This window comes from Castor canadensis, chromosome X (assembly GCF_047511655.1).
Source record: "Castor canadensis chromosome X, mCasCan1.hap1v2, whole genome shotgun sequence".
In the NCBI taxonomy this organism is placed as follows: domain Eukaryota; kingdom Metazoa; phylum Chordata; class Mammalia; order Rodentia; family Castoridae; genus Castor; species Castor canadensis.
This window is the reverse complement of record NC_133405.1, coordinates 1,581,256-1,698,551: the sequence shown is the minus strand read 5'-3', so window position 1 is coordinate 1,698,551 and position 117,296 is coordinate 1,581,256. Positions and strand designations below refer to the sequence as shown.

The 117,296-nt window shown below is 54.2% G+C and overlaps 6 protein-coding genes and 1 pseudogene across 19 annotated transcripts; 3 read left to right on the top strand and 4 right to left on the bottom strand.

Annotated features, from left to right (window-relative positions):
• The first annotated feature begins 303 nt into the window (after positions 1–303).
• On the top strand, positions 304–16,621 carry Plxnb3 (plexin B3). 3 transcript variants are annotated; one of them, XM_074062763.1, is made up of 37 exons: positions 395–448; positions 646–732; positions 1,803–1,913; positions 3,462–4,490; positions 4,871–5,050; positions 5,719–5,847; positions 5,935–6,035; positions 6,594–6,726; positions 6,898–7,054; positions 7,146–7,254; positions 7,337–7,451; positions 7,571–7,696; positions 7,782–7,898; positions 8,179–8,272; positions 8,358–8,527; positions 8,770–8,921; positions 9,128–9,233; positions 9,988–10,118; positions 10,394–10,570; positions 10,684–10,879; positions 11,038–11,277; positions 11,363–11,524; positions 11,600–11,751; positions 11,886–11,986; positions 12,071–12,294; positions 12,451–12,629; positions 12,803–12,869; positions 13,278–13,605; positions 13,747–13,850; positions 13,953–14,046; positions 14,359–14,537; positions 14,656–14,816; positions 15,172–15,319; positions 15,498–15,562; positions 15,634–15,709; positions 15,838–15,912; positions 16,209–16,621. In XM_074062763.1, the coding sequence occupies exons 4-37, from the start codon at positions 3,471–3,473 to the stop codon at positions 16,311–16,313; spliced, it is 5,673 nt and encodes a 1,890-aa protein (XP_073918864.1). In that variant the 5' UTR covers positions 395–448; positions 646–732; positions 1,803–1,913; positions 3,462–3,470; the 3' UTR covers positions 16,314–16,621. The 3 variants fall into 3 exon arrangements, with proteins under 3 accessions (XP_073918863.1, XP_073918864.1, XP_073918865.1); XM_074062762.1 differs by lacking the exon at positions 646–732 and having other exon boundaries at positions 304–448; XM_074062764.1 differs by lacking the exons at positions 395–448; positions 646–732 and adding an exon at positions 1,171–1,584.
• A 1,596-nt stretch (positions 16,622–18,217) lies between these two features.
• Positions 18,218–23,010, top strand: Srpk3 (SRSF protein kinase 3). 3 transcript variants are annotated; one of them, XM_020182737.2, is made up of 15 exons: positions 18,218–18,448; positions 18,524–18,654; positions 18,824–18,932; positions 19,035–19,122; positions 19,438–19,525; positions 20,066–20,172; positions 20,257–20,422; positions 20,523–20,548; positions 21,009–21,138; positions 21,227–21,466; positions 21,554–21,654; positions 22,017–22,124; positions 22,207–22,276; positions 22,352–22,444; positions 22,607–23,010. In XM_020182737.2, the coding sequence occupies exons 1-15, from the start codon at positions 18,318–18,320 to the stop codon at positions 22,789–22,791; spliced, it is 1,773 nt and encodes a 590-aa protein (XP_020038326.2). In that variant the 5' UTR covers positions 18,218–18,317; the 3' UTR covers positions 22,792–23,010. The 3 variants fall into 3 exon arrangements, with proteins under 3 accessions (XP_020038326.2, XP_073918867.1, XP_073918866.1); XM_074062766.1 differs by having other exon boundaries at positions 21,033–21,138; positions 22,207–22,444; XM_074062765.1 differs by having other exon boundaries at positions 22,207–22,444.
• Positions 23,011–23,047: 37 nt separating this feature from the next.
• On the bottom strand, positions 23,048–32,237 carry Idh3g (isocitrate dehydrogenase (NAD(+)) 3 non-catalytic subunit gamma). Of its 3 annotated transcripts, none has more exons than XM_074062767.1 (13): positions 32,081–32,237; positions 27,609–27,650; positions 27,245–27,256; positions 26,875–26,972; positions 26,465–26,577; positions 25,204–25,264; positions 24,953–25,085; positions 24,629–24,762; positions 24,281–24,383; positions 24,053–24,199; positions 23,678–23,772; positions 23,531–23,591; positions 23,048–23,244 (listed from the first exon to the last, which is right to left on the bottom strand). In XM_074062767.1, exons 1-13 carry the CDS (start codon positions 32,159–32,161, stop codon positions 23,143–23,145), a joined length of 1,182 nt encoding a protein of 393 aa, XP_073918868.1. In that variant the 5' UTR covers positions 32,162–32,237; the 3' UTR covers positions 23,048–23,142. The 3 variants fall into 3 exon arrangements, with proteins under 3 accessions (XP_073918868.1, XP_073918870.1, XP_073918869.1); XM_074062769.1 differs by lacking the exon at positions 27,245–27,256 and adding an exon at positions 31,056–31,285 and having other exon boundaries at positions 32,081–32,204; XM_074062768.1 differs by lacking the exon at positions 27,245–27,256.
• Positions 32,238–32,331: 94 nt separating this feature from the next.
• On the top strand, positions 32,332–36,509 carry Ssr4 (signal sequence receptor subunit 4). 2 transcript variants are annotated; one of them, XM_020181761.2, is made up of 6 exons: positions 32,332–32,585; positions 34,449–34,567; positions 35,344–35,418; positions 35,592–35,681; positions 35,964–36,029; positions 36,337–36,509. In XM_020181761.2, the coding sequence occupies exons 1-6, from the start codon at positions 32,519–32,521 to the stop codon at positions 36,439–36,441; spliced, it is 522 nt and encodes a 173-aa protein (XP_020037350.1). In that variant the 5' UTR covers positions 32,332–32,518; the 3' UTR covers positions 36,442–36,509. The 2 variants fall into 2 exon arrangements, with proteins under 2 accessions (XP_020037350.1, XP_020037348.1); XM_020181759.2 differs by having other exon boundaries at positions 32,367–32,585; positions 34,452–34,567.
• Positions 36,510–39,154: 2,645 nt separating this feature from the next.
• Positions 39,155–64,732, bottom strand: Pdzd4 (PDZ domain containing 4). 3 transcript variants are annotated; one of them, XM_020181756.2, is made up of 8 exons: positions 64,347–64,732; positions 45,189–45,442; positions 44,148–44,238; positions 43,577–43,675; positions 42,497–42,559; positions 42,005–42,106; positions 41,459–41,569; positions 39,155–41,268 (listed from the first exon to the last, which is right to left on the bottom strand). In XM_020181756.2, the coding sequence occupies exons 1-8, from the start codon at positions 64,404–64,406 to the stop codon at positions 39,721–39,723; spliced, it is 2,328 nt and encodes a 775-aa protein (XP_020037345.1). In that variant the 5' UTR covers positions 64,407–64,732; the 3' UTR covers positions 39,155–39,720. The 3 variants fall into 3 exon arrangements, with proteins under 3 accessions (XP_020037345.1, XP_020037346.1, XP_020037347.1); XM_020181757.2 differs by having other exon boundaries at positions 45,207–45,442; positions 64,347–64,731; XM_020181758.2 differs by lacking the exons at positions 44,148–44,238; positions 45,189–45,442 and having other exon boundaries at positions 64,347–64,729.
• A 6,756-nt stretch (positions 64,733–71,488) lies between these two features.
• LOC109697862 (tubulin beta-4B chain pseudogene) lies at positions 71,489–73,784 on the bottom strand (annotated as a pseudogene).
• A 17,024-nt stretch (positions 73,785–90,808) lies between these two features.
• Positions 90,809–116,958, bottom strand: L1cam (L1 cell adhesion molecule). Of its 5 annotated transcripts, none has more exons than XM_074062432.1 (28): positions 116,833–116,958; positions 106,777–106,960; positions 103,704–103,718; positions 102,995–103,100; positions 102,558–102,757; positions 101,339–101,461; positions 101,066–101,236; positions 100,026–100,137; positions 99,709–99,893; positions 99,425–99,556; positions 99,140–99,283; positions 98,533–98,644; positions 98,254–98,420; positions 97,991–98,147; positions 97,636–97,760; positions 97,380–97,490; positions 96,948–97,145; positions 96,637–96,707; positions 96,243–96,465; positions 94,926–95,041; positions 94,539–94,737; positions 94,328–94,450; positions 94,062–94,235; positions 93,801–93,920; positions 93,542–93,697; positions 93,076–93,210; positions 92,636–92,708; positions 90,809–92,090 (listed from the first exon to the last, which is right to left on the bottom strand). In XM_074062432.1, the coding sequence occupies exons 2-28, from the start codon at positions 106,850–106,852 to the stop codon at positions 91,859–91,861; spliced, it is 3,756 nt and encodes a 1,251-aa protein (XP_073918533.1). In that variant the 5' UTR covers positions 106,853–106,960; positions 116,833–116,958; the 3' UTR covers positions 90,809–91,858. The 5 variants fall into 5 exon arrangements, with proteins under 5 accessions (XP_073918533.1, XP_073918535.1, XP_073918534.1 ...); XM_074062434.1 differs by lacking the exon at positions 116,833–116,958 and adding an exon at positions 116,632–116,769; XM_074062433.1 differs by lacking the exon at positions 116,833–116,958 and adding an exon at positions 113,473–113,605.
• Between the last annotated feature and the right edge of the window lie 338 nt (positions 116,959–117,296).

Here is a 117,296-nt window from a genome sequence, read left to right as displayed (position 1 = left end):
TGTAGGGACTCTTAGCCTTGTTACTTACTAGCTGTGGAATTCTGTGCAAGTTTCCTAAACTCCCATGCCCCTCCTTTCCCTACCCAGTTCCCCCACCTGCTGGGTCAATTAACATGTGGACAATATGTTAATGTCCATAGAATGCTTTATCTCCGAATGGAGCCGATGGGCACTCTGTGGAAGGTTAGGGAATGCCCACACGTTCTCACCTGCTCCAGTCAGGTCCCTGTAGCCAGCCCTCTGCAGCACCCGCCCAGGCCAGCAAAGGGCAGCAGCCTCCTGCCCTGTGCCTAGGGGAAAGGGGCGGGCCGCAAGGGGCTGGGCTGCCAGGCCCGGCCCCGCTGGGCTGCATGCGTAGGGCTGGGCACGATTGCATTGTGGGGAGGGAAGCTGGGGCTCACTCCTGACACAGTCAGCTGCTCCTCGGGCCCGCAGGTGGCCCACCCAGGTAAGCAGGAGGTGGGGCTGGTTTGGGCACTGGATGCAGGAGCCACTGGGCTGAGGGATGCTGCCTTGGGGCTGCTAAGGCCAGGGAGAAGCCAAAATCTGTAGGGCCAACTAGCTGGAGTCAGGCAAAGGCCACTGGGCATAAACCCAGAGCTACAATGGCACCTTCTGATGCCTGGGGGGCATGGTGTCCTCCAGCAGGGTGGCACTGGTGCTAGAAAGTGAAGAACCAGGGCTTCCGACCCCAAATGAGAGAGCTGGCACTAGCTGGGAACACAGTGCAGGGTAAGGAGGCTGCCTGCCTGGCTCCCCTCCCCCACAGCCACCCAACCGGCTCAGCCAGGTGGCCGCAGTCACCTGCCGCCTGCCTTGCCCTGGAGCCCACTGCTGCTGCACACCGTGGAGGAGGCAGGGACCCCAGCCAGAGTGCCACTGCAACATGGCCTTGAGTGCAGTGACCCCAGGATGCCCTATGACGGTGGCAGGGAGTGGCTGCTTGCTGCCACTTCCTTCCTCCCCTATGCACGGAGGAGATCCAGGGAGGGTCTCTCCCGGGCGGGGAGGGGGGCGGTAGTAGGTGGGGGGAGCAGGCAACCAGCTGCATTCATGTCTGAAGTTAAGGGTTTGATTCTGGTGGCTGAGTCCCTCATGGGTCCTCTTTGCCCATACAGCATCCTCCGTTGGCTTTCCCCACTACCATGCTGTACCTGGCACGACTTTTACCAGTCTCCAGGGGCGGGGCTGGGTGAAGACAGTCTTATTCCAGGCCAGGGGGTGGGGGAGAAGGTCCTCTGCACGGGCTGCCTTTGTCAGTGCCTCCTCTGCCCCCAGCCTGGACAAAGGCAGGCATTGAGGACCAGGACTGGCACTTCAGCCGGGCACCAAGGCTACCAAGGCCGAGGCTGGCATGCAGGAACTCCGTGCCTCTGGCTCTACAGTGGAGGCTCTGAGGTCCACCCCGTGCCCTTCACAGGGACCCGGCCCGGGAGAACTTAGGGAGGGGCACCCTGAGCTGGCAGAGGAGCTGTGGGCTAGATAGGAAACCCTGTCCCTTTGTCCCCAGATCCCAGGGGGTGTCTCCCTGGAGGCGGGGAGTGGCAGGGAGCTCCCTGGCCAGAACAGCCCACTCAGATGGGGGTAAGAGCACCAGATAGTGGGTCCATGGCCTGGGCCTCCGGACAGAGGGGACATTGTTGGGGTGGAGGCAGGGCTGCCTTGGCCGGGCCACTATTGACAAAGCTGCCAGCTGTGGTGGAGCCCGGTCGCCAGGCCCTTGCCCCCTCCTCCCCCTCCTCCTTCCTCCCCCAAGGCCAGCATGAATGGGCCTGAGCCTCGACTGTCTCCCTCCCACTCAGGACAATGCTCCCACAGCCATCTTGTGCCCCTCACCACTGCCCTGGGGCAGCTGATCTGAGGAGACATACCACACTGCCCAGGAGACACCACTGCTGAATTCCTTAGTGGCGGTAAGTGCCTGGGCCCTACATTCCCAAAGATGTCCCTGAGAGGGGCAGGGTGGGGTACAATAGCCTAGGGCAGGATCCAGCATGCAGGTCAGCCTTGGAATGGGGCTTTGGTGTCCTGGGTTCCCTGGGTGGCAGCCCCATCAGCCTCACCATACACACCAGGCATTGCCACGATATACTCAGGGTCCAGAAGAAATGCCTGTGCCCTTTCCTGTCTGTGTTCTTGAGATAAGGGGCTCTGGGGCCTTCCTGAGTGGCAGTGGGTAGCAACTGACTGGCACATGCCCAGTCATGCAGACCCCAGCTCAATTCTGGGCCTGCCACCAGCTCCTGTTCCCTTCCTAGGGCTCTGCCCAGGGTTTCGTCTGTCTGGGTGTCACCAGCTGGGGCTGTTCTGCTGGGGGCTGCTGGGCAGTGACTGCTGCTGATGGTTCAGAGGGGGGCGGGGGGAGGGCACAGCAGAAGCTGCCCTCAGTGCCCCTCCTCTGAAGGCTTAGGGCCCCTCCCTTGCTCTTGGAGGTTCAGGTTAAGGGTCCTCTGCAGACATGGGGTTACCTTGCTGGGCTCCCCTCCATCCCTCTCCTTCCTCTTCAGTCAAACTGCCTTTCTGGCCCTTCTCAGATCAAAACTCCCACAATGAGGACTCTCCAGCAGACTGTTGACTGTTGGGGTCCATCGGGCAGGGGCAGGCCTCCCACCACCCTTGCATCCTGTGTTGCCTCTTGGCACTCTGGTATCTCTCTGCTGGCTGATTCACAACCCTCCCTTCACCCCTGGCCACCCCCAGGTGTTCTGAGGCCCTCTGTGGCATGGCCCTGGCCACCTGTTCACTGCTGTCTTGAGGGGCAGGTATGGCTGTGTCTGGCTGCATCTTGACCAGCTGGTGAGGGTCTCTCTGTGCAGCTGGCCCTGGCTGCCCAGCCTGTGTTTTCTCTCCCTGTCCCTTTTGCCATGGGTATCCTGCCTTGCCATTTGTTGACTTGCTCCTCTTGTCCCCATGTTGTCTCTCTTGTCTGGGTGGCCAGTTACAGGGGCATCTTGTGGATGTGGCTTCCACTGACCTTCCTATTCCCATCTCCCTTCCCTCTCCTGCCCCTGTCACTCAGAGTCTCTCTGCTCGTGCTCTCGTGGTTTTCAGGATCTGCCCCTATTCTAGTCCAGATGCATATACAACAGAATATGAAAGAATGCTTATGTGTGCCCATGAACGAGGGCACGCGCGTGCCCTTCTCTCCACCCCGTCTCTCTCTCCAGCTCTTGGACACTTTCTTTATCCTTTTTTCTGTTCTCTCTGGCTGCCTCTCTCTGTGCCCTCTCTGTCCCTTTCTCTCTGCCTGCTCTCTATCCCTGTCTTTGTTTCTCTTCCCTCCTCCCTCCTGGCTGTGAACCCCTCTCTTCTTGAGTCTCCGCACGGCCTTCTTCTGGTCCCATCTCTGCCCTGGTTTGGTTCCCACTCTCTCTCTGCCTTAGCCCCTTTCTGCCCCTCTACCCTGACTTGTGTTATTGGGGAGTGGGGCCACAGGCCTCACGCTAAGGGCTCTCTCCCAGGTCCCTGTGATGGCTCCCTGGCCTCCCTTCAGCCTCCACCTCCTACTGCTGCTGCTACTGCCCTTCACTGGAGCCCATCGCTTCTCTGCACCCAATACAACCTTCAACCACCTGGCGCTGGCACCAGGCCGGGGCACACTCTATGTGGGCGCAGTGAACCACGTCTTCCAGCTCAGCCCTGAGCTACAGATCGAGGCTGTGGCTGTTACTGGCCCTGTCGTCGACAGTCCCGACTGCGTGCCTTTCCGTGACCCAGCTGAATGTCCTCAGGCCCGGCTCACTGATAATGCCAATCAGCTCCTGCTGGTGAGCAGCAGGGCCCAGGAGCTTGTGGCTTGCGGGCAGGTAAGGCAGGGTGTCTGTGAGAAACGGCGCCTTGGGGATGTGGCTGAGGTGTTATACCAGGCCGAAGACCCTGGTGATGGGCAGTTTGTGGCCGCCAACACCCCAGGAGTGACCACTGTGGGTCTAGTGGTGCCCTTACCAGGCCGGGACCTCCTGCTGGTGGCCAGAGGCCTGGCAGGCAAGCTGTCGGCAGGAGTGCCACCCCTAACCGTACGCCAGCTGGCTGGGCTACAGCCCTTCTCCAGTGAGGGCCTGGGCCGCCTAGTGGTGGGCGACTTCTCAGACTACAACAACAGCTATGTGGGGGCCTTTGCTGATACCCACTCTGCCTACTTCATCTTCCGCCGCCGAGGGGCCCGGACCCAGGCTGAGTACCGCTCCTATGTGGCCCGTGTCTGCCTAGGGGACGCCAATCTTTACTCCTATGTGGAAGTGCCCTTTGCCTGCCAGGGCCAGGGCCTCATCCAGGCTGCCTTCCTTGCCCCAGGCACCTTGCTAGGGGCATTTGCCGCAGGCCCAAGTGGGGGACAAGGGGCCCTGTGCGCCTTTCCCCTGGCCAAACTGGACAGGAGCATGGAGCAGGCCCGGCGACTTTGCTATACAACTGGAGGTCGGGGCCCTAGCGGTATGGAGGAAGCCACTGTGGAATATGGCGTCACGTCGCGTTGTGTTACCCTGCCCCCTGTGAGTGGCAAGGGCCCGACTTCCAGATTCTGACCAGAGCTCCTGCCTTCCCTTTCTTCTCTTGCTTGCCCTACCTCTTCAGCCCTCCCCCTCCATGGCATGGCTCAGGGGTGCACTGTTTGGCTATGGGATGTCAATGGGGGGCTGGCTCTGACTCTGTCTCTTACCTGCTCTCAGCCTGTTTATTCCCATCTGTCTCCCTCTGTGAGGCAAGCTTGTCATGCTATGCGGCTCAAGGACCCAGCTTTCTGGCCCCTTAACCCAGATTGCTCTGCCCCCAGGTTTCTCCCAGCTCCCTTGCACTGGCTGCCTCTGCTAGGCACAAGGGAGGGACCTCCTGCCTCTCCTGGAAGCTGATTCTCCACTTCTTGCCCATCTAGGACTCCCCAGAGTCATACCCCTGTGGTGACGAGCACACCCCCAGCCCCATTTCTGGCCGCCAGTCTGTGGAGGCCCAGCCTCTGCTGCAGCTTGAGCAGCCCATCAGCGCTGTGGCAGCCCTCCAGGCAGATGGGCACACAATAGCCTTTCTGGGGGACACCCAGGGCCAGCTATATAAGGTGAGAGCCTGACCAATGGGGAGTGGCTCAGAGTGGCCTCCACACTGTCAGGCTGGGCTCATCTTTCTGTCTGCTCAGGTGCCCTTAGCACCAGTGGCTCAGGAAAGCCCCTAGGACACTACCTCTCAGCTTGTGTCCTGCTGGTGGGTCAGAGAGCACTGGCACACCTTAACGTCTGGCAGGGCCACATTCTGCTCTGGCTCTGAGATGGGTGACTGCCTTCTCTGACCAATGAGAGCCAATGGTAAAGGATGATGGACAGGCAGGACAGAGAGGCCCGGTGCTCAGAGCCAGTCTGGCCCCAGAAGTCTTTCTGCCTGGTGACCTGCTTGTCTCTTTGTAGCTGCTCTCCTGCATGGCAGAGTGGCCCTGGCATCCAAGGGCCTCATCCAGTGTGACCCTGCTGCCCCAGGGCTGTGGCTTTCTGGAGAGTGCCCCAAGCCCTGAGGGTGCTGAACTGAGGAAGTGGCACAACTCTCCCTTGATGGCCTAGCAGGAAGGGGAGCTGGCTCTGGGGAACAGGGTACTCCCTGAGAGTCCTTATGCTCCTGAAAAGGAGCCCCTGTCAGGAAGACAGCACAGGTCCTGAATGGTCAGCTTTTGGCCAATTGTAGAGCTGGCCTTGGCTTTGCAAGATGGCTCAGCCCTATCCTTGTGCCCCTGCCCAGGTCTTTCTCAATGGTTCCCAAGGCCAGGTGTACCACTCCCAGCAAGTGGGGCCTCCAGGCTCAGCCATCAGTCCAGACCTGCTGGTGGACAGCAGTGGTAGGCACCTCTATGTCCTGACTGCCCAACAGGTGAGTGCTGTCCCAGGCATTGGGGGGCCGGGTCCACATGACCTGAGTGTCTGCAACCACTTCATCTCTCCCTTGCTGCCCATACAGTTGGACCGGGTACCTGTGGCTGCCTGCCCCCAGTTCCCGGACTGTACCAGCTGCCTCCAGGCCCAGGACCCACTGTGTGGCTGGTGTGTCCTTCAGGGCAGGTGAGCGTGAGGTCTAAGCCCTACCATGAATCAGCAGGTGGTGTGGACCCTGAGGTAACCAGCTCTAGGTGTGCCAAGAGGCCAGCCCTGCCCACTGAAGTAGAGACTCAGGCCATCTCTGAGCTCCTCAGTCCTGCTCCAGCCCACCAACTAAGAGTCTGGGCAGTACCCACCGCCTGACATTGCCCAACCTGTTCACTTCTCATTTCCAGCAGCCCCACCTCACCTCAGGTCTAGGTCTCTGTCATCTCTCTCAGGACTCTTGCCCAGTTGCTGGTGTCCCTTGACCCACTCCAACTCCCCTCCAGCTGGGGCTTCATGCAGCAGCCCAGGAATCCCTAATGGTAACCCCAAAGTGGCTCCCACTCACTCAGTCAAGGGCAAAGCCTATACCTTGACCGCGAGGCCCTATGTGCTTGGCCCATTCCCCTCAACACAGTTCCCTTCACTCTCCCTGCTTACTACGCTCCAGCCAGGTTATCCTCCCAATCCCCCTGCTACCAGTCACCCAGGAAGCCTGAGACCTACACAGTGACCCAATAGGCCCCTGCCTGCCAGGTGTACCCGAAAAGGCCAGTGCCTGCGGGCAGCCCAGCCAAACCATTGGCTGTGGAGCTATGAGGAGGACAGCCACTGTCTCCACATCCAGAGCCTGCTGCCAGCCCACCACCCCCGCCAGGAGCAGGGCCAGGTAAGGCGCCCAACACTGCTGGTCCTCCAAGGCAGTGTAGCCACTGCCTGTGGGAGGTTGACCCCCTGACTGCCTCTTGTCCGGCTCTTCCACCACTGTCTCTGTTCACACCCCAGCATGGCTCTTACCTCCCCACTCTGCATCTCCCTGTTTCCTTCTCTTGTGTCCCAGGTCACCTTGTCTGTCCCCCGACTGCCCACCTTGGCTGTAGATGAGTACTTCCATTGCGCCTTTGGGGACTATGACAGTTTGGCTCATGTGGAAGGGCCCCATGTGGCCTGTGTAACCCCTCCCCAAGACCAGGTGCCACTTAACCCTCCAGGCACAGGTGAGGGGGATCCCCTGGGTAGGGGTCCAGGGCTAGAACTGGGGTGGCCAGGAGTCACAGGATCTGCTTTGCCACCACTGTGTCCTCACAGACCATGTCACCTTGCCCCTGGCCCTCATGTTTGAGGATGTGTCTGTAGCTGCCACCAACTTCTCCTTCTATGACTGCAGCTCGGCCCAGGCCTTGCAGATGGCCGCTCCGTGAGTTCCTGGGCCTGGTTCCTGCTGCGTAGGGGTGGCAATCCCAGACAGCCCCATCCTGAGCTGACCTCTGCCCTGACAGGTGCCGCACCTGTGTAAGCAGCCTTTGGCGGTGCCACTGGTGCCCCCAGAGTAGCCGCTGCGTATACGGAGAGCACTGTCCAGAGGGTGAGAGGACAGTCTACAGTGCCCAGGAGGTGGGTGTACTCAACTGCAGGACTCCGTCACCTGCTCTGCCCCCCATGGTCAATCCCACAGGACAGAGGCAGGAGCGAGCCCCTGGAGTTCTGAAGGAGTAAGGCTCTCATTTCCCCAGGTGGATGTCCAGGTGCGTGGTCCGGAAGCTTGTCCCCAGGTTGAGGGCCTGGCAGGTCCCCACTTGGTGCCTGTGGGCTGGGAGAGCCATTTGGCTCTGCGTGTTCAGAACCTTCAATATTTCCGAGTGAGTAGTCAAGCAGGCAGGGGCTGGAGATGATGGTGGGCGTGGTGACAGTGTCCAGGGGACTGACATTGTGCCCACCTCCCAGGGCTTGCCTGCCTCCTACTATTGCTGGCTGGAGCTACCTGGAGAACTTCAGAGGCTACCAGCTTCCCTGGAAGAGACAACTGGGGGTGCAGGCCTCATTCACTGCCAGGCCCAGCAGGTGGGAGGCTGCCTGTCAGCCTCACCTGCTACTGGGTGCCATCTCCAGCCTTCTCAACCACAGCTTCTCCCAGTCCTTCTTCATTCTACTCTGCCCAGGCTCTGGGGCCCATGTCAGGAATGTGGTGTCTGCAGCCTCTGTCCCTGAGCAGGACTAGTCTGGCTCAGAGGTGTAGGAAGCAATCACACCCATTCTGGGGTGGAGGGGAGAGACCTGGAGAAGGCAGGAGGCAGAGGTGCCCCGAGTGGGGGTCAAGCCTGATCCTGCCCTCTGCCCACAGTTCCACGCCTCTATGTCCCAGCGGGAGCTCCTAGTACCCATCTACGTCACCCGGGGTGAGGTCCAACGACTGGACAACGCCCGCACTCTTCACGGTGAGCCCAGGGGCAGCAAGGCAGGCAGGGGCTAGGGTGGGCGGTGCAGGGGCAGTGCCTCAGCATTCTGCCTGACCTTCCCTAGTGACCCTGTATGACTGTGCTGTGGGCCACCCTGACTGCAGTCACTGCCAGGCAGCCAATGAGAGCCTGAGCTGCCTGTGGTGCAGTGACGGCCAGCCTGCCTGTCGCTATGGACCACTATGCCCACCAGGGGCTGTGGAGCAGCTGTGTCCCACACCCAGAATTGATTCGGTGAGCACCCCCTCACCTGCAGGGCTGAATACAGGCCCTAGGTCCCCCATCTCTCCCCCATGGCCCACTTCCTCCCCAGTTCACCACTGTCCTACACCTCTTCCGCATCAGGCCACCATTGCCTCAGGCCTCCACTCCCTAGCAGCTTGGTCCAGTCATAGTCCAGCTGGCTGGTTGGGAACCCCTACTGCAGAGTGGGATGTGGGTTTGGGGAGCCCATCTGCCATCCTTCCCTGTTACAGATTGAACCCCTGACCGGTCCCCCAGAAGGTGGCTTGGCCCTCACCATCCTAGGCTCCAACCTGGGCAGGGCCTTTGCGGATATCCAAGATGCTGTGAGCGTGGCTGGCCAGCCCTGCAGCCCCGACCCCTCTCTCTACCGCACTTCTGCCCGGTGAGGCGCCTGGCTGGGCAGGCAAGGGTGGATGGGGGTGCTGTTTCTGGTAGGCCCTTTGAAAGTGGCCACCCATAGAGAAGGGAGGCTTGCAGCCAAGAAAACAAGCAGGGGGAGGGTGAGAGGGAGTGGGCTCTAGGCAGCAGCTGGCAGGCTGCCAAGGCTCCCCCATGGCCCTGAGCAGCTACTGGATCTTGGCTCCTCAGGATTGTGTGTGTAACATCTCCTGCCCCCAATGGCATGGCTGGGCCAGTCCAAGTGGCCATTAAGAGTCGGCCACCTGGCATCTCAACCCAGCACTTCACCTACCAGGTCAGTGCCTACCCCAGGGCAGTCCTAATGCAGGGGATGGTGGAAAAGAGAGCGAGGAGGGGTGGACACTTGGGTGAGGATGGCAAACTGGATCCAAGGGTAGCAGGAAGTGCCGTCGTACATCCAAGAGGTAAGCCACATGGCCTCAGTGAATAGCAGCGGGGGGCAGTAGTGGGACGGCAAGGACACCGCCAGTGGCAGCTGTCCAGGAGAGAGGTGGGCAGCGGAAGCAGTGAGCACGGCAGGCAGCCAGGCCAGCGTGGGCACAGAGCTGTCAGGACTTGTTGCAAGCCTAGCTGCCTTAGGAACGGGGGACGGGAGAGTGGGGACGCCTCCAGATGCTAACCTGAGTCCTTGAGCACATGGCCTTTTCTGGAGTGGGAAGCCCAGGGTGGGGGCAGTAGCAGGAAGGAGTGGGTTAGGACCAGGAGTTCTGCTTGGCACCTGCAGCACCCTAAGAAGGCAGGTGGATCTTGGTGTTTAGAACCTGGGGTAAGGGGATGCAGGCTGTCCCACGGGTGATAAATGGTAGTGAGGAGAGAAGAGCCCTCCCTGAAGGGCTGTGGCAAATGGGAGGAGAGCTGGCCAATGCAGAGCTGCAGAAGCAGGGCATGGTGTTTCTGGAAGAAGGGTCCTGACCCTTGAGAAACTGAGAGGTGGGCCCACGCCCCAAAGCTCTAAGACCCTGGGCGTGGGCCCCGGGAAAGCACAAGGCCAGGCTGCCATGCCTACCCCAGCCTGCCCTGTTCTCCAGGACCCCATCCTGCTGAGCCTGAGTCCTCAGTGGGGCCCCCAGGCAGGGGGCACCCAGCTCACCATCCATGGGCAGCACCTCCAGACAGGAGGCAACATCAGTGCCTTTGTGGGTGACCAACCCTGTCCCATGTGAGTATCCACTTCCGCCTCCCATCAGGTGGGCAGCCTCCAGCACACCTGGCTGCTGTCAAGTAGGACACTCCCTGCAGCCTTTAGTGTCTTCTTTGATACAGGGGAGGCCGTAGATTGAAGGCTTTTATCAAATTTCAAGAGAAGTGCTATTATGCCGACCTCCAGTGATCTCTGTCTTCCCCCATTGAGGGAGGCAAAGAGACCTCTCATAGGGGACTGGGCTGAAAGGCAGTAGTGAGAGCCCAAGATGAGAAATCTGCTCCACCCTGCAGCCAGGAGCCGGTGTGTCCTGAGGCCATTGTGTGCCGCACCATGCCCCAAGCAGTGCCAGGAGAAGCAGTGGTCCTTGTGGTCTTTGGCCATGCCGAGCGCAGACTGCTCACCAGTCCCTTTCGCTACACTGCCAATCCCCAGCTTGTGGCAGCAGAGCCCAGTGTCAGCTTCCGGGGGTGAGAAGCCTGGACAGCCCACAGGGTAGCCTTTGCACTGAGCCAGAAGGAAGATGGGGAGTTGGGGCTGGACGGGGCTGCCCAGCACCCATCTGACTTCCATCCTGGCACAGGGGTGGGAGGCTGATCCGTGTCAGGGGTACAGGCCTGGATGTGGTGTGGCAGCCCCTTCTGTCTGTGTGGCTGGAGGCTGAGGCAGAGGTGAAAGCTTTAGGGGCCCAGTACCAGGACTTGAACCCAAGAAGGAGCTGCAGTGCCACTACTGTGGACCCCCAGACTTGTATCCAGCTTGAAAGGGGCTTGCTACAGGTGAGCCCCACACACACCAACAGGTGACAGGGTTGTGCCCAGGGCATACCTAGTGAGGGAGGCAGGGCTGACCACCAAGGCCTTGAGAGTGAGCAGGGGAGTCCCAGCTCACTGGCCTGCATCCTTGGCCCTGACTGTCCCCCCCCCCCCCCCCACAGTGCTCCACGGTCTGCTCCATCAACTCGTCCAGCCTCCTCTTGTGCCGCAGCCCTGCAGTACCAGATGGAACCCATCCAAAACGGGTGTTCTTTGCCCTGGACAACGTGCATGTGGACTTCAGCAGCGCCAGTGGGGGCCAAGGCTTCTTGTACCAACCCAACCCACGCCTGGCCCCACTCAGTCGCGAAGGGCTCTCCCACCCCTACCGCCTTAAGCCAGGCCACGTCCTAGATGTGGAGGTAAGCCCGCTGTGACCAGGCACTGCCAGGTACTCCTACCGCCTGTGCGGGGTCGGCAGGCTCAGGCTCCCGGTGTGTGTCCCAGGGTGAGGGCCTCAACCTGGGGATCAGCAAGGAGGAGGTGCGAGTGCACATCGGTGACGGAGAGTGCCTGGTGAAGACGCTCACACTCACCCACCTGTACTGCGAACCACCTCCACGAGCCCCTCAGCCCACCAATGGCTCCAGCGCTCTGCTGCAGTTCGTGGTAAGTGTGCGCCCCGGTGGACCAGGCTGAGCGCTGCAGGCCTGCGCTCAGGACCCCTGCCCCATCCTACCCCAGGTGCAGATGGGCAACGTGCGCTTGGCCCTGGGCCCTGTCCAGTACGAGGCAGAGCCCACGATGTCTGCCTTCCCCGTGGAGGCCCAGGTGGGCCTAGGCATGGGTGCTGCCGTGCTGATCGCTGCCGTGCTTCTCCTCACCCTCATGTACAGGTGAGGTCTTTTCCCCCTTGGCACACCTGAATAAACATCCCTCTTCACCACTAGCAACGGTGGCCCATGGCAGGGCCCAGGCAGGTGGCTCTTCTGGTCTGGGCCTGTGGCTGACACCTGACCTCCGGTTATAGGCACAAGAGCAAGCAGGCCTTGCGGGATTACCAGAAGGTGTTGGTGCAGCTGGAGAACCTGGAGATTGGTGTGGGCGACCAGTGCCGCAAGGAGTTCACAGGTGTGGTGCATGGGGACAGGCAGGGGTGAGAGCGTGGAGGGCCTACAGGCCTGAGCCCACATCTTGGTGGCTCCTGGCCTGCAGACCTGATGACTGAGATGACGGACCTCAGCAGTGACCTGGAGGCCAGTGGGATCCCCTTCCTGGACTATCACACATACGCTGAGCGTGCCTTCTTCCCTGGCCATGGTGGCTGCCCTCTGCAGCCCGAGCTTGAGGGGCCCGGGGAAGAGGGCCGTCGTGCCACTGTGTGCCAGGGCCTCACACAGCTCTCCAATCTGCTCAACAGCAAGCTCTTCCTCCTCACAGTGAGAGTCACATGGACACTTGGGGACAGGCGGGACAGGGGGCCTCAACTGGCAGGGAGGTAGGGCTGGAGACGGGCCAGGTTGGGCAAGAAGCATGATCACAGAAGTGGGGGACTATATGGGGCTTCCTGGAGTAAACACCAGCTCCCTGCCTAGCTCATCCACACTCTGGAGGAGCAACCCACCTTCTCACAGAGGGACCGCTGCCATGTGGCTTCACTGCTGTCCCTGGCGCTGCACAGCAAGCTTGAATACTTGACTGACATCATGAGGACTCTGCTTGGTGACCTGGCAGCCCATTATGTACACAAGAACCCCAAGCTCATGCTGCGCAGGTTGGCCTTGACCTGGGTGTGAAGGCAGGGGCAGGGGCTCACCACTGACCTGTCCCCACGGCATCCTGGCTGGGCTCTGCCCCTGGGGTGATGGGGCCAGGAGCCCCACGAACAGGGTTCGAAGGGGAGTTGAGGAGAATCCTCACCAGGGACCTGGGGCCTCCTCTCCACAGGACAGAGACCATGGTGGAGAAGCTGCTTACCAACTGGCTGTCCATCTGTCTCTATGCCTTCCTGAAGGTGAGGGGCATTGTCCAGCCTGTCCTCTACACCGGATGGCACCTTCTTTCCCTCCCAGCACTTGGGGGACCACTGCCTACCTGTGGCCTCTCTGGCCTGAGCTCAAATTCCCCCTGGGGGCCCAATGAGAGTCATGAGATCCTTCTCCCTGCTCAACAGACCCACTGTGAGGATGGGCAGAAGGGAGTGCTGGAGAGGGGAAATTTCTAACCCTTACTCTGGCTAAATGTGAGGCAGAGGCAAGAAGGGCTCAAAGTCCCAGTCCAGGGGCCTACGTGAGCTGGCTGTGCTTTGTCCATCCTTGCTGTAGGCTGCTGACTGTTCCTGCCACTCCAACCATGTCCTCTGCTGGGACTTGCTGGGCCCACTGGCCTCATGGTCAATGCTGGCCCATCTTGATGTTTGCAGGAAGTGGCTGGTGAACCACTGTACATGCTTTTCCGAGCCATCAAGTACCAGGTGGATAAGGGCCCTGTGGATGCTGTGACAGGCAAGGCAAAACGGACCCTGAATGATAGCCACCTGCTGCGGGAGGATGTGGAGTTCAGACCCCTAACACTGATGGTGCTGGTGGGCCCTGGAACTGGAGGGCTAGCAGGGAGCAGTGAGGTACAGCGAGTGCCAGCCCGAGTGCTGGACACGGACACCATCACCCAGGTCAAGGAGAAGGTGTTGGACCAAGTCTGCAAGGGCACCCCCTTCTCCCAGAGGCCCTCAGTGCACGCCCTAGACCTTGGTGAGCGAGCCAACCCAATCATCTGCCTACTCACCTCCCTTCCCCTACCTGCAGCCACTTAGCTCTACCTTGCTATTTATGGGGAACTTGGGGAACAGACTGTGTGCCAATGGGCTTCCCTGGGTTCCCTCCCACCCCCAGAGTGGCGCTCAGGCCTGGCTGGTCATCTAACCTTATCAGATGAGGACTTGACCTCAGTGATTCAAAACCACTGGAAGAGACTCAACACCCTGCAGCACTACAAGGTGCCAGATGCGCGGCAACAGGGCAGAGTGAATGTGGAGCAGGGGCTGTGCCGGGGATCAGCCAGTGAAAGACCCAGACTCTGCTCCCCTATTTCCTCCCAGGTCCCAGATGGAGCAACTGTAGGGCTCATCCCTCAGCTAAACAATGGTGGCGTTGTCTCCCAGAGCGTGGCCCAGAGCTGCCCATCTGGAGAAAGTGAGTCCCTCGGTCCAGCCACATCTGGCTGCAGGGAGGACTAGCAGGGTTGGGGTCAGCCCTGGGCTAGATTCACCAGAGTCCTAGGCTGGGTTGCCCACCCCACCTTGCCAATGCACCAGCCAAAGCTCCAGGCTGAACTAAGGTGTGGCTGTTTCAGTGCCATGGGATGTCAGGCTGAGCCACCACTCTCCTCCTCCCATCTCTCTCCACCCTGCTCACCCTGTGGGGAGTGTGGGCTGCACATCCCCGGCCACTGGTACAGACTGGGGGTAAGAGCCTCGGCCTGAGGCCAGGCTTCCGTGCCCTCAGACATCCCCATGCTGGAGGACGGCGAGGAAGGTGGTCTGCGTTTCTGGCACCTAGTAAAGGCCGCTGAGGAGCCAGAAGGGGCCAAAGCACGGCGCAGCAGCCTCCGGGAGCGGGAACGGGAGCGGGCACGGGCCAAAGCCATTCCAGAAATCTACCTCACCCGCCTGCTCTCCATGAAGGTCAGTGAGGCCAGGGGAATCAAGCTGTGGGGAAGGCTTGCCAAGGAGCCCTGACTGAGCCGGGGAACAGTGTGATCCTGGCAAGGCAGAAGGGTAGCCCTCATCCCCTGCCTCACAGGGTACACTGCAGAAGTTTGTAGACGACACCTTCCAGGCCATTCTCAGTGTGAACCGACCTGTGCCCATCGCCGTCAAGTACCTGTTTGACTTCCTGGATGAGCTGGCAGAGAAGCATGGTATCGAGGACCCGGAGACCCTGCACATCTGGAAGACGAACAGGTGCCTTTTTCTATTGGCCCCTGCCCCAGTCCCATTGTGTAGGTCATCCATTGAATATCAGGACCAGGACATTCCTAGGGCAGGGCAGGAGGTTCAAGATAGGAACCTGGGCTTTGCAGCATCCACCCTGGGTGTCTGCATACCCCGCAGCATGGACTCATAGGAAGGTCTGGGGCCCAGATGACCTGGGCAAGAGGACAGCTCCCAGTGGAGAACAAATCTTGAGTCCGCAGTTACCAAGGTCCCTAGCTCCACTAAGCAGACACGCTGTGGGAGGGCTGGGCTGGAGTGCATGGGAGGAGAAGACCACAATAGCAGGTCAAGCCTCATCCCTGTACCCAACTTGAGTTTCCAGCCTGCTGCTGCGGTTCTGGGTGAACACCTTGAAGAATCCACAGCTCATCTTTGATGTGCGGGTGCCAGGCAATGTGGACGCCATCCTGGCTGTCATTGCGCAGACCTTCATTGATTCCTGCACTATCTCGGAACACAAAGTGGGCCGGGTGAGGGCAAAGTCAGTGTCGCCAGAGGGGGATAAAGAGGAAAGGCTCGTGGGGGAATACTCAGGGGCCCTGTGCAGAGCCTGGTGGTGTGTGCGGAGGGGTGGCATCATGGGACTCATGAGTTGGGACACTGGTGGCTCCCCCACCTCCCAGCTCATGTCTCTCCTACCTGGAGCAGGATTCCCCGGTAAACAAACTGCTCTACGCCCGGGAGATCCCTCGCTACAAGCAGATGGTGGAGAAGTAGGTGTCAGAACCATCAGGGCTGGGGTGGGGCTGGGGCTGCCCACCCCTAATTCTGTTGGCCTCTCCAGATACTATGCAGACATTCGCCAGAGCTCTCCTGCGAGCTACCAGGAGATGAACTCCACCCTGACTGAGCTGTCTGGGGTGAGGCGTGGTCCAGGGGGTTCAGCCCTCCACATTTAAGGGGAGGCTAACTGGCAGGGCAGAGGGGGGAGCCTTGTGGGGGAGGCCTGGCATGGTCCTCACTGACTTCCTCCACATGCTGTTCCTAGAACTACACCTCTGCTCCCCACTGTCTAGAGGCTCTGCAAGAACTCTACAACCATATCCACAGGTATTATGACCAGGTAAGGCCCAGGGCACTCCAGAGAGGCGGGGAAGGCAGCTGGAGTGAGGTAGAGGCAAGACAGGCCTACAGAACTTCCTTCTTCCAGGCAGAGGGAAGGAAGGGTGCCAGCCTGTGCTGGAAGGGCTCGAGTTGGGGAATGGGCTTGGCTTTTATTTGGGGCCTTCCTGGGGAGGCTTCAAGCAGTCCCCTTCTGGCTCTCCAAGCTCCTGCTGAGATAGAGGCAGGGCTGGATGGTCCTGGGACAATGGGCAAAGGACTGGTGCCTCAGGCAGTTACCCTCTGCTGCCCTGGCAGATCATCAGTGCCCTGGAGGAGGACCCTGTGGCCCAGAAGATGCAGCTGGCTTGTCGCCTGCAGCAGATTGCTGCCCTGGTGGAAAACAAAGTGACTGACTTGTGAGCTTGGACCACAGTGGGCACCTGAGGCCAGCCAACTTAGCAGCAAGCAGAACTCAGCACCACAAGTGCCTTATGACCCCTGGATCAAGCCAGTGACTGAGGAGGGGCTGGCAGAGCCTGGGAGGTGTAGGGTACCCACCACCAATCACCGCCAAGCTTATTTCTAATTTATGTTGATCCATACTCCCTTCTCCCACTGTATTTATTTGCTTGCTGGAGAATCACATCTAGGAATAAAATAGAAATACATCTTTTTAGAAAAAGCCCAATCTCCAGCCCCTGCTTTCCCCTGTAAGAGTCAACTCTGTAGCATGGGCAGAGCCCTGAGTTTGATTTCCAGCACTGAAAAATAATTTAAAACAAAAAAGGAACTGTGGGTAATGCCTCAAGTGATAGAGTGCTTGCCTAGCAGGCACAAGGCCCTGAGTTCAATTTCCAGTACCGAAGGAAGGAAGGAAGGATTTCTACTTGGTACTCTCCTGGTCTGGGAGCCCCTTGTCCTCCTGCTGTGACATGATACCCAAGGGGAAAGAGGTCATTAGGCCTCCCAGGCTTTGCCTTGCCTCCTGCTTTCCTCTATTAGGAAACACTGGACAACATATGTCCCATCTTTTTTTTTTTTTTTTTTTTGTGGTACTGGGGCTTTGAACTTGAGGCCTGCACCTCGAGTCATTCCACCAGCCCCCCTTTTTTGTGATGGGTTTTTTTTCGGGATAGGGTCATGTGAACTATTTGCTTGAGCTGGCTTCAAACCGCGATCCTCCTGATCTCTGCCTCCTGAGTAGCTAGGGTTGCAGGCGTGATCTTCCAGAGCCCTGTCATATGTCCCATCTTGAGATAAGTACTGTCACTACCAAACCCCCTCCACTTAGCTCGGACTTCCCCAGCAGTCCTGAGTGGCCTCTCAGCTCTACTCTTGCCCCTCTATTCCCTTCTAGAAATAGCCAAAGTAAGCTTTCCAACGGCCAAAAGTGCTTGCCAGCCTCACCAGAACCCTCACTGGCAGCTATAGACTTCAGGAGGGCTCCTGAGCTGATGTCCCCCAGCTCCCAAACATGCTGCAGTGTGGCTAGCATGTGGAGGTCTCCAGCACATCCTACCTGTGCCCCAACTGTGCCCTGTGCTGCCCTGGATGTTTCTGGGAACCCAAATCCTCCTGGTCTCTTGAGATGTAACCCACATTCCCTCCATCACCAAGCGGCTCACGAGCAGTAACTGTGGCTGTTTGTTCCCCAAAGTGAATGTGGCAGAACTGGCCCGCGGTGGGCACTTGGGCAAGTATTGGTGGAGACAGTAAGCAAAGCAAGGTAACCAGCCCTGGAGCTAGAGGAGAGCCATGCAGTCACAGTGACGGAGATCTGGGGGCCTGCCACCTCTGATGAGAGGAATGAGTTGCCCTCAGCTCTCATCTCTGACTCCCTACACAGCCAGGAGGGTTCCAATGACTGCATTCAAGGGAGAACGGGGCTCCCATCTGTCTTAAGTGTCCGGGAACCACAGGAAAATGGGAACGTGGGCAGGGAATGGGCAGGGAATGGGGTTCCCATGGGATTAGGAAGGACCACCTCCAGGAGGGCTCTCACGTGGATTAAGTGGGAAGTCCGAGAACGCTCCAAAAGTTCTAAAAGTGCTTCCAATGCCCTGGAGCTCGGGGGGGGGGGGGGAGCGAGGTCTCAGCCTGAGGACCTGGTGAACAGCATCTTTCCATGGGACCCTCTCCCCCACCCTCCCCACAGTCAGTCCTGGAGTACAGGAACTCTGGATTACTTCCTTCTCGTGTAGGTGGCTCCCTCAGCTTGTGCTGGAGTATGTGGACTCAGTCCCTGGCTTGGTGGCCCCCTCTGCCATGGGGTGTGGGCGAAGCAGGGGGGCTCTGCCAGGGGGCTGGACTCTCCAGGGCCGCCTTCGCTGCGCCGCCCCCTCCCCGCACCGCATACCTTGCCCACAGCTGAGCAGCTGGGAGGCTATTTATAAAGGCGGGTGAGATCAGCGGCAGAGGCTATAAATGCACGGGCCACTGCTGGGCCCCACAGGAGCAGCTGCCAGGGGCGCCAGAGTTGTGGGCCGTGAGGCCGGGATGAGCACCAGCACAGGCGGTGGTGGCGGTGGGGACAGTGGTGGCAGCAGCAGCAGCAGGTATGGCTTGGCCTGGGTGCCTGGGGTCCCTGGTACTTCATGCGCTCACTGCCTGCCCTCCTTCCCCACTCACAGCTCACAGGCCTCCTGCGGGCCTGGGTCCTCAGGCTCTGAATTAGCACCAGCCCCACCAGCACCTCGGATGCTGCAGGGGCTCTTGGGCTCTGATGACGAGGAACAGGAAGACCCCAAGGACTACTGCAAGGGTGAGGCCTGGTCTAGGGTGCCTGCGGTCAGACTGCCACTGCAGGGGCTATGGGCAGTCTGGAAGGAGGGTGCCCAGAGGCCAGGCCCAGATGACCAGCTGGACTGAGCTGTCCTGAGGGACAGGGGAGGGAGATGTCCCCACTATGATCTATCGGCCCCCTTTGGCAGGCGGTTATTACCCTGTGAAGATTGGTGACCTGTTCAATGGACGGTACCACGTGGTGCGGAAGCTGGGCTGGGGCCATTTCTCCACTGTCTGGCTCTGCTGGGATATCCAGTGAGTGGCCCCCACACTTCCCCAGGGCTCATCACTGGCTGGGATCTCCCGCCACGTGAGTCTGGCCAGGACTGGCAGTAAATGAGGGGCTCTGTGTTGCAGGCGCAAGCGCTTTGTTGCCCTGAAAGTGGTGAAGAGCGCAGGACATTACACGGAGACAGCTGTGGATGAGATCAAGCTCCTGAAATGTGTGAGGCACCTCCCCTACTGCTCCAGGCTCCCAGGAACTGCCTGTGGCCTTGCAATGTGGGTGCTGAGCCTGCTGGGGCTCTGCGGACAGAGCAGGCCAGGGCTCCCACAGGGGCTGGCTCCGCCTCCGCCATGCATGGAGAGGGAGGACCTGAAGGAGCAGGCAGAGGGAGGGGAGAGGGGCTGTGGTTTCTTCTTCAAGCAGGACCCAGCTGGAGCAGGACAGTGGGATTAGAGGTGCTTCGGGGGACGCCGTGGGGAGCAGCTGGTAAGGAGCAGGTTGGAGCTATCTGCAGCCCCTTGGCTTTTGTTTCAGGTCCGGGACAGCGACCCTAGTGATCCCAAAAGAGAGACCATTGTTCAGCTTATTGACGACTTCAGGATCTCAGGGGTTAATGGAGTCCGTATCCTTTGCAGGATGAGCAGAGCAGTGTGGCGGCACAGGGGCCAGCTATGCCTTCCTAGGTACTAGGGCCTCAGTTTGCTGTTCTGCAAGCCGATGGGAGTCTATCCCTCACGCGGGACAGTGTACAAAATAACCCGGCCCTTTTTGGCATTTGGGTTGGGATGTGTAGGTAGCCAGATGGCAGTGATTATCTGTGGATGTTGCTGAGTTATCCCCAAATGGCAGGGGCCGCTTCTGAGGCCCTTTAACGTAACTGGGCATAGGACTTGGGCTGGTGTGTGAGGACTCTATGTGCCTCCAGTGTCCTGTCTCTAGGATGACCACAAAATGTACCATTCCAACTGGCACACCTCTAATGGTGACAGGGACACTATAAATAATAACACTGGGACAGTGGTGGCCACCAAGATGGCTCAGGGCAAGTCCTGACTCCTCTACCTATGCACTGCTGGAGCCTTGTTGCCCCTCTGCAGCTGAGGGTGGCAGGGCCAGTGCCCCAGCTATGTGCCTGCTGGCCACCCTTCACTCCAGGCCCCAGATGTGTGCATGGTGCTCGAGGTCCTGGGCCACCAGCTCCTCAAGTGGATAATCAAGTCCAACTACCAGGGTCTGCCTGTGCCCTGTGTAAAGAGCATCGTGAGGCAGGTAGGTACTACAGCCCCCTTTCACCCCAAGCGGCTCAGCTTAGCCTGGGTGTGGCTGTGGGAGCTCAGTTGTGGCTTTCCCCAGGTGCTGCATGGCCTGGACTATCTCCATACCAAGTGCAAGATCATCCACACAGACATCAAGCCCGAGAACATTCTACTGTGTGTTGGTGACGCCTACATCAGGCGCCTAGCTGCTGAGGCCACAGAATGGCAGCAGTCAGGGGCCCTGCCCCCGTCCCGCTCTACAGGTGCCAAAAGCTTGTGCAGGGTTGGGTCTGAGCCTCTGTGCTTCAATCTCTTCCTGAATCTCCATTCCTTTTTCTCCTCCACCCCTGCCTGTACCCCCAGTCAGCACTGCCCCACAGGAGATCTTGGTAAGTTGTGGCACCCCTTTTCCCTGTCTCCTCTCCCTGTCTGAGCCAGCTGGAGGCCATCTCCTCAGAGCTTGCCTCCTTAGTCACACTTGTTCCAGCCCCACTCCCTGAATTCTTGCAGTGGCACTTTTAAAAGGCTAGATGACCCAGGGTGGGTCATATGCCTCAATCTGCCCTTGGAGACCACTGGGCCCACCACGGCCTCCGTGGAAGGGCACTGTGTCTTCCCCTAACATCTACTTCAGGCTGAACTGGGGCTGGGAGGGGACAGGAAACTGGGGCAGACTAACCAGGTCCTCTCCAACCTTCAGCTTTGGGAGCAGAACAGGATGGGAGGCAGGGAGGTGGGTGAGAGGCTGGAATCAAGAGGTATGGCAGCACCATATTCCAACATACATGGAAGCCCCGGGGTCCAGGACCAGGCAGGGAACCTGGGGGGTGACCCTGACTCTGGCGGCAGACTGGTAAGCTGTCCAAAAACAAGAGGAAGAAGATGAGGCGCAAACGAAAACAGCAGAAGCGGCTGCTGGAGGAGCGGCTGCGGGACCTGCAGAGGCTGGAGGCCATGGAGGCCACAGCCCAGGCCGAGGGTGAGGGGCCAGAGGGGGCACTGGGCTGCAGAGCACACATGTGGGCTGCAGGCCTCTGCTCATGCACACCTCTGCCCCATCTCCCCAGACCCCGGCTCAAGATTAGAGGGGGGCAGCGGCTCTACCTCATCTTCAGGCTGCCACCCTGGGGGCACCAGGGCCGGCCTCTCCCCAGCCTCCTCCTCCCCTGCCCCTGGGGGCGACCGCAGTCTCAGCCCCAGCTCACAGACCTCAGGCTTCTCGGGCTCCCTGTTTTCGACGGCCTCCTGCTCCATCCTCTCAGGCTCCTCTAATCAGCGTGAGACTGGAGGTCTCCTATCACCCAGCAGTAAGTGTGGGGAACAGTGGGCAGTGGATAGCAGGGCCAGGAAGAGCTAGGGCGGTTTATTCTCTCTCCCTTCTCTTCTTTCCCCAGGACCATTTGGTGCTTCAAATCTCCTGGTGAACCCCCTGGAGCCCCAAAATGCAGACAAGATCAAGATCAAGATCGCAGACCTAGGCAATGCCTGCTGGGTGGTATGAGCACCTTGGGTGGGCAGGCTGCTTGTGGGGAGCCCTGCCTGGGCCTGTGGAGAACAGGGTCGATTGTGTGGCCTGGGGCTCACATGGCAGTTCTTTCTTGCTGCTGTCATGAGGCAGCAGCGTCTTACCCAGTCAACAGGGCTGGACTCAGGGTAAGGGGTATGGGGCCACTGGAAAGAAGCCAGCCTCAGCCTCGGATCACCTGGCCAGTCCTTCTTGGTACATCTGGGTTTAGGAACCCTAAGGATCAGAGTGAGCCCCATGGATCTCTTGGGTGCATGAACCAGAGGCAGTGGGGCTATAGGGGCTGGCTAGCCTGGCCTGGCCTCTGTTCCCAGGGTTCCTTTTGCCTCCAGCACAAGCACTTCACTGAGGACATTCAGACTCGGCAGTACCGGGCCGTGGAGGTGCTGATTGGCGCAGAGTATGGTCCCCCAGCAGACATCTGGAGTACAGCATGCATGGTAGGCCCACCTAGTTTCCCCTGCACCTTGGGCATTTTGGGCTGGCCTGCCTGCTGACAGCTTCACTTCTCCTTCCTTCCAGGCCTTCGAGCTGGCCACTGGTGATTACCTGTTTGAGCCTCACTCTGGAGAAGACTACAGTCGTGATGAGGGTAGGGGAGGCAGGCCCTGGATTTGGTCTTGGGCCCTCCAGCCCACTCACCCACCTACCTCCTCCCTGTTTACAGACCATATCGCTCACATCGTGGAGCTTCTGGGAGACATCCCCCCAGCCTTTGCCCTCTCAGGCCGTTATTCCCGGGAGTTCTTCAACCGGAGAGGTGAGGACTAAGTGGGCTCAGGTCACATGGCCTAGAGGAAGGGAGAGAAGGGGCCTTGGGTCTGACAGGGAGGGAACACTGGGTCCAAGAAGCCAGAGGTCTTCTTGGCAGAGCCCCAGTGCTAATCAGCTAAGAACAGACTGGTGCTTCCTCCTCACCCAGGAGAGCTGCGGCACATCCACAACCTCAAGCACTGGGGCCTGTACGAGGTGCTGATGGAGAAGTACGAGTGGCCCTTGGAGCAGGCCACACAGTTCAGCGCCTTCCTGCTGCCCATGATGGAGTACATCCCTGAGAAGCGGGCCAGTGCTGCTGACTGCCTCCAGCATCCCTGGCTCAACCCCTAGTCCTGCTGTGGCTGTGGGCCAGGCCAGTTTTGCCATAGTTCTCAGTGCCTTGAAGGAAAGCAGGAGCTGCCCTCACCCACCCTGCTGGGTGCCGGCTTTCTCACTCCCCATGCAGGGCAGAGATGCTGAGGTCAAGCCCATGTCTTAGAGTGTGTCTGAGGACCTAGAGGGTCCTCTGGGTGGGAAAGTGTTTCTTTCTTAATAAAGTGTGAACTGAAACACCAGTGTCCCAGAGTGAGGAAAGCACATGCCAAGGTCTGAGGAAGAAGCTGTTTTATTCTACAGTCTGCCCACCAAGCTGGCTAGAGTGATAAGGGTCCAGGAACGGGCTGAGATGGTTCCAGGAAGAGCTCAAGCCTCTACGGCCTGGCCATTGATGATGCGGATGTGGCGGATGATGTCCTGGATGGCCTGGGATGTGGTGCCCTGGCCCCCGATGTCTGGGGTGTGCATCTGTAGGAGACAGGACGCTTGGGTACACCAGGCTCACCAACATCTGCCTCCACCCAATCGGTGGCCCAGGGCTGCCCACTGTCTCTCATAGCTTGGCAGGGCCTGGAACTATCAACAGGATGGCAGTGATACCAACTAAGGCCCAGATGCCCTACCCTGTCTGATACCACCCTCCCTTTGGGGGCCGCAGTCAGTGTCAGTGGCTGTTTCCAGCCCCTCAGGCTGGTCACACCAGCTCAACATGGGTAAAGGAGGGGACACTGAGAGGGGACAAGAGGAGCCTCACGTTTTCGTTGTCCATGGATGCCAAGACAGCTTTGCGGATAGAGGTGGCATAGGAATGGAGCCTAGAGGAGGGAAAAGCCAGCCTTTGGTCCTCAGGGCCCAGAGGGCTGGCCGGGGGCTCAGAGCCGGGCATCAAGAAGCCACTTACTTTAGGTGGTCCAGCATCATGCAGCTTGCCAGCAGTGTGGCCGTGGGGTTAGCAATATTCTTGTTGGCAATACTCTTGCCTGTGTTCCTTGTAGCCTGGAAGAGAAAGGAGAATAGGTGGAAAACGTAAGAGCGTGACTCCACTCACCTGACATGTCCAGTGGAGGCATACCCCCAGACAGGGAGCAGATGAGGTATGCCAGGGGCTGGGGAGAGGGAACGGGGATGCTCATGGGTATGGGACTTCCTTTCAGGGTATCAAAAATATTGGAACTTAAACAGTGCTGATGGCTACACAGCACCGTGCGGGATGTGAATTATAGCCCAACAAGGCTGCTACGAAACAAAGATAGCATGGCTGCATCTTGGCACTCACCGTCTCAAACACTGCGTATACATGGCCATAGTTGGCCCCAGCCACGAGGCCTGGGCCTCCGACCAGCCCTGCGCAGACGTTGTTGACAATGTTACCGTAGAGATTGGGCATCACCATGACATCAAACTGCTGGGGCCAGGATACCAGCTGCAGGGCAAGGAGAAGGCTGAGCGTGAGGAGCCAGGGGCTCCCAGGGTAGCAGGCTATGGAGCCAGGTGGGCTGATTACCTGCATGGTGGTGTTGTCCACAATCATGTTCTCAAAGGTGATCTGGGGGTAGCGAGCTGCCACCTCCCTGCAGCACTGGAGGAAAAGCCCATCACCCAGTTTCCTAAGCAGAGGTGGGATAGGGAGACACAGGACACCAGTTTGGCCCATCACCGTAGTCAGCTGGAGGGACAAGGTATGCAAAGGGCCGTGGAAGCCCTCGGGGACAACAGGGCACACCCCTGGGTGTGGTCCCTCGGTGGGCAGCCAGTATCCTAGACCCCAAGTCCCTGAGAGCAGACCTGAGCAGGTCCTTCTGGCTGCTTCAGGGCTGCTCACAGAGTAGGCAAGAGGATGTGGAGGACATACATGATGTTGGCCTTGTGCACAGCAGTCACTTTCTTACGCCCAGTCTCGTGGGCCAGCTTGAAGGCGTATTCGGCAATGCGCAGGGACTTGGCCTTGGTGATGATCTTCAGGCTCTCCACCACTCCTGCCACACTCTGAGAAGGGACCGAGGGAGAAGGAAGCGCACTATGGGATACAGTCCTATCACTGAGTACTTCTGGCTTTTTCCTTGCATGGCTCCTGCCCTTGGAGGGGCTCTCTTTTCCTGGTTCCCTTCGACACTGGCCCTGGGTAGGCTCATCCCTAGCCCTCCATAACCCAAGAAGGTCACATAGCTTTGCCTACCTCATGCTCCAGGCTGCTGTACTCGCCCTCTGTGTTTTCTCGCACAATGAGGATATCTATGTCCTTGTGCCGGGTCACCACACCTGGAAGGCTCTTACAGTGAATGACATTGGCATAGAGGTCCAGGCTGGTGCTAGGAGGGGGACAGAAAGAGTAGGCTAGGCTTGAATGGCAGCTGGCCAGGGTTAGGACTCTGTTAGCAGCCCACTGTGGCCTTTACCAAGCCTCCACCCTGTGTATTTGGCTCTCACCGAAGGATGTTGTTTCGAGATTTGTGAGATGGTGGAAGATTATGGTTTGTTTCGATGTTGCCTACAGAACAAAAACAAGATAGGCAGGCTGGAGTGGGGGCCCCCAGGCTGCACTGTGCTGCCATATCTCCCCGCCTAGCCCAGGGGATGTGCACTGAAGGCTGCTCTAATTGCAGAGAGAAGCTTTCTGGAAAAAATACTTCATGGAAAGTAGACAATGTCTTGCAATGGAAGCCCCATGAGGGCAAAGGTGTGTGTGTATGTGTGTGTGTTATTCAGTGAGGAGTTCCAAGGACCTAGAAGAGCACCTGGCACATAGAAGGCACTCAATAAATATTTACTAAATGAATGAATGAACAAATGAATGAATAAATATGATTGGCAGCTAGCCAGGAGGCCCTGTCACTCCCAGGCTCTCTCTGGCTTGAAAGAAAGTGATCACTTCTGTTTATGAACAAGTTGGCTGGCCAGGCTGGCGCCAACAAGGTGACCTTGGCTGGAGTTACTTCCAGGCCCCAAATCAAGGCACTATGCAAGCCCCAGCTCAGGGCCAGACAGCGGCAGCCTGGAACAGGCCACAACTAGACCATAGCTTGGCAGGGCCCTGCCCTGTAGCCCAAGCACCCAGAGGAAGGGAAGCAGAGGCCCAGTGAAGCCAGGGGAAAAGACAGCAGAAGGTACCAAATAGAAAGGCCTTTCTTAGCAGCCCACCAGGACTGCCTGCCCCTCCAAGCTGTCTACTGCCCAGACTGACTTTTCCCAGAGTACCTAGGGCACCCTATGGTTGGCATTAGGCCCACTGGACTGCCAGCACCTGGGACTGCATGTGGGTTCATCCTGGCTTACACATTCTTCACACAGAGCAGCTGATGGGCAGAAGTTTGCAGAATGATTGCTGTTGTGTAAGGACCTGGACCCAATCCAGGAGGGGCTACAACAATCCTTGCTTGAAACATCAACAGCTATGCTAACTAGAGCCAAGGCAGCAGGCAGAGGGTCAGAACTGCATTTCTGACCTTTGGTTGTGAGGAAAGACTCTCAGCAGAGGGCTGCCTCAGGAGGAGGGGTGGGAGCGGGCCTGTTGGTGGACAGGCTCACACGCATATTGCCACTGAGTCTTCAGAATCAGGGTCAACAGGCCCACAGAAACTTCCACCCAGACTCCAAGAACCCTCTCTATCCAGAAAAACCCTAAACTCAGAGCCACAGGGGCCCAGGAGAGGTAAAAGGAACCATGCCTAGCACCTGGCCCCGAGCTTACCCTTCAAGGCCACGCGGTTCCGACGAATGGCCATGATGGCATTGCGGATGTCTTCCTCATCGGCCCTGGAACTCACGTGCACCTCCTCAAAGTCCACTGGCACGCACGCATGCCTGGAGCAGAGCCAAGTCAGGGAGGCTGGCCTGGGGCCTCCTGTGCCTCTTCCAGGAAGCCTACCTCGGCCACAGCATGCAAAGGCCTCTTCCCTGATGCTGTCCACCCTAATCTGGCTCTGGTTGAGAGGGGCTGAGTCCACCCACAACAACTGATAAGGTCGTACTTGAACTCTACAATGCACTGTTACTGGTGGGCATCTGGGCTCACTTGTCCTCTTGGCAGAGTTCCCAGGGGCCCCTGGCTGGACACAGGGCACAACCCTCCCTGAAGGACAAGGCCCAGGGTCTCCATACCTGAACACGGACTTAACATGCAACATGAGCTCCGGCCCAATGCCATCCCCTGGGATCATAGTCACCGTGTGCCGCCCACCATACTTAGCTGATGGAGGCTGCAAGGAAGAAGAGAGCGAAGGTGGATTTTGAGTAATCCACATGCTCCTTGGCTCACATTCAGGGGCTTGAGCTAGAGCCCTTCTTCCCGCCAGCACTGACCCCACAGGCTAGCCAATCTTGAGGTGCCATCTTGGGGCACCCCCCATCCCAGAAAATGTTCTTCAGGGGCTCCCTGGTCAGCAGCATCCCCCAAGCCTACCTGGACTTGGGTTAGCCCCAAAGCAATTAAGAGCCCCTCAAATCTAGCACAGAGGAGAAGAATACTCACAATTGTTTGTTGCTAGAAGGAAGACAGAAAAGAAGAAGACATGGATCAGCCAAGGTTGGAGGAACAAGGCTGTGACCAGGGAACCAAGGCCTTTTCCCTGGGGACGCTGTCTAGCACAACTCAGGGAAGGGCGAGGTGTGAGTGACCTCTGGAGACCATGCCTCGGAGGGAAGGACACGAGGGCCAGGGAGCAAAGAGGCAATAGGCACATGTGCACACACACATATGTATACACACAGTGCGTGCACACACACTCTCATGCATACACATATACATATACACTTATGTGCTCATACACTTACATGTGCATTGACACATACAGTCACACACACACAGGGACACACACCCCAAGCCAGGTACTTACTGAGGAGATGCTCCTGTGGGGAGCCTCATGGGCACCCAGAACCTGCCAAAGAGAACCCAAATGCCAACATTGGTTATCCAACCCAAACCAGGCATCAGTAGCTCATGCCTGCAATCTTAACTACTTGGGAGGCTGAGGTCGGGAGGATCATATTTGGAGGCCAGCCTAGGCAAACAGTTCATGAGACTCCATCTCCAAAAAATCCAGAGCAAAATGGACTGGAGGTGTGGCTCAAGAGGTAGAGTGTCTGCTTTGCAAGCGCAAAACCCTGAGTTTAAACGTCAGTCCTACCAAAAACACACAAAAGTCAGGTTGACAAAGGCTGGTCTAGCTCTTAATAGGGAGGAGGAACTGTCCCCACTGTGCCCAGACAGGACTCCGCCCATGCAGTCCTGACCAGTGAACAGCACACCATGTGCCCAAGACAGATGCCTCCAAAGCCTCCATTTCTAACAACTGGCCCACTGGAACACCAAAGAAAGTTGTTCCAACACTTTATTCTCCTTGCGGCTCTTGGGTCAGTTTATTAAAATCTTTTTGCCATCCCCCTTTTGTTTTGAATTCTGATTTTTTTTTTGCCAATTAGTGCTATTCACTGATATCCATAAGAAGGAAAAGTTGGCAAACTAAACATAGTGCAAAAGAGAAATCGTCGCAACAAACCATGACAACAATAATTTTATCATGTCTTCTCTCAGTTCTCCTTACAAACCCAGCACATGATCACTGCAGTAAAAGCAGGAGGGGGAGGTAAGGAGAAGATGGCATCTGGCTACCCTGAACAGAAATCAAAAGGAAATGTGTAGGGAGAGTGATGACAGACAACAATCTCTGGGAAGGCTTTCATCAAAGACGACAAGCTGCTTTGTGGCCTGGATGGATGATAAATGTCCCCAACCTCCTGACTAGGAAACAGCTGGGTTTGACCATGCCAGTGCCACATCTGACAGCCTCAGAGTAAAAACTGCCAGGGTCGAAGAGGCTAGGTGCTAAGAAGTGACATACTGTCCTGGAGACAGACGCCAATGCCCCAGGCACTGCAGGAAAGCTTTCCTCCATCCCTGTTGTGCCCCACTTAGTAAGACACCCCAGAAGGCAATGGCAGAGCCAAGATCCTCCTTATCTCTTGAAGATACCCTGCCACTCACCCACTAGGCAGCAGCACAGTGTTCTAGCCAATGACAGAAGCACTTTGGCCATTTTCTACAGAGCCGTATCTTCCTGCTAGAAGAGCAGAAGGCACAGGCCAGAGTCTGGCTGCTCCCTGTCTGGGTCCACCTGGCCCTGACTTATAAGTGGCCCACTTGCCCAAGCACTGGCAATGCAGGCATGTCACTCACTGGCCCATGCCAAGGGTTACTAGGGATGACCACTAGAACCCCAAGGGCACCTCACCGAACTCTGTGACACAAGGTACACTTGGGACTTTTGTGTTTTCTTCTAGCACTTGTCAATATCTAGATTCATCTTATTTGTAGACTCTTGATATAAGCTTTTAAAAGGTGGTGGTAGATTTGGCCCTTCCTCCTGGGAGCCTTCTGTGATGCCCTAAGGCTGCCAAGCTGGGCTCCTAAGGCTCTACCCACTCCCTTCCACCACCAGCTAGGAGATGCTGCCCTACATTATTATTGCTGCTCTGTTCCCTTCCAAGCCCCCTGAGAGCAGAGGCCATGTCTGTCTGGTCCTTCACTGTCACTCTAACACCCAGTACAAGAGCTGGAGGCATGGCTCAAGTAGTAAGACAGCCTATCTACCAAGTGCAAAAACCCTGAGTTCAAACCCCAGTACTACTAAAAAAAAAAAAAAAGTAGCAGCCAGGCACCGGTGGCTCACCCTGTAATCCTAGGTACCCAGGAGGCAGAAATCAGAAGGATGGCAGTTGGAAGCCAGCCCCAGGCAAGCAGTTCATGAGACTCTATCTCAAAAAAAAAAAAAAAAAAAACCCAACACAAAAAAGGGCTGGTGGACTGGCTCAAATGGTAGAGCGCATACCTAGCAAGCATGAGGCCCTGAGTTCAAACCCCAGTGTCCCCCCCCAAAAAAAAGTAGCTTTCTGGGGTGTGGCTCAGGTGGGAAAGTACCTACCTAGTACGTGTGAGGCCCTGAATTCAAACCCCAGTACCATCAAGACCCAGCACACAGCCTATCCCAGACAGGCACAAGGAACATTTCCTGAGTGCACAAGCACATCAGAAAATGAAGAAACAGGTGGAGACCAGGGAGATCTCAGTCCAAATCCACCATCTGTTAGTACTGTTCTGTTCCATCAGAAATCCATGGAACAGAGGCACCAACTCCATGTGACTACTGGAAAGCTTAGAGAAAGGAAGTATGTGCACTGTTCACAGGCTCCAGCAGGGCAGATGGATCTGTGCTAAGACCCCTTCACCCTACCACCCCATCAGGTCTGAGTTCAAAGCTGGTGTCCTTGGGGGATGCAGGGTTGACCCCTGCAGCTTCTGGGCTTCAGCTGTGGTGATGAGCCAGCCTCCCAAGGGCCTACTCCAGGCCTGGCTTGAAGTTTGTGAACCCCTGTCCACAGATGGCAACATTACCACTGGGACTGAACCTCTCCCGCACCTGCTTCCTCTGCCAGATGTTCCATTGGGTTTCAGCCAAAGTCCCAAAGTCCCAAAGAACTCTCCAGACAGAGACTTCCCTGACCTTGCTCAGTACAGATGCCGGCATTTTCCTTCAGAGGATTCCAAACGCTTCACTTCACACCCAGGTTCCCCTGAAAAGCTACAATGAAAGGAGCCCAGTATATGGTAGGCCTGGATATGCCCCAGCTACCTGCTCATCCATTGTCCTGTTATAGTTCCACAGAAAGACAGGCATTAGGTGTGGTATGTACTCCTGCTGATGGGCTCCCACACTCCATGTCTTACTAAGGCTTCTTTCTCTCTTTGGTGTATTTCTCTTGGACCAAGGACCAAGAGTGGCTGCATGCTTTCCCAGGAATTCTCAACCAGTGGAACCCTCTATAAGAGTCCCCATACCCAAGCCAGGCACCAGTGGCTCACACCTGTAATCCTAACTACTTGAAAGGCTGAGATTGGGAAGATCGTGGTTCAAGGCCAGCCCAGGCCATTAATTCATGAGACCCGCCCCCCATCTCCAAAATAATCAAAACAAAAATGGACTGGAAGTGTGGCTCAAGCAGAAGAGTGCTTGCTGTGTAAACATGAAGCTCTGAGTTCAAACTCCAATCCCATCAAAAAAAATAATTTCCATACCCAGGACAACCAGTGTCAGGGCAAAGCCCTGCCTGGCTACCAACCATTCACTGCTCCCTATTCCCAACCCACAAAGCGGGTCAGGGAGGAGACAGATGTCTTCATTTAAGAACCTGCAGGTTGGTGGAGTGGCTCAAGTGGTAGAGCACCTGCCCAGTAAGCATGAGGCCCTGAGTTCAAACTCCAATATAGGAAAAAAAAAAAAACCAACCTGCTGGAGCCTCCAAGGCCTCTGGAAATCTTCTATACACTGCTGTCCTTTCACCAGCAGTGTGGAAGAAGCTGACGTTTTAAAGAGAATTTAATAGCGTATATGCAGGCTTCCTCAGAGGACAGAAATGTGACAAGTATCCGGAATTCATGGAGTTTTGGAAGATCAGATTTGGCAGGATACTCTGAGAACATGAGGTCCCCTCCTCCTCTCACTGGACATAGAAGAAACTGGAACCCAGAGAGAAGAGGGGACTGGCCTAAGGCCATGCAGTGGTCAGTGGGGAAGCGAGGCCTGGGGAATCATATCTCTTACCCCTCAGAACCAGTGTTGGCTAGCTGCTGCTAAGTAGTACTAACCAGGACCTAAGCTATAATCATCTTAAATGTGTTCAAGGAGAGAAGAATCAGACCTGAATAACCAAGACCCCAAAAGCAGAACTGAGGAAGCAAAGCCCGCGCAGCCTCTAGCCGCAACCAGTCTCAGAAACTCTGGCTCCCTCTCGTTATTACAAACGCTTAGGAAGGGGGTCATCTGAGGCCTTAGGAATGTGGACGGGATCAGGGGTGACTGGAAAAGTCCGACTCTACATCTCCACCCTGACAGGTGACAAAAGCGGTCCATGAGAGGGAAAGCGGAGGAGGAACTGAGTCCGAGAACGGGATACCCAAGGCAATACCAGCAAGGCGGGCCGGGACGTGTGACCGCCTAATGAGGGTTCCCACAAGGACATTAGGGAGGTGACACTCCGCCGCCGCGGCCCACCCTCCCGGCCGGTTCAGAGCCCCAGCCACCAGATACAGAGCCCTGGAGGAGCCATACCAGGGCGATCTTCACCAACCCCTCACTGACAGTGGAGGTGGCCAATGAACACCAGCATGCAGCCCTCTCCCCGCCCCTTCTGGGGTCTGTAGCCAATCGAACTGCAGGCTGCTCAAAGAGCGGCCGTCCCGGTCCCGGACCAAATAGGGTGCGAAGTCCCCCAGTGAGCGCTGCGGCTGTTCAGCGGCCCGCTCCCCACTCACCTCCCAAGAACGGCAGAACAGAGCTGGCCTGAGCGCTGCCTTCGCAGCACCGCCAACGGAGGTCGCCACCTTCAGCGCCATGACAGAAAGTGACAGCCGCCGCAGGTCCAACGTTAAGATACTATTCTCGCGAGAGTTCAGAGGGCGAGAAGTCCAGGCGAAGGCGAGAGTTCAGCACTGCGCACGCGCTCGGCTGTGCCGGTTCCCACACCTCCTTCCGGTGCTTGGAGTGCCGCCTCCGCCATCTTGTTGGGGGAGCGCGGTCTGCTGCACCCATGGCTCGGGGAGGGGACACGTCAGTGCCGCCAGCGACGTCATAGGCCCAGCCCTGCCCGCTGGCACACGATTGGCTGCCGCGGCCGCTTACGAGTCGGGCTTCCTCGTCTGCTCCGCGTGGTCAGGGCAACTTGCTCTTTTCCTCTCGGCAGAGAACAGGCGATGGCGGCGATGGCATCTCTCGGCGCCCTGGCGCTACTCCTGCTGTCCGGCCTCTCTTGCTGCTCAGGTAGCGGCCTGGTCGGAGCTTGTTTCTGGCGAGCCTCTGTCCCGTGGCAGGTGGTGCTGGGGGGAGGAGGGGTGCGGGCGTGGCGGGGGTCTGGCCCTTCGTAGGCCTGTCGCTACGGGGCGCGGCAACCAAAGCACCACTCACGTTTACCCAGCAGCTAAGCTGCTGAGAAGAAACAGCCAGACCTTTCTCTCATGCTCATGGCAGAGTCCCAAAACTTGCACTGTGCTCCCCGCCACCAGCTTGATACGTCCCTGCCCCTGCTCCCTGTCTCAGGGTAGTAGGACGGGAGCAAAGCCGTACAGCGCTGAGCAATCGCTGTGAGAAATAGAGCTGGCCTGGAGGAGCCAGTGCGGTGCAGGCCAGGCTTCCCCAAGAAAGTGAGAGCTAAAAGTGAGAGGGAGCAATGATGGTTGAGGCAGAGGGATAGAGAGCCAAGAGCGTGGGGCAAGTTAGATAGGGAGCAGAAGAAGTAAATAGAGGCCTTAAGTGCCAGGCCAAAGACTGGTGACTTTCACAGAGGCCCTTGTGTGTCCGTCCCAAGGTTTGCAGCAGAACTGAGCCACGATCCCATTGATTTATATTCGTGTCGTCTTAACACCTGGTGTCGGGGTTGAGCTCATCCTGGAGTCCAGGAGTTTAGGAGGTTGTTAAAATAGGCTCATCAGGTCTGGTGGCCTGGACTGAGCAGAAAGCTGTGTTTTGTTTTTTTGTTTTTTGAGTTGTTTGTTTTTTTTGCGGTACTGGGGTTTGAACCCAGGGCCTATGCCTTGAGCCACTCCACCAGTTCTTTTTTGTGATGGATTTTTTTCAAGATAGGGTCTCACAAACTATTTGCCCAGACTGGCTTGGAACCACGATCCTCCTGATCTCTGCCTCCTAAGTAAGCTAGGATTAGAGGCTTGAGCCACTGGCACCCAGCAGGAGCTGCTTTTTACATGTCTGGGTAACTGAGTACTTAAGGCCAGGGATGTCTTAAAAAGACAAACCTGACTGTAAAACTTGTCAGGGGCTCCAGTGTCCATAGGAAAAAGACCCAACCTAGCAGGGCACACAGCCTGCAGGATCTGGCCCAATAACGACACCTCACTACTGTTCCTAGGCACCTTCCTCCTGCTGTCCAGACTCAAAGCCTTCTCCAACTTCCTCAGCTTAAACAGTCATTCTGCCAAGACATTACATTTGGAGAGCAATTGATGGAGAAGTTTCCCTCTGTGAACTTCACACTCTGACTTACCCACTACCCTTCTTTTCCTATAGCCTGCGGTATGGAGATGACTCTGGTTAGGTCCTTGTTCAGGGCTGACTAGAGACAAGTTGTATGTCTGAATCCAGAGGCTCTTCTGTTTATTCCCATCAGGAACACTGGGACTGGTCTTGGCTTTCAGATAACTGGCTGGGTGCAGAGACCCTTTCTCTCATCTTGAAAGCCTCTGTTTGCTGCCAGCACCATACTTGGTATTTCTGCTGAGGATGCCTTCAGTGAGCGTTAGCGCAGTGCGTGGCCCCCTGGGCTTCTGAGGTGCTCCAGGCATGTTGTGTGGCCTCCCTAGGTTCAGCCATAGATCTGACTGGTACAGTGAATCTAACTCTCCACGCTCCCCAGACACATACTTCCTCTTCCCTTGCTATGAATCAAGGTCCACCTCTGCAAAGCCTTCCCTTCCCCTTCCTGGCCTGTCTTCATGGCTGGCATACTCTGTTTCTAGTACTGACTGAGTGCTGGGATTGTTCTCCCAGACCCCACCTGGCCAGAGCAAGACTTGTGTATCCTCAGCTGACTGGATCTGACAGGCAGAGTCAGAGGAGACCCTCCTGCCCTCAGCCTGGCACATGCAAGTCAGCCTTGCCTCCTCCCTGCAGCAGAGGCCTGCCTGGAGCCCCAGATCACTCCTTCCTACTATACCACATCGGACGCTGTCATTTCCACTGAGACAGTCTTCATCGTGGAGATCTCCCTGACATGCAAGAACAGGGTCCAGGTGAGGCAATGGGGGTTCATCCAGGAGGGTACAAGAGTGGGAGCACTGGCAGTTGACAGCCTAACCAGAGGACCTTAGCAACAGGGAGAATAAGGATTCCAGTTCACAGGATGTAGGAGAGATCAGGGCACAGCAAAGCCAGATTCCAGCAAGCATTTCCTGACCTGCTTGATACGCTTTGCCTACGTGTAATACCATTGGTTAGACACCCCATTGGTTCCTGAATGAATGTCTGAAACATGAAAAAAAACGGGGGCTCTTCCATTCCTTATCTCATTGCACTTTGCCAGAGTGTATGTGTGGGTATTTTGTAGGTTCATGATTGAGGAGCCCTGACCTCGGCTACTGATCTGCGTTCCCAAAAAGTCCAAAGAAGGACCTTTTGAAACGTTCCTAGGGTTATACACTTCTCGGACATCTTTGGGCACCCCTTGACCTTAGCACCTCCCTTGCAAGCTCTATGAAATAATAAGGACATTTCCATCATCCCAAACTGTTCCAATTAGCAGACTTGCTGTGGGTCAAGTTAGACCTGGCCAGGCTGAGGGAGGGAAGGGTGGGGGGTGGGGTCTGGCCCTATCCCTCCAAGGAGATAGAATGGAGAAAGACAGTGACTTCATGAATGGATGTTGGATTCCTAGTATGGCTCTGAGTTGTGACCAGCCTACTTCTGTGGTTCTTCTGTAGTGGCCCCTGCCAAACAAACAGTCCCCAACTGGGCCCATAGCATGCCCAGAGAGGGGAGAACGTGACTGTCCCCTTGTCCTCCCACCCAGAACATGGCTCTTTATGCTGATGTTAGCGGAAAACAATTCCCCGTCACCCGAGGCCAAGATGTGGGCCGTTACCAGGTAAGGGATGCAAAGTCCAGAGTTATTGGGGAAAGCTCCTCGCTCATGATTATGACCTGAAGCAGGGATGGGGCTCCAGGACTAACGGGGCTGTTCACAGTGTTGTGCTAGCACTGGCAGGGTGGCCTTTCATGTGTCCACTCTGCCTACCCCCTGCCAAACACGCCAACCAGGTGTCCTGGAGTCTGGACCACAAGAGCGCCCATGCAGGTACCTATGAGGTCAGATTCTTCGATGAAGAGTCCTACAGCCTCCTAAGGAAAGTGAGTATTGTCTGAGGTCCCAAGAAGGTAGGGCCCACCCTGCTCTACCCTGCTCACCCTGCGATCCCCTTCTGAAGCTTTAGCCCACTAGTGGCCTTGCTTATGTGGAGCAAGGATGGGTGAAGTGGGTGCCTTTCAGTGCTCCCTTCCTTATCTGTCTCTTGCCTGTTTTTCCTCCTTTGTTCTTCTTGTGACTTGGGCCAGCGCTCCCACCTTTCCTACCCGTCTCCGCCCCCCCTGGGGTCTACCCAGCATCTCTTGACCCTAGCATGTCCCTTGCAGGCTCAGAGAAATAATGAGGATGCTTCCATCATCCCACCCCTGTTCACAGTCAGCGTGGACCATAGGGTGAGTAGCCTTGTCTGGGGAACACTGAGCACATGACACGCCTCATCTTTTGTGGGGGTTGGGGCTGAGAGGAAGTTCTCATGCTCTGCAGCCCCAGGTCTACCTGCTTGCTGTCACTGGCCAGTGTGGCTTTGTATCCTTGAGGATAGGTGACCAGGGCTGGCTGTCCCTGTCACTCCCCTAAGCTGCCTTTCGATCTCTTCTTTTTTTTTTTTTTTTTTTTTTTGGAACTCAGGGCCTCACGCTTGCTAGGCAAGCATTCTACCACTTGAGCCACTCTGCCAGCCATTGGTCTCCTTTCTTTCAGGGCACCTGGAATGGACCATGGGTCTCCACTGAGGTACTGGCTGCAGCGATCGGTCTGGTGATCTACTACCTGGCCTTCAGTGCAAAAAGCCACATCCAGGCCTAAGGGCAGCTCCCCTAGCCCTCCTGTTTCTTTCAATAAACAGTCACTATTTGCCATGACTACATTCCAAACACAGGGCTCCTGGGTTATACTGCCATGCTTTCCCCACACAGGGAGAGCTAGGGACCCTGCTGTCCGTGTCCTCCTAGACAGTGAAGGTACCAAATAGAGAACTCTCTACTTTCCCCCAGCCAGCCTTCCCCAGTGTCCTGGGTTCACCTCTGTGTCTCTATCCTGGTTGCCTGCATAGTTTGGGCTCAGTGCCCCCCCCCCCTTTTCCCCACATAACCTCTTCAGCAAAGAGCACTGCCTTGTTCTCTCCCACCCTGTCTCTGAGGTAGGGCCAGGTTTCTATCTGGCCTGTCTTCCCAGGGCCAGCATGACCCTGGACCTTCCAGGCCTCCCTTGGGCTGGTGAGCCGGGAGGAAGGCAGAGGCCTTTCCTAATTTCCCCCAAATCGAGCAGTCAGTACCAAGGATTACAGTCAGCTTCTTCCTGATGGCTCTTGTGTGTGGAGTCTGGGCATATGTGCCTTGCTTGCTGAGCAGTGAGGCCATCTTTCTGATGCAGTTGAAGATAGCACATGTACCAGATACCCACGGTATACAGTTGGCCAGGGCCCACACCCCCCTCCCTTCAGATTCCACCCCATGCTGCTTCCCAGCTTGCTGTTGTTCATATTGTCAGCTTTAGCATGGGAGATTTAGAAAACAGACCCCCAGCCACCCACTGCTCCCTACCATGAGTACCCAGGGCCAGTAGGACACCAGGCAGACATTCCTGCACATGCTCATTCAGGCTCCACATTCCAGCTCACCTTAGCCCTCTATCAGCCCAGTTTCCAGGCTTGACACATGCTGGGCCCCAACCATTTGAATGGTGCTCTTTACTGTCACAGCTGGTGTGGTAGTGAGGGCCGTGGGGTCCAAAGGGGTGAGGTGCAAATCTCAACCCAGCAGTGTCACTGTGCCACCCTTAAGGTACCTATTCTGGGTTATCAGTGAGGGAATCACTAGGACCACCTGACACTTGGGCCAACCAGACTTAGTCCCTCCCTGCCTGGGGTCTATCTCAAGGCACTGGGAGGGATAGAAGTTTGAGGTTTACCTGTGATCTGGCTCAATTCACTAACCTGCCAGGGGATGTCCTCCAGCCTAAGGGGGAGCCTGCCTCCCACCCACAGTCCATGGGAAGTGCACTGGGATGGGTGACTCCCAGGAATGGGGACCGGGTACAACAGGAGAATTGAAGCTGAGAATACTGGAGGACTGTACCACAGTAACTCAGCAGAAGAGGTTTCTGGATTCCAGAAATAGACCAGTGGTGAAATGGGATCAGTAGCTGCTCCCTTTGGCTGCTAAGGAACAAATGACAAAATGATCACTCCAGCAGCTTATGCATGGCAGAGGCAGGCAACAGCTATCAGCCACCTACTGGCTCTTTTTGGTTCTGGCTCCACCACCTGGCCCAATGGCCATGTGAAGTCACTGCTCCAGGGCATCCATAACTATGTGCTGCCAGCCCTCCTGGCGCCACCAATACCACAGTCAGCCAAGGGAGTCTAGGCTCTGGGCCCATGCTGGCCCAGATCCTGTGAACACGCCATCAGAGCAACAATGGCTGGCTCCAGAGCCAAAGGGAGCCCCCAGCAGGTAGACAGGAAGTTGGCCTTGACCTTCACTGGGATCCACATAGGCTCTGAATGTTACCTTCCTGAAGGTCAGGGAGCTGATTACAAAAGTTTGGTGTGCCAAGCCCTCCGCTAGAGAGGCCCCAAGAGGAATGGGGGAGCCAGCATCTCTAGCCTCCTGCCTTGCTCCCACTCCCACTGCCCCCCAAAAAGGCCTCCAACCTTTCCCTGCTCACTGGTGTACCTGGGCAGGACTGCCATGTGACCAAGTTTGGCCTTCCCTCCCAGAGCTGCTCAATGTGGCTACCAGAGATGAGACTGTGCCCTTGTGACCTGACCTTCTCAGCAGAACTTGGCTTCTGGGAATGCGCCCCTGCACTTCCCACTCACGCTCTTCTTGGCATCTTATCCGTCACCAACTCACTGTCTGGATCTTGGCATCTGAGACTTAATGAACTGAGATCTCTTCTCCCAGCACAAACATTATGAGAATGAACACAAGGAGACCACAATTCAACCAAGTAAAAAGGCAGCTTGCTTTATTCTTGAGATGCAGGTGGGGGGCAGGGGCAGCCTGTTTCCCTCCAGTCTGGGCTTCTCCAAACCTGAGGGGCACCACACAGGCAACATATTTGCAAACTGCAACACCAGGATGAAGAAGTTGGGGGGGATCTCCCTCTCGGTCAGCTCACCTGCCTGCCACTAGGTCCAGCTCTCAAAATCACCACCAAGTCCTCTTCAGGCAAGACAGCCTGAGGTCTTCCACTGTTGCTCCTGGGGATTGGTTTCCTAACCCCTCAATATCTAAGCTTCCTCCCCAAGCCACTCAGAAAAGTGGCCCTGCTCCAGATCATGTCAAGCACAGAGCCAGGCTCAGTGAATTCATTTGGGATGGTCACTGCCCCCTTGATCCCTGCGGTCTCACTTTCCTTCAGTCACTGGGGAGGGAGGTAGCCTTGAAAGCCAAGGCAGTCGTTCCCCATCCCCACCCCTCACAGTAGAGGCCCACCAGGATAGCTGCTTCCCATTCCTCCCACCATCCCCCCTTCCCTCCCGCCCCAACCCTCCCTCTCTACCTTCCCCCGCCTCCTTCCCAGCCAACCCTCGCCAACCCTCGGTGGGGTCCACCTTTTTCAGGCTGCTTGAAGGAGCGTCAGCCCCCACAGCAGGTCCACAAAACAGAAAAACAACTATTGGCAAGCACAGAAAGGGAGAAAAACCACAAAATCAGGGTTGCCTTTGTCTACAAGTAACTGCAACTCCCAGGGGCAGGGAGAGGCTGCGCTCAGCAGTGGAGCTGGACGTTCTCTTGTGCTTAGGCTAGTCCACCTCCCCTCTCTGCACCCACTTCCCTGTCTCCAAGTACACACGTCAAGAGGCTGCTCCCACACACACACACAGGGCTGTCCACTATAGCTGTTCCCTCAATGCCAGCTGTCGACGTGGTCTCTTGGAGAGAAGGACGATGGAAAACAAGTGTCTCTTCTCGGGGCTTCTCTGTTAACAAAGTCCTGTGCACACACAAAGACAGGTAGGAGCGTGCGCCTGCAGTGTGCAAGCACACACGCAGACACACACACTAGATTCTAAGGGAGGGTGAGGGCCGGCCTGAGAGGCTCTATGGGCCTGGGCCAGACTCCTACCCCCCCAGCTCAGACGGTGGTGACTGAGAGCAGAGGGTTGTAGACCCTCTTGCCATCAGCTGAGCGTGCACCGTGGGCCAGCATCTCCTGGATGGTGATCCAGTTGTCTAGTATCTTCTTGTTTCGCTTCTTCATGGTCTTGCGGTGGCTCAGGGCAATGATGTTGAGCTCGGGCTTGCTATCGCCATTCTGCTGCTCCCTCAAACACTCCAGGCGGCTCTGCATCATAAACTCCCGTCGCTTCCGCTGCTCCCGCGCGCGGATCAGGTGCTGCTTCCGCTCCTCCTTGCTCCAGTAGCGGCCCATCTTCATCTCGCTCACGGCGTCGTCATCAGTGGTCATGCCGCTGCGCTCTTCCCGGATCTTCAAGGCCCGGGCCTTCAGCAGCCGATCGCGCACTGGCCGCTTGGCCACGTAGCGTGTGCCGTCACTGCGCACCTTCACCTTCCACTCCATGCGGGGTGCTTCGGCGGCTGCGGCCACCACCCCACCCACCCGAGGGCCACCAGCCAAACTCAAGGAGCCATGGCCCAGCTCTTCCAGGGCCCGTGTCGGGGCCAGCTGCACACAGCTGTGGTAGTGCTCGCCCTCCTGGCCCTGGCCACGGTGGCGCCTCGAGAGGTAAGGGCTGCCTTCAGGGCCCACACGCTCCAGGGTCACCCCAGTCTTCGGACTGCGGCGGACACGCTCCTCTGCGTGCTGTCTCCGGCCCACCTCGGGATCCCGGGAGAGGGATCGGAACTTGGCAGGGCTCCCAGGTGTAGGGGCCACCTTGGGGTGGGTGGCAACAGGGGGGCCAGGAGGGGTCCGGTTCAAGTTGGAGTTGCCAGCAGTGGCTCGCTTCAGGGGACTCTCGGGCAGGGGCTCTGCCAGCAGTGGAGTGCTGCGGCAGCTCTCCCCTGTGTTATAGGCGCTGGTACTGTCCTTGTCTGACTTCTCGGGCAGCTCAGAGATGTCAGACAGCTCGTGCTTCTTGGGCTCACTGGCCGCCAGGTCATAGAGACTCTCCTCCTCCAGCAGCCAGGCCTTCATGCAGCGCTCCCGCAGCTGCTGCATCTTCTGGGCCCGCAGGATGTTGCGGCACTTGAACTCCAGGTGCCGAAGCTCCTCCTCCAGCATGGCCATCTCATGGCCCAGGCTCTCATTGCGGTTGACGTCCAGGGCGCTGTTGCCACTGGAGGCCCGGGAGAAGAGGATGCCCAGCTGGTTGCCATTCTCCAGATGGCACTTGATCTCCAGCAGCTCCCGGTAGCGCTCATACTCCTCATCGGTGAGGCCTGGCACATCACCTCCTCCCAGCCCCGCCCCCTCGGCCAGCAGGGAGTCCATGCTGAAGTGGAAGTCCCGGCTCTGCAGGGCATCCCCTTGCAGGCCAAATTTACGCAGGCTTCCGGGGGTGTTGGTGGTGCTCGGGGGCTCATCCCCCAGCAGGTCATGTTCGGAGCTTTCTTCATTGCGAGTACTCTCGTCAGTCCGGCCCACTCCGCTGTCCAGCTCCTGGCTATTGCTCAGCCCTGGGCCCCCATCAGGAGCACCCTTCTCCTCTTCATTCCCAGGCTGGGGCAGAAAAGACAAGCACACTCAGTTAGGGTTCCACAGACGGGGAGGCTGCAAGAGGCCTAGCAGGGTTTCAAGGCTGGCGTCCTCTCCTGGCCCAGGCTGGGAATCCCAGCAACACTCCAGCCCCTTCCTCCTTCTTCCCTCCCCTTTGTCTTCCCCACTAGCAGCCCTTCCTTAAGCTCCTTACCTGCTGGGCAGGGGGTGACTTCAGCTTCCTAGTACGAAGGTCCCCCTCATTCTCAGAGCCAAAATCATCCAGGAAGTCATCCCGGTCACTGTCCTTCCACCTCTTCGCCAGCTGCAGAGACAGACTTGCGTTATCCCCACCACCTCAAGGACCCCAGATGCCCTTCCAGTCTTTTGAGAACCCATCCTCTCGGTGAAATCAACCTGAGGTGGGTAGTCCCTGTCCACTCAGCCATCAGAGGCTAGAAGGGGAAGCCCTGCTCTCCCAGCCTCAACCTCAGGTTGTTGGCATGTCTGTGCACCTGTTACCAATCTGCAGCTTCCAAGACCGAAGGCCTAACCGGGCGCTTGTGGCTCACGTCCTAGCTACTCAGGAGGCAGAGATCCAGGAGGATCGCAGTTCAGAGCCAGCCCGGGCTAATAGTTCGTGAGACCCTATCTCGAAAAAACCCTTCACAAAAAAGGGCTGGTGAAGTGGCTCAATGTTTAGCCCCTGAGTTCAAACCCCAGTCCCACCAAAAAGAAAAGGCCTGATGTTCACACACACCTGGCTCTCGGGCCGGGCCACCAGCAGGGAGATGTTGGTATTCTCCTCCTGGCTCAGGATGGCCACTGCCTCTTCTCGGTTCTGGACATCCACGCCGTTAATCTGTAGCAGGCCAGGAGACAATCAACAAGAATGCCAGGGCTGGTCTTGTGGGGGGACCCTGGCTGGACTAGGACAGGCTCTTCAACTTTGGGAGGGCGTAAATAAGCAGAAGATGCCAAAGACAAGATACCCTGGCCTGTGCCAGAGCACACGTGTGTTTTGGGGAGAGGATGAAGTGGCAACAGAGGGAAAAGAGACTGGGGAGCTGCCAGCCAATCCCATGAGCACATGGGAGCCGCTGGGGGCAATTAAGCAGAGGGGAGACGAGATTCTGCCTGGGTTTCAGGCGTGGCAAGTTGCCCGGCATCGGGCTAGGTTTAGTGGGAGAGCACTAGGAATGGGCTGTGGAGAGGGGAGCGGCGACTGCTGCTGTTCACTGCAAGTGCTCACCTGAATGATGCGATCTCCTTCACGGATCCGGCCATCTTTGGCTGCGATGCTGTTGGGATTTACCTGCAGGACACATGGGGTCGTGGCACCTACAGTGTCCTTGTCCACGGGAAGGGGCAGCCTTATCTCAGGAGCCCCCAAAGCAAACTGAAGGCCCTCTCTCACTCCCACCTCAGCTCAGCAGTGGCTTCCAAGCTCCAGGAAGCAGGGGCAGAGTCAGAGAGCCCCCAGACCTTCACCTCCCTCACTTGGGAGAACATATGCTGAGCAGAAGCGCCCCAGTCCCTACCCAGCACTCTGGCGCCCTGACCCTCACCCCTGGCACTCCTACACTCTTTTGCGACACGGAGGGGCCTATTCTTTTTTTCTACAAGCTAGGCAAAGACAGGTGGCTAGAGCCTTCCTCATAAAGCAAATATCAGAGCTGGTGAAGTGGCTCAAGTGTAAGAGCACCTGCCTTGCAAACATGAGGCCCTGAGTTCAAACCCCAGTATCACCAAAAAAAAAAAAAAAAAAAAAAAATTCATTGCATGGAGCTGGGGGCTCACGCCTGTAATCCTAACTACTCAGGAGGCAGAGATCATGAGGATCACAGTTCAAAGCCAGCAGGGCAAATAGTTCGTGAGACCCTGTCTCAAAAACACCCATCTCAAAAAAGAGCTGGTGGAGTGGCTCAAGGTGTAGGCCCTGAGTTCAAACCCCAGTACTGCAGAAAAAAAAGAAAAGAAAGAAGAGAAAATATCAGCCCTGTGGCAGGTAGGAAGTGGGACCCTCCCCATTTGGAGGGGTAGCTTTATTAGGATACTGCCAATGGAGGGAGAGGGGAAGGTGACCCTTGTCAAGTGCTGGGCACAGGAAGGAGCAAACTCTTCTGCAGAGGACTACCTCACTAGACACACTGAATCCATGAGCCACCGCCACCCAGCAACCTATGTCAACACCCAGGGGACAGTTGAGGCCTCTGGGCAGCCCCACGCCCCGGACGGGCCATGTGAAGAGGCCACAAGACTGGGCTAGGACAGCTTCTAGGCCCTTCCTGACTTCCTGTACCAGAGTGTGCCTCAGCACCTGCTTGCATACCTCTCCGACGTAGATGCCCAGGTCCTCCTCGTCATCTGTGCGGTAGCACACCATCAGGCCCAGCTTGTCTCGGTGGCTGCTTTTATACAACTCCACCTCCTGCCACAAGGGTATGGGAGGAAGCAGAGGCAGAAAGGCCCAGGCCACGTGAGCAAAGAAGCCTGCAACTGGCAGCTGCCTGGGCCTGGCCCTTTGCCCCAGCAGCTCCTCACCTTCCCGTCCAGTCACCTGAACTGAGTGTCCAGCCCCTGGCTTTGAGGCCTGCCTTTTCTTACCATCCCAAATGGCGCAAGTGTTCAGCAGTCTCCCCCTACCAGGAAATGCCCAAGACGCACAGGATGTACAGGACACACAGGACACAGACATGCGTGGGACGTGGACTCACCAACATAGACGGACCGTACCACCTCACCCACTCCCTCCCTGACTCAGCCAGGTGTGCACTGGGAAGGGCCATGAGGCCTGGCCACCTGGGGGCAGCAGGAACCAGACCTGAGCAGGGTTGCAGAAAGCAAGGCCTGCGCTAGCTCCTAAGGCTGGCTGCAGGCCCTGGCCTGGCCTCCAGGCTCACCTCATACTCCAGTTCGTCCATACGGTCTGCCTCCTGCGGGCCGCCCTCCATGAACTCCGCCGGGTCATAATACTCATGGCTGATGGGGGGGCTGCCCAGGAGAAGGTGGGGGTCAGGCCGGCCATTTGCTTCTGTGGTGCCCTAGCCCCAGCTCCAGGCTGGCCAGTCCCAGTATGCTTTAGAGAGTAGGTGGCCCAGCTGCCTCCTCCAGAGCCCTCTTCTGAGTATCCATGGAAGGACTGGGGATGGTCCTCAGGTGAGAGTGTGTAGGAATCCACCCTGAGGACCCAGTGTGCCTATTTCTCCCCACCCTATCTCCTACATCAGGGACTGATTTCTCCAAAGCCCCCCACCCCCAGCACTGTCCCACTCATGCAGCACCCCCAGGAGTTACCCAGGCCCCAGAGGCCTTCTGCAGGACAGACAGGCTCTCCTCTGCCTCCAGGGGCTCCCTTTAGTCCCAAAGCTAAGATTGCTGCTCACGGCCCTGTGGCCTACCTCTCTGCAGAGGAGGGACCCCAGGGCTATCTCCCTGCAGCCGGGGCCAAGAGCAGAATGGGTCAGCGCTCACATGGTCATGGGCCACCAGGCCTGGATGAAAAGCCCTTCTTCTGAGCGGGCCAAAGAAAGAAGCCGAAGAGATGGAGGAAATTCAGAGCAGGTGGAGGAATGGGACAGACAAGGGATGCGAGAAGACTCAAGGAGTGATGCTTGGAGGAGGCAGAGACGATGGGGCGGCATAGAAGGAGAGAGGATGGAGGAGCAGCAAGGTCCTAGGCACGTCGGCCTCCCCTGGGCCCTTTCACCGGCTGGTGCTGAGCCCGGGGCTACAGGACTGGAGGTTTGTGAGCCCTCGGGTGCCAATGCCAGTTTTGGAGGCCAAGAAGCCTGCTTCCTGCCAGACAGAGGCAGGCTGAGTCGGGTCTCCCTGCCATGGCTAGAGCTGCATCAATGGCGCCTCTTGGTGGCGTGGGGACATCTGCCCCAAGTGGCATGTCCTCTCTGGAGGCAGGGCCCAGGGCCCTCCTGAGGGCAACTCACAGCTCAGAGAGGACGTACGGCTCCAGGAGGCCCATGGGTGGAGTGGGCGGGCGCAGCTTGCCCAGCGCCATGATATGCTCGAAGGTGATGTCGGTCTGAGTGCCACTGTCCACCAGCTGAAGGTCATGGCAGGAGCTGTCCCCCCGCAGGCGGGGGCTGCGCCTCAGCACCTGGATCACCAGGGGCTCCTTGGAGGCGCGCAGGGCCTCCAGGGTTTGCTCCTGAGACAGCTTGGAGAGCTCCTTCCCGTTCACCTGCAGCAGAGACATGCCTCTGTGAGCTCCCTCAAAGGCTGGCTCCTCCCCTCTGGAGGCGAGGTGAAGGCCAGCAGGACCCGAGCTTCCAGCCAGCACCCAGATCTGTCAACTAGGGAATCTGCTTGCCCTTGGTGCCCTCATTCCCAGAGTGCTCCCTGGCGATTGCCAGGGTGACCTGGGGTTTTGTGCACTGGGTCTGAACTGAACATCTTCAGCTCCTCTTTCAACAGGAGCCAGTCACAACTCTCCTGTCCTCCCTCCCGCTGGGACCTGCTTCTTCTGGCAGCACTGAGGCCAGAGCTAGCCTAATGACAACCACACTAGCCAACCTCAGGAACTGCCTCTGTTGCATTTATCCACCCCAAGGCAGGAGGATAGGCCGTATCTATCCACAAATGCCTTCTCACTAGAGCAGGGCAGTGGCAGTGACGAGCCAAGAAAGAAGGACTTGTTCTGTGTCCTCATGGTGACCACTAGCTTGCTGAAGAGAGAAGGCCCTGACACACAAGAAGTCTCCTGGGATTGTAAGGTCCTATAAGAGGTGTAAAGAAGCAGATCTCATAAAAACACCATGGTTTCTTGGACGCTTGCTATGTGCCATGTTCCAGGCAGGGCCCGTGATGGGAGTCCTCACCAAACCCTAACCCCTAACAACCTTAAGGGAGATATTATTGCCTCCATTCTACAGATGAGAAAACCGATGCTCAGCCAGGTGAAGGAACTGAATCAGAAAAAGGCTGCACGGTACCAGAATGAGGAGCAGGGGAAGAGGAGGCCACTGCAAGTCAGGGCCCAAGGCGGAAGCAGAACTAAGAACAGTCTGGCATGAAGAACAGGGTGATGGGCAGTGGAGGGTGAAGGCTTTCCTGGCAGACGCAGGCGGAGACTCAGGGTGGGAAAGGAAGAAAGGAAGGCACCCTTGGCCCCAGCCCAGCCATAGTTTCTACAGCACCCAGCATGCACTGAGCCCTGGAACAGTTCACTGTGGGTTTTTTGTTTTTTGTTTTGTTTTGTTTTGTTTTTTGTGGTGGGACTGGGGTTGGAACTCAGGGCTTTGTGCTTGCAAAGCAGGTGCTCTATTGATTGAGTCACCCTCCCAGTCCATTTTGCTCTGGTTATTTTGGAGATGGGGGGTGGTCTCATGAACTATTTGCCTGGGGTGGCCTCGAATAACGATCCTCCCCATCTCAGCCTCCCAGGTAGCTAGTGTGCCCTCACTGTGCCCTTTAGGTCCTCTTTGGGTGAGCAACAAGTAGAGATGGGACAGAACAAACAAATGCCACCAGAATTCAGAGCATGTGTCAAAGGGCCAAGGAGGGAAATTAGGAAGCACTCTTTGGAGGTAGCAGCTAGGGACCCTTGCAGAGGCTCATTCAAAAGGTGGTCCTGGGCCCTGCAAGGCCACAACTAGTAGTCAACACTGGGGCACTTCACCGGCACAGGGCCAGTCCCCAGGAGGGAGATGGGCAGGCTCCTGGAGCAGATGCAAAGGCAGGGAGAGATGGATGAAGAAAAGAGGTGAGGAGACTGGTTTGCCTAGGGACAAGGCAGAGTGGAGAGGGAGAAGGACCCCACGCTGGGCTGGGACTACATGGGGCTATGGCAAATGAAAGTCCTCTGCTTTGCCAAGTGGTCCCAACAGCTGCGAGTTTTCAAGGCCCCTCTGTCATGTCTCCGCACAGCAGCACTCCCTCCCTGGTTTCTCACAGAGGGGTCCTAGGGACCTCCTGGCTTTAACAATTCTCTGAGCCCATGTAACCCAAACAATAACCTGTCTGCTCATTCATTACGTCTTTGTAGATAATGTACTTGTTTTCTACAGCTCTCTTCTCCCCCAAATTTTCATGCTCTGAGAAGAGACTTTTTAAAAACTTCAATTTGTCTGACTATAAAAGAAACAGGTCCTTGGGTGCCGGTGGCTCACACCTGTAATCCTAGCTACTCAGGAGGCAGAGATCAGGAGAATCGTGGTTCGAAGCCAGCCCTGGGCAAAGAGTTTGTGAGACTCAAGGTGAAGGCCCTGAGTTCAAGCCCCAGTACCGCAAAAAAAGAAAGAAGGAAGGGAGGGAGGGAGAGAGAGAGAGAGAAAGAAAGAAAAGAAAGAAAATCAACTGAGACAGAACTGGAGAGGCTGCAATTAAACAAGCAGGCTGGAGAAGAGGCTATGTGCAGGACCACCAGCTGAGGTGTGTCAGGAAAGCCTTAGTCAGGTATGTTAGAAGTGGCCTCAAAACCTCAGCAGCAGGGGGTTGGAGGCGGTTGTTAAAGACAGACATTATCACTGTTCCATCCAGTCCATCTGGAAGTAAATGCTTGAGGATGGTGTGCAGGTCCATATCTGTTAATTCCATGCTCAGTGACATGGCTGTACTGCACCGCTTACACCACGGAAATTGGCCACTGCTCCAACTCAGGGACTTAGCTTTGTTTCAGAACATTTGCCAGCTCACCACTGCCACTAAGTGGAAACAACAAGGAGGCAGAAGAGCTTTGGGCTTCCTCTAGGTTTCAAGAGGGAAGTCTCTCCCTGAAACTCCATACTCAGGTGACACAGAATGCAGAAGTGCCTTTCTCCCAGGAATGTTACCCAGCCAGCAATGTTACTATGGAAACCAGGCCCAGGTGTGGGGACAAGCACTCAGGGCGGGCTGATGGGGGCTGGGCACATACAGCCTTAGCATCAGGGGCCGTCATATTGCCTGTAACTACAGGGCACGCTCCCCTAGGCCTGAGCACAGACAGATCTAAGAAGGAGGCCACAGGCCCCTCCAGCCTCCTGCCACTCTTCCTCTTCAGGTCATGGTGGGTCTTAAAAGTGGGTGGGGCAAAGACAAGCTATGATAAGGAAGAAACAAGCCCCTCTAGGAGAGTGAGGGCTACCAACAGGGAAGAGTGGCTTAGGCCTGTAATCCTAGCTACTCAAGAGGCGAGATTGGAAGGATGATAGTTTGAGGCCAGCCCTGGCCAAAAAAGTTAGCAAGACTGCATCTCAACAAAATAAGATGGGCAGCTACATGAGATGCATAGGTAGGAGGGCTGTGGTCTGAACCAGCTGGGGCAAAAATGCGAGACCCCATCTGAGAACATAACTAGAGCAGAAAAGGGCTGGTGGTGTGACTGAAATGGTGTGAGGCCCTGAGTTCGAACACCATTACCACAAAAAAAAAAAAAAGATGGAAAAATATGGGGCACTCAGCAAAGCAACATGGGGCCAGGTCCTCTGGTGACAGAAGCTCTTCTCATCCTGCATGGAGCCCTGCCCTGCCTCACCCCCAGCTGTCATGAAGCCATGCAGTGAAATGCCTCTGACTTTAGACTGCCTACTGGGCCACCCCAGTCTCTAAAAGGCATCCAGGGCTGGGGGTGTAGCTCAATGGTAGAGCGCTCGCCTAACATGCTATCCCAGTCACCACACACACTAAAAGGCCCAAACCCAGGCTTGCTTCTGCCAGACTCCCCTTTAGCTCCACGAGCCACCTGTGTACACAAGCTGGGGCTCAGCTTGCCCAATGACCACACTCAGGACCCACTCTGCATTCACACCTCCCTTGTTGTCACCTGGTGCCAGCCCCACCAAGTAAATTCAAATGAATCAGGGATGTAAATGGAGGGGGACAAACTACCTGTCTTAGAGACAGCGGGCAGCATGTTTATTGTGTTGGGATGGAGAAGAAACACCAAAAGGAACACTGGGGAAACACTAGTGGAAAAGATGCAAGACTTCCGGGTAAGATACCATAATCACAGGCTCAGAGAAGAGTGCCACAACGCATAGAACTGATAACAGTTATCCAGAATGAGGAATTCCTACAAAACACAAACAAAACAATTCAACAGAAAGAATCATGAGCAAAGGATAGCCAGAGGCATTCAAAGGCAGCCCAACAGCAAGTACTACAATGCTGCAGCGAGATGAGATGCTGCCCTTTGGGACCCTTGGGACAGCTGATGCTACACAACTATGAGGATGTGTGTTCCATGGTCACAGCAACCGAACTGCCACAGATGAAAGGTCAGTCAATGGTAGGATGGGCAAAACATGTCGGCAGAGGTGTATGGTGCAGTCAGGGAAGTACACATGCTTCTTAGTGGCACGAACAAAAGATCACCTGCATCAGAACCACCGCACTGAGGAAGGTCAGGAGCCGTGCACAAGGGGTGGGGGTGGGGGGGGTCAAATCTGTCTTAAAGCCGGGGGGGGCCAGTGGCTCACGCCTGCAATCCTAGCTACTTGGGAAGGATGGTGGTTTAAGGCCAGCTCAGGCAGAAAATTCAAAAGACCCCCATCTTCTCAACCAATAGTTGGGCGCAGAGGTACACGCCTATCATCATCCCAAGCTGTGACTGAGAGAATAGAGTTCCAGGCCAGACTGGGTTAAAAAAAAAAAAGGTTTCTAGACCCCATCTCAACAGGAAAAAAAGCTGTGACATAGCAGTGCAAGCATGTCATCCCAGCTACAGCATAAAATAGAGGATCATGGTCCATGCATGCTGGCCTAGTCTAAAACCAAGACCCTATGTCAAAAATAACCAGAGCAGATCATTCTCTTTCTCACTCTAGAGATGATCCACTTCAGTCTACTGAAAGTGTATTTCCTTCCTAATAAACTTTACTATCACTTTCACTATAAAAACGACTAGAGCAAAAAGGGCTGGAGGTATGGCTCAAGTGTTAAGAGCACCTGCCTAGTCAGCATGAAGCCCTGAGTTCAAACCCCAGTACCATCAGAAAAAAAAAAATCTGCCTTGAACACCTTTTTCAAAGAAGAGAGCAGAGGCAATGTGGCCCACACCAAATGCACTCATGACACCCTATACTTATCTGCAGGCAGAATCAAGTCCAGAAAGCCAGAGTTCAGTCTTTGCTATCTGTGTTGGGAGGGGTGCCAGAGACCTTTGCTCCAGGGAGAAAAGTTTTGTTGTGTGGCACAAATAACAACTGGGTAGACTTGACATGTGGGCATATCTGAATAGCCACAGTGCTTTGACTTCCATTGGGCTCTGGAAGCTGCCTGCAAAATAAGTCATCCAATGACCTAGCCACATCTATTCATGCCACACTAAGTTTTATGACCTGCGAGGGCCAGAAGATGGTCAAAGTGCTCAGGACAGACATGGAAAGAACCAAACCACATATGCCAGAACAGAGCCTCGTGGAGTCTCTTACCAGGCCAGGGGCACCTGAGGGCAGGGGCCTGGCTACTTTGGATCCAGAAGGAATACCACAATTTCCCTGGGTAAGGGGGCGGGAATCGGAAGAGTAAGCTCATTGTCTGAAAACTCTTATTAAAAGAATACTTCCACTGGGCGCCGGTGGCTCACGCCTGTAATCCTAGCTACTCAGGAGGCAGAGATCAGGAGGATCGCGGTTTGAAGCCAGCCCCAGGGAAATAGTTCACGAGACCCTGTCTTGAAACACCCTTCCCAAAAATAGGGCTGGTAGAGTGGCTCAAGGTGTAGGCCCCGAGTTCAAACCCCAGTACCGCAAAAAAAAAAAAAAAAAAGAAAAGAAAAGAAAAGAAAAAAGAATGCTTCCAGGCTGCAGCAGTAGCTCATGGTAGAGTTTTTGCCTAGCATGCGCAAAGCTCTGAGTTCCATTCCCAGCACCACAAGGTTAAAAAAAAAAAAAAAGGAATGTTAAGTGCATAAGTACCTCCTTTGGAACAATCTGGAAGGAATCCACTTTGCTTCCATTACTGGGAAAGTAGGACTTATGGACCGAGACTATTGTCAGAAAACTCATTATTAAAAACTCTTTCCTTCATCAAGTGCAACCTACCTCCTTTGGAACAATCCAGAAGAACTCCACTTTGTATCTTCCAACACTTCACATACCTGAAAGTGCACTCAAGTCTCTTGATTCCTTTGCCCCAGTTCCCAGTAACTCATCTTCTCCAGCACTTGAGGGGAGGTGGTATCTCCCTGGCCTCAGTATGAGCTTGCAGTCAAGTGACAGCCTCGAGGTTTGTCCCCACTGACTGCTCCCTCATCCCGTATAAGCACAATGGATTTAGTACATATGCTTTTTTTGTTTTGTTTTGCTTTGCTTTTTGGTGGTATTGGGGTTTGAACTCAGGGCCTCATGCTTGCTAGGCAGGTGCTCTACCACTTGAGTCACTCCTCCAGTCCTCGTACATATGTTTTGAAATAGTAAAAGTGCCCAAAGCACCACACTGAGGAGACAGGAAAGCACAAAGATCAAAATCACAGTCCCTAGCAATCACTTCCAGGGACAGCATGGCCACTGGCTAGCTCAGGCACCGTCCTGGCCTGGGACTCTTCAGCACTCAGCTTTGTTTCCTGATCTGCTGCCAAGATGAGCCCAGCTGAGTTCAGAGTCCTCAGCTGTGACCTTGGGCCCTTCCCTGGAGGTACACCATGGCACTGGGGGTCCCTCATCCCAGGCAGCCCATCACTCTTTCTGTGCACACCATCAATCAGAAATCTCACCCCAGAGTGTAAAATGGTCATTTTTCTGGAGAGTATTTTGTTAGTAACTAGAAAGGTCCTTGAAAGGCTCATCAGGTGGGCATGGGAAGAGCCACCACTCCCCCAGCTCCTGTGCTGGTACACCCCTTCCTATTTATGGGGCCTGGGGTGCACTGGGAGGGCTTGTTGCCAGGACTGTGGGGGTGTCGTAGCCAGCCTGGAAGCTAGGGACAGGGCATGGGGTTGTGGTGGGCATAGGAAGCCTTTCTAACAATCAAGGATATTAAAGGGTAAGCAAGGGATAAATGACCCAGTGGCCGTCAGAGGCCCCAGACTGGAGTGGGGTGGTGCTGGGCATCTCGTGCTCTGAGAGCTGCCCACATCCTCAGGAGCAGAGGACAGGTGATTCCTGGTGGTGACTGGGTCTGGAAGCAGAGGAGACAGGGAGGACAGAACAAGATAGAGATTGACAGGAACTGCAGGAAAGAGAGGCAGATGCTCCTTTCTGAGGGCAGAAGGCTTGAGATGGTCAGCCCTCTCCCTCTTCTCCCAAGCTCAAGGAATAGAGGGTTACTTTTGCCTGTTTATTTGTTTTGTTTTCTGGTGTGGGGGACCCAACTCCAGGCCTCGCACTTGCCAGGCAGGCACTCTTCCACTGAGCTAAATCCCCAACCCCTCAAGGAATATAGTTGGAAGGTTAAAGGAACAGGGGCAAACTGCATTTCACACGGCTCATGGCAAAGAGCCCAGGAGATGATGTGCACAAGTGACCCTTAGTGTCCCCAATCAGTTGGGACCCCCTGGAAAGAACAGAGCATACACGTGACAGGCCTCTGTCCTCTCAGAGCTGAAGGTCATCTGGACTCTGGCAGAACTGGGGGTATAGCTGTGAGCAACGCCAACATGATCCTCACACTTGAAGAAGCTGGTGTTTGGGGGACAGAACCCAGGAAGCATTTCAGATGACTCAGTGCTGAATTACAGGAATAGGAAACAGAAAATGTGGATCAAGTGGTCAGGAGCAGTCTTTCTGGGAAGGTGACACTTGAACAGCGACCCGAATGATGACAAGCTGCTGCCCAGGCTAGGGTGGAGTGGCTCAGTGCTCACTTCACTAGAAGGCGGGGATGGCTCCAGGAGGACAGACTGGAGTGGTCCAGGCTACAGAAAATGTAGCTTCTTAGCCCCAGGGACAGGCTGGCAGTGGAGGTGACAGGACATTAGAAACTGCTTTTGCTAAAAACCATTGCGGCATCTGTTGGGGGCGGGGAGACACGTGGACTAGTGGATGAAGGAAGGCGGGGAAACCCAGCCTCAGGCAGCTTTCGCACGTAGTACAGGCAACTGATGATACTTTTCCATTCGGGTTGGGTTTTACCGGGAGACTTGGGGGAGAAGGGGAGGCTAAATGCCTAGAGGATCGGTAGAGAAGACGGCCAGAGAGAGCCAGCCAGAGTGTAGGCGTCAAGACCTTGAGAAGGGGAGGGGGAGGTGGCAGCGCGCGAGGGGTCACGCGAGGGGTCACGCGCCAGGTGGGCCCTCGCAGTGGTTGGGTGCCTCGATCGGCCCGGGGACAGGCCTGGCTGGGGGCGTAGTGGCGCAGAGGGCAGAGGGCGGCGGAAGGCGGGGACCCGGGCGCACTTGCCCCGCCTTCTGGGCCCGAAGCCTCAGACAAAGAGCGCGCGGTGGCAGCGGAGTGGAGGCTGCGGGGGAGACACAGGCGCGGCTACGGCGACGCGAGGCCGACCACGACCACGACCCATGCAGCACTGGTCCACCACGAGCTGCCGGCCAGGCCAGACGCATGGACGCGACTGCCGCCCCGGCCGACCCAGCGTCACCCCTGCCCAGGGCTGGGCTCCGCTGCAGGTCCTGCACCCCGCGGACGCGCGCTGTGGGACGGGGTACCTTCTTACTGATCAAGGGTCTCTGGGAAGCTGAGACAGGAAAGCCGAGAGGAAAGAAAAGAGCCCTCCCCTGGAAGATCCTACAAGGCCTGAGGAAAGCTCCCTTTCAAACTCCCATTGGTAATGCAGTTGGGCCCCCTGGTGTCACAAGCAGATAGATGCTCCTTACCGCGCTCTGCAGATCAGAAGACAGAGGCTGGGGAGAAAAGAAGCCAGTAGTTACCCTGGCTTTCGCCGCTGCTGTCAGTAGTGTCCAATGGACTACTACTACAAGCAGATGTGACTAACTTCCTGAGTCCAGGCAGGCGTTATTGGGATCTTCAAGTGGGCAGAACATCAGAGGGGAGGAAGCCCTGAGAAGCACAGGCTGTATTCTACCCAGAGCCCCCCATTATGTTTTCCCAAGACTGATTTTTTTTTTTTTTGGTGGGACTGAGGTTTGAACTCAGGGCTTCACTTTTGCAAAGCAGGCGCTCTATCTGCTTGTCACACCTCCAGTCCATTTTGCTCTGTTTTGTTGTTGTTACTGGGGCTTGAACTCACTTGAGCCACTCTACCAGCCTTTTTTGAAGGGTTTTTTTCGAGATAAGGTCTCGCAAACTATTTGCCCAGACTGACTTTGAACTGCTATCCTCCAGATCTCTGCCTCCTGAGTAGCTAGGATTACAGGCATGAGCCATCGGCACCTTGCTTGCTGTGGTTATTTTTGGAGATAAGGTCTGAAGAACTACTTGCCCAGGCTGGTCTCAAACCCAGATCCTCCCATTCTCAGCCTCCCAAGTAGCTAGGATTACAGACATAGGATTACAGACATGAGCCACTGGCGCCCTCCTTGCAATCTGGATTTTGAAAATTGCCAACCTCCAGGAATGTTGAAACACCTGCATGTTCCTGTACCCAGCTCTCCCCAGAGCACACGTCCTGACACACCTGCCCCCCAGCTTCACATGCACAGAAGCAGTTGAAAGCAAGAAGCCATTCCTCCCATTCTCCTTGAAAGCAAACATCGTGCTGTGGAATGCACCACAGACCCAGTCAGTCACTTCCGACTCTCTCCAATGATTCTTCATCCAGGATCCAATCAAGGAGCACACGTTCCTATGATTGCGTGTCTCCTTTAGTCTAGCAGGCTAAACACTTTTTCCTCACGACACTGACCTTTTCAGGAGTCATTACAGGACCTCAGAATCTGCATTTGCCCGATCCTATCCCAGTGATGACATTCAGATTAAGCTTTTTTTTTTTTTACAAGAGCACCAAACAGGCGACACTGTGTCCTCTCTCCTCCCGCCCAGCACATCCCACTGTTGGAAAATGATCAGTTTAATCGAGTGGTCAAGGTGGTGGCTGCAGAGCTCTCCATATTAAGGTGTACTTTTTTCCTTTCCCTTTTCTTTCTTTCTTGCTTTTTTTTTTTCTCAAAAGTGTATCACTGTGTAGCCCAGGCCACCCATGAACTCTCAGTTGTCTTGTCTCTGCCTCCCAAGTGCTGGGTGACGGGTGTGCCACCATGCTTAACATAAGGTGCACTTTCTCTTCCTAGTTCACAAGTAATTTTGAGTAAGGCCTTGAAACCTTGTGACTATCCTGTTCCCCCTCAAGCTTTCACACCTAATACTTCTACCACACAGTGACTGATCCTTGCCTGAGTGAATTATTCCATTTGAAGCTGCAAAATGCCTTAAATTCTAAGAATTCTAGCAGGGACACAGCTGAACACAATGCTCACATCTGAGGGCCCAGCAAAGTGTATGGCCACCTGTCCAAGCCACACCATGCCCCTCCTTGCTTCCCAGGGCTGGAGCACAGAGAAAGATGGTGGAGTTGCATTTATAAGGCCTTTTGTATGTGTGTTGGGGGAGAGAGGGGGTGCCTGTATGCTGGCAAAGGAGTGGTTGGTGGGAAAGGAACTGAACATGGCATAGAAGACTAGGTCATGTCCACTTAGACAATGTCCCCTGGAAGTCCTGATTTCATAGGTTTGAGGTGAGGTCTTGCCCCTTATTTGCAAAACACCTCACTTCCCCAGAAATGTGGATGTCACTTGGAGCTTCCACTGATTTAGCTCAAGTTCCTAACCTGAGCTCCTTGAGTCAGCAGCATCAACACACCCGGCAGAATCCCAGGCCCCACCCTGGACTGCTCAATGAGAATGCACACTTTAACAAGGGCCTGGGGTGGAGGGTGGAGGGTGGAGGGTGGTGGAGCCAGGCAGGACTCCTACACGCAGAGCTTCTTTCAGAAACTAGACCTGTGCTCTGGGGCATCTCTCCTCTCCTCTCACTTCTTCCCTCCCCAAAGCTGCTGAGGGGGTGGTGCTGGCCCAGGGTCTACAGGTATGTCCTCCAACAAACACCTCTCCAGAGGTCATCTGGCCTCTGCACTCCCCTGTAGTCTGGCCTCAGAAGCAGACAGGAAGGAAGAAGCCCCTATACAGCGTGCCTCAAAAAGCTAACCAATTCCTGAAGTTATCCACGTGGGCGTTTGTTCCACCCTCACGGGCCAGGAACCTGGCCGATCAAAGGCTAAGTCTAGCAGTAATCAGAATGTAAGTGCCTCTAACTAAGCAGGTGTGAGGAAGACAGAATGCAGTGCAAAAAAATCTTGGCAATCCTCAGAGCCAGCCTCCAAGCCTGGGACTTCTCAGCCTGACCTTCAGTGTAAAATGACTAGGCGTGCCTCCACTGTGTGCCTGTCCCTCTCCTAAGTCACCTTACATGCTACACTTCATAAACTTAGGGGACTTCCCCTGTGTTTTAGCTCCCTTCTTTCACATCGGAGAAACGCTCGGAATAATACTGTACACGGCTTTCTCCCTGCACACCAACGGTGCTATGTCCGTACGTAATGGTGGCAGACACATTGTCCCAATCACCTTAGACAAGTGCTCTTTCATTTCTGTCTAGCTGGTGAGGAAACTGAGGCACGGAGCGAGTGAGCTATTCAGTGACTTGTCCCCGGTCCCACAGCTGTGGGTCAGGGCAGAGCCACAGTTTGACACCAGACTGCCTCCATTCCTGTCACCATACTGCACAGAAATAGAAAGGAAAGAATAAAGACCACCCAGGTCCCCCTCAGGTCTCAGTACTGAGCTGAGTGCTCACACATTGTTTTTCTTTTGAGCTGCGGATTTTAAAGCTTTTTTTTTTTTTGGTGGTGGTACTGGGGTTTGAACTCTACGCTTCATGCTTGCTAGACAGGCACTTTACCACTTGAGCCACTCTGCCAGTTGAAGCTTTATTGAGGTATAATTGCCATATGATAACTGCACATATTTGAAGTATAAAAGTGTGACAGGTTTCATATATCATTATACACCTGTGAAACCATCACCAGCAAGACAGTAGCCATTACAATCAGCCCCAAAAGTATTTGCATGCCCTTTCTGCTCCCTCTGAAACCACCGATGTGCTTTCTGTGGGATTTGATTTCAGTGCATGAGCCAGGCCTCAGAACTCTGAGATAAGGAAGGGTCATTTTAAAATCTTGGGACAATAGTACAAATCAGGGTGACCCTCTCTAGAAAATGACTGTCAGAATTTGGTGCCCATCCATCTCCTCCGCAGTGACTTCATCTCCCCTGGGAAGGATGCAGCAGTGCACAAACAGACCCAAATCCCTGAGCTGGGCTGGGGTAGGGGGCCACATGTCCCCCACCAGCTCCCCAACCCCAGGGATGGTGGCTGCCACAGCAGGAGTTCAGCAAGTAGGTACTGAAAAGAAAGCCTGGCAGACCACCAAAAGGGCTGAGGGGGTGTCTTTGGCCAGTCCTGAGGTGGACAGAAAGGAGAGGACAGATGGTCCTGAGTCACGCCTCCCCAAGGCCCCAGTAGGTTCTGTCACCATAAAGAATAAGTGAAGTACACTGGACAGCAGTTCCGTTCAAACACTTCTTTACTTGGCCTCTCCAGTGCCAGGGCTGCTACCATGTCATGGAGTCAGAGAAGGAATACCAAGTTTTAGAACACTGTGCTAACGGGAGAAAGGTAAAGAGGCAGAGCCAAGGTCAGTGATTAGCTATGTGACAAGGGAGTAGGATGGTGAAGAGGAAGTGTGTGGGTATAACAAGCATGCGCTGCTTCCTACTTTTCCACTCTTGGTAACTGAGCCATATGCTTTTTCTAACTCAACCTGCAGTCACCACCCCACCCCTGACACACACACACACACACACACACACACCTTTTTCAGAGGGGGCTGTGTTTTCCAAGTCTTGCTTGGTTACATGTGGTAGGAGGACATAACTGTAATAACAGAAATGGCCTTGAAGTTCTGACATGCCACATTAAAAGGCCTGGGACAGACCTCATCAGTGAATAAAGGAACAAAACCATGCAAACCTCTTGATAGCCACAGAAAAAGCATTTGACAAAATGTTTTTGTTTGTTGTTGCTTGTTGGCACTGGGGTTTGAACTCAGGGCTTCATGCTTGCAAGGCAGGTGGCTCTACTACTTGAGTCATTCCACTTTCCCCTTTTTGTGTTGATTATTTTCTTTTTTTTTTTTTTCTTACTAACTGGAACATGAATGTGTTGGTTATTTTTGAGATAGGGTCCTGTGAACTATTTGCCCAGGCTGGGTTTGAACCAAAATCCTCCTGATCTCTGCCTCTTGAGTAGCTAGGATAACAGGTGCGGCCCCTTCAAGTGTTTTTATTACTCAACAAACTAGGAACAGAAGGGAGCTTCCTCAACCTGGTAAAGGGCCTCTATGAGCCAGACATGTTAGCACCCGGGAGGCTAAGGCAGAAGGATGGAGAGTTTGAGGTCAGCCTGGGCTACATAGTGAGGCCCTGTCTCAAATAACAACAACAAAAAAAAGAAGCCCACAGCTAAGGTCACACTTACAGGTGGAAGACTTGACACTTCCTCCCTTCTCAGATCACCACTTTTTTTTTTCATTTTTATTAGCATATATTCATTGTTCAGGGAGGATTGTGACAATTCCCAGTTCACCACTTCTATTCAACACTGTGTTGGAGGTTCTAGCCACAGCAAATTGGTAAGAAAATGTACCCAGATTGGAAAAGAAAAACAATTTCTACTCTTCAATGACATTATCTGTTAATAGAAAATTCTGAGAACTCCAGTAAGAACTACTATAACTAGTAAGTTAGGTAAGATTGCAGAATCAGGATCAGTGCATAAAAATCAGTTGTGGGGGGCTGGGAATGTAGCTCAACAGTAGGGCACTTGCCTGGCATTTGGTGCCATCCCAGCACCAAATATATAAATAGTATGTCCATATAGTGCCAATGAAATCAAAATGAAATAAAGAAAATAATTCCATTTACAATAACACCATAAATAAAATACTTGAATAAATTTAGCAAAATAAGGGCAAGACATCATTGAAAAATTAAAGATCCAAGTAAATGTTAAGACACTTTATGTTCATAGGCAATGCCCTCCAGATTGCTCCACAAATTCAATGCAGTCTCCCTCAAAATCCCAGCCCACTTGTTTTCAGATACAGAGAAACTGGTCCCAAAATTCATGTGGAAGCCCAAGGGACCCAATATAACCAAAACAATCTTGAAAAAGAAGCACAAAGTTCGAAGTACTCACATTTCCTAATTTCAAAAATTCCTACAAGGCTCTAGTAATCAGAGCAATGTGGTACTAGAAAAGATGCCACTATTCACAATAACCAAGTTATGGAAACAGCCAAGATGCCCCACCACTGATGAACGGATTAAGAAAATGTGGTATCTATACACAATGGAATTCTATGCAGCCATGAAGAAGAACGAAATGTTATCATTCGCTGGTAAATGGATGGAATTGGAGAACATCATTCTGAGTGAGGTTAGCCTGGCCCAAAAGACCAAAAATCGTATGTTCTCCCTCATATGTGGACATTAGATCAAGGGCAAACACAACAAGGGGATTGGACTATGAGCACATGATAAAAGCGAGAGCACACAAGGGAGGGGTGAGGATAGGTAAGACACCTAAAAAACTAGCTAGCATTTGTTGCCCTTAATGCAGAGAAACTAAAGCAGATACCTTAAAGCAACTGAGGCCAATAGGAAAAGGGGACCAGGAACTAGAGAAAAGGTGAGATCAAAAAGAATTAACCTAGAAGGTAACACCCACGCACAGGAAATCAATGTGAGTCAATGCCCTGTGTAGCTATCCTTATCTCAACCAGCAAAAACCCTTGTTCCTTCCTATTATTGCTTATACTCTCTCTCCAACAAAATTAGAAATAAGGGCAAAATAGTTTCTGCTGGGTATTGAGGGGAGGGGGAGAGGGAGGGGGCGGAGGTGGGTGGTAAGGGTGGGGGCAGGGGGGAGAAGTGACCCAAGCCTTGTATGCACATATGAATAATAAAAGAAAAATGAAAATAAATAAATAAAAGTTTTTACTAGAATAAAAAAAGAAAAGAAAAGAAAAGATGCCAACCAAAATCACAATGGTAGCTGGAGATGTGGCCGTGTGGCTCAGTGGCCCAGTGCTAGCCTTGCATGTGCAAGTCTGCACTTCCATCCCAGGCACCACCCCAGGCACCATGAAAAACAAAGAAGAAGCCACAACAGGACGCCTCTTCACACCCAGTAAGACAGGTATAAGACATAACCAGAAAATAACAAGTGTTGCCACAGCAAGTGCTGGTGGTAATGTAACATGGTACAAACGCTGTGTAACAGTGTCCAAGAATTACCACCCAGCGATTCCATTTTTAGGTATGTCTCAAAAGAATTGAAAGCAGAGACTCAGATACTTGGACACTGATACAAATAGAATTATTCACAAAAGCCAAATAACCAGATGCCCACAAACTGATAAATGGATACTATGTGGTATTTCATACAATGAAATATTTGACAATAAAAAGAAACTCAGGGGCTGGCAGAGTGCCTCAAGTGGTAGAGCACCTGTGTAGCAAGTATGAGGGCCTCTGTTCAAGTCCCAGTAGTGCCAAAAAAAAAAAAAAAAGAAGGGAATTTAACACACGGACCAACCTTGAACACACTATAAATGAATGAAAGAAGCCAGACACAAAAGGTCATGTGTGTGTGGTTTCATTTACATGAAATGCCCAGAATAGTCAAATCAATAGAGACAGAAAGTAGATTAATGGTTGCCAGGGAGGTTTTGGGGGAGAAATGGGGCAGTGACTGCTAAAGGGTATAGGATTTCTTTTTAAGGTAATGAAAATAGTGGTACTGGTTACACAAGTTTGTAAGTATACTTTAAAATAAAAGGAATGACTTGTCCACTTTGAAAAAATACAAATGCATAGTATGTGAGTTTTATATCAATAAAACTGCTTTTATTTATTTATTTGTTTGTTTGTTTGTTTAATTATTTACTTTGCAGTGCTGGGGTTTGAACTCAGGGCTTTGGGCTTGCTAGGCAGTCCTCCTACACCTTGAGCCATGCCTCCAGCCCCAAAGCTGTAATTTTTTAAGTGCTTGTGTATCTGGAACTCCAAGCTAGGGTAGAGATTTGTGAGTTCTTCCCTTGGGAGGCACAGACCTCTACGAATCTAGAAGAGGCTACAGGGAGCCCTGGTAAGAGGAAATTATAGGGAAAGTGCTGGGCTGGGGATGTAGCTCAGTGGTAGAGACCTACCCTAGCTTGTGCAAAGCCTTGCATTCAATTCCCAGTACCATTTCTCAGTGGGGTCCTTCATTCTCACAAGGTGCGGAGGCCATAAAGTGAGCATGAGTGAGATCACTTTGGAAGAGACTAGGAGAAACGCCCTAAATATGGCAGAGCAAGTGTGTTTAAGGATTTTGGGAGGTCCTGGAAGCTACCTGGGTTTTCAGGACAAAAGTTTCGTCTGCTAGGGTACAAGTAGGCTGCAGCCTGGTGAAAACTCTCCTGGCTGCGCCTCGGCATCCTTCTCCCAGAAGCACAGTCAGTGTGGGCTGTGATGGCTCACACTTGTAATCCTAGAGACTCAGGAGGCAGAGATCATCAGGAGGATCGCGGTTCAAAGACAGTCCAGGCAAATAGTTCGTGAGACCCTATCTCAAAAAAATCCATCACAAAAAAAGGGCTGCAGTGGCTCAAGGTGTAGGCCCTGAGTTCAAGCCCCAGTACCGCCAAAAAAAAAAAAAAGAAGCACAGTCAGGAGGAGCAACTAATAGTTCTCACTACTTTCCATATATATATATTATTATATTTTTTTCTTTTGGCGGTACTGGGGGTTTGAACTCAAGGCCTCGTGCTTGTTAGGCAGGCACTCAACCACTTCAGCCACTTCACCAGTCCTTTGTGCTGGTTATTTTTGAGATAGGGTCTCGCCGGGCTGGCCTCAAACTACAATTCTCTTCATCTCTGCCTCCCAAGTAGCTAGGATTACAGGCGTGAGCTCCCTATATTTTTATTCAATCCTTTTGTTCTTCCTTCATCTTAAAGTATAGCTCCTTTTAAACCATTCCATCTCCAATTGTAGCAAGGAGGAATGGAGAAAGTGAAGGTTTCTGCCCAAACTTCTGTAGGAGCTTTGAAGGGAGCCGGATCCCCAGGGAGCTGAGCCCAGGGGCCAGCTGGCCTTCGGTGGCCCTCCTGTGGCCAGCCACCTGGCTGAAGGCAAGTCCCTTGTGTGAGAGGAGGGCTCTCACTGTGCTTGCTAAGCTGAAGCTCTGTGGCTTGAGCCACACCTCCAGCAGGAAGGCTCTCTTTTTTAAAGAGAAAGTCAAGTAGGGACAATCCCACCCAAGGTCATCTCGCCCTCTTCCCCATTGGAACCTCCCTGAAAGCAGCCCCCAGTGGACCTGGGCCTTCCAGAATTGCCAAGGGAAGCCCAAAGAGTCACCAGTGTTGCCGCCCACTCATGGCTCCTTTCAGGCCTAGCCTGTAGCTCAAGTTGCTCTCCCCTTTAGACTCCTGCCAGGAGGTCAGTCTTAGGTGAAAGCACTTCACCAATACCTTCTCCACGAAAGTCAAGACAGCCAGGTTGGAATTGCTTGCCATTTGATGGAATGAGTCCAGAAAAGGAAGCAATGAAGACGGGATCCGGGAGTCCTCATCAACCAATCACCCCAGCCTACCTTTCACCCTGAGTCCCTACATCCAATAAATTCCACAGACCGCCCTCAGTCCCAACCTTGGTCATTCCAGACCTCTACCTCACTAGGAGAATAGCAATGCCCAGGCAAGGTTTCCAAGCAGCAAGAGCAAGAGAGGAGAAACAGCAGTGGAGAGGAGAGGATGGGCAGAGGTTAGCCGGTGGAGGGCAGCGAGCAGGAGAAGCAAGGGCCAAGGAGAGGGGGCCAGTAGCGCCACCTGGCTAGGTCAAGACTTGTGCACCAACCCCCACCATCTTCCGCACCTCGCCTCCGGTTTAGGGTGGTCAGGGCAAGTAAGTTCGCAGCAGGAATGTTGGGCTCCCCGGGGTCCCCTCAATACCCCCGGGACACAGTGATTCCTTCCTATGCCCCCCCACCCCACCCCCGCCATCCCTTCCGACCGCATCGCTGCCCTTGTCTGCAGGGGTTCTCGGCTATTTGTCTAGGAGCCTACAGGTTCTCCCTAGTTCTCCTGCATGCACTTGCTCCCTAAGTCTAGACCAATTATCCCAGGAGCTGAGGCCAGAGGCACTAAACGCCTGTAGGCGCCCTAATCTGCTCTTGGGTGCCGACTCCCTCTGACCTTGACCTCCTCGCACTTAGCCCTAGCGGGTCTCAGTCCGCATCATCCGGGGCACATTTCTCTAGACAGCTCGAAGATTGCACACAGAAAGTACACACAAGCGGGGCTGGTGAGCCTCCGCGCACACACAGACGGGGCACAGGCACGCACTCACGTAGTCACGCCACGCACAGGCAAGAAAACCCCACTCGGGGCTGACGGGCTGGGCTCAAGGTGCGAGCGTGCAGCCTGGTGTGTCCTCCCCGTCGCCCGCAGCCACTTCGCGTCCGGTCTGGTCCATCTCTCCAAAGGCCCAGCAGGCCAGAGAGCATGCCAACAGGCAGAGCGCGGACAGGACACCGCCGATTCCCGCGGCGCCAACTCACCCAAGAGGCCCAAAAGCCCTCAGCTCCTACTAGACCAGACCGGGGAGTGGATACGGGAATGAGCACCCAGCCGCGAGCCTGACGTCGACGGCCCCTTGGGACCTCTGCGCCCCTGCCCCTCCGAACGCGGGCGCCCCCATCTTCCCTGGATCTGGGTCCAACCCCGAGGGCATGCGCCGGGAACCGAGCCCGTTGCTATGCAATCTCCATCCCGCGCTGGCCACACCGCGCGCCTCCCGGTTCCGAGTCCCGGGACGGTAGTGCGCCCCACCCGGGGCCGAAGCCAACTTCCCATCCCGGGCAGATCTGGACGCAGGATTCGTGTCCCTGCCTGCTCCGGACGTCCAAGCCGTGCACCTCTCACCCCTACCCCCACCCGGCCACCGCCATCCGTGGCTGCTTCCCACGAAGCGCCAACACCCAGCAACCCCAGAATGTGAGGGTGAGGCTGGCTCCCTACCTTTTCCTCTTCGAGCCCTCTTGCCCTCGCACACCTGCCTGCCCTCCACCTGGCCGTCCCCACTCCCCACGGGCTCTGCTCCTTCCCTAGGCGAGGCTGCGCCCGTGGCCCCAGCGGCCCGGAGGCCCTACCTGAAGCATCACTTTGTACTGCTCCTCCGGTTTCTGGACCACGCACATATTACATCCCATGGTGCTGGCCGGCGAGGGAATGAGGAGGGCGGGAACGGGGAGACGTCTTTCACTGGCCCGTGCGCGGGACCTCGGGTCCCGGGCCGGGGCCGGGGGCCATACCCTAGCGCGGCGGGAGAGCCGCCTAGCAGGGGAGGGGGGCACGCCCCCAAAGGAGGGGCCGCTCCACGCCCCTCGGCTTAACTCTTCGCTGGCCAAGGCCAGGCCCGGGCATGCTCCCTCGCGCCCGGCCAGGAAAAAAAGGGCAGCGGGGGATGGGCGGGCGCGCGGGGCGTTGCCTGGCTACGGCCCCCCAGGAGGCGCGGGGGCGCGCCTGGCCGCCAGGGCCGTCAGGGGCCGTGGGCCGCGCGCCTCCCCGCCTGCGGGGTCCGCCGCTGCCGCTGCCGCTGCCGCCTCCGGCTCCCGCCCATGGCCGCCAGTCCCGGGAGCCCAGCCTTTGAGCTCGGCGCCGCGGTCCGGCCCGCCGACAGCGGGGGGCGGCGGCGCGGCGGCGGCCCCCGCCCGCGGCCAGGCCCGCGCCCGCTCTCCCGCCTCTCCGGGCCCCGCTCTCGGCGCTCCCGGCGCCCGCTCTCTGGCCCGCAGCCGGCCGGCTGTCTCCAGCTCCTGCCTGGGACGACGGGCACGCGCGCGCGCCCGCAGCTGCGGCGGGGGAGGTGTGCGGGGACCGGGCGCACGCGCGCGGGGGGAAGGGAGCGGGGCTGGGTGCGGGCGGGAGCTGCGGGGGGCCGCGGGAGTCGGAGTGGGATGCCGGGGGCGGGGCCTTGATGGAAGCGGGCTGAGGCTCCGTGTGACGCCCCCATGCCCTGTCCCGCGGCGCTCAGCGGACCTGTCCTCTGCTCGAAGACGGGGTCCTGTTTGGAGGAGACGCCTCCCCGATTCCCTAGAGAGAGTTGGGGCTTCGGTAGGGGGACAGTATTTCAGCCCTGTCCCCTGGTCCTGGATGCACCAGCCCGAACGGCCCTACTCCCCTCTGTTTTCTCCTTATTGAGTGACTCCCTCCTTCAACTGAGCCATTCCCTTGCCGTCTTTGAAATGGACACCTTTGTTTAGAGAAAAGCAAAAGGAAAGCGTGGAGAGTGTAGGTGGCGAGGAGAGCAGTCCAGGCAGCCTCGGATGCCTCGGGGTCCTCCTGTGCACCGGACTGGCTGGCCTGGGGCCGCTGCTACCTGCTTCTTCAGCCCCAGCCCGCACTCCTGCACACCGCGTTAACAGTCCCTCCATCTCTTCCTCTTCCTCTTCCCTCCCACGGCCTGCCCCTCTTGGGAAAGCTTTGAGAGAGAGAGCCTCTGCCTGGAAAGCAGCTTTAGCTCCAGGCTTTGGCAAATGAGGGAAGCCTTAACCACACAGGGACGTGTAATTAGCAGCGTTGGCCATGGCTCCTTCCTCCAAGGCCTTTCCTTTCCTCCCCCACTCCTGCTTTAAGGGGCAGAAATCAGGAATGGTGGGTCCACCTAGAATCTAAGGAAAAGGGCCCGAGTGGAGTGCTTTATGAGGAGTTTCTCATAGAAAGCAGAACTTGACACAAGGGCTGATATGCACGTTGCAACCTGTTACCAAATGGCCAGCTGGTCTGCTCATTGAGAGCTCAGCATAGGTCTCTGGCTGATGGCTAGGAAGCTGAGTAATGGCAGTATCTAGCCCAGCCGTAGGGAGAGGAGACCCCTGCTGTTGGGTCCAAGCAAAGCCCCCAGCCCTTCCTATGCCACTGCTGACAGACTGTTCCCTCTGCCCTGTACCTTGCTGCATTCCTCGGCAGTGAATGCTCCCCTGAGCATGAGGCCTGGGGCTGCACAGAGCAGTCAAGCCATTCTCCATGGCGTCTGAGGACCTTTATCCCAGGCCATCTCTCCCTCTACAAAGTGAACAAGGTGGGATTCTACTCACTGGGAGGGTTTCCCCTCACCCACATCCCTTAGACACCTTGAGTGGGGCCACAGTGTGGTGGCAGCCTGTTTTTCCAGTCCTGACATAAGGTAACCCACGGAAGAACTGGATCTGAGTTCCTGACAGTTGGTCACAGGGAGCCCCGACCTGGGTGCCCATAGCTGTGAACTGTGGGGGAGTGCCAGTGCAGTAGAGGCAAGGACGTGTGGAGCTGGACTACCCCATCACTTCCCTTCCCTTACTGTGCCTCTGATCCCAGCTGGGCCTAGGCCTGAGTGTCTGGTGCCCTGGGATGGCTGCTGTGCAGGGACTTGGGAAGTCTGACCCTGCTCAGCTCCTGGTGGGCAGCTACAGTCACATTGGCACTTGATGTCCCATGTCAGGCTCTAATCCTTCACCTGGGCCCAGCAGCATAGCAGCAGCTGCTGTTAGATGATGAGTGGCTCTGCGACATTCTCTAGACCTTCACAAGTCTGTGCTGACACGCTTCTCTTGAGGCTTCCCAGGGGCCCACACAGCACGTTGGCGTACCATGGACAGATCCCCTCTGTACCATTAGGATGGCCAGGTCTTTCAGTCTCTAGCAGCAGAGCAGTTCGCGCTGGACCTCCTGCAGGGCCTGTTCTTGGTTTTGGCTCCACTCACAGTTGGCTGCCCCTGTGTATCCCAAGTCCTGCTTGATGAGACATTAACCAATTTAATGACCTACCCAACACCATGCCAAATAAATCCCCCCAATTTTTTTTTTTTTTACTAAAATTAGAGTCAGTTTCTCTCTGCAGTCAAAAAACCCTAACAAATGTAAAGCCTTAGGAGAGTGTGGGGGAGGAAAAACATCAGGGGTGGTCAGCTGACCCAGGCACAGCTACGTGGCTCTGAGCCAAGCAAGGAGGAGGATAGTATAAACACACTCTGGCATGGCATGCTGATGATGGCATAACAGATCGTGTCACCTCCAAGATCCTGAGGGCCCCTGGAGCCAGAATGCCCAGGGGAGTTATGTCCAGATTTCCTACCTGATAGGTCCCCACTGGACCCTGTGTTGATGAAGTAAGTCCCTGCTCTCCATGCCCTGGAACTTTTAGCTGACAAGGACAGCATGCCACTATAGAAGATTCTACTCAGATCCATCTCAGAGAACTGCAAAGAGGCCCTACTGTACTTAGGAGCAAGATGCAGAGGAGCCCACTCTTCTCACTATTTTTTTTTTCACTAAATATTCAGTCCCTGGTCCCTATCCCAGCCCTGTCAGATACTCAGTTGGGAACCTCTGTTTCCCAGGAATCACTCATGACCTTGGCCACTGGCTTCTCCAGAAAGGAATTCTCAGGGAAGCTGAGGCTAGATCACCCAGAAACTGCCCAGCTTCTTTACTCCAGGAGCGTGGACCCTAGCGTAATGGGGTTGCCATCATTTTCATGGATCATGCTGTTATTGTTGTACTGAAAAAAAGTCATTACCAAATCCTAGGTCACCTAGACCTTCCCCAGTGTTACCTTCTTGAATTTTACAGTTTTGTGTTTTACACTTAGGTCTATGATCCATTTGAGTTCAGGTTTGTGAAAGGCATAAGGTCTATGCTTCAGTCTGTGTGGGCTGCTATAAAAAATGCCTTACTGTGTAACTTATAAACAAGAGATTTACTTCTCACAGTTTTGGAGGCTGGAAAGTCCAAGTCATGGCGCCAGTAGATTTGGTGTCTGTTGAGGGTCTCTTGCATCAATGGCATCTCCTCCTGGCCTCCTCACATGGTGGAAAAAGCAGAACAAGGCAGCACTCTAGAGCCTTCTCTGCTGTTTTGGTTTTGGAGAGGTGGGTGCACAGGATTGAACCCAGGCCCTCACACATGCTGAGCACATTCTCTACCATGGAATGACACCCTTGTCCTGGAGCCTCTTTTATATGGGCACTGATCCCACTCCCCAGGGTGGAGCCCTCATGGCATAATAACCTCCCAATGGCCCCGCCTCTCCCTACTATCACCTTGGTAGGTAGACTTCTGTATAGGAATTTGGGAGGGACACAGACATTCAAGCCATAGTAGTCTGTACCTAGATTGTTCCTTTTTCATGTGGATGTCCAGTTGTTCTAGCACCATTTGTTGAGAACTTTCTTCATTGAATTGCCTTTGTTCCTTGGCTGTTCCAGAACAACTCAGCCCATGTATGAGACCTGGCTGCAAGGGGCCATGAGACCAAAGAAAGAGACAGACAATCCAGAATTTCACAGAGTGCAATTTATAAGGGGACTTACTGACAAAAGTGGGTGGCAGCAAGACCAAGTGGATCCCTACGATTTGGACCAGAAAAAGGGATATATATATATTGGTTAAGATGAAGTGACTTCATCCAAGCCAGAATGTACCTGGTTTATCTTAAGCTAGAATCAAAGAGCCAGGCACATTTCCTGGCACCAGGATGGGTTGTCCACATGCCTTTGTGTGGTCTTGTCTGCTTATAGTTTTCTGGGAAACTGCACAGGAAAATCTGACTAGCAGGAAAATACTCTGGAGCAATCATTGTGTTACAACTGAAGACAGCTGCAGGCATACCATACTGAGTCCATACTTTAGTCAAAGGCCAGCGGACGCCAGGAACGGTGGCTCTTACCTCCAATCTCAGTACCTTAACCTCACTGGAGGCTGAGGCAGAAGGATCGCGAGTTTAAGGCCAGCCTGGGCTACATAGAGAAACCCTGTCTCAAAAAAAGGGGAAAAAAAGATGAATTGAACTATATTTGTTTCCATCTATTTTTGCTGCTACTCCATTTTTAAAAACTGGAAATGCTATTGATGATGCAGAGGAAGCAAATGGCGGAGGGCCAAGGGAGCTTTGCATGTTCTTTATGAGAAATCAGAGGAACACTGCATTTACTTTTTTTTTTTTTTGTGGTACTAGGGCTTGAAGTCAGAGTCTACACCTTGAGACACTCCACCAGCCCTTTTTGTGATGGGTATTTTCAACATAGGGTCTAGCGAACTATTTGCCCAGGCTGGGCAATCCTCCTGATTTCTACCTCCTGATCTCCACCCATACCTGACTGAATTTGGTTTTCTAGTGGCTGTGCTGGGGCTTGAACTTAGGGCCTCACACTTGCTAGGCTTGCTCTTCACCACTTGAGCCACTCTATCAGCCCTGTTTATGTATTGGGTTTTTTGAGATAGGGTCTCCCAAACTATTTGACTTGGGCTAACTTTGAATCCACTACCCTCCTGATCTCTGCTCCTTAAGTCGCTAGGATTACAGGTGTGAGTCACTGGTACCTGGTGTCTTTTCTGCCATATTACTCAATGTCCATCAACATTTGTCCACACAGGCTCTCTTTCATTTGTTTCTTTTTTACTTAAAAAAATAAGCCAGGCTGGGCACCCCTGGTGGCTCATGCCTACAATTTTAGCTACTTGGAAGGCTGAGATCTGGAGGATTGTGGTTCGAGGCCAGCTCAGGGGAAAAATAGTTCCTGAAATCTCATCTCCAAAAATAACCAGAGCAGGATGTGAGGGTGATCTGGCTGCAACATCTGTGACCCAATTGATCACCAGGGTTGGTTCAGCTGATCTGGCTGAGTAGGTGGGTGTCCCCTTCCTCCCTCACCACTCCACGTGCATCCCTCCCAAAGCTGTGCACTCAGTCAAAGAGGACGACCACTCCTGTTAGAGGAGGACCATTCTTTGGTCAAGGGTACAGGAGTAGCCGTGCTCCCTTGCTAGGACCTCCAAACAAGCTCTCAAATATAACCAGAGCAAAAATGGACTGGAAGTGCGACTCAAGCAGTAGAGCGCCTGCTTTGCAAAGCCCTGAGCTCAAACCCTAGTCCCACCAAAAAATAAAATAAATAAATAATAAGCTAGGCTGGGTAGGTAGCTGCCAAAAAGAGGGGGGAAAAGCCTTCTCTACTTTAATGTCAGAATGTTAGTCCTCTACATTTTCTTTTAAGAATTTTAGCAAGTACAAGGTTCTGGATTCAATCCCAAGTACCACAAAAAATAAGAAAGAATTTTAAAAAATCTCCTTTTTAGCATAAATCCTTAATCCATTTGGAAATAACTTGTGTGTAAAATGTACTGAATGATTCTTCCCCTTATGAATCACCTGTGTTTCCTTCTCCGAATCATCCTCTTTCCTTTCTGGTCCTCCTCACCCCCTTGCCACATAATAAAGGTCCAGCTTTCTGGGGGGCTTTTAAGTTCTATTTGGTCCCACTAGTGAGTTCATCTGTTCTCACACTACGGTGAGGTGAGGCTTTGTTATTTGCAGTAGCTTTATAAAAAGTCTTATCATTTGCCAGGCAGGTCCCCCTCATGCATCTTCTCCAAGCTGGATTACCTAGTCTTGACCTTTACTCTACTAGATACATCTTAAAATTAATTCTTCTCCTCCTCCTCCTCCTTTTTCTCCTCCTTTCCATTCCATTCCCCATCCTTCTCCTCCTTTTTTATGGACAGGGCTTCACTATGTAGTACCCCATGCTGGCCTAGCACGCCTCACAATCCTCCTGCCTTAGCCTCTGAAGGACCAGAATCACAGGCGTGGACCCCCATACGAGATACCACACCAAACTTGGAATTAACTTTTCAATAGCTCAAAAATTCCTGTGGGGACGTGGATTGGAACAGCATTGAATCGCGGCACACTTTGCAGAGAAGGTGACATTATCGTATCAACTCTCCCAGCATCAAGGTTCACTTATTCAGTCTTTTAACATGTGTTGAAAGGCTGGGGGTGTGGCTCAAGTGGCAGAGCCCTTGCCTAGCAAGTGGGAGCCTCTGAGTTCCAACCCCAGGATTGCCAAAAGATGTGTTCATATTTTCTGCACATATTTTATTTCACTTATTTCTGAGTATTTTGAACTTTTTGTTACTAGTGAATGCGTTTTTTTTTTTTTTTTACAAAAGTACATTTTCTAACTATTTGTGGGTGGCTTTTTATGGTCATCATTATGTTTAATCAACTTGCTAAGCTCTCTTATTCCCTCTAGTAAATCATCTTGGATCTTGTTTAGTTTTTTGGTAGTACTGGAGTTTGAACCCAACCCACCAGGCTTTTTTTTTTTCACTATGAAAATGCTTTAATGGTGTCTGTACAACACATGACGTCAAGGCAGAACAGCAAGAGCACAGTGGACAAGGCTAGCAGAGAGGCTGTGAGTGAATAAAGCGTTCACACTGCTCCCACACCTTTTAGCCGCTAGAGACAACTCTAGACCACCTCCTCCTCTGCGGTGGCGTCCTGGTACTGCTGGCACTCAGACACCAGGTCGTTCATGTTGCTCTCGGCCTCAATGAACTCCACCTGGTCCATGCCCTCGCCCGTGTACCAGTGCAGGAAGGCCTTGCGCCGGAACATGGCCGAGAACTGCTCCGAGATGCGCTTGAACGGCTCCTGGATGGCCGTGCTGTTGCCGATGAAGGTGGCAGACATTTTTAGCCCTCCAGGCGGAATGTCACAGACAGCTGTTTTCACATTATTGGGGATCCACTCAACAAAATAGCTGCTGTTCTTGTTTTGGACGTTAAGCCTCTGTTTGTCCACCTCCTTCATGGACATGCGGCCCCTGAACACAGCAGCCACCGTCAGGTAGCGGCCGTGGCGGGGGTCGCAGGCAGCCATCATGTTCTTGGCATCAAACATTTGCTGGGTGAGCTCAGGTACTGTTAGGGCCCGGTACTGCTGGCTGCCCCGGCTGGTCAGGGGAGCAAAGCCAGGCACGAAGAAGTGTAGGCAGGGGAAGGGCACCATGTTCACAGCCAGCTTCCGCAGGTCAGCATTGAGCTGGCCAGGGAATCTCAGGCAGGTGGTGACCCCACTCATGGTGGCGGACACCAGGTGATTCAGATCACCGTAAGTGGGCGTGGTCAGCTTTAGGGTTCTGAAGCAGATGTCATAGAGGGCTTCATTATCAATGCAATCGGTCTCATCTGTACTTTCTACAAGCTGGTGGACTGAGAGGGTGGCGTTGTAGGGCTCAACCACTGTGTCCGACACCTTGGGGGAGGGCACCACGCTGAAGGTGTTCATTTTTTTTTTTTTCATTTTTCTTTTATTATTCATATGTGTATACAAGGCTTGGTTTATTTCTCCCCGCTGCCCCCACCCCCTCCCTTACCACCCACTCCACCCCCTCCCGCTCCCCCCCTCAATACCCAGCAGAAACTATTTTGCCCTTATCTCTAATTTTGTTGTAGAGAGAGTATAAGCAATAATAGGAAGGAACAAGGGGTTTTGCTGGTTGAGATAAGGATAGCTATACAGGGAGTTGACTCACATTAATTTCCTGTGCGTGGGTGTTACCTTCTAGGTTAATTCTTTTTGATCTAACCTTTTCTCTAGTTCCTGGTCCCCTTTTCCTATTGGCCTCAGTTGCTTTAAGGTATCTGCTTTAGTTTCTCTGCATTAAGGGCAACAAATGCTAGCTAATTTTTTAGGTGTCTTACCTATCCTCACCCCTCCCTTGTGTGCTCTCGCTTTTATCATGTGCTCATAGTCCAATCCCCTTGTTGTGTTTACCCTTGATCTAATGTCCACATATAAGGGAGCACATACGATTTTTGGTCTTTTGAGCCAGGCTAACCTCACTCAGAATGATGTTCTCCAATTCCATCCATTTACCAGCGAATGATAACATTTCGTTCTTCTTCATGGCTGCATAAAATTCCATTGTGTATAGATACCACATTTTCTTGATCCATTCATCAGTGGTGGGGCATCTTGGCTGTTTCCATAACTTGGCTATTGTGAATAGTGCCGCAATAAACATGGATGTGCAGGTGCCTCTGGAGTAACAGTCTTTTGGGTATATCCCCAAGAGTGGTATTGCTGGATCAAATGGTAGATCGATGTCCAGCTTTTTAAGTAGCCTCCAAATTGTTTTCCAGAGTGGTTGTACTAGTCTACATTCCCACCAACAGTGTAAGAGGGTTCCTTTTTCCCCGCATCCTCGCCAACACCTGTTGGTGGTGGTGTTGCTGATGATGGCTGTTCTAACAGGGGTGAGGTGGAATCTTAGTGTGGTTTTCATTTGCATTTCCTTTATTGCTAGAGATGGTGAGCATTTTTTCATGTGTTTTCTGGCCATTTGAATTTCCTGAAGGTGTTCATGATTCTGTCTGGGTACTCCTCCCGGATCTTGCTGATGAGGAGGGTACCCATCCCAGACCCAGTCCCGCCCCACCCCCCACCTCCCGCCCCCCCCCCCCCAGCCACGGAGTGGGTCAGCTGAAAACCCTGCAGGCAAGCACAGCTCTCTGCCTCCCTCCTCTCAGCGTCCAGCACTGAATCCAGCAGCTCTGCCCCTTCTGTGTAGTGCCCCTTGGCCCACTTGTTCCCAGCACCACTCTGACCCCGAAAACGAAGTTGCTGGGCCGGAAGATCTGTCCGAAGGGCCCCGAGCGCACCGAGTCCATGGTGCGGGACTCCAGGTCCAGGAGCACCGCGCGAGGCACGTACTTGCCACCAGTAGCTTCGTTTAGTACACGTTCATGCGCTCCAGCTGGAGGTCGCTACCCCCATGGTACGCGCCGGGAGGATCGACGCCATGCGCTCCCAGAACTTGGCGCCGATCTGGTTGCCGCACTGCCCGGCCTGCAGGTGCACGATCTCCCTCCTGGCGTCGGCGGAGCAGGCAACAGAATAAACAGAGGGGCAGACGAGCAGGCGCATAGAGTGCTGCAGGCATTTTTTTACTGTACTTTTTGAACTCAGGCCCTACATCTTGAGCCACTCCACCAGCTCTTTTTTGTATTGGGTATTTTCGAGACAGGGTCTCACGAACTATTTGCCTGGGCTGGCTTCCAACTGAGATCCTCCTGATCTCTACCTCCTGAGTAGTTAGGATTACAGAAGTGAGCTACTGGTGCGGGCTTAGGCATTCTTTAAAAATAGATTTGGGGAGAACCTGAGGAGGTGTAGCTAAAAGTCTTTTTCTGCATGTTGTTTAGACATCTCCCAACTCCACTGTCACTGAATGCAAGAGCCAGGTAGTCTGAACCCCAGCAAAGCATAAGGACTCAAAGGCAATTACATGCAGCTACATGGGAGGCAGAGATTGGAGATTGGGAAGACCACAGTCTGCAGCCAGCCTGGGCAAAAATCTTGCAAGACCCCATCTCAACAAACAAGCTGGGCATTATGACCCAAACAACCCCATCTACGCAGGAGGCAAGGGTAGAAGGATCATAGTCTGAAGCCAGCCCTAGACAAAAAGTAGGAGAGCATGTCTAAAAAATAAAACAGCCAGGTGTTGGTGGTTCACATCTGTAACCCTAGCTACTCAGGAAGCAGAGACGGAAGGATCGAAGTTCGATGCCAGCCCAAGCAAATAGTTCATGAGACCCTATCTTGAAAAAACCCATCACCAAAAAGGGCTGGTGGAGTGGCTCAAGGTGTAGGCCCTGAGTTCAAGCCCCAGCACCACAAAAAAAAAAAAAGGCTAAGACAAAAAAGGACTAGGGGTATGGCCTCAAGTGGTAGAGCACCTACCAAGCAAATGTAAGATCCTGAGTTCAAACGTCAGTACTACCAAAAAAAAAAAAAAAAGACACAGTAACAATTCACATGGATGCCATGAGGCACAGGACACAGGCCCAAGGAGTAAATAAGCTGCCTCTCCCATCGCCACTAATGCCCTTCCCCTGTGTATGGGGCTTATTGCTTGAATGCAACAAGGGCAAAAGGACCTGGGAAACAGGGAAGAGATGGAGCAGAAGCCAGGTAGCAGATCTGTGCTACTGAAGTGGAGCGAGCTTAGCAGAGAGCCCAGGGACAGCAAATGTCAGGAAACCCCAGAAGCAAAATCTGCTTCATGTTGGTGAGGGACTCACCTTGAGTGCCAATCTTACACACCCAGCATAGACCAGAAGCTGGAGATGAGGTACAGCAAATGCATTCTGAACATTTGGGGGCAGTGCCTCGAGGACATGAAGAACCGCCAGTTGGCCAAGGGCTGGCTGAGCTGAGGAAAGGCTAATTCAGCCCCGTTTTCCTCATGGTTAGCAAGCCCAGGGTCTTGGAGAAACTGTTCCCAGCCCTGAGATCATAAAGACTCTCCCGTCTTCCGTGAGCTTCACTGTGGCAGGAGGAGGAAAAGAAGGCATGGGGGGAAAGGAGTGGGCACATCCACACATTGTACACAGGTGGTCAACAATAAGCCTTTTCCCTTTCCATTGTTGAGGTCAATCAGGCCCCTCACACTTTCTTTCAGGGCCCTGTGATGAGCCCCTAGGCTCCTTTAGTCTTTCCCTCTACCTATTGTGCCGGCTGCCAGGACCAGGACCATTCAGGGTCATATTGACCTTGTTCCTACAAGCTTAGGGGACATTTTCCTCTCCAGTGATCCTCCTTTTTCCCGAATGCACACTGTTCAGAGCTCAATTCTGGGGTCTCCGTGGCCTCTCTGAACAACAGGATGTGTTACCAGAGTTGGAGGACCCTTTTAGGGACCTGTCATCCTTTGTGTCCTGGCTGACCATGGAGGGCTAGGGCTGTCCTCCTTAGACTTCTTAGATCCTCCTGATCTTTGCCTCCTGAGTAGCTAGGATTACAGGTGTGAACCACCAGTGCCCAGCACTAGTAAACTCTCTTCATCTCTACCTCAATGTGCAACTAAAATTATTTTTTTTGCAACAACATCACAAATTTGGCACTCAAGGGTCAGGTGGAGGTCTCCAAAGCAGCAGAGGACTTGGGGACATGCACCTGGGGCCTAGGAAGGCGGTGAGGACCCCAGGAACTTCTGGGGAACTACTTGTCTTGTTTCTTGGCCATGTGTTCACTTTGTGACAATTCATCAAGCTGTACCTTTATGAAGGGCTACAAGTATGCCTCAGTGGTAGAATGCTGTGTGTTCAAGATCCAGGGTTCAGTTTCCCAGCCCCCCTCCCCAAAAGCTGTACCTGTAGGATTTGTGTGCCTTTCTCTTTGCACGGTATACTTAAGCAAGCATTTACTTTAAAGGATTTCTTTGTCCATATAGATATTCAGTTGACTCAGCTCCCTTTACTGAAGAGTTGTCCTGGGCTAGGGGCGTGATCTCAATGGCAGAGCACCTACCTAGCCAGGGAGAGGCCCTGCGTCCATCCCAGGGTTGTCCTTTTCTCACTGCTACTAAGTGGCTAGGGAAATAGGACTGAAAACAAAATCTTTTTTTGTTTTTACACAGGCGGGAGCGTTCAGGTGACACCCCGCTTTTTGAAAAAGGAGACCGAGACAGAGATCCCAGGAGGGGAGGAGCGAAGTGCAGCAGGTGTGCGTGCTCCGTGCTTGGGTAGGGTTGTCGCTGAGCTGGAGCCAGGGCTGGGGGAGGCTTAAGGTGGGGGGACAGTGAGCTGAGCTGGGCTCCGGGAGGGACCAGGGACTGTGGACCCCTGCGGGTGCTCCCTGCTGACACCCCAGTCTTATCCTAGGAAGCCCTGGCTCCGAGCCCCACCTGAAGCTGCGTGGGAACATCATCAGAATTCTCCCAGCAACCCTCAGGCTCACCCGCCCCCAATTACCCATTCCTCCCAGGCCTGCCAAACCAGTGGGGCACCAGGGTTAAAAGGGTTAAGTGGGTCCCGCCCTCCCCTGCCTAAGGGCCCTGATCCGCTGGGATCCTGGGGGGAAGGGAATTTTAAATAACAACAACAAAACTTGCCCAGACAATCCCTCCTCAAAAGTAAAAGAGAAAGAGAACAGTTATACTATTGAGCAGGCATCCAGTCAGAAAGTGTCGCAGCTGGAGGGACTGCAGATAGAAAGCAAGAGCTCTCTTCCCAATGGCCGAGGGGTTCGAGCCAGGAAATCTGTACATTTTGAGATTTGGGGTTAGGTGGCACCTGAAGTGAGGCCTGGTCCCTCCCAGGAAACTGGGAGGTCTGGGCTTTATCTTCCTGATGATTCATTGGTACATCTCAAAGAGCTGGCTCCGGGTCCCAGAGGAGTGGAAATGTCCCTCAATTGTGAGGCCAGCCTAAGCTTCCTTAGCCATTAAAAAGATTTACATACACTTGAAAAGGACAGAGGAAGGAATTCCAAAAGAAAAGGGAAAGGAAGAAGAGTCTTAGCCTTATTTTCAACCAAGATAATTAAGCCTTTTGTTTTTAACTTTCATTTGCCCTTAGAATATTCCTGCTTCCCAGTATTGCTATGAAATAGTAACTCTACAGTATTTCATGAATGCCATTGTTTTTAGCTTTTCCTGGACAAGTAACAGATGCCTAGATATCCAGCGAGTCTGCAAAGTAAACCAGTGAGCGGATTCAGGATACATTTTCAAGTCAGCACAGCACATTTTCCTTGGGAGAGCAATCTTTAAATATATCACGCCCACGGTGAAGGGTTAAGGCAGAATCTTGGTAAGCAATGTGCAAACATTTTCCCTGGCCATACATTAATTTTACTAGCCGCGGTGACATCTTTATTGCTTGAACCTTCAAATGGTTAACTGTCTGAGCGTTATTTCATAGTTCCTTGCAAAGTGTGGCCTAATCCAGGCCTAAGGAGTAGCTTAACTCTGGAGTCTTAGCATTTAAATTTTTGATTAAGAGCTTTCTTTATAAGGCCTGAAATCTGTCTCCTGAGTGTTCATCAAGTCTATAAGTAACGTATTTACATATTCTGGATCCTTCCACAATTGTTCAGGCTTCCTAAATAGCGTGTCTCCGTGTGAATGGCAGAGACCCCAGGGCCACTAACTAGTATGGAAATCTGACTATGAGTTCAAGGGTACGACTTGAACTGCCACCATTCACCATTCGCGGTTGTATTCAGTTTCACTGGTGAAGATAAACCTATCCCACGGGCCAGTTTCTCTTGAACTGTTACCACAAGAATGTAGGTAGGCTTAAGCGGGAACAGACAAATGCCCCAGCCTACAAGACTCCGCTCCGAAACCCCAGGAGAGCATCCCCTATATCCTTTTGTGCTGCACTCCCCACACCGTGGTTAAGACATGCAGGGGAAAAGAGCCTCAAATGGGAAGGGCCAAGAGCATCTAATGCGATGCAGCGTGTCTTCCCACACTCGGCAGCCTCTGCTGAGTGGCCACACCTTTTGGGGAGGGCATAAGGGGCGTGGCTCAGCTTCACACCATTCAATAACCGCATCCTATTGGATGAAACCCCAATCCCGCACGGTTCCCAGGCAATCAATCCTTCCCTGAACTGCCCGCCCCACACCTGCAGGTGATCTTTTGCTTTCCTGATAAGTCCCTCTTTACTCTCTTCCTAATCCTTCTGGGGTTTTTGCTGCACCTGGGCAGTGCCCTAATCTTAGACGTTGTATCTAAGAACCGAGGAGCATCTGGAAACCCCCCAAACGACCAGTAATAGAATCGATCCAAATCAATAGTTACATTCTTATAACAGCCGATTAAATCTCTCTAAATAACAAACCTTTGCCCAGCCACCCATACTGCACTGGAGAGAACCTGTATCCTAAAGTGAATCATGTGACATTACACCTGTCTTCTGTGCTCTCTATATGTGAATGCCAGCTTTCGATTTGTCTGTTAATTGGATGCTCTTTTTTTTTCTTTCTTTCTGAGGGTTCAGGCTGACCGTGAACTATGTAACCCAGGATGGCTTTGAACCCGAGATCCTCCTCTCTCAACCTTCTGAGTTCTGGAATTAAAGGCACACAGCACCATGCATGCCTGACTTTTTTTTTTTTTTTTTTTGGCTGCAGGGGAAGGACTGTGGTTTCAGTTCAGGACTTTGCGCGTGCAAAGCAGACGCTCTACTGCTTGAGCCACACCACGAGTCCATTTTGCTCCAGTTATTTTGGAGATTGGGCTTCTCTCAAACTTTTTGCCAGGGGCTGGCATTAAAACATGATCCTCCTGATCTTAGCCTCCCAAGTAGCTAGGATTACAGGCGTGAGCCACCAGTGTCCTCTGCTTTGCTTCTCTATGCAATTCGTTCATTTCCTTTGGCATTTACAGTTTCAGTATCCATTTATTTTCTTAACTGTGATACCGATGTAGCAGTGACATTGATGAGTTGTTTCCTAGCTAATTGCTGCTTGACTATATAAGTGAGAGTTAATGGAGTTTTTTCCCCCAGCATTAAACTATTTCAAGCAGACTAACTTCAAATTTTAACAAATAACATGTTTGGGCTGGGGTACTGCTTCATGGTAGAGCATTTGCCTAGCACGCATGAGGCCCAGGGCTCTATCCTCAGCACCACGAAACAAAACAAAGCAAAACAAAACAAATAACCACTACTGTGAAGAAGGCAGCCAGGCCGGACAGACAGCAGTCCTAATTTTGCTAGAGCTGGGGGCATGGCCCTGAGTTCAAATTCCCCGTACTGCCGAAAAATATAAATTTGCTAGAATACCTTCTCCCTTAGTTGACGTCAGTACCAGCGTCACTTAGTCCGGCAAGGCTATTTGCGGGATCCCTAGTCCAGTCCTCCTAAAGGATCCAGCTGGGGCTCTCCCACTGACAGCTCTGTGGCAATTGGGATAGCTGACTTTGTAGGAATTTCTCCAGCTCTTTCCGACTTTAACTGCCTCATTGTCTAGGGAGAGAAGCCCTATTAAATATCAAGTGTGGTTATGGGAATGGCGGGGGCTGGGGAGGGGAAGAGAACAGGCCTCGTGAGCTGAGATACCAATCGACACCAATTGATATTGATATTTACCAATTGATATTGATAAAGTGAGAAATTTCCAAGGAACTTGCAGAAGAAGCACCTTATGTAAGAAAAGGCTAGCCTGGGACAAGTCGTTGCTGAACACCTTCATTTGTTCTGCCCTCTGCAATCCCCCCAACCTGCTCATTTTGAGCCATTTGCCAAGCATTTCCTAGCGGAGGGTTTTGTCCTTCTAGGCTTCCGTGATTCTCTGCTCTCTGTCATCCTGCACGCTCCAAGAAAGATCAATCTTTTGTGACAGTCTCTCTTCAACACCCTGGCTTCCTGCAGTGGTGACATCTACATCGGCCAGAGCAGGGATCACTCCCTTTAGTTCTGACTGAGCATAGACACAGGATTTCCAGCCTCCTCCCCCTCCTCCTCCCCCTCCTCCCCCTCCTCCTCCTCCTCCCCCTCCTCCTCCTCTTCCTTCTCTGGGGTTGAGCCCAGAGCCTTGTACATGCTAATCATACATTCTAACACTGAGCTACACCACCACCCATCTTTTCTCCCTCCCTTGCCTTTCTCTAGAGTTCCAAATGCAGCAGCTGCTCCAAAGATCAAATAACAGTCAGGGGCTGGAGGCATGGTTCAAGTGATAGAGCGCATGTCTGGCAAGCATGAAGCCCTGAGTTCAAACCCCGCTACCAAAAAAATATATAAAGTCAATTCTTGCCTCTATCACCTTTTCCCTAATTTAGTGTCTTTTTTTTTTTTTTTTTTGCAGTACTGAGGTTTGAATTCAGGGCCTTCACCTTGAGCCACTCCACCAGCCCTTTTTGTGATGGGTTTTTTAGAGATAGGGTCTTGAGGAACTATTTGCCTGGGCTGGCTTTGAACCATGATCCTCCTGATCTCTGCCTCCTGAATAGCTAGGATTACAGGCATGAGCCACCAGTGCCAGGCCCTAATTTAGTTTTAAGAGCTGTCAAGACAATGAAGATATGGGTCTGAGGGTGAGGCTCACTGGTAGAGTGCTTGCTTACAAGGCTTTGTGTTCCATCCCAAATAAGAGAGAAAGGGAGATGGAGAGAGATGAGGAGAGGAGGGTGGGAGAGAGGACTGCAGGAAGGAGGGAAGATCGCCAAGACAATGGCAGTTAGGGGTTAGGGCCAGGGGATGATCTGATCTGTCCCTTACATACAGTGTCCTTGGACCAGCATATTTTGAAGAAGCCCCAACAAAGCACATTGAACTCAGTGAGGGACTCCCATCTGTGTTCCGAGTCCACTTCTGCAACATTTCCTCTCTTACCTGTGGCGGGAAGTGAGTATGGCCCTTAGCAGCCTCTCTGGGTGGGTCTCTAATGTCCTAATTTCTTCCAGTTTGGGTTGGGGGTGGGGGAAGCAGTTGGCTTCCACTGGTGACCAAACCCCTAGATGTGGTGTCCAGAGTCTGACTTGCTTGCTCCATCAAACATGTTTACAAGCCAGATACCAGTGGCTCACGTCTGTAATCCTAGCTACTCGGGAGGCAGAGAGATCAGGAGGATCACGGTTCAAGGCCAGCCCTGGTAAATAGTGCCTGAGACCCTATCTTGAAAATACTCAACACAAAAAGAGTGCTAGCAGAGCAACTCAAGTGGTAGAGCACCTGCCTAGCAAGCATGAGACCGAGTTGAAACCCCAGTGCTATGGAAGGAAGGAAGGAAGGAAAGAAGGATCAGAGCAGGACTGGTGGAGTGGCTTAAGTGGTAGGGCGCCTCTCTAGCAAGCATGAAGTCTTGAGTTCAAATGCCAATAATGCAAAAAATAAAAGTCAGTGATTGCCAGGAGTTTGGAGGAAGGGATGGGTAGAATACAGAGGACTTTCAGGGCAGTGAAAGTGATATTATAGCGGCGGATTTTAACTCAGGGTCTCACACTTGCTAGACAGGTGCTCTACACCTTGAGCCACTCTGCTACCCCTGTTCTGTGACAGGTTTTTCAGAATAGGGTCTCAAGAACTATTTGCCCAGGGCTGGCTTTGAACCGTGATCCTTCTGTTTACTGCCTTCTGCGTAGCTAGAATTATAGCAGTGAGCCACTGACACCTGGCCCCCTCAAATTCATAACTTTTTAAAAATAAACTTTAGTCTTTAGAGCACTAGGTTCACAGTAAAATCAAGAGGAAGGTACAGAGACTTCCCATTTGTCCCCGGAACTCTCCCCACCACCACCCTCACCCACCTCCACAGCTTACCCCTTCTGGCACCAGGATGGTACATTTGTTTCAATTCGGGACCTACCACAATCACCAAGGATCACCAAGACCCCATGGTTTGATTTAGGGATTAAGTTTTTCTTGTTGCTATTCTGAACACCTGGACATAAAGCCTTACCATAATAAATTGACAATCTTAATTTATTTGTTGTTTTTGGCAGTTACTGGGGTTTGAACTCAGGGCCTTCGGCTTGCTGGGCAGGGCAGGCACTCTACCACTTGAGCCACTTCTCCAGACCAACAGTCTCAATTTAGAGGCCTGGTTGTTCTACCCTGGGTGCCATACATTGTGTGGAAGGCTATGAGGGCGAGGGTGATGTTCTCTTCCTCCAGAGAAGACTTGGGTCTGTTTCTGGAAGGCAGCTGAGACCCTGCAAACCCTGGATCACCTTAATGCAATTTCCAGGGATTGGAATAATCCCACTGTTGTCTACAGTCGTGTAAGGCCCAGGACTGTAGTCCTTTAGAGGGCTAGTCTATTTCTAGACTTTTGGGTTTCCAACCCAAAGTGTGAGGGTTTTTCACGGGGCCCTCCTTCTTGGGGGGCCCAGAGCTGCAACTTGTAACCCTTTGCTTCATAGGTCTGTCAAAAAAAATGAGAAGCTGTTCAGCTTCTCAGACTCTCCACTGGAGTTAGCAGGTGGCCTTCAGGGACAAACAGCATTCAGTGCAGCTCAGAACATTCCTTCTTTCTCCCACATCTTGCCTCTGTCACATCTTCCTGCTCGTTATCACTGGGATACTGTCAAGCAAATCTCTCTTATTTGGTTGACATCTAGCTGTCGTCAGTGGGAGCTGTGGTTTAAGTGACTTCTGTCGTTGCTAGATGCAGAAGTCATTCAGCACTGTGCTCTCAGGGTCTGCTGAGAGTCCTTGTTCTCAAGTACTGCACAGCGCTCCTCAGTGTCACCTGCTTCCTCTCCCAGTACCTAAGTGCAAATAACGCTTCAGTGAACTCTGTCACACAGGCCACCAGACCTCTTGTGCAAGAACTTATTCTTTTTCTTCTACATTTCCTTCTTTCCTTCCTTCCTTCCTTCCTTCCTTCTTTCTTTCTCTCTCTCTCTCTTTTGGCAGCACTGGAGTTTGAGCTCAGGGCTTTGCACTTGTCTAGCAAGATCACTTGATCGTTTCTTTTGAGACTGGAGCCTCACTGTGTTGTCCAAGCTGGTCTTACACTTCTGGGCTCAACTCCTCCCGCCTCAACCTTCCAAGTAGCTAGGACAATAGACACCCACAACCGTGCCCAACTGCGTGAGAATTTCTTTGTGAGGTATGTATATCTAAGAGCAGGATTACAGGGTTTTAGGCTGGATCTAGTGGCTACTTAATGTGACTGGATAGTGACATATTGTTTTCCAGAATGGCTGTGCCAGTCCACATGCCCACCAGCAGCATGGGTGCTCTCACACCCTAACATCCTTGCCAGCATTTGCTACTGCCTGCACCTCTAGGTGTGTGCGTGCACGGGCGCCAGACTAAAAGGTATAAAGTGATATCTCATTGCTGCTTTAACTTGCATTCTCCGACGATCAGTGACTTTGACCATCTTGTTTTACACTTCTTAGCATTTTGGATTTTTGTCTGTAAAGTCACATACTTTGTCCATTTCCCATTACGGTACACTAAAGTCAGGGTCCAGTCAGAGAAACGGAAACTACATATAGGATTGGTGGTGGCGGGAGACTGAGCACTGGTAAAGCCAGGGACATCGCAGTGGTAACAAGTGCGGGAAACACCTGCCACCCCCGGGCAGGGAGAACAAAAGGAAGAGGGGGTTATCAGAATCTAGAAGCTCAAAGGAGGAGCCCTTCTGAGCTGGAAATCAGGGCGTGTCACCTGGCTGCTTCCCACAATGTTGAACTTAGCTGGAGAATGAAACCAACTGATGCTGCTAAGCTAAGGGCGGAGACTGGTACCATGGCAACAGGAATAGAAAGGAAGGTTCAAGACCCTTCTCTGGGGCTTGGTGGGGTGTGGCTCAAATGGTAGACTACCTGCATAGCAAGCATGAAGCCTTGAGTTCAAACCCTAGTATCACCAAAAATAAAATAAAATAAAAGACCCTTCTCGCCTTCCCCAGCCCTCCAGTCTCTCTCTAGTGTTTCTTTTGGAGGAACCAAACAGACAGCAGACGACAAAGAATAAAGGCAGGTGCAGACTGTTCCCACCAGACTCACAAGGCATGGTCCCCCACCCGCGCCCACTTTGGCTTCTCAGCATTGGTCCAAAGCCTTCTACACATATTTAAACTTCCATCGGCAGTGATGACAACTTTATGTTTCTTTTTTTTTATTTGATTTTTTTGGTGCTGAAGTTTGAACTCAGGGCTTACACCTTGAGCCACTCCACCAGCCCTTTTTTTTTTTTTTTTTTTTTTTGTGAAGGCTTTTTTTGAGATAGGGTCTCATGAACTATTTAACCGGCTGGCTTCGAACTGTGATCTTCCTCATCTCTGCCTCCTGAGTAGCTAGGATTACAGGCGTGAGCCACCAGTGCCTGGCTTCTGCATATTTCTTTTGCCTTCAGCTGGCACCTTGACTGATTGGAGTTTTATACCTGGCAGAGTGACCCAAAGTTTCATTCTCAAAGGGTCAGAGCCCCCTGTGGCCCTGTCTTTTATGGATCTGTCTCCACAGGAAGGCAGTGCTATATCCAGACCAGAGCGAGTCTGTGCTCTGGGCCTGTTAGGTCCTTGGCACTAGGAGGCGGATTCTGCTGTGCCTGTGCATTGCCCTACCCCTGTTGCCATGGCCATGGGGTCCTTGGGCCCATTGAGCATTGGGGTGGCTTCCACTTTGTCCACTTGCATGTGGAATGGCCTCCTCTGCAGTTCATGCCCTTCTGCAAAGTCCCTCTGTGCTCCTCTTCCCCAAACTTCCTGTCACCAAACTCCCAACCCTGTTCTTTCCAAGCCCATTACCATTCGGCGAAATTATTAGCCGTTTCCTGTGAGTCAAAATAGATCCGTACTTTGGCCATGTGCCAGTCCCATTAGAAAGAACAACCAGTTGAACAGTTCAAGGTCCTGCTCAGCCTAGGATTTTCCTTTGTCTTGGTCCTTCAAGAGTTGCCACCTATAAGCCAGGCTTGTGTGACCCCTTCCCAGTCAATTGGTCATGTTGAACATTCCAGAAAGCCTGAAGAAAGGACTAAAGGAGAGTAGGCCCTGCCACAGAGTTGGTGTCAAACGAACCCGAGCCACTTGCTCTTGCAACTGTTGGTAGTTTCTGAAATCACCTGAGCTCTTACGTCCTGAGATGCCAAACCAATGGTTTGTCGGGTGAGAAAGCTCAGGCCACACGCCTATGATATGTCTGAGAGTTCGTTCTCTGCCAGGGCCCCCTAACAAGTCAAATCTGTGACTCAGAAGAGCAGTGGTGGGAGGTAGAGGGCAGGATTTGCTACAAAACCTTAGAGCTCTGTAGTGATTCCCAACCTGGTGCTTGCCAGGGTCGCCACACATTTTCACCACTTCTCATAGACCTTGCAGTGTTGTTGGACTGGCTAGGGCCAACAAAAATCATGCCTCGTTGCATGACTTTTTTGTGCTGGGGATCAAATCCAGGGCTAATCATGCACTCTATCACTGAGCTACTCTCCAGTCTGATTGGAAGAGCAGCTGGCACTGAGCCTGGGCGTGCTGCAGAGCTGCTTTTTGCTGTGATCCCCTTGCAAAACCGACAGCCTTGTAAGCTGCACAGTAAATGGGACATCATGACACCCTCATGCCAAAAAGTCCATCAAACATTATTTTTGGAGGTAGGTGGGAAAAGGTGAAGTGCCTTGGAGAGGATGTCTTCACATCCTTCAGAGCACTGAGATTCCAGAAACTTCACTGAGGTTTGCATATGTCTTATTAAGGCATCTAAAGTGCTTCGTGCTTTTTGCTCATCAGATTCAATCTGGATGATGTCATCAGTGTAGTGGGCCAGTGTAACAGTGTGAGGATCATCAGAGAGGAGTCATGTCAGAGCCCTTAAGCCAGACTGTGAGGGTGGACTGACAATCTGCCAGGCAAAAAATAAAGTGCTCTGGTGGTCTTTACAAATTGGCATGGAATAAGGTGATATTGGACCGGGCAGTAGCTGCACACCGGGGCCAGGGCTTGTGCTGTTTTGTATCTGTGGAGAGATTCCCATCTGAAACAGCAGCTATAAATACAGTCACTGTAGATTCAAGTTTAATTTACAGTCAGACTCTAGGAGCCATCTACCTCCTGCACAGGGCCAAATAGACAAATGGGAGTATAAGAGCTACCACAGGGGGCTGGCAGAGTGGCTCAAGTGGTAGAGCACCTGCCTAGCAAGCGTGAGGCCTTGAGTTCAAACCCCAGCACCACCAAAACAAAAAGAGAGAGAGAGAGAGAGAGAGAGAGAGAGAGAGGGAGATCCCAACTGCAACTTCCAAGTTCAAGGCACTAGTCTCTGTAACTTCCCTAAGAATTCTGCGTGGAGGTGTGCTGTTAAGAGTCCCTTCCATACGCACTAAGTATAAAATCTGTGGCAAACGCACCCAGCCTAATTTACTGCGCCCAGCACAATACCATACCCCAATGGTATAATGTCCTTAGGCTTCACCCACACGCAGATTCTCCCAGGTTTTTCCCGGTATCTGTTAGCAAAAATCTTGTCACTCTTTTGGCATAATGAGTCATTTCCGCCCATACTGAGGTTGGTCCCTAATTCTGGGTCAAATGGCAGCAGGGGCTGTTGCAACGGATCTTCAGGAGAGTGGGTGTCCCCTTGCAAGTCGCCTCCGGACTTCCAGGACAACCCTCAACATGTTCTCATTCTGTAAGTACTAAGTAGGGGTTGACGGTGCTAAAATCAAAGTTTGGTTGTTTCAATTACAGAATCACAATGTCGGTGGTTGGGAGAAGAAGAGCCTGAAATTTGCTACTGGTTTCAAGCCCAAGGAGACAAACAAATCAACCCCACTCCACATTTCAGAGTAGGTACCAATTTCCCTGTCCATCTGGAACCTGTCAGGAAGCAGAAGCGGTGACACAGTCCCCTAGTGCAGGCAGTGAGGACTGGGTCTGATGGACATCGTTACTTTTTTTTTTTTTTTTTTGATGTTGGGAGTGGAACCTAGGGCCTCATGTACGTTAAGCATGCACTCAAACACTGAGCTACATCCCCAGCCTCCTCCTGATAACACCTTGATCTTGGTCTTCTGGCCACAGAACTGAGAGAGAATCCATTTCTATTGTTGAAGCCACTTTAGTGTGTGGTTCTTAATATGGTAGCCCCAGGAAACGAATCTAGCCTCTAAGGCTGGGGATCAAAGGGAAAGAGTTGGAACTCCAAGAAGGGGTCCCCAGAGCTGGAGCTCAGTCTCTGAGGCAGGGACAGTGCCTAGCTAGTGCTGGGTCACTGAGCTCAGCAGGGAGATCCATGGCCTGGCATGGTGGTACACGCCTGTAATCCCAGCACTAGGAAACCTGAGGCAGGACGAATCTTGAGTTCAAGGCCAGACTGGGCTACAGAGTGAGAACCTGTCTTGTCTCAAAAGAAGGAGGAGGAGAAGATCAGAAGTGGGACTCTGGGGCCTAGGACCTTGACTTCTGAAGAGAAGGGGCCTGCTGGCTGGTGCTGGGGTCTCAGAACTCAAAGGATGGCCTAGAGCTCAGAGCTCTGAGCAGGGGCGCAGGTGCTTGGTGTTGGTGTCTCGGGTGTTGCAAAATCTGAATATTGGATTTAGTTGGGGCCTGGAAGTGACCCGCTTGCTGCTGAGTTGAGGAAGCCTCGCTAGGGTGGTGCTTGCAGAAGGAGCAAGTCCCTTCTCCCTCCAGCCTTGCGGTCCCCTGTGAACACTCCCTGGTAGAAGTGCCTAAGCGGGAGCTCAAGGGTACAGCACAGACATCCCTGGCCTGAAATCAGCATGCAGAGGAAACCCGTGGGTTGGCATGGCCACAGTAGAACCTGGCAACTCCCCTCCCAGGACATAGATCTCAGGGAAAGGGTTGCATCTGTCCACTTCATCCACAATGGCTGAAAATGAGGAACAACCCCCCTGTCCACTAACGGGAATGTGGATGAGTAAATTGTGGTGCAGCCACACAAAGGCTGCTGCCCAGCAATGCCAAGGAAAGAATGGACAGACAGTGATGTGGATGAGTCTCACAGACATGACGAGAAAGAGGTGGCACAAAAGGCCCCAGAGGGCATGGTTCCACTTATTCATCTGCAAGGACCAGGCAAGGACCCATCTGCAGCTAGAGGAGGCAGAACAGTGGTCAGCCCTGCAGCAGGGCGTTGCCTGAGGGAGGCCACAAACTTTCAAATGTCTTCTAGTTTGCTCAAGTGGTGATTGGATGTCACGCAGGCACAAAATTCAGCTGCATATTTTATTTTATGCATGCTAACTCTCAAAAAAGTGGGGTTCAGTGGATCTTCGGGGCACTGAAAATTCTGTGTGCTACTGTGATGGAGGAGGCATGTTACACATTTATCCAAAGCAGAGAGGGCCCTAATGTCAGTGTTGACTATGGACTTTAGCTGCTCTCTCCATAATGGTTCATCAGTTGTCACGAGTGCAAGATGTGTGTGTTAGGGAAACTGTGGGGTGGAGTGCAATATAGGAACTTTCTACTTTCCACTCAAGTTTTCTAAAACCTAAACTTGCTCCAAAAATCAAAGTGTGTTGGGCTGAGGCTCAGAAGCAGAGTGTTTGCCTCGCATGCATCAGGTTAGGTTCCATCCCTGGCAATGTTAAAAAAAAAATCCAAAGTGTGTTAAAAATTTAAAGACCCAGGGAGCAGCCCCAGACCATATGGCAGATCCAGATCCTACGGTCTGGAGGCTCTCTGTTTTGAGGTTTTTTTGGGGGGTGCTGGGGCTTTTTTTTGTGGCACTGGGGCTTGAAGTCAGGAACTACACCTCGAGCCACTCCACCAGCCCTTCTTTTGTGGTGTTTTTTTTTTTTTTTTCAAGATAGGATCTCATGAACTATTTGCGCAGGCTGGCTTTGAACCACAATCCTCATAATCTTTGCCTCCTGAGTAACTAGGATTGCAGGCGTGAGCCACCAGCGCCTGGCTGTATTTTGTTTTTTGCCGCTGATGTTTGAACTCAGGGCCTCACACTTGCTAGGCAGGTGCTCTTACTGCCTGAGACATTCTGCCAGCCCTTTTTCTTTGATGGGTTTTTCAAAATAGAGTCTCGAGAACTATTTGCCCAGGGCTGGCTTCAAATCAAGATCCTCCTGATCTCCACCTCCTGTGTAGCTAGGATTACAGGTGTGAGCCACTGGCGCCCGGTTGGAGGCTCTCTGAATAGAAGAAGCTATCCGCAATGTCTGACTTCCATTTGCATTCCGGGCAGCTCCTCCTGGCCTTACGTCACATTTCTGTGCTGCTTCTGTAAGGACACGGGCCAGTGGTGCACACACACTCATTTCACACCCGCTTCCACCTGGCTGAACTTTGCTGTGCGGCCCCACCTAGGTGCAGAGGCGGCTGGGGAACGGATCTTCATCTGAGCTGCTGCATGCCCAAATCAGAAGTCTACTCTTATGGAAGAATGAGCAGGTCCTGGGGAACAGAGGCAGGCAGACGCTGTGGTAAGTGGAGACGGAGTGGGGACAAGGAGACTCGCCAAGCCTGAAGGGTTCTGCCCTAACTAGGAGCAGAGGAGAGGGCAAGAGCTGGGAAGCACGCAGTGTTAGGAGTCGGGGTTTGTAGCGATAAAAACTGCTACTGGAGGTTTGTCTGCTGAGGGGACTGGTGCAACGGGGACCAGGAAAGATTAGAGACACAGAAAAGGGAAGGCGAGACAGGCAGTAGAAAAGTGCTCAAATGAATCATGGGGCTTGGATGGGAGCAGCGCCCGGGTAGAGGGATTTAGGGTTGGGGTGGACAGGCTTGGGAGTGGGAACAAGAGGCAAAGCACTGTCATTGGAGGCTTCCCACTTGCTCAGATAAACAAAGTCCTCGGATAAGAGAGGAGGGGCTGGAGGTTGGGAGAATGGCGTGAGATCTTGGCGAGCAAGAGAGGAAACAGACTCTGGAAATTTCCACAGAAGGCGACTGATTCCTATGGGGTCATTCACTGGGCATGCTTTGTGCTGGTTTAGGGGGCTGGGCACACCAGGGGACATCATGCTGGTTGCCCTGAACCAGGGAGCCAGATGGACACTTGCAGGTTGTCTTGGTGGATGTGTTCCATTGGATAGGGAAGAGGCTTTCAGGCACTGGCCCTAAGTTAGGGGCAAGGGCTCCAGGACTTCTGGGACCTTGACCACACTCTGCTCCTCCGTCATCCTCCTTTGGGAATGGGTGTCTAGCCATGATAAAAGCCAAAACTTGGTTTCGAGAGGAGAGAGGAGGGAGGGAGCCCCAAGGCCCGTAAGTAGCGGTATTCAATAAGGTGGGTAGCATGGCGGAATGCCCAGGCTCCAGGAAGGGGCAGGGAAGGATCAGGGCTGTGCGGCTGAGCCACACCCGGGCAGAGGTGACCTGTAGGAGATCACAGCCTCCAAGGCTGGCTCCTAGTGCCTCCCACAGTGTAGGTCAGGGACGGGTAAGTAAGTGCTCTGTTAAATGAGGGAAGGTCCTCTTCATTTCCAAGTTTTTATTTGCCTGTTATAATTCTGATATTTATGTACATATATATATATATACTTTTGTTTTTTGTAGAGGGCTCATTAACAGACCAAGCAAAGGCATATGGGGAGCCCATAGCTGCTGGGCGAACCAATCTTTCCTTTTTTTTTTTTTTTTTTTTTTTTTTGTCTGTTTTTATTTTTCCTGGGATGGGATCATCAAAGCTAATTGCTATAAAACCTAGAAACCACCTAGAGACTCAGACATCTGCCTACACACTAGTGGCATATGGGGAAAAGGGCAAGGGTACAAACTTTCAAAGTCACGGTGTATTTACATTCCCAAGGTGGGTACAGAAGGAGACTGAGGAAGAGAACTGGGGGCAGGCAGGGATGCTAAGGGGTCTTGGGGTGTGGTGGTGGCTGGGAGAAGCCCAGCCGGTGGGCAGTGGGAGGAGGTGCCCCCGGCGGTGACAGAGGCCACTTGGATGTTGTCTGGTGGGTACCAAAGGCAGCATGTGTATGGAGCTCCTGAAAGGTGGGGTGGGTGGTGGGAGAAGCACATGTGGACCCAGTGAGCTACTGGGGAACAGGGACTCCGAGCTCTCCAGATGGCCTCCCCTGTACCACATGGCCAGCCTGCTCAGCTCCAGTCCCAACTGGAGCAGAAATGGCAAGGAAAAGGGATCAGATGGTGGGGACGCTGAGTTCTGTCCCCATCAGACTAGCCAGGGAGTGGTTGGGGGAGGGAGAGATGCCAACCCTGGTCCTGAGGAGACCCTATCATGCCTGCCCCCAATAAGGGAGCCAGAAGGACAGCATCTCAGAGATGCTTCTAAGGCCTCCTCCTCTTCCTCTCCCCCAAACTACGGCCTCTCTGCCCAAATAGGTTGGCAAGGCAGCACCTGAAGGTCCCTGACATGTGGGTGATCTGCCCCAAGCTGGGGCAAAGCAGCTTGTGCCCAGGAAGGGGTGCAGCTGGGTTTTGGCAATAAAGAGGGAACTGGGTGGTACAAAGGGATCTGAGGCTGTAAATTCCTCTCCTCTGCCCCAACTCAGCCTGCCCAGGCCTGTGGAGAGAGAGAGGGACCTCGATCCCAAGGTCAGCGGCACAGCACAGGCGTTGGGCTGGGGTTTCTTGGCCACTGGCTCTCCTGCACCTCTGGCCCTGGGCAGAGCGTGGCCTGCCTCACCTGGCTGGAACTCGCTATTCTAGAGCCACAGCAGGATTGATGGGGGAGGTGGCCCCTGAGCTGTCATTGCCTCCTGCTGCCTCCTTCTCTTTCTTGCCGCTGTACTGGCCGATGAAGGAGCCGTCCTCGTTGAACTGCACATCCACACTGCCCCCATAATCTGCCAGGCTGTCATCACTGCCCAAGGGCTTGATGTCTCCATTGAGAGATGGCTGGCTGCTGCCAAAGGCCTTTTCCTCATTGTCACTGCAGGAGTAGAGGGGGGTGCAAGTGGAAGCACTGCGGGGGCCCCAGCCGGAGCCCCAATGAGAGCTCTGGTGGGAGCCCCAGCAGGAATCTGGCTGGGGGCATGGTAGTTTCTACGGTCTTCCATTTGTCCTGACCCTGGTAGACAACTCCAGTGGCTTATCCTTGACACACCCCTGGGATGGCAGGCTGTATGTACCATGCTGGGGGGCTCAAGAAGCCTTCCGTGGGGAGAGGGGCAGCTGGGAAGGTGACATGCAGGCCCAGCAGCTGTACTGTGTGTTAGCATGCTCCAACTGGGACTGGAGCTGGGCAGGCTGGGATGTGAGAAGCCACCAGGGGTCATGGCACTCCTGGGTATGTATGCACTGCCCATAAGGGGGCAGACCCTGTCATTGGGCTCTGACAGACAGTCCACCCCCACTGCCCCACCTTACCTCTCCAGGGACCTGATGTCACCCAGCAGCACAGAGAAAAAGGAGAAAGAGGGTCAGCTACAAAAGTAATGTGTTGCTGCTCCCAGCACTGGTCCTGCCCCAGCTCACCTGTACTCGCCAAAGGTCTCATCTTTCATCGGCCGGGCCTCAGAGTCCACTTGGGTGTCCTCCTTGTCCTTCACTGGAGACATACAGAGGAGTCAGTTTCCTGCCCTACCCTAGCCTGACCCTAGACTCTGGGTCCCTCTGTGCTCTGAATGCCCCAGCACTCTGTCCTGGAAGCACTTACAAGACAGGAAGTCTTAGGGATGATCTACTTACCCCATGTGGCCCAGGTCGCCATTTGCTGGTCTTGCCAGCCCTAGCCCGAGAGGAAGATAGCCCTGGCCTCTGGCCTGCCCCCACAATGCCCAAACTGTTGTGCCAGAAGCTCAGAGACTCAGGGAGGCTTTGTAAAAGGGACTAAGGGGCAAGGGGGCCTGAGGCTCCTCTCTCCCTCAGCTCCATCATCACCCTCACCCTGAGCCTGAGGAAGGTTCGGGAGGTACCTGAGTATTTGCCGCCCTTGCTGCGCTTGATAAAGCAGAGGATGAGCAGAATTAGTAGCAAGAGAATGACGGCGCTGACAAAGCCAATGAACCAGCCCTCTGTGGCGAAGCCAGTAGGAGGGAGCCTCACACGGCCTGAGGGCGGAAAGCAAGAAGACAGAGTCCAGACCCTACAGTGAGCTGTGAGGCTAAGGGAGGAGCTACAACCCTGGTGCTCAAGCCCGGCGGCCTCCAAGTCAGGACAAGGCTCAGGCCTCACTTGGAGGTACAGGGGCCTCTGGGGCCAGGAAGTGGGACAGGAGGCCAGGGGCAAGGGAGGAGAACCCTCAGGAAAAATGCCAAGAGGCGCAGGGGCCAAACAGCGAGCAGATTCTGGGAGGACAGGAGAGAAGGCACAGAATGGGGCCTGGCTGGTAGTGGCTAAGTGAAGCAAACTGGGCAAACAGCGGATCCTCCAGTGCCTCACCAGTCCCATTGGTCTTCACAGCCATCTGACGCAGGACCACCCTCTCCTTCATCAGGCGGATCTCATACTCAGTGTCAGGCTGCAGGCCGCTCTGTGTGTAGGAGCTTTGGTTGTAGCTGACATACTGCGGCTCGAGGTTAGGGCCCATATTCCCCTCTGCACAGGTGAGAGGGTGGCAGCAGAGGTTAGCAGGAGTGTCAGGTGGCCCTAATGGGCCCAGAGCCCTGGACCCCTGCCCCAAGGACCCCTTCATGCTCACCTGCCAGAGCTTTGAACAAGATGTGGAATCCAAAATTGCACTGACCCTCCCTGGGAACCCAGGAGATGACACTGAAGTTTTCACCTGCTGTGGCTGAGATGTTGCCAAAATCTGGCTTCCCTAGGGGATGCAGGAGTGGAGGGGAGCGTGAGACCCTCAAAGGGCAGGCAGTCTAAAGGCCTGCTCTCCTGGGCTCAGCTGCCAGCCAAGGCTCTGCAGCCCCTGCAGCCCAGCACCCAGCAGGCCCCCCAACCAGCTCACCAGACAAAGTCATGGTGCCTCCTTCCCGCACAATGGCCTCGCCAGGACCCTCCTTTGTGGTGGCCTGAAGCTGGAAGCGGTACCGCAGATTGGGACTGAGGTTGGTCAGGTTGTGTGTCCGAAGTTCTGGGTCTGGAAGGTGGAGGGACTCTTGCTCCTTGCCTCCCTCGTCCACTGTGAAGACAAGCAAGGGGCTGACTTTGGCTGCCAGCTCTGCCGCCTCCCATGTCCCCTCAAGCTCCCTTCCAGGCACACACTGCACGCACAGGCATGGTAGGAGAGCACATAGCCGGTGAGCACGCCATTGTGGCTGAGTGGGGGCTGCCAGTGTAGCAGCAGGCTGGTGTCCGACTGGCACTCCAGGTGCAATGCCTCAGGGTGGCCGGGCACTGTGAGGCAGAGCAGAGAAGAGCAACATATCGTCACCCAGGTCTGAAGAGGAGGGGCAGGGGATGGAGGCATGGGTGCCATACTCACCTCCCTCTGGGGTGCTGAAGGTGAACTCACTCGCAGGCCCTAGTCCCCTCCTGTTGAAGGCCTGCACCTCCAGATGGTAGTTGCTGTAGGGCCGTAGGCCACTGAGGATGGCACTGGTGGTGTTCGCAGGCACCACCACGTGGCTTTTGTGGACATGTCTCTTGTGCTTCTTCTGACTGCCCTCCCACCAGTACGTTACCTGCACAGGTGTACAGGAGACTTCATAAGGGTGGAAGGCATCCAGGAGGGACTCCAGTATGTGTTCCCAGGTACCCTTGCCAGGACCTTTTTCTCCCAACCCAAGGACCACCAGAAGAGCTACCAGCAGACGGCAGGGCCCCACCCTCAATCCTGTCACTTTACCCTGGGGATTGAGCGAGCCCTTACATTGTATCCCCGGAGATGACCTTTGACTTGGGCCAAGTCCACAGGCCACCACTTGACCAGCACAGTGCTTGAGTTGAGGATCTTGATGCCTTCCAGGTCAGGGCTTGCCTGGGGGTCTGGGAAAAAGCCAGAGGCCAGCCCTGAGGCCCTGAGACCAGCCTAGAGCCCTTCCCGCAGGGCAGATGGGTTTTGATGCTACATGCGGTGCAGTTCAATGGGAGGCAGGGCGATTGCATGGTGTCAAGGTTTCTCCAGGGAGAAAATAGTAACTTATACAGAGAAACCAGAAAAAACCTTAAGCAGGTGGCCAAAGTTAACATCTGGCACTGTTCCCGATTTAAGAAACCAAACGCAGGGAAAGTTGTACAGATGACCATCTTTTATCTGAGATGGTGGGACCAAAAGTGTTTTAGAGTCTTTTCAGCTTTGCAATATTTGCATATACATAATGAGATATCTTGGGGATGGACTCCCAAGCCCAAACACAAAATTCTTTTTTTTTTTTTTTTTTTTTTTGTGGTACTGGGGTTTGAACTCAGGGCCTTCATCTTGAGCCACTCCTACAGCCCTATTTTTGTGAAGGGTTTTTTGAGATAGAGTCTCACGAACTATTAGCCCGCGCTGGCTCTTTGCCTCTTAAGTAGCTAGGATTACAGATGTGACCACTGGCACCCAGCTTTTTTTTTTGGTTGTGAGAAAATCAGGGCTCTACCACTTGAGCCACACCTCCAGTCAAATACAAAATTCTTAAATTCTTGTGTATGTGGGGGGGGGGGGTGCTGAGGATGGAAACCACAGCCTCATGCATGCTAAGCAAGTACTTTACCACTGAGCCACCCTGGGGCATCTATCTATGCTTCTTATACACTTTACAGGCACAGCCTGAAGTTCATTTTATGCTACAGTTATTTTTAGTGAGCCTGTGTTTTGGCTGATCCATCACACGAGGTCAGATGTGAAATTCTCCACTTAGGATGTCATGTTGGCACTCAGAAAGTTTTTGGTTTTGGAGCATTTTGGATTAGGGATGCTTGGCCTACACTGGATTCTTGTGTGGGAAGAAGGAAACGCTGTGAAACACAGCACTGGCTGATACAATTGGAATTCCACTGTTAGTTACAGAAACATATCAACGAGAAGTGTCCAGACTTTCATAACGTCACTCGGCTATGTGAAAGAGTGACCTTATTTGTAGGAGTTGCACACTGAAGTGTTGAGATGTGGGGCTGGCAACGGCACATGGGGAGTGCCTGTGCATGCACACACACTGACCAGAACAAGGGCTCCACCTTGCGTAATGACTGGCCTGATACTCACAGTCCTCTCCCGAATAGCCAATGGTGACCTGTGGCTCAGGGCCCTTGCCCTGGCTGTTGACTGCCTGAACTTTGATCTCGTAGGGCACGAACGTAGATGTGTTGGACACCACCAGGAAGGGGTCGCTCACAATCTGTTCCTGCCAGGTCCCTCGCGTGCCCTGTGGGCGCCACTGCACACGGTACTGAACCTCAGGGGCATTCCAATCCATCCACCGGAGGGGCTGGAGGGGGTCAGCAGAAAAAGAGCTAGGTGGCAAAAGCTGCTGCCTTCTGTGCCGTATCCACCAGCCCAGACACTCCCAGTCACTGGCCTCCTTAGCACAGCTAAAGGACAGCAAATGTCTGGGACCTGGCCTCATGTGTAGGGGACAAATCAGCCCAGGGACCCTCACCTTCCATGTGATGACCATGTTGTTAGTCTCATTGCCTTCCCCTTTCACGTCCACAGGGTTCTTCTCTGGGGCTGGAAAGTAATGTGTTAACATATCAATGCTGCAGCTTCCTGCCCCCAGGGGACAAGGAACCAAGGGCCCATTCTGACCCCTGAAGCAACACGCCAGAGGCCCTAAGGGAGCACCACAGATCCCTGGGACACTGGAAACAGAGGCGCAGGGATATAGCACTTTTCCAGACCCTCCCTTCACAGACCCAGCAACTGACACCCTTTCCAGGTGACCTGGGAGAAGGTGCTGCCCGGGCTCACCTGCCTCAGGTGTGACCACAGTCTCAGAGGTCGGACTGGGCTCCCCAGGGCCATATTTGTTGATGGCAGTGACCCTAAAGGTGTAGTGGATATAGGGTGACAGCTTGAGGGTGGTAGAGGTCTGGTTCCCTGGCACCTTGCCCAGACTGAACCATTTCTCAGGCGCCATTTCCTTGTCCTCAAATTCAATGTCATATTCTGCCAAGAAATGAACCAGCAATGGAGTGATCGGCAGCATGGGGCTTCTCAGGGAGGGCAACAAGGGAGGATACGAAACCTTCTCTCTCCAAGTCCCAAGAAACTGTGAGCCCCCAGAACACAAGTGTGGACCCCAATAAGGTGGAGCTGGGGCCATGGGAGGAGGGAGGACACCAGGAAGAGGAAGGGCTGGCAGGGGTAATGGCGAGGGGATGGCACACCCAGATCTCTTACTCTCAATGGGAGCGTTGTGGTCTTCAGCAGGGCTCCAGGACAGGTGCACCTGGCTCTGCTTCAGCAGGTGACGATCGGACAGCTCAAGCCGAGGCACCGGCCCAGGGCTCCCTGAGGGCCATGGAGAGTAGATTCTTTGGTCCCTCAATAGCCACATACCGCCCCCCCTTAAAAGGGCCCAGAAATGTGAGCCTGGGCCCCTTGGGCACTCCCCTGTGCTGCCAGGCCACATGCTCAATACCAGCCTAGAACTTACCCACCACCAAGAGCTGTGCCCTGCTCTCCACCTCATCCAGCTCAGTGCTGGCCACACAGCTGTAGTTGCCCTGGTCACTGTAGTCCAAGCTGTGGATGACTAGGTGCCCATGCTCTATGAAGTACCTGCGGAGGGGGCCGTGTTTGTCCTGTGGCTCTCAGTAACTACACTCCTTCTCTGCCACCTGGGCACCTCTCCTCCCCTGCCCCTTCTGCTTGCATTTCTCCCTTCCGCCATGAACCTCCCCCACTAAGCAGAAGAGCTCCCTCCGTGGACGAGGCCAGGAGGTCCAACATTGCAGCTTTTCTTACTCTATCCCCTTCCACCTAACCCAGTTTGGGGCTTGGGCCCTCACTTATCACTGTCTCCAAGTTCCTGGAGGTCTCGCCCATCCCTGCGCCAGGTGGTGCTAGGCTGCAAGGAGGAGTCAAAGGAGGCCTGGCATGTGAAGGTCACCCTTGAGCCTTTCTTCTCAATTGCATTCCGGGGCCCCTGTATGATCTTGGTTGCTTCTGAGGGTCAGAAGAAACCAAGAAAAGGGAGAGTCACTCTGACGTCCTCCCGAGATCCTCACCCTCCCTTGCAAGAGTGCCGCTGGTCATGGGGGCATTGTCTGACCTTTAACATGCAGGTTAGCCACAATGGTCACATTGTTCTGGTCATTGGCAGCCTGGCAGAAATAGTGTCCAGTGTCATTGGCCTGGAGGTCTCGGATGCCCAGGGTCCCGTTGGCATAGGGGAAGAAGCGTTCATCCTGGAGTACTGTGGTCCCTTCCTCATCCAGCCTAGAGCAAGCAGGTGGGCCCGGCTCAGGCTGTCCGTCCTAGGCTCCCTGCCCTCCCAGGCTCCCTGGATCAGATGACAGCTTACAAACCCCGACCAGGATGAGTCACTCACCACTGGACACTGGGCACGGGGGCTCCAAAGGCCTTGCACAGCAGGTAGGCAGTGCTGCCCTCAACTGCCAGGTATGTCTGGTTGTCTCCTGTCAGGATTGTGGCTGGTAGCTCTGAGGGAAGAACAGTCAGGGCAGGACTAGGGGCCACAAGTGTGAGAGAGGCCAACGACTCTCCACCCATCATCCTCAGGCCCCCAGGAGCCACGCACGTCGGCTTCCCTATGTCTCTATGCCTCGGATGTGCTACAGTCATTATTCAAGGCCCCATTTGCAGTCTATCATCTCTTCCCAAGAGCCCTCTCCGCCCAGCCCCCAGCCTTCCCTGAGACTCTAGGAAAGGAGCCATCAGGCTGGCTGGGTCACATCTTGTCCAGGGTACACCTTGGCTCAGTCATGGTGACAAGACCCTGCCCTTCCCATACCTCCCCTCTCAGCTGTTGTGGAGATGGGAGTGAGATGGGAGTGAAGGGTCACAGCAAGGAGTGAGAGCCCTGGTAAGTTGAGGTCACAGCACCTGCTGGCTGAGACACTGTGAGCTGCAGACTGGGGTTACGAGGCAAGGAAAGAGGGAGGGCTGGTGGGCAGACACAACTTGCTGGTACTCACGGACAACATAGATGTAAGCATTGGCCAGCAGGAGGCCATGCTGGTTGCGGGCCTCACACTGGGTCACCATGGTGTCACTGGGTTGCACGTTGCTCAGGATCAGAGTTCCCTGATCGATCTTGTACCTCTGGTCCTTGGCCACCTCTGTGCGTGCAGGAGATGGCACCCCATGGGTCCGGGCCAGAGCACTGAGCTGTGTTGAGGCCCCTCCTCACCCTCCTCTTCCTCCCCTCAATATTCCCCTGAGTTCACCACACTCCCTGACCCTCCCAAGGCCCTGCTCACCCTCCACAGAGATCCCATTGATTCTCCAGGTGACCTCTGGTTGGGGCCTGCCCTGGACTTGGCAGTCCAAGCGGGCAGTCTCTCCTGGCCCATACAAACGACTCTGGGGCTTGTGCAGCCAGTATGGGGCAGCTGAGAAGAAGGAAGGAGACACCCTGAGCCTGCAGCCTGCTCTTGCCTTCATGCAGACCCTGCCCTCCCCCATGACAGTGGGCATTGTAGGCCACCATCCTTAGAGGCCATCTGTGGCAACTGGGGGAGGTGTGCTAGGCAGAGGCCCATACCCTCCACCTTGACTCGGTAGATATGGCGGGCACTGCCCAGCGAGTTCTCAGCCAGACAGTGATACTGGCCATCGTCCTGCTCTCCCACATTCAGCAGCTGCAGGGTCTTGTTGTGGTTCTGGTAAGTGACACGGTCTGCTGGCATGGGGACACCGGGGCGTAGCCACTTGATGGTGGGAGTGGGGCTATCCAGAGTCATGGTTCAGGGAGGACAAGGGAGGAGAAGAGAGGGGAGAGAGGACAAGGGTTCAGAGGCCTGAGCCCTTGCTGGAGCCACCCAGCCCCAGCCCTCCACTGCCCTGAACACCCAGACTCACAAGCCCTCAGCAATGCACTCCAGCACCAAGGGCTGCCCCTGCAAGGCTACCAGGTCACTGCTGGAGTTGCTGGGGAAGAGCAGACGTGGCTTCCTGTCAATCATGCTGTTGGCTGCCAGGAGAAAGGAGGTGGGTGGGTGAGTCACAAGGCTAGGGGACTCTGGATACCCTAGCGAGTCCCTAGTCCTCTCTATTACCCTTAAAAAGAACGGCTGGGCTGGGTGCCGGTGGCTCATGCCTGTAATCCTAGCTACTCGGGAGGCAGAGATCAGGAGGATTGTAGTTCGTGAGACCCATGGCTCAAGTGATAGAGTGCCTGCCTAGCAAGCATGAGGCCCTGAGTTCAAACCCCATACCACCCCCCAAAAAGAAACAGAATGACTGGGGAGCTGGGGACTTGGCTCAAGTGGTAGAGCACTTGTCTAGCAAGCATGAGGTCCTGAGTTCAAACCCCAGTGCCATAAAAAAAATTGCCAGGTGCCGGTGGCTCACTCCTATAATCCTAGCTACTTGGGAGGCTGAGATTGGGAAAGTCTTGGTTCCCAAGACCTGGTTCCTAAAAATATTTGCCCAGCCTGTGCAAATATCCAAAATATCCAAAGCAAAATGGACTGGAGGTGTAACTCAAGCAGTAGAGCACCCGATTTGCAAGGGTGAATCCCTGAGTTCAAACCCCAGTCCCACCAGAAAAAAAAAACAAAACAGGAGTGGCTAGGGATGTAGCCAGTGGTAGAATATTTGGTTAGCACACAAGAGGTCCTGGGTTCCAACCCTAACACTGAAAGAAAAAAGAGTGTTCTGCTGGATGTGGTGGTACACTTCTACAATCCCAGCATTCATTCAGGAAGCTGAGGCAAGACAATCACAAATTCAAGGCTAGTTTGGGCTACATAGTGAGAACCTGTCTTGAAAAGAAAAATGTGTCAATCTCTGCTCTCACCACCTGGGAAAGGCTTGAGCAGGGTGGGCACAGGAGACAACTTGTCTTTGAGGGATGGGTTAGGCCTGAAGGGGGGATTATCAGAGCTTTTGGGACTTACTGGCCTTGACCCGGAGGTCAATGGGCTCCTTTTGAATGATGGTCCGGGTACCCAGGAAGTGAGCATTGCAGATGTAGTCTGAGTGGTTGTCTGAAGTGAGCACATTGGCAAAGTAGAGGTTGCCATTCTGGCCCATTGTCACACGCTCATCCTGCTTGATGTGCAAAATCTCTGCAAAGGGAGCAAGGAGGTGGAGGTCAGGACCTCTGTCTGAGAAGACCCTCCCCACATTGACACCCCAGTCCCAAGCAGCAGCTCCTCCCTGACACCCACTGCTGTTCATCCAGTAGATCCTGAGTGGCTCTGCACTGGGTGGAGGGTTGCAAGGCAGAACCACTGACTCCCCTTCCTCCACCTCCACGGGTTTCACTGTCTCCTTTGGCCACTTGGGGGCACCTAGAAGGAACAGAGAGGCTGGCACTCAGGTCCTGGTCAAAGTGGCCCAAGGCAGAAGGAAGGAGGAGGGAGGGCTGTGCTGGGGATAGAGCTCTCAAGGGTGTGAGAAGGCCAGGATGGGAGAGAGTTCACATAAAGGGAGGCGGAGTCTCTGGGCCCTTCTTGAGCTCCAGGTGGAGACTAACATCCTATGATGATCTCGGAGAGGGTGATCGGGAAGGGGTTGGTCATGAAGGGTTAACCCTCCACAATTCTCAGCTCTCCCCATCTACGTCCACCCTGAGGAAAGGACAAGGACGGGTGGGGGGGAGGCTGAGGTGCAGTGATGGGGGAGGGGAGCTGTGGAGGGATGCGGGAGTCACAGACCCTTCCATCATCTTGACACAGAAACCATGGCAACGGTTCCCAAGGTAACTGGAGGGTGGGGAGGGGAGAGGAAAGCGCTCAGAAGGCAGAAAGCTCAGGGGGGATGGAATGCAGAGGGAAAACCCCAGGGAAAGCGCGACATAGATAAAGACAGAGCCCCAGAGCAGAAAGGAGAGAGAAGGAGAAGCCAAGTCAGAGGTGGAACAGGGAGTGATGGAAAGCAAGGGAGATGAGGAAGGCAGCAAGAGACCAAAGTGGGAAAGCCGAGGGAGAGGTGCCAAATAAATGGCAGAGATGGACAGAGATGACCCGAGAGCAGTGGAGGAGGAAACAAGGCAGAAACACAACCACTGAGCTCAAGCCAGGGAATGACTCAGACAGAGACATAGCCGGCCAGAGGGAAGGGCAAACCATCCACCCATGCAGCTAGTCCACAGCCCACAGCCCACCAGCTATTATGAAGTAGGCACTGAGAAAGATTGAGAGAAGGAAGGGGAAACGAGGTGCCCAAAAGAACAGTGGAGAAAGAGACAGAACAAGCATGGAGGAGACTGCTGGAGAAAAGAGGAAGGGGCAATGGGAATGGCAGGGACATGCAGACCCCTCAAATGCTTCACAATTAGCTGAGGAACAGTGGCTGCCAGCCCAGACCCCCAAACTAGCTCCTGAGACCTGTGTACAATGCTTCTCGGGTACCCAGTCCCTCCCTAGTCCCTGCAGTGCCTCTCACCCTCAGCCATGAGCTGGATCTCGTGGGACATGGCAGTGCCCAGCTTATTGCTGGCAAAGCAGCGGTAGATGCCCTGGAACCTCTGGGCAAAGCTGTTGTTGCCTGCGATGGTGAAGGAGCCAGAGTGGGGTGCCTCGTGCACAGTCACACCCACTTCTTCCTTGGGTTTGAAGTGAATGCCATCCTTTGTCCAGCGAAACCTGTGGGCAGAGAAGGGCTCAGGCTGGAGGCCCTGACACCCAGGACAAGGGTTGAAACAGACTGGAGGCAAGGGTTTCCACAGCCAGGAAGTTCCAAGGGATGGGCCAGGAGTGAGCAAGGACTTGAAGTCATGTGAGAGGTCTGGGGCTTCTGGGCTGGTGGCCCAGAGAGGTCGAAGGGTTGGAGGCTAAGGTCAGCAGTTAACAGCAGAGGCTCAGAGTATGAGGGTCACTCACTGTACTTCAGGTTTGCCTCTAGCCTCACACTTGAGGCTGATGTCATCTGTGGGGAAGACAACCAGGCGCCGTGGAGACTGTTCTGTGATGACAGGTGGCTCCATCACTGGTGACAAGATGAGGATAGCAGTGGTAAAAATTATGTCTGGTTGGCATCATGGCCTTGGCCCCACCCCATTATGAGGGAAGCAGGGTCCAAGGCCCTTAGGGGGCCTCATGGCCATGAAGGAAGGGAGGGATAAAAACAGAGACTAGCTTGTGGGACACAAGACTGAAGCGGAAACAGACACACAAATAAATGTAGAAAAAGGAACAGAAGGAAGACAATAAAAATTACAAAGAGAGATGTGTATGCATATGTGTGTGTGTGAGAGAGAGAGAGAATGAGAGAATGAGAGAGAGAAGTAAAGAGAGAGGAACAACAAAAGCCAAAGGCACAGAAACCAAGAAGGAAGAGAGGGCACCAGAGGACGGCAATACACAGAAATCCCAGCATGGGCAAAAACAGAGCAAAAATTCCCACACAGGTGAGAGAGAAGAGGCTGAGAGGAGCCTTCGGATTGAGATAATGGGGACAGGGACCCAAGAGCTAGAAAAGGAAAGGGTGGGGGAGTATATGCAGGACAGGAGCATGCTAGCGCAGCCAAAGGTCCCTCCTCCCTCTGTCCTTGGCCTTCTGGGCCACACTCCCACCCCCCCTCCCACTTACCATGGTGTCCTTCATCTGAGAAGTCCGGACAGCAAGGGAGAGAAGGGAGAAAAACGCTCAGAGGTAGCCCCAACAGGGCCCGATGGCACGGGAAGAGGCAAGCTCAAGCAGACCCCATGGGGAAGGGAAGGGAGAGGAGGCTATGGCAGTAGCAACAAGAGGGCACAGTCCAGGCTACAGCAGTGGCAGGTCCAGCCCAGGGAGACAGGACAGAGCCTGGCGGGGGCAATGCCCAGGGAAAGGGGCTCCATCAGAGTCATGGAATGTGTAGACCCAGGGAGAGAAATTCTTGCCTTTAGCAAGGAGTGGACTTGCAGCCCCCTGGCAAGGCCAGGCATGGCCTGCAGAACTGACCTCCACCCATCCAGGATGCTTTGGAAGGTTGAAAGCAGACAGCCAGCAATCAGGGCACCCTCCCCAGCACCAGCCCACTTCCCTCCTAATCCAATTAGCACAGCTCAGTGTTTTCAATTACCCAGGCCCAGCCTTCAGAGCTCAATGGCCCCTCCCCCTCAAAACCCTCCCAAAGGCCCTGCTGCATCTGAGTCTCCATAGCCTGCAGGGCAGAGCTGGCGCCAGGCCTCCTTCTTCCTCCTTCTTTCCTCCCTGGTGGCCACCAAGCTCCCTGGGACAGAGGCCAGAGCAACTGCCCCAACCCCAGGGACTCAACGGAGCAGAAGCAGGGAGGGGACAGAGAGACAGAAGAAGAAAGGGAAGGGGAGGGCAGGGGAACAGTGAATTGGCTCCGGAAAGCTTTGTCTCTGCAGAAGACCTCAATGTAAGGGGCCTGGGAAGAGAGGAGGGGGCTCCCTAGGAACACCAAAGAGGGCCCTAAGCTGGAGAAAAGGCAATGCAGGCAGCCTGAGAGCAAGACATTGACAGGGATAACAGGATAGAGAAAATAAACTCAGTGAATGAAACAAACAAGAGACAAAAGGGCCTGGTGTGACTGGGAAAAAAGAGTGGAGGGCAGGTTTCAACAGGGAGGCACTGCAGCTGCTCACTGTGTCATATCACAGTGAGTAACAAGTGCTGGGCAGTGCCCCAGGCAGCCTTGGGTCTGCTGTAGTCTCTGGCCTAGTTCTCTCTCCCCATTGCCATGTTTCTCTAAATTCTCCCTGCCCTCGTCACATGCAGACACACCCTAGGCAAGGTGGCCCAGTCTATTTAGTACAAAGGCAGGCATAATGGATGGCCAGAGTGAGGCCCTGGCCTTTCAGACCAGGAGAGAGACCCTGCAAAGCAACTGAGAGGAGGCAGAGAGAGCAGGAGGACTGGTACATATCTATGAATGTGCAGAAATGAGGGTCTGAGCTCATGGGTGGATGTCCTGGAATGTGCATATTGCAGTAGCTTTTTCTGGTGTTTGCTGGTGTGTCTCTACCTTGCCTGAATATGTCTGCAGATCTGTCTGTGTGTGCTTTGTTTCAGCGTACAAAGTGCTGCATATCCACCCCTGTGTGGATGACTGTTCCTTTGTATGTTTCTGTTGGTATGGCCTCTGAGTGTCCTGCTCCTCTCACATATCTGTGCCTGGTTGGAACAAGTGTCCAGCCACATTCGTGTGTACCTGTGCATTTGTGATGGTGGTGGTTCAGGATTCTCCATGGGCATGACTCAGAACCTCTATGTGCATGTCTAAGGGGGCACCCCCAACCTCTGTCCTGCCAACGCTCTTCTTTTTTTTGCAGTATGGGGCTTGAACTCAGGGTCTACACCTTGAGCCACTCCATCAGCCCTTTTTTGTGATTTTTTTTTTCCAAGATAGGGTCTCTCAAACTATTTGCTTGGGCTGTTTTTGAACCACAAACCTCCTGATCTCTGCCTCCTGAGTAGCTAGGATCACAGGCATGAGCCACCAGTGCCTGGCCTGTCAGCTCTTCTTCACTTCCTCCAAACCTCTTGCTGCTCCTTAATGCCAGGTCCTTCCCAAGCCTTCCTCTCTTGGCCCCTGTCCCCCCGTTTCTGGTGCAGTCTTTCCCATCCCTGCTCCCTTAGCTGGTCTCTCCATGTCCAGACTCAGGGAGAAAGGTGGCAAAGTGAGAATTACAGACTCACAGCTCAAGGCTCATAGCACAAATGCCCTCACACATGATACTCTATGAAATACTCCCTGGTAAGGGACAACAGTCACTTAGAACAGTATGTTTACAATTCTTACACATACTCAGGAGAAAACCCCATCACAGTAAAAACAACCCCATGTGCAAACATGTACTCCAGCTCCACTCACATAAGCACACATCCCACTACAGTCAAATGCTACAGTCACTTCCAGACCTTCACAAACCTGGTCAATAATTAAGTTACAGTGACTTGAAAACTTACCCGTATAGGAAGTCAAAATCACACTCACGAATATCCACACTTGGTCAGTCAAAATGCTCACACCACATATGCAGTCTGTCCAATTCACAAGCATACACAAGCATGCATGTTTAGTCACAACCCTACAGCTACACTCTGCAAAACACACACACCTACCTGTCACTTTCCCCAACAAACATTACAATCGTAGCCACGTGCTCCAGCAGCCCCACCCCCAACTCCATAGAATACACACCAAAAAGGATTCAGAAGGCTGTTGGGTCCAGATCTGGTGTTTTCAAAGTGTCATTTCCTGTCTCAGTTCAGAGACAGGGCTACTGAGGGCCCAAAATGGGAAAGAACCAGATTGGGATTACCTAACCAGAAATAAGGACAAGACTGCACAAGCTAGCTGAGAACTGGGGACTGCCCCATTCTCCTGGCCGCCACATACCTGGGGTGCCAGTAGGGGGAATGGAAGCAGAGAAACCAGAGTGCAGGGTGGGGCGGGTAAGGGAGGGCAGGGCGGAGGCCGCTGTCCGTGGTGCTGGAACCGCGCGCGCTGCTCCTGTCCACGGTGCTGACACGCCCCATGCTTTCTACCCTGTACTGGCCGAGGTATCCATCGTCCTAGGTACCTCTTGCCCAGCTCGTACCCAGGGAAGGAGGGCGAGGGTCCAGCACGGGGAGGGTGAGGAGGCAGAATGTAAAGAGGGGCCCAACAGAGTGGCGAATGGAGGAGCTGAGGCTCCCTCCAGCTACTCACATTCGTCGGGAATCTGGATGAGCAGGCAGGGGCTGCAGAGGAGGAGAGGCCACACGTACCGCAGCGCCACGACCATCTTCCCGGGAGCGCCGGCGGCGGCGCGGCACAGCCGGCCGGGCTCAGCTCACGCTCTGGCCGGAGGGAAGGGGCTGGTGGTTGGCTTAGGGTGGTAGCTGCGGGGGCACTGGGAGAGGGGAGGAGGAGGAGGAGGAGGAGGAGGAGAAAACGGACGATGGACGTTAGTGACTAACATCTGGGCCAGCCTGGGGCCCTGGCCCCGCCCCCAGCCCCGCCCCCGGCCAGCCAGCTAACCCGCCCTTTCTCCCCACCCCTCCTCACACATACCCCACCTTGGAGGGAGAAACCTGGAAGAGACAGTCTTGGCTGAGCCTCCAGCTTGCCTCCCCAGCACCAACTTGTTGCCCCAATCAACTACCCTGTGCATGCCACCAGCCGCTCTGGGCACACATCCCCATGTGTGTCCTGATGTGCCTGTGAGCAGGTGTCCATGGACATGTGTATGGATGGGGACCTGCACGCGTGGAGTAAGCCGAACATGCACCTCAGTATTTACGTGGCTACGCATGAGCACATAAGCGCCTTCTCGGGAGGGGGTGCGTTCATGAGCAGGTATGTGTTGGTGTGAATCTGGGGGGGGATCAATACACAGGTCTACTAGCTGAGCTGCATGTATGTTACATGTCTTTTTGTGTACATGTCTGTGGGGGATCAATCTATATATCTGCTGGTTTTGTGTGCACACACAGCATGCGTGCACATGTACATTAAAGAAGAACTCTTCTTGTAGTCTCATTGCTGTAGCTCTCAGAGCCAATTGACTCCTGGGTGTTGTTTGTACCCACAAGCCAATGGGAGGTTTGGGAAGTGCGATAGGAAGGGAGGAAATGGGCCCCAGATGTCTGGTTTTCACATAACAGACTCAGATAAGGGAAGAAAGAATGGAGAACAAAGCCTGCCCTCAAGAATTGGTGGGAAGATGGGCACAGTGACTGCAATCCTAGCTACTGGGGGGGGGGGAGATTGAGAGGATCTTGGTTCAAGGCCAGCGTGGGAAAAAAAGTTAGTGAGGCCCCATCTCAACCAATAGCTGGGCATAGTGGTGTGTGCTTATCATCTCAGCTATAAGGAAGCATAAATTGGGAGGACTGCAGTCCAGGCTGGACTGGACAAAAAAGTGGCCCTAACCCAAAAATAACTAAAAGCAAAATTCGACTGGGGGGGGCGTGGCTCAAGTGGTGGAATGACTGCCTAGCAACTGCAAGGCCCTGAATTCAAATCCCAGTATCAGGATAAAAATGAAAAAGAACTAGTGGGAGAGGGAGGTAAGGAAGAAAGTGCTTCACTGCTCCTTCTCAGCCCCTGAGGGGGCAATAGAAACCACCATGGTATCCTTACTTCCAGATGCTCCAGGCCAGGGTCAGGGCACAGGTCAGGGAAAGCTCTGGAACACTTCTCAAGACAGTGTTTCTGACACCTCTTGAGTGTGTCAGAAGTCCCAGCTTCTGAGTCTTTTTCTGAGTCGTCAGGGCTTAACTGCTAGATGTGTCCACCTGAATGCAATGGGCCCCAAAACTGGGAATCCAAGAAAGAGGATTTCTCTGATGATGACCAGAAGAGGGAACAGTCTCTCATGAAGACAAGCCACTTTAATTCCACATAGGAAGGGTGTGAAAAGAGAGGTAAGGGCTAGTGTTGCTGGGTATCTGATAGCTAGTAGGCTGGAGCCCCCATCTGGATGCCTTCACCAAATCCATACTGGCATCCTGCCTGTGCCCAGCCAGGACCCTACCAAAGGGGAAAACCAAGCATCATCTATAACACCAAAAGTGTAGGTAGAGAGGTCTGGAATGCCATGCTAAGACAACTAGACTCTGTCAGGAGGTAACCAGAAGTCACAAATCATTTTTGTGCAAGGGGGTGCTCAGAGAACAGTGGTGAATGTAGCAGATAGCCTGGGGACTGGACAGGGAGAATGGATGGGAGAGAGTAGCAGTCAGCTTGGAGCTCTGAGACTCTCCCACCCAAAGCTGGTGAAGGTGATGGAGAAACACCAGGATGAGTCAACATGGATGGCCTAGAGGTCAAGGGAATGACTTGGAGGGTCAGAAGTGGAGCAAGGATGGACAATTCCCAATCCACAACAGCTGAGCTGGGGCCCAGAAGGGAGAAGAACAGTGAACCTGTTTTTACCAATATCTCCCCTCACAAAGCCAGCTCTATCAGGGTCGGCCCCAGGCAGCATTGGCCTTGACTTCAAGGCCTGTAGGAAGCAGTAGGAGACTCAGATTAGAGAGCAAGCGATCAAACAGCAGCCTTGGGAGCTCTAGCACTGGTCTTCGGAGGGGGAGGGGAGGGAAATTGGAGCAAGGGAAGCTCAAAGAAGGACTCTCCTGCTTATGAACAGGCTTTGATGCTCTGTTTGTTGGAGTGATGATTTCTGCCATGTCAGTTCCTCCATTTGTCGTAAATCTAGGTTCCCAGAATGGTGTTTGGGGTGTATGCCTAGGGTATACATGGGAAACAATACCCCAAACTCCTGGTCCCACTCTGCCCCATCCTGGTCTCATCCAAACTCCCCACAGCCTCAAATGCAACCTTTTTTTGTTTTTCCCTTCTCCTGGTATTTGTCACCCCACTTGCCACTACCCTGGGCACTCAGAGATAGGCAAGAAGGAGCCAGAAGGTTGAGAGGCCTCTGACAGCTGGGAGGGAGCCCTCCCACCTCCCTTCCCACTGCTGCTGGGTCTCTGATCTCTCACCATTCCTCAGGCAATTATAGAGCAAACTAAGGTTGTTAGCTCAGCAGGCCCCGACCCCCAATCAGCACCACCAAGGGCGGGGGGGGGGGGGGGTTAAGTATTCCACAGATGGAGCTAAGGCCCAGTCTGCCAAGGGTGACAGACAGAGTGAGAAAGAGGCAGGAGGAAGCAGGAGAGGCTGAGAACTGGGGTTGGAAACAGGAGACAAAGACAGGATAGACAGAAAGACAAGGATAACCAAGATGGAGAAATCTGGAAAGGGAGAAAGAAAGAAGATGAAAGGGGAGTACAAAGGGTGAGAAAGAGCTGCAGAAAGCGCTGCTGAGGAATGGCAGAAAGAGCTAGAAGTGAGGGGTGGGTGTGTGCATGTGCGCCTGCGTGCAGGCAAATGGTGCCTCCACAGCGTCCCTGTCCCTGGGGGGGTGGTGTGCCAGCCAAGGAGCGGGGAAGGAGGGAAGATGAGCCTGGGTCAGTAGAGGAAGGCTTCTCTGGCTTGGAGGTCAGGCTGGGTGGACAAGCAGAGCAGGGAGACAAACAAGAGAGCACAGAAGCCATGCACTAGGGCCAGGGAGACAAACAAAGCCCCACAGTGACAGAGCGGCAAACCCCTGCCCACTTGTGGCACTGGGGCAAGAGGACAGTTGTAAGACAAGATGGATGACCGACATGTACCAGAGAACAGGTGGAGATTCCTGTAGGGAGGAGGACTAGGGGGAGGGGGAAGCACCCAGAGGATCTCAGCAGATCCTTGTAAGATTGCTGCCTGGCCGTGCTGGGAGTGCGTGTGTTACAGCTCAGAGTCAGCAGCCGCTGGGCTGGGCTGGGGGGAGGTGCACATGAAGCACAGCATGACAGTGAGTGTGTCTGTGAGTGTGCACAGCAACTGTATACTGGCCACTGCTGGGGGAGGGCAAGACAAACTCACCCCCACACACTGCACTGAGCAAGCAAGAAGAAAGGGTCTGGCAAGGCCAGGAGATGAGGGTCAAGTCCACAAGGTCTACAGGGATGAGCTCAGTGAGGGTCCCAGAAGAACCTCACCCCTTGCCCCACCCTGGCCTGGGTCCCCTGGGGAGTCCTCTGTCTATACCACAACACACCACACTGCCCTCTGTGTGACTGAAGCTGGTTACCAGGGAGAGGCCTGAGAAGTCGTGAAGCCTGGCTGAGACCTGGGGTGGCTGCTTGCTTCCACCCCCAAACACACACACACACACACACACGCACGCGCACACACACGCACGCACACACACATACACACACACACATGCACACACACGCGCGCGCGCGCGCACACACACACGGAACTTCCAATGATGCCCTGACTGTGCCCATCAACTCTCAGGTCCTGCTGGGGGTGGTTCTTGAAGGAGAAGCAACAACAGGACCCTTCAAGGGTGAAGTGAAGAACGTCCAAGTCCTCCTGCCAGTGTCTGTTGGGAATGGCAACACTTGGTGACCAAGCAGGGCAGATAGGGGGCAGGACTGGGGGTTCAGCACCCGGGGTACATGGGAGGGTCAATGTGGGTGGCAGGTCCCTGTCTCCCAGGCCTGGGGAGAGGTGTAGGAGCCTTTGAGCCTGTCAGTATGCATATGAGGGCGTGGGTGTCACCTAAACCCCATGCACTGTGTCCCTTTAAGGCTCCCCCTCGCCCTCCTCCCTAGGCTGTGGCTGTCAGGTTTCTATGGTGATGCAGCCTGCTAGCAGAGGTGGGGAAGCCTTGCTGTAGCCTACTGGGCTGCTTAGATAATACATAAAGAAGGCTGCTCAAGGGAGCCCCCACAGGTACCTGAAGGCCCAGAAATCTTACACTCCCCTTACCCCTCCCTAAGGGGAGATGAGAGTGCACCTCAGCCAGCCTCAGCCCCCTCATCCCAATCCCCTCATTCGCCTGAGGCTTCAGTCTCCAAGGCAACTAAGGTTCACCTGTAAAGGATCATTCTCCTTAAAGGGTGGGGAGGGGGCAGATGGAGGTTAACCCTTAGTGGGGAAGAAAAGGAGAATTCCCACCACTGTAGGGCCCCACCCTCTCTACTCCCCCCACATCTCAATTAGCCCCACTTTCTTAAATGAATTTCTGTGTAGCATTTACCACATACCAGGGACTCTTCTAAGCACTTTTATACATGCTGATTGATTTCATCCTCATTATCTCCATTTTACAGACACAGAAATTGGGGTCCAGAACTGCACCAAGTCCCAGATTGCAGAGCTGCCATTGGCATTCACTCAGGCTGGGGTTTTATATGGGATGGAGGCTCTTGAAGTTGCCAAAAGCTATTCTGGAGTCAGGTGACCTCTCAGGGACACTGGCGTCCTAACATATATGCCTCTTTGAGTCCCTGGGGATCCAGGGCCTGGACAAGGATGGCCTCCCATCCATCCTGTTCCCCTAGGGAAGGGCTGATTTGCTAGGCAGATGGCAGGCAAATGTAGAAGGCAGGGAGGGAAATCTTGGGAGGGAGAACACACCCAAGTACGAGGTGAGCAAAATCACGTCTCAGCACAGAGCAGGAACCCGACCCCAAACAACCAATCTCTCTCTTGCTTAGGGACCCCTCAGCCTGAGGCCCTGTGGGACTTCACATGACACCCCTCCATCCAAGTACTCAGTCCAAGAGAAGGCAACCTCCTTTTCTTGTTGGACTCAGGCACAGGCTGAGTTCCCTTGTCTCCTCTCTTGCTATGCAGAATCTTAGCCTGCTGTGACTCCTTTCTTACAACCAAGACTCTGGAGCCCTCTCACAAAGAGGTCCTCCACTACTGGGAAGGCCCCTCCTTCTCCAGCCAGAGCTTAGGGACAGCAATGGCTCCATTCCTGTACTGAAGGGAAGACTGAGGTCAAACAGGAGCTGGGACTCACTCAGCTGCCTGATGGAGCAAGGAACAAGGAAGATTCCAGCCTGCCAGAACTCTGAAAGCAGAGCCATGAGGCAGCAGTGGGTATCAGGGCCCCTCACATTCTGGGCTTCCTCAGTGAGCAGGGATGATCCTGGTACTAGAAGGGGCTTCAGAGAGCAGGCTGGAGAACACAACGTGCATTGCATCACTCTGTTAGCTGTGGGTCTGCAGATCAGGTAGGCAGTGCTGAAGAGGTGGAGAAGGTGCTGAGGAAAGGTGGGGAGCAGAGTAGCCTGGTGGTGCCTGGAAATGGCTCAGATACTGCCAGGCCCCATGAGACCCTCAGGGCTCCCCATTCCCAAAGGGTTAAAGGGCAGAAGGGGCACAGGAAGCCTGGGGGTGGACAATGGAGCCTCTGTCCTCCTTAGGGCCTTAGCATTCCTAAGGCATGAACGCAGACATCTGGGGAGGGGGTCCGGGGAACACCCCCCTCTACTGAAGCCACAAGCCTGGGTTGGCCAGAGGCTCTGAACCCATGCCATGCAATACTTACTGCATGCCAGTCATCACAGCCACCACCTTTGCCCCGCCCCTTCCTAGCAGAGGCCCTGTTCAGGCATCTGAGGGGATTCATATGGGTACATGACGATGTGTGTGTGCTCACGCTCTCTGAAGAACACACATACCAGCCAAATACATGACCCCAACGCAGGCAAATAGGAATAATGGAGGTTACCCAAATGCACACGTGACCAGATATATGAGCCCCACACATGCAAATAAGAACACACACACACACACACACACACACACACACACACACGCCCAAAGCCTCCCAGCAACCCAACCCAGCTCTCCCATGCAAACCTCAGAACTGGGGCTGCCCTCCCCCCATCTCTTCCCAGCACTAGATGGAGGGCCGGGGAAGGAGGGGGCTCCTGGAGACTCAGTCCCCATCCTTCAAGCTCCACCCTTAGACTGACATCGAAACAGACAAACTCCGAAGTCCCCCTTGGCCAAGTGCATAAAGCCAGGACGCTGACACCCTCCTGCCCCACCCAGTCCCTGACTTACGCAGCTGCCTCTGCTGGGTTTAGAGGCCAGAGACTGGCACAAGCTACTGATGGAAAGACAGTGGCCCTGTAGCTTTTTGACCTGAAAGGCAAGCTGCTGAGGCCCTGGGTGGGGGGCAGTGGACAAAGAAAAGCTTCTAGAAAGCCCAGCAGACCAGATCCTCCCCCTGCAAAGCCCTCCTCCAGCTCCTCCCTCTCCCTCCAACCACAGCCTTTAGGAAGCCACAAAGATCCTGTTGATATTTGGGGAACAGGCAGGGTGGGCTCACTGCTTTTCCCATTCCTCCTCTTGTTGGTAGCCACCAGGTGTCCCCTCTCCATTCTGCAGGTCAGATGAGTCCCCACAAGGGGTCTAGGGCCAACCCAGGGACACAGCCCAGCTGAGGTTATGTTGAGGGGCTGCTGGATAAGGCAGCAGAGCAGTCACTCCTCCCCCCTCCCACCCAGTGCTGGGGCTCACAGGAGCCCCTGAGAAAGGGAGGGGCTTTGGGGAAGTAGGGAGTAGAAAAGGAGAAGGGAGATAAAAGATAAACAAAAGGGGAATCAGAGAGAGCAATGGGCAGCGAAGGGAAAGTGGGAAGGGGGAGGGAGGGGAAGGGATGCCTCTCCCATTTCCCATGGAGAAATGAGGAAGAAGGGAAAAGGTAATGGTATGGTGGGAGGCTCACAGGTGGCAGCAAGGAGGCTAGGGGAGCAGGAGGATGGCCCGATCAGACCAAGTGGCAGATTAAGGGACCCTGGGAGTTGCTGAGAGTCCATTTCAGATGGCTGGCCCCACCCAGGGACCTAGCCCCAGACGTCCCAATCGTGGGGGCAAAGATGCATTTTGCAGCTACCCTGGAACACTGGAGCAGGAATTCTGGCCCCCAGTCTCCCTCAGTGTCTAAAGCACAGGGCAGGGCCCCCACTCATGTCCGCAGAGGGAGGTCTAGCAGATCTCTGCATAGGAACCCAGCCTCTGTTCCACATTCTCCCTGGGAACCTGGAGCTGATCTGGTGCTACCAGCCATTACATGAATGGCCAGGTTGGGTCACTCTGCAAGGCCACGTCACCCTCACTGCCCAGGAGAGTGCCCAGTTGCATCCATTTTGAGTGGTATCAGGGTCCATTTGCCCTGAAAGAGACCTTGGAGATCAGCAAGTCTGTCCCCCATGTGAGAGCCAACAAAGCTGAAGCCCAAAGTTGGGAAAGGCCTGAGTGTTCCAAGTCACTGACTGGGGTGTGACCAATATGGCACACTAGGCTATCCTTTTGACCCTCCCCAGACAGGTTTGGCCAAGTGCTTGCCATAGAAATTGACTGTTCCTTGGGCCAGGGGCAGAGAGTGCCAACTCTTGGGGAAGGCCAACTGGGCAGCACAGCTGGGGTACCTCTGCTCATTGGAGTAGCCTTGAGACAAGGCCCTTCCTCACTCTCTGCCTCCCTTTTCCCTTCAAATAATCATAAAGAAAAAGAGAAAGCAAATCTGTGCCCCCTAAAGACAAGGGTGGTGGTAGTGGCTTGTTATTTCCATGGGCAGCTTGGAATACAGCCCAAGCAGGCGCTTGGCAGTGAGAAGCTGTCCCCCGACACCTGCTCAGGTCCTGGGTAGTCATGGCAAGCCCAGTGCCCACGCCTGACCATAGGGCATGAGATCCTGCCACCTCTGGGCACTGAAGGCTGGGGGCTGCACACTGGGGGAAGAGCCTCTTGGGAAGGGGTGGTAGCACACAGGAAGGCTGGGACGTGCTGAGCATTTTTCCCTCTTGGTGATCAGGTCACCAGCGAGTCCTAATTTCTTTTGTTCTTTCCTGTACATTTCAAACGTACTGCAATAAGATGTATTATGTTGGGGATCACACCCCCCAAAATAAATAAATATAGTGAGAAAAGGAGACTTTGGAATACAGCACGGAGAAATGGCCAGGAGCCAGGGAAGTGGGGCGGTCCCGTCTCAGTCATACCACCAATTTGCCATCTGGTCACAGGCAGCCAAAGGTGAGTACATGCAGGCACTGCCTGGTGCTATGCCAGGTGAGAGGCCCAGCTGGGCTGAGTCCCACCATCTGTGGCATGGAACCCATCAGAAGTGAGAGGCCCTAGGCAGGCCCCTGCCCCAGCCACCAGACAGAAGACCAGGAAGATGGGGCTCAGCTCGGCAGCAGTTACCACAGGAAGAAGGGCTGTTGGGGCGTACTCACCCCCAGGGCCACCTGAGTCAGCAGACAGCGCTGACAGCACTGGGCTGCCAGAAGCCCCTGCCCTCGGGGCCCTGGTAACCAGGACCAGGGCATCTACCTGGAGGGTGTGCCAGGCCCCCACTCCTTGGTGAGGACAGACAGATGGTGGTCCTGCCTCCTCAAGACCGGCAGTGATGGGCAGGAGTTCTAGATACCCTTTCAGGAACAGTGGATTGTACTAGCTATTCTTTGCAATTCCTGTCAACCAAGAGACCCTAAAAATCTGACCTAGGAAGGAGGAAATAGGAATTGGCGACCCTCCCACAATGGCAGTGGGCAAGAGACCTGCAGTGGGCAGGGACAGGGTTCCAAGCATCTTGCTTTCCAGAAGTCCTTCAGTCAGTGAGGCCCTTCCTCCCTCAACCCTACCTGATGGGCCCACAGTCTACACCCAGGTGCATGGAGGCACACGAACGGGTGCGCAAACCTACCTCGACCAGTTCAATCTTTATTAGCTACGGAAAAAAGCTTCCAGAAAAAGGCGTGCTGCGCCTCCAGGGAAAAGACCCTGGTTCTGCGGCAGGTTTTGAGGAGAGCCCTGGCAAGAATTTGGAAAGAAGGAGGAGAACAAAGCCCCCTCCCCATTTTGAGGTGGAGGGGCAGGCAGCGCCCAGTCCTGTTCCCTCTCCTCCTCCCGTTTCAGGAGCAGTTCAGCCCGATCTCCCCCACAGCACGCCAGCGCTGGCCCCTGGCTTTTCGGACAAACAGGGCCCTAGAACCGGGATGAGGGGCAGCCACGCCCAGAGCCACACCCCACGGCGGCCGACGGCGGGGGACACCGGGCCCCGGCCGGTGGTCGCTGTCCTCCCCCTCCCACACACTTACAGGGCCATGCCAACTTCATCCCCACCCGTCTGCACAGACCCTGCCTGACCATCTTCCCCCCGCCCCGTGCCCCTCCCCAGAAGCGCATTCTGGGCGCCTCCCAGGCACCCCTCACCTGTCGGGCTCTGGCACTCCTCGGCCTCCTTTCCCTGTCCCACTACAGTCCCCGGTGTCCCCAGCCGGGTGCCGGGCATGGGTGGGGCTCCGGCCGCACCGCCCGTTACCGCGGCCAGGAAGGCACCTGGGCAGGGCTGGGGCGGGAGGGCAGAGGGTCGCAACCGCGGCGGGTGCCAAAGGACAGGCAAAGCCGCCTTACCTGCGCCGTGCCGCCGCTCGGGCTGCCCGCCCAGCCTCCGCGCACGCCGGGCTCGGACCCGCCGCCCCAACACGTCCGCGAAGCCTGTGCCGATGCCTATGCTGCGGCGGCAGCGGCGGGGCGGGGGAGGGGCGGGGGAGGGGCGGGGCGGGCGTGCGCGGAGGGGAGGGGGAGGGAGCGTACGGGGGGAGGAGGAGGGGGAAGTGAGATCACCTCCCCGGCCGCCGGCCCCGCCCGACCACACCCTCGCCCCTTGTCCCTGGCGAGCCTGGCCGCAGAGCCGGGCGCGCCGGGGACCCCTCGGTGGTCCAGCTCCTGCAATCCCGGAGTCCCCGGCGGAAGAGTGCACCCAGCCCGACCGCCAGGGAGCCCCTGCCTCCTGCAGGCTCCGAATGGAAATTGCCCAGCAGGGGTGCTCCCAGGGCCCCGGGGCCCGATGGTGGAGAGAGGACTCCGGCTGGGAA

Excerpts from the sequence above, each read along its gene's own strand:
- Plxnb3 (XM_074062762.1), top strand. The coding sequence starts at position 3,471 with ATGGCTCCCTGGCCTCCCTTCAGCCTCCACCTCCTACTGCTGCTGCTA. Across the intron at positions 5,051-5,718 it reads CCCAGGGCCAGCTATATAAG|GTCTTTCTCAATGGTTCCCA; the intron begins GTGAGAGCCTGA and ends GCCCCTGCCCAG. Across the intron at positions 14,817-15,171 it reads CACATCTGGAAGACGAACAG|CCTGCTGCTGCGGTTCTGGG; the intron begins GTGCCTTTTTCT and ends TTGAGTTTCCAG.
- Srpk3 (XM_074062765.1), top strand. The coding sequence starts at position 18,318 with ATGCACGGGCCACTGCTGGGCCCCACAGGAGCAGCTGCCAGGGGCGCC. Across the intron at positions 18,655-18,823 it reads CCCCAAGGACTACTGCAAGG|GCGGTTATTACCCTGTGAAG; the intron begins GTGAGGCCTGGT and ends CCCCTTTGGCAG. Across the intron at positions 18,933-19,034 it reads TGGCTCTGCTGGGATATCCA|GCGCAAGCGCTTTGTTGCCC; the intron begins GTGAGTGGCCCC and ends TCTGTGTTGCAG.
- Idh3g (XM_074062767.1), bottom strand. The coding sequence starts at position 32,161 with ATGGCGCTGAAGGTGGCGACCTCCGTTGGCGGTGCTGCGAAGGCAGCG. Across the intron at positions 24,200-24,280 it reads TGGACAACACCACCATGCAG|CTGGTATCCTGGCCCCAGCA; the intron begins GTAATCAGCCCA and ends CTTGCCCTGCAG. Across the intron at positions 23,773-24,052 it reads TATACGCAGTGTTTGAGACG|GCTACAAGGAACACAGGCAA; the intron begins GTGAGTGCCAAG and ends TTTCTCTTCCAG.
- Ssr4 (XM_020181761.2), top strand. The coding sequence starts at position 32,519 with ATGGCGGCGATGGCATCTCTCGGCGCCCTGGCGCTACTCCTGCTGTCC. Across the intron at positions 34,568-35,343 it reads CATGCAAGAACAGGGTCCAG|AACATGGCTCTTTATGCTGA; the intron begins GTGAGGCAATGG and ends CCTCCCACCCAG. Across the intron at positions 36,030-36,336 it reads CAGTCAGCGTGGACCATAGG|GGCACCTGGAATGGACCATG; the intron begins GTGAGTAGCCTT and ends CCTTTCTTTCAG.
- Pdzd4 (XM_020181756.2), bottom strand. The coding sequence starts at position 64,406 with ATGGGATGTAATATGTGCGTGGTCCAGAAACCGGAGGAGCAGTACAAA. Across the intron at positions 44,239-45,188 it reads CCGTACGTCCTCTCTGAGCT|CCCCCCCATCAGCCATGAGT; the intron begins GTGAGTTGCCCT and ends TCTCCTGGGCAG. Across the intron at positions 42,107-42,496 it reads AAGGAGATCGCATCATTCAG|ATTAACGGCGTGGATGTCCA; the intron begins GTGAGCACTTGC and ends GGCCTGCTACAG.
- L1cam (XM_074062432.1), bottom strand. The coding sequence starts at position 106,852 with ATGGTCGTGGCGCTGCGGTACGTGTGGCCTCTCCTCCTCTGCAGCCCC. Across the intron at positions 94,738-94,925 it reads GTCATCTCCGGGGATACAAT|GTAACGTACTGGTGGGAGGG; the intron begins GTAAGGGCTCGC and ends ACACCTGTGCAG. Across the intron at positions 93,921-94,061 it reads AGGCACCATGACTTTGTCTG|GGAAGCCAGATTTTGGCAAC; the intron begins GTGAGCTGGTTG and ends TGCATCCCCTAG.